Source organism: Cibotium barometz, chromosome 2 (genome assembly GCF_041138505.1).
Source record: "Cibotium barometz isolate CiBa-2024 chromosome 2, ASM4113850v1, whole genome shotgun sequence".
In the NCBI taxonomy this organism is placed as follows: Eukaryota; Viridiplantae; Streptophyta; class Polypodiopsida; order Cyatheales; family Cibotiaceae; genus Cibotium; species Cibotium barometz.
In genome coordinates this window covers 20,724,161-20,868,339 of record NC_141047.1, presented here as the reverse complement: position 1 = coordinate 20,868,339, position 144,179 = coordinate 20,724,161, and the positions used below count along the sequence as shown (strand labels likewise).

Genomic DNA, 144,179 nt, shown 5'->3' with positions numbered 1-144,179 from the left:
TGGGCTTCTTTGTGGCATGAATATGTTGACTAGAGCGAGATTGTGTTGCTGTCAAATTGAGAATGTAAAACTATATTAAGACAAGATAATCAATAGTTATTCATTTTCTTCTTCTCGAATTTCAATGGAGACATCATAGGTCCTTTTTATGTCTTTTTTGCCATCATAGGTGGTATTGATGGTGGTGGTGAATATGGATCTGCAGATCCACACGATTATCAAGCATTAATTTGATTGACTTTGCTCTCACCCACCAAATGTATGTGTCTACATAACATAAAGTTGTGAATTACAAAAAATTATAACGAAAATCTTAGTATATATTAGTATGATATGAAAGTTTAAAGAAAATATTTAATTTTTTCACAACTAGTTTTGATGTGTCTATCAAAAATACTTGTAGCTACTCTTTTTTTATATGTTTACTGGAAATTTTGATTGTATGTATCTCCATGTGTTTGCAACCACCATCCACATGAGCTTAGTCCTTGTTTAGACTTTTAACTAAAGCTTTCTTACAAACTTAAAACAAGATCACTAGTTTGTTGAAGCATGGTAGCTGGCTTTGCCTATAGTTAAAGGGAGGGGGTGTTTCAAAAATTTAAAGGGTCTAAGGGAAAGAAAAATTAAAAGGTCCTAAGGGGGTAGTTTTTGAAGGGGGGCTCAATACACAAGCGTGTATGTGTGGGTGCACATGTGGGTGAGTGTGGGTGTATGTATGTGATATGTGCTCATAGGTGCTTATACATGTTTTTAATTTTTTATCGTTTTTAGTTTTGTTTTAGGTTTCAAGTTTTTATCATTCTTGAGTATATGTGATTATACAATTAATATGTTCTACTTTACATATGTCCAATGGGATTTTAAGGTTTTGACTTAATGAATGGTCTCATTGGGCGGTGAGCGACGACAAACAGTCGCTTGTGCCTATCCATGGCAAAAGCATTGACGTCACTGTCAGCTTTGCTGGCATGCTTGATTAAGCTTGTCTTACTAGCGAATTGGTGCTACATTGTGGCACACACGCATGTTGTGGGATCATGGTGATGTTTTTGAGCCTTGGAGTTGCTTGATAATCTCACGAAAGTGTGTGCACGACACTCTTTCGGTTTGGCGCCATGGGTTGCATTCTAGAAGTGCATTGTAAAAAACCGTGCGGATAAGGTTTGTGTGGAAGTGAACGAAATTTGTGTGTATTGAAGCGTCAGTGTGAGTACTTGTTGGTAATGCTTGGAGGAAAGCTACACTTGGAATTTCTTTTGATTTGGTTGTTCTCATCACAAATTTTGCTATTATGAGTTAGCAGTTTTGGTGACACGCTTTTAAAAATGGACAAAGCCATGGTTAGGCCCTTGAATCTATACCATCTTAGATGACGCCACACGTCATTTCAAGACTCGTACAGAAGTTCTTAGGAGATGGGGACACGATCCAACACATAGAGATCTTTAAGTCAAACAAGTGAAACATGTGGGCCGGTGAACAATGTGACCAGAATACATGCATGTTCTCTAACTTTAGAAGGGAAAGCCCACCAATGGTATCGAACCTTAAAGCCTAAAGAAGATAAAGTCAAATTCATGCGGCTTAAGAATGAGTTCATACCGAGCTTTGCTCGAAGTGGTGATAGATGGAGTCCTATCGCTCAGCTCTATAACATCAAGTAAAAAGAAAATGAATCCATGCAGGATTATGTTTCTCGACTCAAGATGCAAATTGAGGGAAAGGCTAACTGATGGATCAGTTATTTCCCTACTTCCGGAGAGGAGTCTGAGATCATAAGATGAATGATTATATGTTGTTAGCTCGATCTACTACTCTGGATACGTGTTAAAAGTTGGCTATTGAGTATGAAGATAACATGCTTGAGTTGCCGCAACCAAAAGATGTTAAGGCAGCTTCGATATGGTAGCAATATCACGAGTCTTTAGTCATCAGGACGACGCGGGACCTAAGAACAAGCAAGTTGGTAACATGTGACAATTGAAGAACTCAGTACTGCCATTTTAGAAAAGTTAAAAGTTAGGGATGGAAGAGAAGCATCAGGGAATGCCCATCTCTACCCTCTAAGAGTGTTGATTTGGTGCTCAATCTGTAGACAAAATCATACAAACACTGAATGCCCTCACCTAAGACCAAGGCAATTACTTTATTGCGCTCACTGTCAATACTAGGAAACCACGATACTCCCATGTGCAGATAACCAAGGATCCAGCCTTTGGCACAATTTCCTGCACCACCCAGAGTGCCACTAGCTTTACCAGCACCATTGATGCAACCCAATGTGGCTGGCTGTAGGGCAGCCAAATACATCCTACTTATTACCAAGAGGAATGTTCAAGATGCAGGACATGTCACCATTGCCGCCACCTCTTCTACCACCATAGCCATCCTACTTACCAAGAGGAATGTTCACAGGATGCAGGACATGTCACCATTGCTGCCACCTATTCTACCACCATAGCCACCACAGGCCAAGATCAACCAGGTATTGTGATTGAAGAACCCTTGGAAGAGGGGGAAGCTATGCGGCGCGAAGTAGAAGTGAATAATGACTACTATGAGGAACCAATTGAGATTACACCAGAGTATTATATCTTACGAAATAGCACACTAATACGAGTGTTTCAAACCATGGTACAATCAAAGGGAAAAGACATAAACTCGACTATGAGAAGGGGACCCATAGTCCTTGGTCATAATTAAGGATGGATTCGAGGAAGATTCCATTGACACCAGTTCCACCCAATCAAGGGAAGGAGACAATAAAGTGCCGAGGCCGGATGAGCAGGCAAAAGAGAGACCAGCAACCTCTAGGGGTGTTAGAGAATATCCAAATGCTGAGGAGGAAATAAGAAATCTTGAGGAATCTAAGGCCCTTGTAGAGGAGTGTTAGCACAACCATGAAGCCAAATTGAGGGCTAACAGGGCTAGGGATATAGTGTATCCACAGAATGAGCTGTTAAAGGAAAGAAAATTGGATGTACCTACTCCAATTCTAGATGAGTTTTGAGGAAGGGACTCATAGGGATCTGATGGCAAGAATGTTTGCAAAGGTAGATCAAGAATTGTTAAACCATTCATTTCCTAGGATTGAATATGAGACAAACACGTGGGAGGAGCTCTCACTTTCTAGAGAACCTAGAGACATATGCAGTATCTCATGAATACTGTCTACAAGTGTCCAAATGTAGCTTAGACTATTGCTATATGCAACACACTAGCATTGTGGGCAGATGTCAAGGATTGGGTAGAAGGAAGAATGAACCCAATGATCGCCACACAGGAGAGCCAAACACCTCTAGTAGAGAAAAACCAAAAACCTGAGGAAAAGGGAGCACCCAGATTCATCCAAATACCTGTCAACCAATTGGGGAGGTATTATGAGAGCGATGACACGAATACCACAATTCCAATCCACCATAATGGGTACCAAGCACTTGCTATCCGAAATGGCGGTGCGGGTGTGAGCATTATCACCAAACGATGTTGGGAAAACTGGGGAAAACCAAAGTTAGAAAAAGTGGACCTGATCATTAAGATGGCAGATGGAACATCCTCAAGGCCAATGGGGTGCTTAAGGTCTTTTCATTTTGTTACCATTACGCATTTGTTGTAATGGACTTTCTGCACCAACCAGATTCATATGATATTATCTTGGGCATACTCTTTATGAGGGAAGCCAAGGTGGTGCATGATTGGGCATTAGACCAAGTGTATATATGAAAGGACTCACAAATCCTGAAGATTGATCTCCATACGTGGAAGGCACACCCCATGGAAGGGAAATTGTTTGGAGATGATTCCATCATAATTGAACGAACCACATCCTTACAAGTCTGCCAACAACCAGTTAAAGAACACTCATGGGAAGATGAAGAGAATGAGATGTATGGATCACTTCCACCTCTCTGGACTTTAGTGAAAACTGGAATCATGTACTTGCCACCATAGATGTGTTGCCTCTCCCAGAGGAACAAAGTATGTTGAATCGGGAGAACGATCCCCACTATCTTAGTGCGCATGGTGGATATGCAACTCATGGAAAAGGAAACTGAGAATGAAGCCTCAAGCACAAAAGTGCCTAGACCACATGGTCACAAAACAACGCTCAATGCCTCAGGACGTGGCAAAAACAAAAGATGTGTATCACACGCAATGCCTAGTTATGAAGTAAACCCAACATGGACGCCCAGTGGTTGAGATATCTTGAAGTCACTAAGGTACACGATGAGTTCTATAAGAACTAGGGTGAGGAGTTGAGTAAGATCACCTTGGAAGGAAAACTAGAAGAGAAAACTACTCTTCAAGAGCATGATCTACCTAAACTCACTAAGGTAGGAAGAAGAAAACAAAATAAGGCTCTGGCTGAAGCCGAGTAAGAGGCAAGGAAGGCAATGGCTCGAAAAGATGATGAGGATGACTAACGAGCCAGATGATCTGCACCCAGTACTGGATCATTTCAAAACCTACACCATTGATGTGAGCGAAAAGTGGCACAAGTAATGGCCAAAAGAGTGAAGGAGGATGGCCTATCTAGGTCATGGACCATCAAAAGTTAAGGAGGTAGACATTGCAGAGCCAGGGGAGGATCCAAAACTTATCTATGTTACTAAACGACTTGACTGTTGCTGAAGAAGAAGAGTTCATTGATCTCCTAAAAGAGCTCAAGGATTGTTTTGCTTGAAAGTATATAGAAATAAAGGGTGTACCACCTGAGGTGGTCCAACACACTATCTCGATCATGGAAGGATCAAGACCAGCCAGACAAAAACCGTATCAAATGAATCCTAAATATGCGGCTATTGTAAAGGAGAAAATTGCATAGCTGTGGATTTCATCTATGAGATTGAGCACAGAGATGGGAAAATACGATATCCTCAGAAGATGAGTTTGTAATGGTACTAGAAGAAGCACACTCAAGAATAGCCAGAGGACATTTGCTAGAGAAGTTACAGCTCGCAAGGTGCTTCAAGCAAGACTATGGTGGCCTACGCTATTCAAAGACGCCATAGAATTTGTAAAAAAATGCAAAGAATGTAAAGGATTTTCTATTCTGCAGCAACAGAAAGATAGGATGCCACTTACCCTTGTAATTGTGAGATAACCTTTTGAGAAATGGGGTATTGATTTTGTTGGACCCATTAGTTTAGCAGCGCATCCATCACAAGCTCGTTATGTGATCGTGGGCCTCTAAAAAACCTGATGCTTGAACTATGGCCAAGTTCTTGTATGAACAAATCATTTCCAGATTTGGCTGTCCACTAGAATTAGTCAATGAGATCGGGGTTCACATTTCATCAATGAGGTGATCAAAAAATTACTCACAGGATTCTTTGTACTCCATCGAAAATCATCACCCTATTATCCACATGAAATTGGCCAAGATAAGAGCACTAACAAGTTTCTATGTGTTATCTTGACCAAGACCTTAGAGGCTAGTAGAGCGGATTGGGAACACAAGCTAACTACAACACTATAGGCCTATCATACATCGTATAAGGTAGTGACGGGATACACTCCCTTTTATCCAACTTATGGCATCGATGATACGGTAATGCCTATGGAATTCTTAGTTCCAAGCCTGCGTATTTCGATATACAAGAAAGGCTTACAGAAAATGCGTTAGCCGAGAGGTTAATTGACTTAGAGAAACTTGATGAAACCCGGCTAATTACATTGCATGGGCTTATGGTCGAGAAAGTATGGAGAAAATATTGGTTTGACCATAACCTAAAGCACAAAGAACTGGAAAAGGGAGACCTTGTCCTCATGCATGGTGTTAGAAGCACCAAGAAAAAGAAATTAAAATACCGAGGGTTAGGACCTTTTAGAGGGTCTGAGATCACCCTAGCCCAACATCCTTGGTATTTCAAGTCCTCTCCTTTACAGATACAATAATCTCGGATCTGCCTCCCTCAGCCAAAATGGGTGCACCACAAGAACCGAAGGAGTAGACATTACCACAAGAGGATGTAGGTAAGGCAAACGAGGAAGCCACATCAGCACATTTAGAACCTACTCAGGAGGAACAAGCCAAAGAAGCTGACAAGTGAAAACGGCACGAAGAAAGTCCCAGCCCCAACAAGCGAAGAAGATTGACTTTGAAAGTAACCAAGGATCCAGATCTTTCTTAGAATATTTGGATATGCCGGAGATGTAGGTACATTCCTTGAAGAAAGCATGGAAGGTATGGACAAGCTGCTACAGATCCAGTTTCAAGAAATAGATGGATTAGCTTTACCAGCACAGATGTGTGGTCACAAGAACAAAGAGTGTGGTGCTACCACCTCATAATCGCGCATTTGCTGCACGACATGTGGAATTGTGGAAGCAGATCAGAGACAGAACAAACCAAGTGCAAGCTCTAAAAGACCAGCTAGCTGAAAGATGCCCACAAAGAAGTCATTATTAGAAGTTTGAAAACTATTGAGGACCAAGAAGCAAGGTTGACAGCATCGGAGAAATATAAAAAGTTCCTAAAAGTAAGACAATAGTCAGGAGAACCAAGGAGAATGAGGAGCTCAACACTCAAGTAGAACAAGCTAAGGAACAACTTCAGAAGGAGGTGGCACACAACAAAGAGAAAGAAGAGTAGCACACACAACAGTTGAGAATGCACATGCCACCTTCCAAGCCAAAGAAGAGGGGTACACCAGGCAAATCAACGAACTCAAAGAAGAAAAAGATGCCTCTGAACAGAAGGTGGATAGCCTCCAAATAGAATGTGAACAACTCAACAAAGCACACATAAAAAAACTAAGGGACCTGAATGAGGCTATCAGTGCCAAGACAAAGGAAAATTTGGAACAGATGTTGGTAAGCCACTAACAAGTTCTTGAGCATGTCAACAACCAGTGACTCAACAATAGCCAAACATTGGCACAACAACGCCTACAACAATTCAAGGAGGCTCAATATCAAGCCATCACCCACAAGATTGCCAAAGAAGAAGTCAAAAGAAGATACACAAAGCTCGGCTTCTCATGAAGTACGTAAAGCGGTAATTTCCGCACTCCTCAATGGCAAAGATACCAGAATCTAGGAACTGGAATGAAAGCTATCCCTCCAAGAACACCCTCAAAGGAGTGACCAAATGATGAGCTACGTTAATGCATCGAGCATGCTTGAGAGATAGGCTCTTTGCCAATGACTCCTCGGGCCCCTCCTCAAACTCTTACTTTGTTTTTATCTACACTAACACTCTCTTTTCTTCAATATGAAATTATTCTAGTAGAAAACCTTAGTTTAGGAGATTTAACCCTCATACATTAGAATACGGAGAGGGATGTTGACCTTACATTAGTAATGGGAATATTAAAAGGTGATGTTCTTCTTACTAACCTAGCTGACATCTTCTTTTTACAATTACACCCCATAGTGCTCAACCTTTGTAGTTGGTGCTAGGTGATGTCCGTAGCACCAACTTGCTCGATTGCTTCTACCCACTCCTCCACAATGACATTTGTGTCGACAAACTCGACCTGTTCATGCTAGATGACATGCCATCCACACCGGCCAACTACTACGAGGTTGTTGCTGTAGCTACCAGTGGATAATTAGCCATGGGTGGGTTGAGGCTTATGATACCCATAAATATCTAAATCTATCTAAATCTACCTTATATCATCCCATGGGTATTATAAAACTAAATGAAAAGATACATAAACATCTGGAGGCAATGCTCACTAATGTCATTTGTGATTTTGAGCGTGAACATATTGAATATCCAAATAGCCCATAAGAAATCACATACCTCCATGAGCTCATGAGACAACTATGAAACCCCCCCCAACCACCAAGGATTCTTGCACCAACCACCACCCACTTCAGGAGAAGGTCAAGAGAAAACTCCACAATCCTCAGCCTCTATAACTTACCCCGTGTTTACATCCATCTCAAGTAAATTACTAAATCCTTATCCTAGTGTATCTCCTACTAACAAAACTAAGGCAGGTTGTATATTCTCTGGATACTCTTTTCCCCCTTGTTGATTTTCCCACTAACACTCTCGACCCCAAGGAGTTGCCGGCAACAAATCTATCTCCACCTAGGCAACTCAATGAGGTACATAATCTACTCTCTTGAGATGATTTACAAGCTTTCACTGATGAAAATGTCATGGAGTCTTTATCACTTATAGAATATGATGGCCTTATACGAGTAGGGAATTCCCTCTTAAATCCCAAACTGATGTTCAAGGTGCTGATGCTGCAGACTACACCATTTGAGCCTACAAGGAAAATTCTGCTAGAAGCCTACTCTAATATAGAATCAAGGTGGAAACCATATGTACCATACCCTCTCCGAGAGCCCCGATGCCAGACTTAGAAGAGTTGCTACCAATGGGAGGAGAGGGAACCTTGTGGGAGAATGTGGCATGGCACACAAAATTGGCAAACTCACACTTAGCCAATCTGCTGGAGATCCGCATTGTTACATTTATGATCAGTTATTATTTTTGCAGGGGTGGAAGCAACATCCAGTGCATACAAGGGGTGAATATACCACAATAGAAACAGATGCTACCAACCCCTACCTAGAAGATTTTGGAATACAGCTGGACTGGCACAATGAGTACCTCACATTACCAGAATATAGTTCTCAGTACCAATACTCCACACCAACACAGCGAGTGGACCCACTATACATGTCGATCAAGCAAAGCCTCACTCCATTACAGTTTCACAAAGCAAAGCTGTATGTTACAACTTCCCTCAATTCTCACCATCAGCATTCCTAAATATAACTAGTCAAAGGAATCAAATGCTAACATGGATACGAGCATGGCAAAGAATCCCAGATCCATACATAGTGGCTGCCATCAGATTTTTGAAGTTGATCATAGTTCTCATCGATCAACCAAAGGAAAAATATGATGGATATGATGCAAAGCAGATGTTCTTCGATATGAAAAAAGGCCTGAATGAACGAGGGATGATGCTCTATTATCATTGCCTTAGGTGTCTACTAGGGTACATACATGTCACATTCGAAGATATGATAGACACCAGGTTCTAGACATCACACTTCGCATTCAGAAGAACCCTTAAAAAGCTTCAATCATGCCGTAACTTCTACAGGCATGAGTTCGGTGAGATCGACCTAGGTAAAGATCTTATGAGGATATAACCTACATCAAGTAGGGGGAATGTTAATCCCATTTTGGATTACCTCTAATGACTAGGCCATTGTATATGTCCTCGTGGTGCAATCCTCGGATGAATCTTGTTATTGAAGCGCTCATTCGAGAATACAACGAGAATTTAGATGCTTTAGTCGACTAATAAAGTCTCTCACTGACTCTCCTTCCACGCGTTTAGCTTTTTGGAGTTGAGATGCTACACCCCAAAGCACACCCTCACGTATGTATTCTTTCAAGAACAATCTCTTGAGAGTGGGATAGTGAGTACGCTCTTCAACCCTTAAAGTTCGATACCAATCTCCGGCTTTTCCACTCAAGCCTAAGGCTTTACACTTATGTAGCTCATTGTGCTCTTCCAAGGAATCACACACGTATTCAAAAACTTCAATGTGCTTTCTAACATCTTCATTACCACCACTCAAGTTTTGAGTGAGCTTGGCAACTTGTACCGCCTTGCTTCTAGGCTTTCTCTCAGGTATGCCACGCATGTTTTCCACAACAATAGATCGTCCGATCGTTTGAGCAAACGCTGCTAGATCACCTAAGTGAGCAGGCATAGCTGGTGGAGGCACTTCTGGGATGGCCTGGTTGACAGGAGTTGGCATTGGGGTCTTGGTATGTATGCAGCTGACGTAGGATATGATATGTGACTATGCATAGCTCCTCTTGGATAAGGGTTCTGATAAGGCATTCGTGGAGCATACGCCATTGGCATAACAGGAGGCGTAGGAGCTACATGCATGAGTAGCGATAGGTACATATGGTCGATATGCACTGGTACGCACTGTTGTAGGTACTGTACCACTAGGTAGCGGTGTTGTACTAACTACAGTGGTAACAGGTGCACTTTTCGTCATGCTTATCATCGGAGTAGGCATTGTGGATTCCCTGATGGAAAGTTGAGCCAAAGTTGGAAAGCTAAAGTTACTGCTCGTGGGCTCAACCTGCATTGAGACTCCATGCGAAACAACATACGAAGGATCTACGGGACTCACCAAGGGAGTCTCCAATTGCAATAGGGTTGGTTGTTTAGCCTTGCCCGTATCCAAAAATCTCATAGGGCCAGTTGAAACTAGGTTCACTCCCCTATTCTGCCTCTCGAATTAGATAATTCTATGGATAAATTCACATATCATTTGTTGTTGTTCATCTAGATTGGTGGCACTAGATGTAGATCGTATGACTTCTAACCAACCTACATGGTATGTGTAACCCGTGTATAGGTCAGTCAGAGTCTCCGTGTGTAGGTCATATTCCCAATTTTCATTGAGAAATATCCCATCCAAACTTGGCGTGCCAAAAGGTTCTCTCGAAGTGGACGCAATGTCACTTCTTGTGGTTTGACTTCTAGGGGCCTCTACTTTAGGAAGAGCATCAGAAGGTGGTAGCTCAATAGGGCCTTCATTAAATGAAGTGGGTAGAATATCCACATGGACACCCTTTGGGAGGGCACGGTCTACATGAGATGTGAATGGTGAATCTACTTTCCCACCTCCTTCGTTTACTTCACTTGTCGCAAGTTCAGAGCGCGTAGCTCTACTAAAAGTCTCTATTAGATGACTAAACATGCTAGATTTGGGTTGTGGGGCCCAAATTGGCACGTTTTGGTTTGCTTCCTCAGAGTTCTGGGTAGGATGCCCTTCCATGACTTCAGAGTCAGAGGACGAGTCACTAGCCGCTATTCGTGGATCTTGGGTTGTTGCACTTCCTTGGGTTCCAACTGAAGGCCAAGATGCTAACGTGGAGGGATGGTGTGAGCCTGCGTAAATTGAAACGCTTTCTAGTTGCTCAGACTCTAGCACCCGACCAAAGTGTAGATGCATGTGACATGGGTATCCTTGGTTTCTCAGGTGTTTCGCACCCTGTTTTTACTTATTTTTGTCTCGTTTTCAACCCGTTTTTATCCCCTTACTTATGGTCGAAACTGGACTAAGGCGTGTGATAGCTCAAGACGAGCGTATTGTTCAAGGGGTCCTAGCGTGCTTTACAGCACAGTGTTCGCTTATCCTCCAGAGCTCCCGTGGCCCTCAGAACACTCTATTTGTGCCTGTGGGGGGAAAGGTGAAGGCTTTGTGTCCCACATGCCCACTCCACTCCTTGGGGGGTAGACTATATAGAGAGCTTCACTCCCCTTAAGCTTTTACTTGAGAGAAAGCTATGGAGGCTCACTCTCCTATATATATATATATATATATATATATATATATATATATATATATATCAAAAGACCGTGACCGAGGCCGGGGTCAATTGGAGGTTTTTTCTTTTTCAATTTTTTTTTCAGTGAAAAATTTCTTTCCACACGGGCCGCGTGGGTTGATTTAAATTTTTTAAATTATTATTATTATTATTATTATTAAGAAAAAATACTTTTAGAGATAAATAGCACTAACTAACTTACTAACTTACTACTCTAACAGCTAACACACAGAACTGAAATGTGCAGAAAATGAAGAAAACAGAACAGAAAAATGATTGAAAAACAGTAGCAAACACACAAACACGCCTCTCTTTGTCTTTCCTACAAGATAAAATAGACTTCAAATAGCAGTGCGAGCTACATCTAGAGCTTGGTGCAGGGCAATCCCCCAGCAGGTGAAGCCAAAAATGTGTGCTTTTGCCGCACGTGTCGAAGCTAGGGACTTGCCAAGCACTGTGTGCGAGCCACGAATGGCTGCAAGCACACAACCAGGAAACCAGCAAGCTCAAAAAGGGAGCAATGGTGTGTCACTCACCGCTCAGACCGCCGTTCTTGCGTCGCGATGAAGAAGGAGCTGTCGCCACAGCCGTGCCGCCACGCAATGCTCGATCGCTACACTCTCTCTCTCTCTCTCTCACTCACACACACACACACACACACTGGAGAAGGAGATGGAGAAGACGAAGCAAGATCACTCCTTGTATTCAACAGTTACCGAATGAGAGGTTTTAGGTTATATTTGACTTTTATATGTGACCTGGCCGTTCACACATGGGCGCCCACACATGGCCGGCCGATCCTAACCCTTCTCCTAATGAAATTCGAGGTGCGCCTCTCATCGACGATCACCCAATCCCTTTACCCTTTACATGTGGTGCCAACAAGCTTGGCCCATGACTCAGAATACGTAAAATAATTATATCACGTAAAAAGTAATACGTCTCAATGTCCGCCATAGGTTAACACACAACAATGAACCACCCCCGGACATCCAACATAACCCCAATAATGGCTTAAATTGAGATTTCACTGCAATCATGACCCCTGATTATGTAGTGGGGTGCCTACTATAAACATGAAATTCCTTGTAATCATACATTTGTCGAGCCATGGAATGTTGTTTATGCTCCACAACACAAAACATATCCCATTGACCTTGAAACACAGTACGCCACATGTAATAATTCTTGGATGGTGAACACACACCTTTTACATTCCAAAGAGAAATCTTCATAATCCATCAAAATAGAAAGCCAATCAATGAGGGGTACCACCATTAGCCTCTCTTTCCTTAAAATATTGCACAGGATCCTCAATGCCTTCTCTCTCCATCTATTCCCATACTCTTCGCCGGCAAAACATCCACCCGTTCCTTCTCACCTAAAGTACGGGCATCATTAGGTGATGTATCATGTCTCCACTTAACATCTGGATACTTCTTGTCCCAAGCTGAGACCATAGCCCTTTTTTATCAAATAGAAGAGAAAAATTTACTTGAATTTCTTTTGTAACTCGAGGTCTCAGATTATACCAAGAGTGTGATACCCTGTCTTGGTTACTTTCTCTCGAGTCCATCTTGTGGCACCCCAGGACGAAATGATAAAGAAGCACCATGACCAACCATTAAGCAAAATTTGACTAAAAAAGGGGCCCTCTAAGAACTACCATGTAAGCTTTTTCTTTAAAAATGGGCTAATGGTTAAATTTTTACAAATCAAACCAAAATTTGTCAAAGATTGTAGATTGAGAATCTACACTTCAAGATCTTTCCAATGATATATAGCATGATGGGCAATTTTGCAAATCCAAGAAGTTCCACCAATTTGGGAACTTCTTGAATATGCAAAATTTCCCATCATGCTATATATCATTGGAAATATCTTGAAGAGTAGATTCTAAATCTACAATCTCTGACAAATTTTGGTTTGATTTGTAAAAAATTAACCATCAAGTCATTTTTTAAAGAAAAAGCTGACATGGCAGAGAGGGCCCCTTTTTTAGTCCAAAATTTGCCTAATAACCCACATTTTGATTACCACTAGAAGTAGCTGTCTGGGGAGCGCCTTTCTTTGCTAGTCTATCTTCTATATCTACCAAAACTTGTTTACCTTTATCTACAACTTACTCACTTTGTTTTCCTACTTGTTTGCCCTTCTCTATATTCAAACCAGATGGCAAAACAGGAGCTAATGTATCCTTATGAGACTTAAACCCTGGGACACATTCGGTTGTGGTAAGCATTCGCCTCCTCTGGACACTCTGAAATGAAGTGACCCATCTCCCCTAATGAAAGCAATGGCTTACAAACGATCCCCACTTTAATTCAAAATACATACAAAGGGTCAAATCTATCCACAAATAACCTCAATTGTCAAGGTCAGGGCTTCCCAATATCCCACAACATGCAAATCGTGTTTTATTCTTAGACGACATTTTGGGATCCACCAACACCTCCCCAATAGTGCGCATGGCCAACGGTAACAATTCCCACATACTTGATGGAAAGTCTACAACCTCAACCCAAATAGGACATGCTTGTTGGTGTGCAACATATCTCTATACTCTGCCACCATAGGGCGCCAGGGTACAACATGCACCAACTGTCCATTTAGAAATGACAAGACTTTCTGAATAACCAAATCTTGAACTTCTTTGGATGAGAATAGGACCTCATAGAATCCTTTGGGACCATCAAAGATCTTCTCTACAAAATTACCATATCTAATAAATCATGTAACCAATTTGTAATCCTGTTGAAAAATGGAATTCGTCCAATAAAAAAGAAAATTTCAATCTTGTTATAAAAGGATTCCACTTGTGTCACAAACCGCCATGTTTCCACTCGGGCATCTACCACTTCCTCTATTGGAACCTTGGTAGCCCTAACATGATTTGCCATCACATATGGCTACAAGATCTGATTAGCTTGTGCAACTCGAAAGTCAAAAGCCACCTCATGGTTCTCTTCCTGAGGTGCATCAAGAAGTAAGGTATCCTAAAGCATCCGATGAGCCTTCTTCCCTTCATATTCACCTCCGATCTATCTCTGTCTTTTAGCCTGATCTTCAAGCGCCGTCCAGCCTCAAACGTCCACTTCAGGCTCACCCACAGAGAAATTAGGGCAAGCACAAACACTGTGTAAGCTATAAATCTGCGCGCGGCCACGATCGCGAATTCTCCACTGCCCAAATGGAAAATTCTGTTTGCACGAATGGCTCCGAAAAGAAGGTTAAACTCCAACACAACACAGCTGATGGAACTGCTTCTCTCTCGCCCACGAAGAAATTAGGGCAAACACAAACACTGTGCAGGCTGAAAATTGACACGCGTGGCCGCGATCGCCCACCTCTGTCTCCCTCCCCCTCTCTCTCTCTCTCTATTCGAGATAATTTCCAAGGTTTAAAATTTGAATTTAGGCTTTCTCTATAGCAAGAGATCTGTTCAAATCTTCCATGCGCTTATTGTTTGCTGTCGTGGAGTTCGAATAAGAGGTGGGTGTCTTGCAAGTAGAAGCTATGCTTATAGGCTTTGTTACTCTCACTCTCTCTGGCTTGGGCACGAGACTATTCTCTGTCTCTCTTGGCTGCAAGAGTACAATACAGGTGTTGTTGGGGTGGCCAATACAGGTGTTATCAGATTGTTGGTTTGTAGTTTACTTCCTTGTCGATGCTAAACCATGAATCCTATGCGCAGTGGATGGGAGCACAGTACCACCCCCTCCACACCTGAGCTGCATTGCCCCAACACCCTCCCCTAAGCTCTGCTTTCTACGCTACAGCTTACAGGTAAGCTACTAAGGCTCTAGCTTTAAAAATATATATATATTTTCTGATTGGTGTTAATTAGCAATTTGGTTATTGTTTATTATTAAAATTGGATGGATTTGATTATCATCATTATTGGTTGATTTATCAATTATGATTGACCAGTGGAACAATAGTGATATTCATACGAGTGTTGATATCTTGATGGTATTTGTGGGGTACTGTTGAATATGATTAATGTTGGTTTTAGAGATAACTTGTAAGTATGCTAATAATTAATTTGACTGGGGCTACTAATGTATAGCTTTTAGCATAATTAGTATTGTTTGTAAGATTCATGAAAGGAGATTTGCTAATGATAAAGCTACCAAAAAATAGACATATCACCGTTCATATTAGGAACATTGGAAGATGTATTTCCAATGGAGATATATAAAGAACATTGGAAGATATATTTCCAATGGATTTATCCATACCAGTGTTCATATAAGGAACATTGGAAGACGTATTTCCAATGGATTTATTCAGCTCATGATGCCAATGGACGAGAAAGAGTACATTGTCTTTGGTGTACACATTTTAGAATGTTTAATGTGTTTGCCACAACTGGCAATGAGGTCTTGCAAAGGCCTTCCTTAGAAGATCATGAGCAATATAAGGAACTTCAAAAGGCTAGACTTATGTGGATAGAAAAAGAGAAAAGGACAAATATGTCACTTGAAAAGCATATGTAGATGATGCATTAGGGAGAGGAAGAAAAGAGGGCCTTAAGGATTAAGTTGCTCATTCAAGTGGCTTATTTCCTGTCCCAACTGAGTTAGTGTAGTGGTCAAAGCTTGTGACTAGTAACCTCTAGGTTATGAGTTCAAGTCCCACTAGGCTCTCTCATGTTATAAAGGGACACCTATGCTCGCTTGATGTGTTTGGTTGCTCGGGCTCTTGCCCCTTGAACACTCGAGTGACTCCTCCTCCTCGGGTGGTGGATCACCCGAGATAGGAGGATCCATATGAGACCCCTCCGCTGTTCCAGCACTCGACTCATCGCGGTGGTCATGGGGGATGCCTAATTCGTGGCTCTTGCCCGATGGTACGTGGCCCTTGCCCGACCATGATAATTGGCTAATTGTTGTAAGGAGAAATCGGCTCCACCCACTTGAGTGGGCCCCGGGTGTGTTCGAAAAAAAAAAGTGGCTTATTTCCTTGCTATGAGGGAAAAACCATTGTTAGAATTTGAGCAAAATGTTCAAGAGTTAATGTTCTTCAATGTATCAAATGTTCCTTTGAATCAATCATATGTTGCCTTTACTTATGAATATGTAGCAAAGCTTTTTCTAGAAGCTTGTCACACTTTCTTCTAGGAGAAGATTTGTGCTTAAATCTTAGAGAGTCCATTATTTTCTTTGATAGTGGATGAGAGCACAAATATTTTGTGTGATCATTAGATAATTGTATGCATCACATACCTTACAAATAACGAAAATGGCCCAGTTCATAATTGCTTCATGAGATTGCTTGCTACAAGTAATGGTTCAGCTAATGTATATGCAAGCCTTAGTGCTTACCTTTTGGACATTCACTTGTCAAAATCAAAGCTAGTTGGATTTTCCATGGATGGTTGTAGTGTCATGGTTGGTTCAGAGAATGGTTTCGTTTTGTAACAAAATTTGTAACAGAACTGCCTCACTTGGTGGGGGTACATTGTATTGCTCATCAAGAGGCATTGGTAGCAAATGATGTATTAGAGCCTTTTCCTATCTTCCAGCTTGTTGAGAAGGTGGCTAGAAAACCTTACAAGTGGATAATAAGTTGATATAAAAGACACACATAACTCAAAGAGCTTGCTGATGCATTTCATTTGCCTTGCATGAGGTTTTAAAGATGCAGTTCATTTGCCAGGGCATTGGTAGTAAAAGATGTATTAGAGCCTTTTCCTATCTTCAAGGTTGTTGAGAAGGTGGCTAGAAAATCTTACAAGTGGATAAGAAGTTCATATAAAAGGCACACATAACTCAAAGAGCTTGCTGATGCATTTCATTTGCTAGTGCATGAGGTTTTAAAGATGCATGATGTTCGTTGGCTCTCACACAGGGTGAGGTAGCTCAGATGCTTGAAATTATGCCTGCTCTTTTGGGTATTTGGATGAATGAAAGATGCCACTTATATAGTTTTTTTTTTTGCATTTGACTGTAGATATTTTCCAGTACTTGAATATCCTAAACAAAAGCTTGGAAGTATTGAATATGCTTATGTTTCTTTCTTACAATGGCTTTAATAACCCGACGGAGGTGGATTGGGATTCCATCTTTCTCGTGTGGGATGACTTGAAGAGCATCGAAATTGTATAATAGCGCCAAGGATAAGAACACGATGAGATCTATATAGGTACATTGAGTTTATTTCAGAGATTGATTTTGGATCTTTTACCACCATCTTGGTGTGCAAATCGAACACCATTAAAAAATGCATGGGTTAAAGTTGATATGGTCAAGTTGGATACTTCAAACTCTTTAAGATGTTAAAGTTGATGGCTATGGTTTCGAGTTAATGGATACTTCCAACTCTTTAAGATGTACAAATATTAATGATGAACCAATTGTGATGCCAAAGCATGTGCAGTAGATCTTCTTTATTTGTGATCAGTGAGACCTAAGACAGAGCATGTTCATGAAAAATATCAATTAGACCTAAGACGCATCATCTTTTGAGAAGACACAACTTACAAGATGGAGATTCTGTAGTCATTGAATTATTTATGTCCACTGACTTTTCTTATCCCATGATGCTTTTGTAAACTCTATTAATTTTATGGAGTAAGATAATGAAGGTAGCAATGTACTCACTTTACAGCAATCATTAATTCTTTAGACGTACAATCATTCTTTTCTCTCTCATTCACCATTGCTTTATTGCCATGATGTACTATAAAGTTTAATTTTTCAATAGTGTATTAAATAGCACAAATACAAGTTGACTAAAGTGCAAAAGTTAAAAATATTAATGTCTCTTTGTTACAAGTGTCTCTTTTACAAAATGAGATTATAAATCAATGTCTAGAATAATTACCATAGTTGTCTCATTTTGATGATTGCCACATATGTTTTAGTACATGAGTCAATATGTTGACATTAGGCTCCACTCCAATCACTTATGTCATCTTCCAAGATTCGATGTGGCCTAAATGAATGCACCCATTCTAGTAAACAAAAACTTAACTAAATAATTCGATGGTGTGTATGCACTTGTAAATATATCAAGATCGTTATGCCCCTCTTGAGGAGACACACCAATATCTAATGTTAAGTTATTCTCATTTCAATAAATATAATAAACATTGTTAAATGTCATGTATAATTATCCATAATAACTCAATTGGTAATTAAAAGAATCTATCTCTCTGAGAATATCAATAATAACTCAATGGGTATTTACATAAAGAATCTTTCTCTTTGCAAATATCCAAGGCTTTTAAAATTAAGGGACTTACATATCTTATGCATGCAAGAGGGGATGAAACATTTAGCTATTTAGGGGGTTTTATATTCAAAACAAAAAGTGTAGAGATACAAAAGGTGGATAAGCAAATGAGTGTAAAAATTAAAACATAAATGGGGTTGTCAGCTTGGTGAGCTTTGAGCTTTGAGCTTTCAAGCTTTTGTCATTGTCTTGAGGCTATTGTTGCCAAGATCTCATTAATTTTTTCATAAAAGTATGCAATCATATCGATGGAGGTGATTAGATATTGCTTTAAAGTTGTAAAAATAAAATCATAAATGGGGTTGTCATCTTGGTGATCTTTGAGCTTCGAGCTTTGAGATTTCAAAATTTTGTCATTGTCTTGAGCCTATCTCATTAATTTTGTCACAAAACTATACAATCATATCCATAGATATTTCTTTAATAGCACTACATGAGTCTTCAAAATTACTAAATATTATGTATATAAAACTATACAATCATATCCGTAGATATTGATTTAATAGCACTACACGAGTCTTCAAAATTACTAAATATTATGTATATTATACTAAAATTAATTATGTATATTTTTTGCAATCTAAAATCAATATTCTAGGACAACTTTATCATACAAGACCTCATAACCTAGGACAACACAAAGCATAGCTTTGTTACCAAACTATATAGTCATATCCATGGAGATGATTAGATTGGTACTATATGAATCTTCAAAATTACTAACTACTATGTATAATCTTTGTAAATATGAACTCAATAGTCCATGCAACTTTATTAGAAGCACAATAGTAAAAAACCATAGTTTCATATACGTGTCCATAAGCTACTAGAAAGCATGTGATGAAAGGACTACTATTTTTATGGGTATGCATGACACTCAAAAAAATATTTGTGAAAGAAAGAAATCTATTATGCAAGAAAGAAATCTACTATTTTTATAGGTATGTATGACATTCAAAAGAATATTTATGCAAGAAACACCTATTGTGCAAAAAAATGACATGCCCATAACAAACCAATTATGTGATAATAATCCAAACCAATTTTTGTTCCAACTCAAGCACGATGCACTAGAAAGCATGTGATAGAAGGACTATCACATGACTATCACATCTAGTTTCATAGATAGATGTATCCATACTTTTTAAAAACATGTGAGATAAGAAGAACTACTTCTTTACAAAGCATCACACTATAAAGAAAATCTATGTAAGAAAATAATCTATTATTAAAGTAATGGCAATGATAAAGTAATAGTATCATACTCTAAATCAAACCGAGTCAATCAATAAATATACCCCCACATGAGAGGTATGTCCATCCCAAAATATCTCCCCCACATGATATTTCAATCCCAAAATATTGCTTTTCAACCAAAGAAAAATGTTACATGTATGCCTACATATAAGTATCAATTCATATTATAGCTACCAAATAGATGAGGCTCTTGTGAAGCTACACTATATGCACATCTTTGGTACAAATTTCATTGTAACTTTCATCTTCACAATCCTAGGTCCATTTAGGCATTTGTTCAAGGTTTGGCTCACTACCATATAGGTAGCCATACATTGTTTTGACCTATTTTCCCCTCCTTGATGACCTAACACCTCCTCTTTGGAAGGTATAAGTGGTACCCGTAGGTTATAACATAGGAGGGCCGGTTATAACATATAACAATAGGTTATAAAACATGACACAACCTATGCATTATTTGACTTTTATTCCATCATTCCTTTATCAAGTCATTTAAAAATCTTGTCTTTTCCAAAAAGTATATAGCCTCCATGACATCATTCAAGCCAATTAAGCTCTCGTCCTAAGAGTGCATAGTTGAGTAAAGAAACTTTTGTTTAATCGTGGTTAAGTTCAACATCACTCTTGTGTTTGATTACTTAGTGACCAATTCATCCAAAGAAAGATAATTGATTTAATGGACTAAACATAATCAATCTTGAATTAAATTCTTAAATCAAATGTTAATATGATGTAGGTTGATAATTACTAAAGTTGATGCCAAATTATAGAGACTATCTACAACCAAACTCCAATTGATTCAATTTGTGAAGAATTATGAGCAATTTTAAGTAAATTGTTGATTAATGTGCATTTACAAGCCTTCGAGTTGTAGCCCAACAATAGCGCTTCTCTCTCTCAAAGTGGAGGTGTACTAAGTTTGGATCTACCTAAATAGCAGCTAGTTTTCATACTCTATTTAACACAAGAGCTTACCTCAGCCTTGCTGAAACATGTTGGATTTTGCCTTAGAGCCGAAAGTTGCATTTGCGGCTCTAAGGCAAAACTATTCTCTTATCCTTAAAAACATTTTGGCATGAATAACCACGTAACTATCTTGACTTTTTCACGCATGATCATCTCATAGATACGCCGTGAATTTTTTGAGAAAATCATGTCAAAACATTTTTTAGATTTGAGGATTTTGAAATATTTACACAATCTAAATTGATCATTTGAGTTCATTCCAAGTGAATTTGCTATTAAAAGATTAAAAACTTTTGTTGCGTGCAAAACCCAAGTTATTCACGACTAAAAATTTCTTGAAAAAGTCGCATTATAACCCTACCACTCATGAGACGCAAGTAAATTTTTGTCTTGCCAACTTAAGTATACACTTGTTAAGTCTTCTTGCTTGAAAAGCCACTTCTTCAACCCCACAACATATTTTTCATTCTAAAACTCAAAAGCAATTTTGCAGGGGACACCTTGATAAATATCCAAATGCATCCAAAAAAGTTAATCCAAACTTGTGTACATTGAAAGTACAAATTCACAAAACGCCATAACTTTGTACACAAACATTGGATCAAGCACGTCATAAGCCCCATAGCCCCGCGCTACTGCACTTTCTCCAACAAAAACATGGACATCCTCTTTCCAACAAAAACATCGACATCACGAACAACCTCTTTCCAACAAAAACATCGACATTGTCTAGTACCATTTCTCCCACTCTAGTGTGGGGCTATGGGGTATACACATACTAGTACGGAATCGTACGATCCATCCCATAGTGGCACTTTGCTAATGCAAATCAAATATGTGTATCTCATTGATGGGGATTGATGCTTTCTAATGTATATATTGTGGGTCTCGAGTACTCTCCCCTCCCAATGCCCATACTCGAAATCATCCCAAAACCATATCCTTCGAGGAACTTATCTTTCTATATAATAAGATTCAAGTAATTCCTTGCAGAAATGTATTAAGCTAAACTTAGCTTCGCTTTCACTTTACCCCTCAAAATAAGTAACCTTTAGTACATTGACTTTTTTGCTTTTTCAAGATATATAATGAACAATTGGAGAAAAATTTCAAGAAATTAAAAGATTATAAGAAACTTAAGGACTCGATTTTTTTTTTGGGTGAATGCAGAGAAATCACGAGAAAAAACCGCAGGCAATTAGAAGAATTCAAAGGAATTGGATAATTTTAACAAATAATTAGGAAAATAAAAATAAAAAACTAAATTCAAGAAAAATGTTAAATTAAAAGAAATGCGAGAATTGGGAGAAATTGAAAATTTCAGGAAAATTGGGAGAAATTGGAGAAAAGTGTCAAAAAAAATTTAGGAGGAATCGGGAGAAATTGTTTAAAAAAATTCGGAAAGAAATTGACGAAATGTTTTGAGAGAAAAATCCAAGGAACAATTTATTTCGTTTGTCGACCCAAAATCAAAGGGGGTACACACATACCAGCACGGATGGATCGTACGGTTCCGTACACGTACGGGGATGCAACCTTTCAAGCACGATTGCAAGATATATTAACTAGCAAAGGAACGTAATCATAAGACATATTTAAAATTGAGATTTGGGTTCAAGGCTTTAATTACCTGGGTGTGTGATTTAGGTGCACTTGTGCAGAGATCTTTTTCCTGGAGAAGATTGTTTGTTAGTTACAGCATAGATTCTCAAACAAGCAGCTGAGAAAATGAGATTCATTACAGCACCAGTCAGCCGGGGAGGGTGTCTTATAAGGATCATCAGCCTAAGTAGCTGCAGGAAACAAGATTGGAGCACAACTAGATGTCTAACAACCATACAATACAAGTATGTATACTATATTATATATTCTGGAAAAAAATGAACCTATGACCACAATAATTGTGTTACAGGAGCGTACTGTTACAAAACATAGCCGGGATTGAGTACAAGATCATACTGTTACAAAGCATATAGGTTGGATTTTCACAATCCTGCAACCTCTCTCTCTCTCTCACACACACACACACACATATTACAAAAGCTCATTTGAAGTAGCAATCCAAACCTTACACCTTGGAATAATTTAGGAGACCCCTTGCCAATGACAGTGGCAAACCCACCCCCACCCCCACCCCCTCCCCCTCCCCCTCTCACCCCACCCCTTGCTTAATGAAGATGCGCACAAAATTGTTCAACTTCAACTGTGAGAAGCTGCAAGCGAACATCATGTCTGAGATTCCACAGGACCAGCTGCTGTTTGAATCGGTTTTTGAGTCAGCAAAGGTTGCAATGCCTTCACTACGATACTCATGTTGGGGCGAAACTCGGCCTCGTACTGCACACAAAGGGCTGCAACTGCCGCCATCTGGGAACACCCCCCCCCCCCCCCAAAAAAAAAAAAAACAAAAAACAAAAAAAACTTAATATGCCTGGACCAAAATAATCATAGATTGAAAGAACTTCCAATCCGTTCTTGCTCTTTAATTTAAGATCCAGATAACAGCTTAGGGAGCTTTAGAACAGGGGGGCAAATGAGGTTAAGTGTCCACACGTGGCCAAGGGTGCACAGTGACACAAAGGAAAGATGTTCAACAAGTTTTTGGCGTCCATAACATAATTACCCTTGGCCTCTAAATGAGCTTCCAGGTGTGGGTTTAAAGTTTATTGGTATTGTGTTTTAGCTTGAGCTGGTTTCCATTTACAGGAAGGTCCTCCTCCTCTACGTGCTTAGATTTGTGGTTAAAGCCCTAGCAGCTATTTAAACATTGAACTCATTCAGAATATGCACTTGAAAAAAGTGCATACAAAATGTGGTAGGGTCGAAACTCTGATCGTGCTTGGAAAGGCCATGCAAACTTTCAAAACAATGCTTGAAAACCAACATAAAAAGTCACTCGCCATAAAGGCCCTCACAAAGAATGTGCAGGTGCCTTCTTTCAAGTTTCAGCACTGCTGGCAGCCACAAAGGTAATGTCACGCAGTCGTCAAGAACACCAAATCGACTGTTCTGAGGAGAGGGACCGGAGTCCGTCAACCCTGTTGTGAAACACATCTCATCCCTACTAAGAATGCAACCATGCCTATAACCACATGTACAAGTGGTAAGAACAAATCACAGGCTTCCCTTCTCGCCCCTGAGCATTTGAACTTAATGTCAAGATAATGGCTGGCTAAAGGTTAGGGCAGCATTGAGAAAGTTCCTGATTTTGATAGAGACCTTTTTAATAGAGAGTATTTCTCCGGTAAAGGCATCTACACACGGGTCTCTCTCTCTCTCTCTCACACACACACACGCACACATATTCCCAGATCATACTCTCACCAAATCATCTCATCTCTTTAGATTATATCGAATAACCTGCATCTTGTTCCCATCTCTTAAGATACCTCCACACAGATTTAGAGAGTGAAATAACGGTGGTTACAGAACTTGCAATTGGTGCTTGGTTATAGAGCATCGATTTTAAAGGGCAAGGGGGGCCACTTGAAACATACGCGCAAGTCCAAACTCCCCCTTTGGAAGGACAAAACTGACATTAGCATTCTTAAACTTGGCAGTTGGTATAGCTCCATGTCTGTTCATATCAAATATAATCGTGGTAGCCATTGCACAAGCTGCCCCTTTTCACTCTACATAAGTGCTGTTAGCACTTACCTTTTTCCCTATGTGTGCTTGCTTTTGGACTTGGAAAGTGCTTTTCTAATTTCTCATCGTGCACGCTTTTTGCGTGCAGACAGACTAAGACATGCTTCTGTCATGAAGCCTCCACTTTGTTTGTGCCAACCCCTAATTAGCAGAGGTTGGTGATCCTCACCTTGAAATTATAGTCCCTTGCATCAGCACATTGAGCAAAAGCACACAAAATACACTTTCACCGTTTCAAGCGCTTTAGCAGATGTTTGCCACATACAAGAATGAAAGAAATACCTTAGCAACTGCCTTTGGAGGGTACTCTGATTTTATCTTGGGGTCCACACATTGCTTCACTTTGTCTTCACTAAGTCGAGGAGTCGCCTGGAAGAAAATAAACAATGCTTTAAATCCTAGTCATTCAAGCCCCATACAGTAGCGCATAGCTCATGTTTACCAACTGCAAATGACCAAAAGAGTCCTTACCCATGTGACCAAGCTCTGTTGGCCACGAGGCATGGTGTGGTCCACAGGTTTCCTTCCAGTAAGCAACTCTAACAGTACCACACCAAAACTGTACACATCGCTCTTCTGAGTAAGCTGCCCAGTCATTGCATACCTGAAACAAGACACACAGATTTTTTTGGGAAATTTTTTAATGTAAAACAAGAATGTAAAATCAGGATGTATATTGGAAGGCAAAAGTTAAGAAGCATCATACTCAGGGGCATGATAACCAAATGTGCCCAACACACGAGTCGAGTGCAGGCGAGCTGCCATATCCGGAGCCTGATTTGATAGGTTGAAATCTGCAACCTTTGCAGTAAAGTCATCGAAAAGAAGAACGTTGCTGGACCTAATGTCACGATGAATGATGGGTGGTTGCACCTTCTCATGAAGGTATTCCAGACCCCTTGCAGCACCCACCGCAATCTTTACCCTCTGCATCCAGTCAAGAACCGGCCCCGGTTGTGCACCTTGCACGCCTTTTCGACCTGCACACCATAATAGAGCTTGGTTATGACGTCCACTCAACCCAAAAAAAGAAGAAGAAGAAGAAGAAGAAGCTATTGTAAACCCGTTATGAAAAATGCTGTACGATGCCCAGATGGCTCATTACAACAGTCTATTAACAGGCATGTCCAAACTCCAGACATCTCATGTACAATGGAAAAGCATCACCATAATCACCATGAAGAATATCATGCAGAGATCCCATTGTTGCAAACTCATAAGCCAGAATACGCAGATCACCCTCAAGACAGTACCCGACAAGTTCAACCACGTTCTCGTGTTTCAGTCTTGAAACCATTGACACCTGCAGTGGCCACGATGGAGCATCAGCTGTGTGGAGACTAATGTTGTCCACATAGCAACAGCATCAGAAAAGCACGCCAACCTGAGACAGAAAGTCGTCATCTGACTCCTGCTGATTGTTGACGTCCAGCTTCTTGATAGCAGCTGCCCGCCCACCGAGAGTTGCGTAGTATACTCGACCATATGAGCCCTCACCAATTAAAGCTTTTGCTCCAAAATTTTCGGTTGCCTCCTTTAGATCATCCAATGGTACAAAAGGCGCCTCTATGGGCTGTGAGCTTACCATGGCAGTATTCCTAGCTGCAGGATCACCCATATGAGCACCTGTATTACCTAAAAGAATTACGAAAATAATGTGAGAGCATGTAAGAGCATGTGATTCTTGAAGGACAGAAAATGCAGATAAAATACCCATATTACCATTTGTTGCAGGGTTACTACGTGCGATCGGAGGCTTGTCGTCGTCATATGGATGACAACTGCAGCAGTTCCCCATTCGTAGACGCTTCACGTACTCAATCTCTTCTGCTGCTCTCGGGTAATACTATCCAGCATTTTCCAACCAAACAGAAAATGGCTATTTCCCAGCTTTCAAAACCTTGGGAGAAAAAAACTGCATTAACAATTGATAAGCAAAACCAGAAAATTTGAAATTTTACTAGAAACCCTAACAGACACTTTGCGATCTAGATACAAAAAGGAGAATTCAGAGCAATGGAAGAGATAAAACCCTCAACGATACAAAAAGAAACCCAGTATGAGATGAAACCCTGAACTGTAAATGAGGAAACAGAAACTAACATCGAGAAACCCTAAACCCAGTCTTGAGCCTAATCCATACACGAGGGGTAACCCTAATCCGGGCCTAATCCAAACATGAATAAACCCTAATCTTGACCCATGCAGGAGAAAAATCCTGAATCGGTTTCTTGGACTACAGAGAAAGCTTAAGCTGTGATTAGGGTAGCTAATGGTAGCTAATGGTTGGCTATAAGAGAGAAAGAGAGAGATTAGGGTCCGTACCTTGTGTGGGTAAAACGGCGAGCTGGTGATGGCGATGGCGATACAAAACGGTCCTTGCAGAGACGTATATAATAAATAATCATATGTGATTATATATTCTACTTTACATTTTTAGGCCCAAAGAAAACCAATCTTTTTTCACCAAATGAAGACAACCCTTTAAGGTGAGTCAAAAAGATTTCAGAATAATTAAGTGTGTTTTCCCACTGTTTTAAAACGGTATCATATGCCTCCTCTTCTACAGCTCAACGATAGCCCCCTTGCGTCCCTTCTTACGGGGGCGATACTCGGTTCGAATCTACACATGTGGCATGTATTTCGGTACCCTCTCTTGCGATACAAAAAAAGAAAGGTATCATATGTGTGTGTGTGAGTGCTTTTATTTTATCGCATGTGCACCTGTGTATGTACATCATCTGGCATGTGTTTCAGTACCCTCTCTCGCAATACAAAAAAGAAAAGTAGGATATGTGTGTGAGCATGGCATTCTAGTGTATTTTTACCAGCCATAATTAAGAAATAATGGTTGAGATTTAAAATAGCCCTTATTTTTGGGAACATTAAGTATTTATATTTATATTAACAAGGCAAAAGCTGCCATTTACAAAAGTTCCTTTTTTTCTCCTACCACATCCATCCATCCATATTGGCTGAGATTTAAATAGCCCTTATTTCAAGGGATGTTTTTTAGTTTTAAAATCGACATATAGTAGAGATTCTGGAAACAAAAACCGGATAGAATTAAAAGTTGTCCTTATTTTGCTTGGTTGAAAAATAAGTTTTTTTGAGCACCCGTGTGTGTACACAATGTTTGTGTGCTCATTTATATGTGCATATATAAATGAGCACACATGCATATATGCATGTGTGCCGGCTCACATGCACACACATGTGTGTTTGCATGCGTGCTCTGCACATCCGCATGTGTGTGGGCTTGCTTGTGTACATGTGTGCACACACACACAGATGCGCTTGTACACATGGGAGGTCTCCACATGCACTTGCACTTTCTTCCCTCTTGGGAAAGTTTGGGCACATCAGATTGATTTAGTTTATGTTTCGTAGAATTTAGCTTATGTGAGAGATGTTGAGATACTTATTGAATGATTTTAATGTGAGAAGAGGACTCTTTGAAAAAATTAAAAGATACGCATCTACAAAAAATGATGTCGATGCATGCTGATCTCCAAGTTTATTTGTTTTTTATGTCTTCCAAGTTTCACTGGAGCCATGTATGGCAAAATTTGTGTGCACTATTGCTTCGTCGAGCAAAAAAAAACCAATGTTATGACAACCATGCACCCAATGATCATAGTAGGTATGAAGGTAATACAAAAATGCCCCTAAAACCCTTATATATTTGTATGCAAACACCCATTATAAAGGGGGTATGACAAGATAATATGTTTCTAATAGGAAGAAGGCTTTAAGTACGCTTTTGCCACCCAAGCAACTTTGAGGTTAATCATGCACCTTAATATGGTGTTTGCATGGAAGCGTGAGTTAACATATTTTTGAGCATCTACTGTCTACTAAAAGGCGTGTGAACATTTTGCCTCCTTGCTCATGGGATTTGTGCACATAAATGCACAATTTCATTCATATCTTAATAGTTGCCTTAAGGAGTGATCAGACGATTGTGATTTTGCACTCATTGTTTTTTTTTAATATTGGTTTTTTCATCATGTTTGCCTCCCATGTGTGCTTATAACTTATTATCACTTCACACTTTGCCTCCCCTCTAAGCATCCTTACTCCTCTCCCCACTTAATGTACCTTTACTTTGATTGGCATGTCTTTTCTTCTTCACGAAGATGTAAGAGGAGCTTTATGTTTAGACTTCTACACTTTTTACTAGTAGTGTACAATCTTTGGAGATCATGAGAAACTAATTCTCTTATTCTAAACATTTTCATTCACTTCAAAGCTCATGAAAAAGATCTCATTGTGCTCTTATTTTGCTTACTTCTTTCAACATCATGAAATGATAATACAACATTTGACGTGCAACATGGGCAAGGTAAATCAATCATGCTATGTTATGAGCTCAGACATTAGCAAGCCATGTTGGCGAGGTATGAGCAACGAAATAATGTAAGTGGAGGTAATGATCATTTGGTGATGAGGAAGTCTAGATTCTTTTGCTTACTATTTTCTCTAAAGCAAAAGGATCTAGAATATAAGCAAGGCGAGGGAGGAAAATCAAACTTGATTTCTCATAGATAATAGACTAGATGTAGAAGAATTGATAGTGGTAGTGCTAGGTGTGAACATGGGATTATAAGGGAAACTTAAATACCTTCTATATTAAAGGGTTTCCCCCCCTAACCACACAGTGTGAAAGGACACCATATGGACATCATTTTATGATTATGCCTTGTACTTGTGGTTGTGTACACACAACCACAACCTTAGAAGGATAAGGTTGTGTACATACAACCTTATACTTCCAGCATCATGTTGGTCCCTCATCTCTCTCTCTCTCTCTCTCTCTCTCTCTCTCTCTCGTTTTCTACCCCCATTTCATGCACATTAGGGTTAAGGCTAACCCAATAGTGGTACTGTGATTTTCCATTCATTCTACACTTATGTAATTTTTTCATACACATCGTACACCCACACAAATGCCCATACTTGTCTATATATCCCTACGCATCATCCATACATGTCCATACACCCTGGCATGGTGATCATACTTGTCTTTCCCTTATTGCCACGTCAGCACTTGCAAAATTTATGTACCTACAGAATTTGTTCAGTTATACCTATTATACCTGCACAATTTTATAAATTTTGGGCTTTTTTAAATTTTAGCACAAATTGGGACATTCAACCTTCAAGGTAGCAAATTACTTGTCAATTATGTCAATTTTTATCCCTAGATCACTTTTCTCTACAATCAACTACTATGAAAAGGCAATTTGAAGTGTGTGTGTGTGGTTCCCAAGGGAAGTTTGGCTAAAGTAGTAGAGACATTGTGAGCTTTGTCGGGGGTGTATTTGGGTTCTTGTCTCAAGAGGACAAGCTTTATGGCAATAGCAACTTCTCGGTATTGTTGAGTCAATCTTGTATCCATAAGTAACTCCTCAACCCTCTATACTTAGACCAATATAATCCACCAACTCCAAGAAAATACACCATGTGACACAACTAAAATCTATGTTTAATGTCTTTTCAACTTCCAACAAATGTTAAAACCCTAAAGATCTCTCTAGCTAATCACTATGCATTAACATGCATAAACCAGGGATATACTCATCCACCCGACTACCCCTGATTTTTAGTGTTACCCTTTGGTCTCACTAATACACCAGCAACTTTCCAACAAATGATGAATGATATATTTTAAGATCTATTAGGAAAATATATGGTGGTTTTCTTAGAAGATATTTTGATATACAGTAAAACTTTGGCTGAGCATGAGGATCATCTTTAAAGAGGTTTTAGGAAGGCTTAGGAAGGAGAATCTGTATTGTAAGTTATCTAAGTGTGATTTCTTCAAAAAGAAATTGGTATACTTGGGTCATAAGATCTCTCGAGATGGCTTAAGTATAGATTTGGATCGGATTCAAAAGGTTTTGGAATGGCCAGTTGCACGTATAGTCAAGCAGTTAAGATCTTTCTTAGGTTTCGTGGTATTCCTTGAAAATCTGTCAAAGATTATTCGAAGTTGACAGTGCCTTTTACCAACCTTCTTAAGGGTAAAAATAAGAAGTCTAATTCTTTGATTGAGTGGAATGAGAAGCTATAGTTCTAAAACTTTTTATACTTTAAAATTTAAAGTTCAAGATGCTCCTGCGTTTAGCCTTACCAAATCCTAGTAGGCCTTACATTGTTGAGATTGATGCTAGTGATTTTGCAATAGGCATAGCTTTGTTCCAGGATAGGAAAGCCTGTGGCCTTCAAGAGTAAGAAACTCAATGATGCATAGACTAGGTACCCAGTTCAAGAGAAAGACTTGTATGCAATCATTTATGCTTTAAAGACATGGAGACAGTATCTCTACGGGTGTCAGTTTATGGCCTTGATAGATCACTAGTCTTTGCAGTTCATTCGCAATTGATCAACCGGACTTGAAAGGTAGAAAGGCCAGATGGGCTGAATTGATGCAGGACTTTGATTTCATAATTAAATAAAGAAAAGGTAGCTTGACTAGCATTTCTAATGCATTGAGTCGAATTGGTGAAGTTAATGAACTTAGTTTCACGGAAATTACTTACAACTTGTACGATTCACTCAAGGGGAAATGTAGTATAGATATTTTCTTTGGAAAATATTGGAATTTGGCAACTCTGAGGTGGATCAAAACATGGTGAATCAAGGAAAAGCCAACCAATTTTTTATTCGGAATGGTCTTTTATTCCGAAATGATAAGGTTTACGTATCGGATGTGCCCGAAATTAAACAACTGAGGATCCTATTTGAGTGCCATGATGTATCATCGGCCAAACATTCGAGCATACAACGTACATTGGCTTTGGTTAGAAGAACTTTTTACTTGCCAAAAATGAAGAATTTTGTTCATAATTATGCGGTCAATTGTCATAAGTGTCATATTAATAAGGCAGAGCACCTGAAATCTCCTGGGAGGATATTATATCCTTTGGATATTTTGTCTCGAAAGTGGGAAAGTATTTCCATGGATTTCATTATGGGACTTCCACATATGTCACGATGCCATTTGGGTAGTCGTGGATAGATTGACAAAGATGGCTAGGTTTTTACCCACAAACAAAGACAACAGTTAAAGCGTCGGAATTGGTTTACGAATTTGTCAAGCAACTGTTTAGACTGTATGGTCTACCTTCTGATATTGTGAGCAATCGAGACTCTAAGTTCACGGCTCATTTTTGGCAGGAAGTTTTCGTGAAATCTGAAACTACTTTGAGTATGAGTTCCTAATTTCTCTACCCGGGTGGCCTTTGATTAACCACATAGCACTAATTCAGGCTTAACCTCCACTTAAGCCTACATTGAAATTAAGCAATTGAGAAATTAAGCCTTAATAAGCTTTAAATCCAACCAGACATATATATATATATATATATATATATATATATATATACACACACACACACAGTTTCTCTTCCTTGTGGTGGCAGCGAGCGAGGGGGGAAGCAGAAATTAATATTATTACTTTTCTCCCTAGGCAGCAGCGAACGTGGAAATTTGAGGGGGGAGGAAGAAATTATTATTATTACTTTTTTTTTAAATTTGCTTCTTCGCGATTCCAATTATAGAGGGGCGAAACCTCTGAATTAAGGCTTATTGTATATATATATATATATATATAGTGGCTGCGCCCTCCTACATTTCACTTCAGGTGGCACACCCCAGTAATTATGAACAACAAATAAACCAGCGCAAATTTTATTTTTCCCTTCAATTCCTATTTGAATTCAGCGCTGGGCGTTGGAGAGACAAGCTTATTAATACATAAGCTTTACATATCATAGAATATATAAGCTTTAAATAGAATAAAGTATATATATATCTCTATATTCTTTATAGCTATTTTTGGGCTTCAGAATGTGCCCCCAACGCTGCGTACTTGTTACTGATCGCAGTTCCTTCAGCGTGTTGATATTTGAAGCCTTATAGCTCTAATAAAACATCTTAAAATGAAAGCTTATATATATATATATATATATATATATATATATATATATATAAGAGCACTCTAAGCTTTTAAGAGCTTTATACACTTTTATTAATAAAGCTTACTTGATTAAAAGCTTTATTAAGTTTTTAATAATAAAGCTTGATAAACTTTTATATATAATAAGCCACACATATATATATATATATATATATATATCTCCACCTTACTGATTTGAAGCCCTTGATTGAAAGTGGAAGTCTCACTGAGGCTTGTACACGAGACAGCAAAGTGTGGTGAACCAGTCAAATGCTCACATTAAAATCCCAGCAACAACAGAATGTGTTCTTGCCATCTTTTATCTTCTCATTGGCCAAGGTATGAGGCTATCATGGAAGCTTATCTAGAAGGAATTGAAAGCTTTGATTAAAACTTTTCTTTTATCTTTGTAATAAAGCTTTGATTAAAGTTTTTCTTTGATTAAAGCCTTGTCATCTATTATTTCCCGACCCCAGTGCACAACAGCAAGGCACCTTAATTAAGCATTAATTAGTTCTTGTTAATTAGTGCTTAAAAATTTGACTATCTATATATAATAATTAAAGGTTTTAAAAGTGCATATTTTGTTTCTAACAATCCCTTTGAAGATTTTCTTTTAGATGGCCAATTCTTTGGAGCAATGACGGGAAACATTGCTTCGTCACCACCATCGAGACTCGACTACCACAAATCATGAGCTAAGTCTTCGTGCTTTACCAGTTTGTAAATTAATTAAATTATGGCATGCATATTTTGTGTCATCCAAATCAATTATTTTTGTAGCTCGATGAATCAAATTCATATGAGCTAAGTTCTTCACTACTCTCTCTATTTATTTTTATAATTTCGAGTATTTAATTTGATGATCATAATAATTAAATCTCGATTTATTGTTTCTTCAAATTATTAATTCGTTAAAAATTATTAGATCGTATCCTTTTAAATCCAAATAAATTTCATTAGTCATTGTTCAGATTATCACTTTTTCTTTAGATGGTTAATTCATTTGCATGTGCAAAATTAATTATCTCAACGTTTATTTTCCAATTTTTAATTAAAAATTATATGAAAAATTATAGTTGCATGCTAGAAAAATTCATAAAAATCAAATTTAGGTTTCTAAATTTCTCGATTAATTTTTAGATTTTAAAGGTGTTTTTAAATAAATTTTTATAATTTATTATATAATGCATTAGTAGATTAAAATTATAATAAAATTAGTAAAAATAGTAGAAAATTTCCAAGGAAATCTTTAGCAAATGTTTAAATGTTTTTAGATTCTTATAAAATTTTAGAAGTTAATTTCTATAAATTTGGTTATTTAAATTAACTATTTAGTGATTTTTCTTTAGAATTGTATGAAAATTCATTTTTACTACTAGGAAATTACATAAAAATCATGTAAGTTATAATTTTAATCTCTTTAATCCTCTTTAATTTTAAAATTAGTTGTTCATTAATTTTTACTAGTTCAAATTAACTATTTTATTCAAGTGGTTGAAATTTCATTTTCGAGGTTAGGAAAATTTGTAAGCATTTATTTTACTATCTTTTATATGTTTAAGTTTAAAGAATTAATCATTAATAATTTTCAAAGTCAAATTATTTATTTATTTCATTTCTTTCGAATAAGTCTCTTGATTCTGAAAATTTAAAAATTAAGTATTCATTTCCTTCTGTATTATTAGCCATTCATTTTGAGACCTAGGAAGAAAACTTCAGAGCACCCTAGTTTCTAGAAACCAATTCCAGATGACAAGAAAACACTCAATTCATAATATCACGAATAAGGAAAGCTTATACTAGTAGATCACTTGGATTGATTATTACGACTAAGAGAAGATATGCTAAATTTAATGACATAGCTAGTTGGTATATCGAGCAAGTATTAGTTCAAGTCAAGTAATTGCTCGTAGATAAAGATAAGTTCTCCGTTAAGTTGTTGGAAAAGTACTCTGAAAATTAAGTTTTGTATCACTCGATTGTATCATGGATGGTAAGGTAAGATTAAAAGTAACCATCAAGTCAAGACTACAAATCAAAGTATCAATCACAAGAGAGTATAGTCTTAATTTTTCACAAGATACAAGTACAAGATCTATTCAAGCTTAAGAGGAAGTTTTATTTTAGTACAAGAGACATTCAAACCAAAACTTTAATCAAACCAAAGCTTAAGAGGAAGTTTTATTTTAGTACAAGAGACATTCAAACCAAAACTTTAATCAAGTATAAGATTCCTAAAGATTACAGATTTTTTATTCAAAAAACAGAAATTTGTTCAAGTCTACAAACATCAATTGTAAATAAGACACATCAATTGTAAATAAGACCTCTTTCAAGATTAGTAATAATTATTAAACTTTCATCTTTTTCTTACAGACAAGTTAGAAATAATCTGTTGACCCAGGTGGCTTTCACAACACCATCTTCAAGACCGAACGGGAAACCGAGATTCTTACCTTAAACACATGCTTCTTGAAATCATCATTGGAATAAGATGGCAGGTGCAAGGGTACCGAATGAGGTGTCACACCAGTGAAAGATTGTGTGAGGGTACCGAACGAGGTGTCACACGAGAGAGATGTGTGTGAGGGTACCGAATGAGGTGTTGCACCAGTGAAAGAATATGTGAGGGTACTGAACGAGGTGTCATACGAGAGAGATATGTGAGGGTACTGAACGAGGTGTCATACGAGAGAGATATGGACAAGGATACCTACGAATGAGGTGTCGCACAGGTGAGTATTAGTGTGAAGGTCATTGAACGAGGTATCACACTATGCGAGGGTCACCGACGGAGGTGTCGCACCATACGAGGGTATTGAATGAGGTGTTGTATGGGTCCTCATGGGTCATACCATACTAGTGATTGCGTATTGTGGGTGACTCCACAATAAATACTAATCATCTAGTGTTATTGATGTATGTAGTATTGCTAGGGAATGGTGATTGAACTATGTTTAATTATTTGAGTTAACCTTGTTAGGTTGTTGATCATTTGACGCAATTGCTTCCCCAAACGGGAGGACTGTCCACAGGTATATATTTATTCATATTTCTGATGCATTAATAATCTTACAAAATTATGTTTAATTTAATTTATGCGAGATTCAGTTTAATGGAATATGCAAATGGGCACGAAATTAATTATGCACATCATCATTTTATGTAAAAAGACCCACTAGCAAATTCAGTTGAGCAAGGTTTATTTTATTTTGATGAAATACTTTAAAAGCATTGGACTAAGGTTCAAATTTGTAAATAGCCCTATTTTGGAAAAGCTATGTTATTAATGGCTCCAAGGGCTAAATTTATGAATATGATTAAAATACCGCGTGTGGGGGTGGAGCCACACACGTCGGGGGGAGATTGCACCCAGTCTGTTGTTCTTCTTTGTGTGGTACTCTCTTTCATAACCTTTGATGATGTTGTTATTTTATGTATTTAATTTTTTCTTTGTTTAATGATAACAAGTCACGTTAATTGATTTTTAATTCAATTTCAAGTCTCTCTTTTTATTAATTGATGTATATTTGTGGTACTTCATTGTATTTATGTGTCAAAATGAACATATGAAGACATTGGATCCATAACCAATTGGAAAAGTTCATAGAGTTAAAAATATTTTCCATTAACTCAGGCTCATTATAATAAAAGTTTCCTTGGGCACAACAATGTTTCCCTTAAGAGTAACAAGGTTTCCATTCTGATAGAAAGACATCAAATGTTTGACCCAATCAACAGAAAAATCCTTATTTTTTTTTATGAAACCATTCCATCCCTAAAATGATGTCTACATGATCTAAGCTCATGACATGAAAATCAAGTCTATCTGAGTACAATTGGATGTCTAATGGTAGTTTTGACACCTTCTTGTCCCAGAATTGGACTTGTTCTCTAGCCATCCTGATCTTGTATATGTGATCATTCTGTGTGGTTTCCAGCTTCATCACATATACCACAATGTTGTCAATAAAATTGTAAGTACTACTAGGATCAAACAAAATATGAACCTGATGTTCATTTATTGATCCATAAATACGAAATAATTCGTTTTGGACCAAAAACGTTTTTACTAAAAGTACAATTTGAACATTGGCTTCCTTCAAGATGTGTAATATTGACTTCAAAAAATTTACCTTGAAGTTCTGTAATGTGTACAGATTTCTTTAGTATGAACTTCTTCAGTGCTGCCTTTTGTCCAGGCGCTATAGCTCCATTCAAAAGACATAATTTCTTCGTGTGTCCCTTTTCCTTGTATTTGAAAAATGTGATATTATCCTTGTTCACAAATTTTTACTTCTTGTTGGCGTTGTCAGAATTTTTTAGTTTTGGTGTGAAAACCAACTTTCTTTTTTGTCTACTATTTGAAAAAGTAAACGTGGATTTCTTTTAATTAGACGATGGTTTTGAAGTGTTGGCGCCGACCATAATCTTATGACAAACCTGAGCTGCCTGAATAGCATCCTTAGCCGTTTTGACCTTACATTTTTTAACCTCGTATTGATAGTCATGAGCTAGACCATTGATGAAAATCCCACACAAGGTATGATCATCAGACTTGGCTTTGGCAACCAATTGTCTAAACTTCTATACATAATTGTCAAAAGACTGATTTTCCAAGCTATTTTTAACAATTTTGGCAATTATTTCAAATTTATCCTCTAGTTAGACAAACTCTTTTTTGAAAGCTTCCTCGAAACTTTGCCAAGTAGTAGAAATTGAATCTTCTTTAAGATCCTTCCACCAAGTTAATGCCTTTCCTTTCAATAACCCCTGCGTGCATCTACAACTTTTGTGCATTAGTGAATGGTTGAAAGGCAAAGTGTGTAGTCCACCTATTGAGCCAAGCATCTACACATTCCTGAGTCTTCTCCTTTTTCTCACCACCGTACACCTTTGGTGCAAACGATGGAGCAACTACTTTGGTAGGAGCAGGAGGTGCCGCCAAAAGAGCTTTTTGCAAAGTCAAGATCTGCATCTTCAGTGACTCCATCTCGTTATGGCATTTAGCAATAGTTGCCTCTAGATACTTTGTCACTTCCAAAAATTCACTCTTTCCAACATCCTCCTCTTCTTCAACTTGGAATTTAAGATCTTCCCTACCTGAGTTGGGATGATCACTCATCTCATTGACATTATCATTGGACTGAGAAGTCAATATGAGCCATGGTAATAAAGTTCTTCAAAAATCATGATTCACTCGAACCAAATTCACTTGGCCAAAATAATCTAGCAAATCAATTTGCTAGAACTGATTGCACATAAGGAAAAATGCTTTAATTAGCATTTGGTGGCTAAACAACGGTAAAAAAATCATGAAAACACCATCCAGAATTAATCCAAACAGAAAAATAACTATAAATACGAGGCACATTGGCATTAATTATATGCGAATAACCTGCATCTATCTAATGTTAGCACGTAAAAAATGCACTTCAACACTAAATAACCCCTAAAAATATTAAATTCTCAAGAAAAAAGAATTATCATAAATTTTTTCTAATTTTTTATATTTTTCTAAGGCCTCAAAATGTACTAATTTTGAAATCCACCAAATTCTATCTCATGGCACTCCAAATCTAAATTTTTCTAAAAAAATTTAGCAATAAAATTTTCTAAAATACAATTGATATTTTTAAAATACCAATTTCTAAGATTTTCAAAATAATTTCTAGAATTTTTCTAAGTTTGGTAATTATTTTAAAAAAACCCCGAGAATCTTATTGATCATGGAATTTTTCAATTCTGCCCGACAATTCTCAAATCCAATCAAAATTTCCAAGTTTAATGGAATTACTAATTTTTTGGGCAAAAAATAGATTTTTTTAAGAATTCGAACAGTCATGGGTGCCCGAACGGACACGCCACATGCCGATCGACAAACCCGAATATTCCAAAAATTGGAAATAACCTTTGTCTAATTTCCCATGAATTTTCAAAAAAGAACGGTCAAAAAATTTCAAAACCCGAATGGTCACCCCCGGAATGCGGATAGCCAAGGGTTGTAGAAAATGAAGAGACCAAAAACTCCAGAATTTGAAAGGTAAAAAAAAAAAATTGGACCCCAAAGGCCAAAGGACTCAACATGAATTTATTTAAAAAAATCATGAATATAATATTTTTTTCTCTTTAAAAAAAAGCTTTATCAAAGATTTTTTTAAAATGAATCATGGGGGGGGGACTGTGTGCCGGCCGCCAGAAAAAAAATCCCCCTGGCTATGCGCGATTTGCTGTGGATGAGGGGGGAGCATGAGCTTCCCTTCCTCTCTCCATCTCAACTCCCTTCTCCACCATCTCAACTCCCTTCTCCACCATCTCTCTCATCTCTTCTCTCTTTAACAAAGAGATTATGGCTTAAGTTTATTTATACACTAATCATGATTGTTCACTAATCATGAATTTTAACTAATCAAATATACGCGTATAAGGGGTGTTCACACCGTAAGAGAGAGAAAATGAAAGAAAATTCAGATTTGAGAGATAGAAATTATGCCGTGCACATGGGAGAGAACCCGATGCATCAACATGCTGCCCCTACTGATTTTTAGTAGAAAATCGGCAGAAGTTTGATAACATATCCACAGGAAACCTGCAAAAATGCATTTAAATGCCTTTTTTATCATAAAAATTCTCTAAAAAATTCCTAAATAATTTAGAAATATTCCTAAAAACTATAGAAATTTAGGAAATCCTTTCTACCAAAAAATACCCCCAATAGCATGTGTAGCATTTTGGAAAAAAATATGTAAAATGCTTATTTTAGCCATAAATATAGAGAAAAATGAATTTCCACTTACAAAATTTTCCCGCAACATCGATATGTCCATCCAAGTCGAGAAGCACCGTGTTTCCAACTGCCATATTGACATTCCCAATGCATAGGCCACCAAAACAAACAAAAAATTTAACATTCTTTGCTTAGTAAATGTTAAAATTTACTTTGAAAATGCTAAAAATTTAGAATAATGAGAGAAAATTAAGAGGAGAAAAAACATCAAAACTTAACTAGAGACCTCTCTAATACCACTGTTAAAAGTCTAAAGATCTCTCTAGCTAATCATTATGCATTGACATGCATAAACCAAGCATATAGTCATTCACCCGACCACCCTCGAGCCCAAGGGTGCACACATAAATACAATAAAGTACCACATACCTTACCTTGGTGTCCCATACCACGAGATATGACTTCATTCTAGCAGCACAAAGCTTTAGCATGAAATGGCAAGAGAGTAGATACAATTCTCTACACAAGAGAACATCCCTTGAGAGTGCCCCATGCCCTTATTATATAGAAGGGCCCTCAAGTGACTCTTGACTCTCCATTTCCATGTGTGGCCCTTGGTTGCCTGACCCTAACCTCAACCCAAGTTTAGACCTAACCCTTGCCCCACTAGAGCATGTTTCCCTGCTCCCATGCTCACATGCCTAGGGTGGGTTAGCCTCCTAGTATATGCACATCTAATGTGCACATAACAGCAAACTTATTGCTACCTCCCGTGAAGACACACATGATGACACACCCACTAACATGTCCTCTAGTAATGGCATAAAATTTGAAGAAATTGACATTGAAACCAAAGATCCTTGACCTAGCTATGCTGAGTGCATATGCAAAAGCTAGATGCGGTGGGTGTTTTTGGCTAGTGGTTTTGGCTTCGATACTACCGACTATAGACCTACTAAGCTTAAAGAGAGAATCACAATGTAAAACTTATGCAAACACACATAGAGATAAGTATTTAAAGCCTAAGAACCTAAGATCAAGTCTACAATAAACATTTACAACAATTGTCTGGGAAATAAATGATCAACAAATAGAGATATGCCCCATGTTCATGTCACTTAATTCACTGGGTGGGAAACCCTATAGATTTTGCCTTTAGCTGCATGCTTGGCCCTTACTCTGGAAAACCCTATAGATTTCGCCTTTAGCTACATCCTTGGTCCTTACTCTGGCCAACGATGTAGATTTTTCCTTTAGCTGCATTCTTGGCCCTTAATTTGGCAGCTTGATTGCTCACTAGTCTACCATTGATGACCGCTTAAATCCCCCCCATAGTTTGTGCCATCCTCCTCCTCAATCCTTTGTTTTTTATGTTGATGCAAAAAGAAGCTTCAAATGACTGAAGAGATCTCGTGGTGGAGAGATGCAACCAATGAATTGTGTGGCTAACTAAACAAGAAAGAGAACTTGGAATCCTTTATGACCTCCAAGAGGGACACAACCAATGAAATGTGGGGCTAACTATACAAGGAGAACTTGGGGTCCTCTATGATCTCCAAGAGGGATGTAGCCAATGAAATGTGGAGCTAACTATACAAGAAGGAGAACTTGGGGTCCTCTATGACCTCTAAGGACTAGGGGTGAATCTTCCATCCCAAATCCTTAAATGTCCCATTGATTCTACCCTAATTTTGGATGTGCTCTCTTAACTCTAATACGGGCTACTACACATGGGATGCTACAAAATAAAATTTCACAAGAACCTTAGGACATACTAACACAAATCGAACTTTCTTCAAAATCGGATGTGTTCTCTTGAATCTAAGGGCTACTTCCCTAGCTTGTAGTAGACTATACAGGCTAGGGAAGTAGTCTGTTCTCTTGACTCTACAAGCTATTTCCCTAGACAACCAAAATGAAATGTTGGGGAAAAAAGAAACTTATTAGTCCTAAGCTACGATACCAGTTTGTAGACCTATAGAGTTTCAAGAGAGAATCACAACTTTCACAATGGTAGACTTACACAAACACACATATACAAGTATCTCCTCCAATATGGTGTAAAATCTAAGAACCCAATCTCAAGTTTACAACAATAAAAATTTCAAGAGTTTCAAGAGAGAATCACAACTTTCACAATGGTAGACTTACACAAACACACATATACAAGTATCTCCTCCAATATGGTGTAAAATCTAAGAACCCAATCTCAAGTTTACAACAATAAAAATTTCAACAAACGTGGGAAAGAAATGATCAATAAACAGAGAGATTCCCCATGATGATGTCATTTAATTCACTAGAAATTCCCTGTAAATTTTGCATTCAATCACACGCTTAGCCCTTACTTTGGCTACTTGTCTACTACCAACAATGATAATTCCATTGCACACCGTCACAACACATAGTTCCAAGGAACCCAAATTTAGTCCAATTTGTGCCGTTACCACTGCCATGCTAGGACCACAACCTCCGCATCCGAGGGTTAGGCACTAGGAACCACACCTATTGTACCCGCAAATGTAGTCACACGGTCAATGCTTCAAAATCAAAACTACATTCTTGAAGAGAGGGATACTGCATCAATTGCTCAAGCAAAGAAAAAGAAAACGCGACGGAAGAGATCGCTTGATGCCACAAGCTCCAAACCTATTTCAAAGACTAATATAGGGATAGGAGACAACCCTGTGTATATGAATGATCCTAAAGATGATTCTGATTCAATAGAAACCATGGGGACCAAAGCCACTACTTTAAGGGAGGAACCCACTTGCGAGCGCAACAAGGAGAATCAAGCAAAGACATAAATCGGGGGAAACAAAAAGAAACTCCTCCTGCCCCACAACCAAGTCAGCTAATGTCCTCTTAGCTACCCAGACTGATTGAGACTCTCAAAGACAAGCCACGTGGGCCAAAAACCCTCAAGAAGAAGATTGGGACTTACCCAAACCCAGTAGAGGAGATTGAACGAGTGCAACACTTAAGGGGTTTGGTGGAAGAAACACAAAGAGAACTGGAGCCAGAACCTAGAAAAATCAAGATCCCAGACATAGTGTTTCCTACCCGAGTTCAGCCTCATAGGAGCCATAAACCATTAGCTATACCTAGTATCATTCGGGAAGAAAGTGAGGATAGGACATCAGGAAGTGTGCAGACACCCTTCTTTCTTGAAAGAATGTTTAGTGAGAGAATGCCTGACCCCATCGAAGAGGAAGTGATTCCATCTTCACCAGTCCCTAGTCAAGGGTCGATATCTCAAAAAGTACCATTGAATGTGTCCAAACTAATGGATTTCATGTCCTCTGAAATTAGAACCACGATCATATCCAAGTTATACGGAGATCCTGAGCTATTCTTAGCTCTTCGGGCATTTCTCAATGGAGAACTGAAGGCGGGGTTACCACAATTTGCAAATATGGATAGACCCGACACGCTTCAAGATGAGGAGGAACATTTGGATCTATATCCCAACCTAGATGAAGACTCGGTTGTTGAAATACCTGTTAACAAGTTGGGATAGTACTTTGAAGGTGACGAATCTAATGCAACTCTCCCCATTACTACCAAGGGATTGACTCTAAAAAGGGAATCCTTGATGGTGGTGCTGGAGTGAGCATTGTGACTAAGAACTGCTGGGAATCTATGGGAAGACCTCACCTAGAAGTCACAAACACAGTGGTGGTTAAGATGGCACACGGAACTATAGCTAAACCTATTGGAATGCTAAGGGACCTTAAGATCAAGGTTCTGGGATACAAGGTAAGGCATACCTTCATTGTAATGGATTTCTCTAAGCATCCTATGTCATATCAAATGATCTTAGGACGTCCTTTCATGAGGGAAGCACAAATGGTGCATGACTGGTCGAAAAACCATGTCTACTTACAATTCCAGGACTCTGTCATTCGAGTTGATCTTGAGAATGGTCGCGCGCATCCTTCAGGAAGCAAGGTTATCATTGATAATCGATCGGATACCACTAAACACTCAGCCCCATTAAAGTATTGCTATACATGCAAAAAAGAGACTGATGATGGGAAAGATTCTCCTTATATGGATGTCCTACCGGGCATGACTAAGTTAGATAACGTAGATTGGGTACACCTAGCGGCAACCATAGACACATGGGGAAATAGAGGCACAAGTTGGGTAACACCTGAGGGGCAAGATATGCCACCATTAGTGCAAGTAAACATGATAGGTGTTATGCACTTAACTTCTGATGGCAAGAAAGTGGCAAACTCCCTTGACACTAAAAGTAGCAGACTCTGTGCAACTCCGAGTCTGAATCTCAAAAAGAAACTGACTCTGAGCCTGATAGGGGGTATGAATTAAATATTCACCCAAGTGTGGAAGCCATGTTCTCAAGGCCTAGGACAGTAACCTCTTGCAGTTCATCCGAGAGTGAGGGAGACACAAGTGAAGATCGATCAAGTGAGTCTGAATCTGATATAAACAAAAATCAAAAACTAGGTAAGAAGAAGACGAGACATAAGAGACAACGCTATCGAGCTAATGTTGTACGAGCTAGAATAAACAAAGAGAGATCCACTGCAGAATGGCTTAGTTATGTAGGAGCATATGACGCTCATCTTGGGGAGAATACCTCCAAAGTGTTATGTAGTGTAGTCCGCAACCTCATGACATCGCCAATTAGAAATCGAAGAGAAGCCAAAACTAAGTCGTAGTGCGAGAAGGCGTCAAAATCGAGAGTTAGCTCAGCAACAAAAGGAAGCGAAATTTAAAGAAAAAAGCATGGCACAACAAGAACCGGTAGACTTACACCCCGCACCCGAGCATTTCAAATCTTTTACCCACGAGGAAACGTAAAGTCATCTACACAAAAGCCCAACGAATGCCTACCAATGAGAGTAGCGGTGTCTATGATAGCCTGGCGCGAAGTAGTTAAGGAGATAGAACTAGCAGATCCAGGTGAGGAGTCTAAACCAATTTTTATTGCTCAAGACCTCACCAAGACGGAAGAAGCTACACTTAAGATGCTTCTTAAAGAATTCAAGGACATATTTGCTTGGACATACCATGATATGAAGGGTGTTCCACCCTCTGTGGTACAACACACAATTCCAATGATTAGCACTGCTAAACCAGTCCAGCGACGTCCTTACCCAATGAATCCTAAGTATGCAAATATTGTACAAGAGGAAATTGAAAAGCTTATAAAATATGGATTCATATACCCTATTGAGCACTCAAAATGGGTTTCTCCGATAGTCATTATACCAAAGAAGAATGGGAAACTCAGAGTGTGCATTGATCTCAAAAAGTTTAATGCAGCCACCAGAAGAGATCATTACCCCTTGTCATATTTGGAACATGTGCTTGAAAGAGTTACAGTCATCGAGGAGGCTTATAGCTTTTAGACGGGTACTCTGGTTATAATCAGATCACAATTGCAGTAGAGGACCAAGCTAAAACAGCTTTTATAACGGAGTTTGGAGTGTTTGCCTTTCGCGTCATGGCCTTTGGCTTAACCAACGCACTTGCAACATTCCAACGATTGATAAACATAGCCTTTAAGGAATATCTAAGGGACTTTTGTGAAGCCTTCTTAGATGATCTTTGTGTTCATTCCTCTTGGAATGAGCACTTGATGTGTTTACGAAAAGTATTTGAAAGGTGTAGATTATATCGCATCTCATTGAGTCCTTTCAAATGCCAATTCTGGGTTAAACACAGAGTTATTCTAGGGCATATAGTGTCCAAAAATGGGATTTCCACCAATGAAAGTACAATCAAGGTCATTCTGGAATTGCCCCACCCACCAACTATAAGGGAGTCCAGCGCTTTATGGGCCATGCACAAGCTTCTCTCATCGAGTTTATTTGGACCGAAGATTGTGACCGTGCATATGAGTCATTAAAGAAGGCCCTGGCGAGTTCTCCAATCTTGCGAATGCCTAACTGGGGTTTAATCTTCCATGTGCATATTGATGCATCAAACTTTGCTATTGGGTGTGTACTAACTCAACCTGGAGAACATAAACTAGACTACCCCATTAGCTTTGCCAGTCTCGCCAGTTGAACGATGCTGAAATGAACTACACCACTACGGAGCGAGAAGGGTTGGCAATGATATATGCAGTAAAGAAATTTTGTTATTACCTTCTTGCCACCAAGTTTGTTTTCTATATAGATCATCAAGCATTGTTGTATCTGGTGAACAAACCATGCTCCACAGGAAGAATCACATGATGGTTGTTGATTCTTCTTGAGTTTGATTTCACTGTTGTTGTGAGACCTGGCAAAAAACATGTCATGGCTGATCATTTGTATCACATACCTAATGGTGAAGCTCCTATGGGAGTTGATGATGACTTACCTGACACTTCCTTGTTCATGGTGGAGACAATGCCTGAATGGAGTGAGAAGATTCTTAACTTCTTGGTTAATGGTTTCCCACCCAAAGAGCTTCATAAAGATCTAGCTCAAAAGCTGATCAAGGAATGCGAACCCTATTGCCTAATGGCTGGAACTCTTTATAAAAGAGGAAAGGATGACGTTCTTAGGTGTTGTGCCCCGAGAGTGTAAGAGGCACATATGGGCGTAGCCGGTGGTCACTTTTCAGGAGACTTAACTGCGCGAAAGATATTGCAATTAGGGTATTGGTGGCCCACTATGTTCCAAGATGCATCACTTTTTGTGAAGGGTTATGATGAATGCCAACGCTACAAGAAACCCCAGCGGAAAGATTAGATGCCCCTACATCCAATTAAAGTAAACCAACCATTTGAAAAGTGGGGTTTAGACTTTGTAGGTCCAATTAGCCCAGCGGCCCGTAACACACAATCTCACTATATTATTGTGGCCCCACCACTGACTATGTGACCAAATGGGCTGAAGCAAAAGTGACACGTAAAGCAGATGCGAGGACAACAACCAAGTTCCTCTTTGAAAATATAATCACACGCTTTGGTTGTCCTTTTGAATTTGTGAGCGACAATGGTACGCATTTTATAAATGAAGTGATTAAGGAGCTCACAACAAATTTCATGATATCCCATTATAAATCTACTCCTTATTATCCGCAAGCGAATGGCCAAGCCAAGAGTACCAACAAGACCTTAATCTCTATTCTGACAAAGATAGTTGAGGCTCATCGCACGGATTGGGATCTAAAGCTTACATCGGCTTTATGGGCCTATCGTACTACATACAAAGTGGCTATTAATTGCACACCATTCAAGATGGTATATGGCCAAGAAGCAGTCATGCCGTGGGAATTTGTCATTCCTAGTCTTCGTGTTGCTACTCAAGAGGGCTAGGATAGTAATCCCTTAGTAGAGCGTTTGTATATCCTTGAGCGGTTACACGAAGAAAGACAATTGGCGGTGTACAATGCCCTTGTAGAGAAGGATAGAAGGAAGAAATGGTTTGATCGCCACCTAAAAAACAAGGACATCAAAGTTGGGGATAAAGTCCTGATGTATGGAGTGCGTAACGAAAAGAAGAAGCTAAAATATGCTGGTAAGGGACCGTATTGAGTATGTGAAATTACCCCGCAAGGTACCATCCGAGTGGAGACTCTCGACGGAGTTGAAACCATTGGATTCCTCAATGTGGGAGTAAATTCAAAAGATACTATGACCCCCTAAGCCAAGAGGAATTACATGCAATCCATCAGAAGAAGTCAGCTAAAGAACAGGCTGAGCTTAAGAAGATACAAGCGAGAGTTGAAGCTAAAGAACGCCAACAGCGTGTTAGGCGCCAACGAGAGGCCAACTTGGGGATTACGCAAGCATTTTTCGAGGAGGCAGAGGAGGATTCTCTAGAATCTGACCCGCCTCTACGATACCCAATTGAACTACAGAGTACGGGAAGGTGCTATATAATGCATTATTGGATACGGGACCTTAACACAATTTGCTGTCATATGGAGTGTGGTGTCAACTTGGAAAACCACCCTTATCAAAGAGTACCATCCAAGTTAAGGGTATCAATAAGAAGAAAACCACTCTCTCGGGAAAGCTTTTTGGTTATGCCTGCTGGTACCATGGAGGGAACTGTAAAAAACTGAGGGCGCAAATGGATGTTAGCCATTAAGCGCAATATTGATCGGGCAACCAGGCAAGTTACAACACAAGAACCAGCTCTCAGGCTGACCACTCAGGGTCCCGCACCTAAGCCATCAACTCTGGACAAAACGCTAGTAGATAAAGAAAAATCACAGTCAAGTGGCTACAACATCTTTGATTGTTTGCCACCCCTCTAACACTTCCACACCAAGAGTGGAGATTGGCAGTGTGGTCCCCAAGGCTCCGCTTACTTTACCAAAGAGTATATACAAATGGGTCCCAAAAGCTTCGTTAACGGCTACCTCTATTGCTCAATCTCGTTCAGACAAGAAGCCTCGTAGTAGGAAAGCAGCTACCCATCCTAGAAAAGGCAAGGTAACATCGTGTTGGATTCTTAAAATATTATTAGCAGCCCAAGGATACTACGAAGGGAATGACCAGATTTGGGTCCCTAAACATAAGCTGAATTCCTCTGCATCGCTTGTAAGCTAAATGTTGCCACCCCAACGACAATTCAAGACCGTGGTAAGGGAAAGATAACGGAGTACTCCACACCACTTCTTCGAGAGCTAGTTTGGATTCCCAAACGATATCAATCGATACCACCTAGCTCAGGAAGGGGGGACTCACAAGAAGCTTCTAGCTCCTCATGCCATTCACACGTTGATATAGAAGTTTGTGCATGCTCTACACATACCCTTGTCAATACCCACCACCAAGAAACCAATGAGTCTACGTCTCCCCTTGTAAATGTACCATCGGAAGCCATATCCTCCGTTCGTTCATGGGAGCATACACTACCATCTTTGCAACTTGATGTCGCCACAAGGGTCATAAAAAGCTATCTGCCCACATCACCGCCTATAACCCACTGGACAAATTGGTTCCAAGGGGCTACAACATCATTGCAAAAAAAAAATGATCTACCCAAGGAAGGGGGGAGCATGTACTCACATTCGACATTCTATTGCTTCCTCCCTAACCTTCTCCCCTGACCATATAACTTCCAAATTCGAGGGAATGTATATATATAGCTTCATACACAAAAAAGAAAAGAAAAAAAAAAGAAAAGAAAAGAAAAAAATATAGTAAAAAGAGCAAGAGCACATTAAGAGGAGAGTTATCCGCACACAATTAGAAACAAGATTAACCTGTCTTCATGATCCTACTATTGCTATATCTGTGTTTGCAGATATGGCAAATGCACGAGCATCACACACTTCATCCACTCCCACCTTTGGTGAGAGGTATCATCTGTACCTTTCTCAGATATTTTCCATGTGCTATCCTGTAATTAAAACCGAATTGGGTCATATAGATGTACTAGCCAGCGAGGAAAATCTTGAGGAATTAGAATGGCTAATTCGCCTATTGACCACGACGGAACCCTATTCCGTAGAGGACGTATCCCCGATAGCCCAAGTCTTTACTTTTCCACGGGATGACTATCCTGGCATAGTTACATTCTTGAGACGAGCCAATGTGGATGGGAGGACGAAGAAGATATATCTGACGAATGAATAGACGGATGAGACTCATGGCACTACCGAGGCTGGTTTTATTATTTGGATGATGCGGATAGGGCTACAGCCAGGACTCTACAACATCCTCTTACCTTGATCCTCAGTATTAGTGTGGTGACTGCTAGTAGGTAGGTTAGTGTTTTCAAGTTGTTTCTAGTTTTGTGTCCTTAAACGAGTCCTTATTTTTTCCCACTGATGTGCCTCTTGAGGTATAGTGCTTGTTAGTTAATTCAAGTTGAAAAGTTTGAGGTGGGTTTGCTTTCATAGTCTTGGGACTGCCGCAATGTTCATACATGGATATCTACATCAAATTGCGAGCATTTCTCATCAAATTAAGGAGATCTCCAAAATACAGGTGTAATTCTTCCATGCCGACTCTCTTTCATTTTTACTGTTCAATTAATTGCATGAACTATAATGCATGACCACATGGAATTTGTCAAGCACTAATTAGTTTTTGAAGTTGCCTAAGGTGTTAGTGTAAATCATTAATTGAGTTTAACCTTATTTTAGAAATTCTTGGGAATGCATGATGTCTTTAGTTAACCTTGGAATATGGTTATCTTAGGTCTAGGGTTAAAACCATCTTTAATGCTTGAACAACCTGGCCGTGGGTGTTGACCTCTAATACATAGCTTCTACCCCTTTGTCAAAAGGATATAAGAATGCATGATAATTTGGGATGATAATTTGGGAGCAAAAATCCAAAGAGATAAATAAAAAATAAAAAGAAAGGCCTACAAAAAATGGCAATTTATGTCTGTTATGTGCTTTCATGGCAGCCTATCGCCCTATTGACACTTGGTAGGAGAGGAATATTCCACTCCAGACCGATGCCCTGGGTTGGTAGGGGGTAGCCTTGCCTAAGGTAAGCTAGTAGATTCCTGGAGAAGGCCTTCTGTGGTAAACATGGCACCATGGTCGATGCTAGTTTTGATTTAGGGAGGTCGCCATTGTTTGTAAAAATTGTCACAACATAAAAGAAATAAAGGCAAAAGACTCCTATGACTTTGATATTTCTTGTGTCCTTAGGCTCTTAGGATTAGCTTGTTCTTAGAATTGTTCTTAGAATAGACACATTGTGGTCATCTGTTTATTTATTAAGCTTGGTAATTTTCTTTGACTTAGGCCAATTGTAGACCTTGATTAACCTTCGATACCTTGCTAACTCTTGAATTACTTTTAATAATTTTAAACTCCTATTAATTTGCTACGCTAGCTCCTTCATGTGACCTCTTAAACTAGGTTCTCATGGCATACTTCCATTGTGGTCTAACATGCTTGATTTTATTTTTGATACACTCTATATCTTTTGAATACCAAGCATGCTTTCACTCTACTTCCCTGTTTTGCAGATACGTTCTACCACAACAAACCCTGTTGAGCTTACCATACCATAGCTTCTGAAGACGGAATCTACATCAAGAAGGGGGGCATGTTAACCTATGGCAGACATTGAGACGTATTACTTTTTACATCATATAATTATTTTATGTATTCTGAGTCATGGGCCGGGCTTGTTGGCACCACATGTAAAGGGTAAAGGGATTGGGTGATCGTCGATGAGAGGCGCACCTCGAATTTCATCAGGATAAGGGTTAGGATCGGCCGACCATGTGTGGGCGCCCATGTGTGAACGGCCAGGTCACATATAAAAGTCAAATGTGACCTAAAACCTCTCATTCGATAAGTGTTGATACAAGGAGTGCTCTTGCTTCATCTTCTCCATCTCCTTCTCCAGCGTGTGTGTGTGTGTGAGTGAGAGAGAGAGAGAGAGTGTGTAGCAATCGAGCATTACATGGTAGCACGGCTGCAGCGAGGTGGCAGAGCGACGGCAGCGGCTCCTTCTTCATCGCGGCACGAGAATCCTTCACGAGCGACGACGGTCTGAGCGGTGAGTGACACACCATTGCTCCCTGTTTTGAGCTTGCTGGTTTCCTGGTTGTGTGCTTGCAGCCATTCGTGGCTCGCACATGGTGCTTGGCAAGTCCCTAGCTCCAACACATGCAGCAAAAGCGCACATTGTGGAAGTGGAGTTACATTATGGCTTGTGGGGCTATATGCCCCTAATGGTGTTGCACAACGTCGTCAGTTATGGGACAATTTATTGTGTTTATGCATTGCTAAGCTTGGCTTTGTGTTGGGCAATTTTAATGTATGTGAGTTGCCAGAGCATGCTTCTACACCTCACTATATTATGGATGGACCAAAGAGGCTTAACTGGAATGTGTTTGCCAATCGAGTTTTGAAACAAGATATGTGGTCATGGCTACACCCGCATGAGGCAGGATTTACATATGCCTCTCAACAGTACGTGGGTACAAGAGCTCATTTGGAGACTGAATGTATAATTGCCAGCATGATTTGTTTCTACCGTAGATATTGTCCATGCAGGTGGAATATAATCATATTTTGTCAGATCATTTCCCTGTGGTATTGGAGATGCACAGCCATTCTGTGGATGCTTATAGGCCATTATTGGAAAAGGCTCCTCTTAAGGTTAACCAGCCTTTCTTGGACCATATTGTTTTCCATAAGTTTATGTTGCAGGTGTTACAAAACTTTCAAGGCCATGTAATCTTTGTTAGGGTGTTATCTTAGGAGTGTTGTATGTTCAATATTCAAAAGCTTGCTCACCAGTATGGGATTCATAATGCATCATACTTTAGGGAGAAGTTGTGGAGCCTAGAATCATTGTTAGTTGATTTAAACCAGGTGGTTCAAGAGGACAATTATTGCCCTAACATTGAGATAGCTATTGATTGGTTTTTCCATCAGGTTGCAATATTGCACAAGAATCAATATGTGAGATATAAGCTTATGGCTCAAATGGATACCCTAATAGATTTTAATTGTCAGTCACATACATTCTTTTCTTGTTTGCAGCAAAAGCATGCACAGGAGAATATTGTCAGGATGCAAGATAGGCAAGGAGTACGGATTACTAATCCTACTTGTGTTCTAGATGTGTGTATGGACTTTTATCGCCATTTTTGGGGTTCGCAAGGCCATATCTCCTAATGTTATTGTAGCTAGAGAGTCTTTGTTTCACTTGGTTCATCACCAAGTATCAGACATTTCTACAAATGAATTGGAAAGAGATATTTTTACGCATGAGGTAAAAGATGTGTTGAAGCATTAACCTCAAGGGAAAAGTCCAAGATGGGGTGAGCTCCCCAATGAGCTTTCACGAAGTATGTTGATGAGTTGAATGTCCCTCTTGCTTCTATTTTTCAAGAGGTGTGGAATACAGGTATCATGCCTGCGAGTTGGAAGATTGGGCTTGTACATTTATTGCCTACGTCAATGGAGACCAATCACATTTATTGCCTACGTTTCATCCCCAGTTAATCTACGTCAATGAAGACCAATCACATTGATGGGGGCTTGTACATTTATTGCCTAACGTTTCATTCCTAGTTAATCTACGTCAATGGAGACCAATCACATTGATGGGGGCCATGTATAAGATATTTGCAAAGGTCTTCGTGGCCAACAAGTTGCAATGATTTCTTCCTACTTTGATTCATTGAAGGCAATATGGATTTATTAAAGGTCAGAATATTTTGCATAATATACTGAATGTACAAATTGGAACTAATTATGCAAGGGCTTCGAGGCAAGAGATGGTTATGATTCAACTCGATATTAAAAAGGCTTATGATCACGTTAGTTGGTCATTTCTTTCAGAGCTTATACACGCTATGGGATTTGGCCATCGCATGTCTTCTTTGATTTATACAATTAGCCAACATGCACTGGCTAGGCTTATGATTAATGGTGGGGTGACTGAGCCCATTCATTTGACAAGATCGGTTAGGCAGGGATGCCCACTTAGCCCTCTCTTGTTTGTAATTTTTACACATCCAAACTTATCTTGACTGGATAAGCTAGTGGAGGATGGTGAAGTTGTAGGGCTTACTCTTCCAAGCGAAGAGCAGATGGTCGATCAGGCATTGGTAGATGATTTTTTCATGTTCCTTAAGGCTCAAAGAGATAATGTTCAAAAGACTATGGTTGTTTGGGATACTATTGGTCTTGCTTCAGGGTTATACATTAATATGCAAAATTTTGCTATGATAAGCTGTACCGAGAGCGATTTGCTTGGTTGTTTGGGATGGAATGGGCAAGCCATACAAAGGGGATGCATCACACGCCACTTGGGTTATCCGATTGGAGTTGATGTTGATTCACAAGCTTTGTTGGTGCATGGATTTTTGCAAGGATAATTGATAAGTTTGTGTATTGGAAATCTCAGGGTTGGCTATACATTTTGGACTCAAAGTGGAACAATCCATTATGATTAGCATGATATCTTTTTTCTTGCCTTTATTGCCATGGACGAGCAAAGTTTTGCATCAAATACAACATCCAATTAGATTTATGCTATGGAAAAGATTAGAAAATAGGCCAGGGTAGACATGGATTTCTTGGGAACATGTTACTACTCCGAAGAGGAGTGGAGGGGCAACCCTATTAGATGTCAAATTACATATGGTCGCTACTAGGAGATGGCCTTTATTGCAAGATATGTGTGTATCTCAAGAGCCATGGGTGCTAATGGCTAAGTCCCTCATAGAGGAGGTCGCACTTGTGCATGGTGGGATGTAGTGAATGGTTTCCAATAGATTTGAGTGGTGGCTTCACCTCTCCTTTCTCATTTGATGATCTCATTTGGAAGGAGGTGTTGGCACACACTAAATGGAAGCCTTGCAATTGAATTCTATGGTAGGTGAGGTGTTGGCTACTTCACGACTTTTGGAATGGCCTGAAAAACTTGCATTTAAATTCTATGGCAGGTGAGGTTTTGGCTACTTCATGACTTCTGGAGTGGCCTGACAAACTTTTTGAGCGGCCAAAATTCAATAGAATGGCTCTATTGGGACTAGTGAGAATTATGGATGCTTTGTTGCCACCACATAGAGGTCGCTTATTGTCTTTTCGAAAAATCCATCAATATTTTTAGGTTCCACATGGATATATATAGTTATGGGACAAGGTGAGAACAGGCCTTACACCGTTTAGTGATATTCCTCAGTTGGAGGATCAGCAACCTTGGTTAGATTGGTCATTTAGAAAGCCTCATGACATTATCCAGCGTACAACAAATCAAGTGTACCATATGAGTGGAAGATAAGCATTGGATCACATAGAAGGCTAATAGGGTATGGAACATCAGGAAAAGTAGGGCTTGATGGAAGGAAGTAATCTTACAGGGCTAGTGATCTAAGATTCCATATTAAGGGAAGGTGTTCCTGTGGCGCATTCTAGTTGGAGGCCTACCATTGGGGGACCAGCTGCCTGTGCTGCGAAAGCGGCGGATTGCTTCTGGTAATTGTGTGTTTTGTACTACATGCTTGGAAATATGCTTCTGGTAATTGTGTGTTTTGTACTTCATGCTTGGAAATATGCCCTCATCTTTTCATTTCATGTTGGCAAAGAAGTTGTGGGATTTCCTTTCTCGCATATGGATTTTGTTAACAAATAGGGTCGTGAAGGTTAAAGACTAGATTTTTGGCAAGATTCTGAATGGGCTAGATCATTAGGAATTTTTTGGACCCAAAGAGGGCCTCTTGGATTAACTTTTGATTAGGAATGGACCAATAGGAAGAGGGCTGGGTGCACATTTTTGACTTCTTTGACCCTAGGGGGCCTAGGCTTTGGTTTGCTAATGGGGCCTAATTACTACTCTTGTCCCCCTACCTCCTGGGCCCAAACTTAGAGGTCCCCCCACCTAGAATCGTACAGATTAATAACCCTAAAAATTGAAAATTTTTAATTTTTGCCCAAAAGTGTGTTTTCCCTCTCTCAAACTTCCCCCCAACATACTCTAGGTTTGGAAAGCTCATTTTGAACCTCTTTTTCCTCTTCTAAGCTCTCCATTGCTGCAGAAACTCCATACCTCTCAAGCTCTCCCTCCTTCTCAAGCTCCCTCAGTCTCAAGCTCCCTCTCCCGCTTTCTTCCTTTCCTAAGCTCTGCATTGCTGCAGAAACTCCATCCCTCTCAAGCTCTCCCTCCTTCTCAAGCTCCCTCCCTCTCAATCTCCCTCTCTCTCTCTCTCTCAAGCTCCCTCCCTCTCCATTGTTGCAGAAACTCTATCCCTCTTTAGTCTACTCTAGGTTCAGGAAGCCTATTCTCAAACTCTAACCCTCTTTTAAGCTTTCCATTGCTACACTGAAAACCCTGAACTTTCTCTCCTCTCCACTCCTCGGTTGTAAAATAAGCTTTTCTTTTCCCTTCTTCTCTTTTCTTACCACCATGGCCTCTTCCAGTAATGTGAGAAGACCTAGGGAGAAGGTGGAAGAGCTTGTGCTGCATAACACAAGAAATGAGAATGGAGTTTGGGCTTCAACAAGATTCAGGGTTGGGGCGGCTTGGGTCTACATCAAGCTCTAAGGGACCACATCGAGTGCGTCAACTAGGGAATATGCTACATCATTGGAAGGGGTGACTACAAGGCTTCAAGCATACTAAGAAGGAAGGACTGGTTGCCATAGTGCAACATGTGTATACCCTTGGAGACCTATACATTCAAGGCCAAAAACCAAGGTTTCCTTCAAATTGTCAGTGTAACATAAACATAGCTTTAACAACATGCTAATATTAGATTTTTTGTTTCAAATTTTCTTATGATTCTCCATTTTCTTATGTCTCTTTGTAGCAAATATTTTCCCCTCTAATTATGTTGAGGAACAACCACTCCAAAGCCTCACTGTCCAAAATTTTTTATACTATGCATGTATCCATTCGAGAGGCAAAGGTTGTATCTCAAAGCCCAAGCAATCTTGTAAGAATAATATCTTTTTCTTTTCTCACTCATATTTTGTAGATAAAAAACCAGGTTTATTTGGCAAGCTAGAAGAGATCCCCAACCCCCCTCTTAACAATCCCGAATGACCCAAACCTGATGCTGGACCATCTTATGCTTAAAGTTTAACATGGTAAGTGATATCAAGACATCAGTCAAGTTTTCAAAGGCATCTAGGTCAAGAGGGCTAAATTGGTTTTGTCCTTTACATGTTTTTGTGCACATGTTCAATTCCATGCCAATGACCTTTCTTGATTGCCACCCATGGAAGGAGGTTGTAATTCACTAATACAATAGGCCAAGTAAACCATGATGTTCACTCGTGAAGTTGACTTTGAAAAGTCGCTCACCCTTACGTCCCAACATTATGAGATGCAGATTGCATACATGGAACAATACTTGGCTCCCCACTTCATCTCCTTTCCCCATTGCCCCAATGATCGATGGGTGCCTGTTGAGCTGCTTAAGTACATTCAACAATATGCCCGTCCCTACATCCAGCGCCTTGAATGCTTCATCGACATCTGCATCCCCACAGGAGCTTACTATACCTTCAATAAGCAGGAGGTGAAGAGGTTGGGGAAGGGAAATTTAGGAACTAGGTTCCTCTCGTGGCTCGCCACTTTTACGTTCCTCATTAGCGAGCGATGAGGATTCGGATGAGGAGGTAGAGACACCTGCATTGCAATTGGTAGGGTATTTGAGGGATGACAAGGAAGTGAAGGCAGTAGGCGAGTGCTGGTGTGGAAGAGTAGCTTGCATCATCAGAGCACTTTCCAGAGGGTGCACAATTTGCAGCACAGCTGAAAAGCCCACTATAGTAGAAGATGTGGGGCCATCTTCCCCACACGAGGAGAGCAAGGTGCTGCGCCAGAGCTTGAGATCAATCTCTTGAGCACCATGTGGTGGAAGGTGAAGAATACTTATTTCTTCATGACCTTGAAAAGGCAGCTGGCTTGAGAATGGATGAATGCTTGGGCATTATATACACGTGATGTGAGGTGGATCTTAAAACGGCCAACCTCGGTCCTCACCTAGATAGTGTTATATTACCCCTTGGAGAATCTATCTCGCAAAGACAGTTGCTTTGGTCAAGGAAACTGTGGTTGAGACCACAGAGCAAGCCCTAGTTTCCAGAGGAGGAATTCACAACCTTACAAGACAAGCTAGAGGCTAAAAAGGATACCCTTCTGCTGGAGTGATGGAGGAGACCAAAGCACCTAAAAAGGATGAGGCTAAGTCCTCGATTGACCTCTCCGCCCCCCACTAGCACTTTAGCAGAAGAAGACATTGAGCAAGAGGTAATAATCAACCTTTTACAACTTAGAAACATTTGTAATTATGTATAGAAAAATATTTTGATTTTTCCTTTGATTGTAGAGGGTGGTTGAAATTGACGCATTTGCTGGGAGAGGCAGCGGTAGCACAGACTAGGCCAAGGTCCATGGACATGATGCTGCGTTGGCACACTATCTTGGTCGACTTCCTTGGATGGCATCGCCATTATCCACAGGGACTACACCCCTCAATTTGCCTTCACTCTCTTCTTTTTGAAAGCCCTCTCTAAGGTGCTCTGTGTAGCCTCTATGGCATAGAGCACCAAATGTATAATTCTGATTTAAAAAATCCCTTGCCTTCGATGTTTTTAGTTGTGGATTTAGGGGTAAGCTTCTTGCTCGTATAGATATAACCAAAAGCATAGGCATAGAGAAACCTCAAGAAATAGCCCAATCACTCTTTGAGCACACTCTACCCAGAAGGAAGCTCAATATTGTAAGAAAGCTTTTGTAAAGATAATGTATCACTTCTTATTATATGAATACAATATAGTTTTTGCAAATTTATTTTCATCAAGTATATCATTGTTTTTTCTAGTTTGTACCATCAATGTTTTTGTAAATGCATCAGAAAAATGACCCTGGGAGCCTCGGGAAGCAGTGCCAGAATAGTGTGAATTTTGAGCTTGCACCGCTGTTGTAGAGCCCAAATTTGCACTATTTTGCCAGAGCTTCCCTAGCCCTTCAGGAGCAATTCTGATGCATTGGATGATAAATAATGTATTTTTACACATTATTAAAGGTATTTTTATCTTGTAAATTACTATTTTTCATAATCAATGTAGTACTCAACTTCATCAGAAATGATTCTGAGTGGCTGGGGGAGCAGTGCCAGAACAGTGCGAATTTTGAGCTTGCATCGTTGCTGTAGAGCCCAAATTCACACTGTTCTGGCATAGCTTCTCCAGCCCTCCAGGAGCAATTCTGATGCATTGGATGACAAATAATGTATTTTTACATATGATTAAAGGTTTTTTTATCTTGTAAATTACTATTTTTTATAATCAATGTACTCAACTTCATTATAAATGCATTAGAAATGATCTTGAGTGGCTGAGGGAGCAGTGCCAAAACAGTGCGAATTTTGAGCCTGCAGCACCGCCACTGCAGAGCCTAAATTTGCACTCTTCTGGCATAGCTTCCCCAGTCCTCCAGGAGCAATTCTGATGCATTGGATGATAAACAATGTAATTTTACACATGATTAAAGGTGTTTTTATCTTGTAAACTACTATTTCTCACAATTAGTGTGCTCAACTTCATTATTATAAATGCATAAAAAATGATCCTGAGTGGCTAGGGGAGAAGTGCCAAAACAGTGCGAATTTTGAGCATACATTGTCGTTACTACAGAGGCCAAATTTGCACTGTTCTCGCACAGCTTTCTCAATCCTCCAGGAGCATTTCTCATGCCTTGGGTGACAAACTGGCACATAATAGACACTCCATGTTAAACAAACATGATGACACCGAGACATTGTAAGAGAAACTTAAAATTTTAATTATCAGAAGGTTACAAATGAAATCCAGATAGGCTTGTTACAAAGGGGGGGTTTGAAACTTCAAAAAGAAGGTTAACATCTAAGATCTCTAGATCATGTCTCGCTTGCCTTGAATGCGCCGAGCTAGTTGCATGTCCTTGGCAGATATGGTAATCCTCTTTGCATGTATTGCAAGGAGGTTGGTGTCTTCAAAAATCCTAACAAGGTAAGCCTCGGAGGCTTCTTGCAATGCTTCAAGGATAATCCCTTGCACACGGAACTCTGTTCTATATCGTTGGATAATCTCCTTCACTGTGCGAGCGAAAGGGGCTCTTCTTATCAGCGATTCAGTGTTCCTCTGATAAAACTTGATTTCTTGTAGAGCCCTATGCCCTTGGCGCATCCTTCTCCTTGGAGCTCTCTGTGTTGTGTTGGTGCGTTGGCGAGGTTGGGACTTTCTTGGCTTGAAGAGCTTGACCTTTCTACGCTTGCGCGCACTTGCAGGAACCTCCTCTTGGTCTCTCTCATAGCCTGAATCCTCCTCCTCCTGTTGTTGTGGTACCTGTGTATCAAGTTCCTCCCGGGTAGGTAGGGGACCCTATCCTGATAGTAGGGTCTTGTCACCTATGGTACTGTGCAATGTAGGAATGTTTTCACCAACCTAGTCGAACTGCTCATCATCGGCCTCTCTGTCTTTATCTCTGGGGTGGCTGCATTGTGGGATCTTCTTCTTCACACGCTTGCTCCCACTAGAAGGGCTTGCATGATGTGTGTGCGTTGGTGTTGTTGTGGGAGGAGGGTTGGTGGACCCTGGTGATCCCATTGGGCATGTCCTAGAATCCAAGGGGTCACTCTCTTCCGTGGTGTCGGTATGTGGTCGTTGGGTGCCTTGCACTGTGTTTTGTGAAGGCATGGTAATCGTGTGGTGTTCTTGGTGTGTGCCATATCCATGTATGACTATGCCCTATTGTGCTAACGTGGTGATGTGTAGGTGTCCTTACGTGGGTGCCTACGTAGATCTTGAGCTCAAGCTCTCTAAAAAAGTGAAATGAAAATGAAGTGAGAGAAGGAACTATTAATAGTTTTTTTTAAGGGTTAAAAAAACCTAACTAAACTTATTTTTTTAGCCTTATTACATCTAGATTTATGCTGGTGCGTGCACAACCCAACGCCTCCCTTGTCTCCTCATTCATGCATGCTAAGCACCATGCCTATGGGGAGCATTGGAATGGTCTGCAACCATTCAAGCCGAGCATGACTTTTTGCAGCCTTGCGGGCCTCTTGCGCAAGCTTAGATTATTGGGCCCGCTCCCTAACCAATACCCTTCCAAAGGTTGTGCGATAAAACCAATTGAATATCTCTTGTAGATAGTTTGTACGTGTTCCTCCCTACAGAAGCTCCACCTCCATGTCTTGTATTTTTGAAATAAACCCCTCTTGCTTTATAATGTGATTTCTCCATCCCTTGGGTACTCCACATGTCGAGCGATCCATACTTGTTCATGAAATATGCACCATGCGCATAAACTATGTGTTGTACATATGATAATAGAATTTAATTAGAAAAAGTCCAAGTTAAAATACCAGTTTATTTTTTTATTGTACAACTTACCATATAGTGTGTTACTTTACTCTCTCCCCAAGTACCTAGCACACTTTTCGTGAATTCTACGATATGTTGTTGGAATGATGCTCGTTCTTGGGCAATTGTGCTACTTTGATTCATAATACGAACCATGTTCTTGAAATTTATCCAAAGCTCTTTGCGCATATTTACAAGAGCTGGCATTGGACAATCTACATTTGTGGTGATTGCACACAGGTCTCTCCAGAGTCCCCAAGTCTTCTTTGAATTCTCTATGTTTGCTGGCTTCTCCAAAAATCTCCTTGCCTTTGATCCAGTCATGGAGACCTTTTGAGCAACCTCATATGACATACCAGAGGCCTGCTTATTCACTTCAATTTTCACGTTTCCACCATGGCTGCCCAGAGAATTCAAAAGATGCTCTAATTTACCAAGGGCTGCAACTTGCATCTCTTGTGTAGGCATTGTGAATGCATAATCGATATGGCACTTAAGCAATCGATATGGCACTTAAGCAATCGATCGCAGATTCTCATAAATGCATGAAGTGTGCAAAAGTGAATATTCTTTAGTTGAAAACTAATGATGGGGCTCCAATTTGAATTTCTGTTTGGTTCTCCTAGCATATCAGGAGACATGACACCTTCCACCCCTTTTGCATTTGGTCGTTCCTCATCTTCATCATCAGTTGACTCGGTTGGATCTACTGCATCTTCATGTTGCTTCTTCCCTTTCTTGGGACCTTTGAGGTATCCTTCCCAACAAAACCAACCTTCTATATACCTTTTTCATTTGTCTTTTTCTACCTAGGAATATCAATCTGAGAATTGCAGTATGGACAAGGCCATCTTGATGTCGCGCCTTGAGCACAACCCATCATGCATTTAATTGTTTTCAAATCTCCCCCAAGATGCCAATCCACCTTGAACTTTCCTATGTTTTCTACATCTAAAAGTTGACCATCAATTAGCTTTTTGATTACATCTATTATCCAGGGAGTCCTTTCAAACATCCATGTCAATACCTCATGTGTCTCCTTCGGTACCTCAAATGCACCAAGCCTCTTTCTCAGATTGCACACTAAAACTTGGTTTGGTAGTCTTTTCCCATGCACATATCATGGCCTCATTCATGAGGGTAATGCTCATACGTTCCAGCTTCCGACCTTTCACAATTTGGCACTCATCTAGCTTGAGCACAAATGAAAGTGTGCTCCCCAAAACTGCAAATAAATGGTAAGTTTGGGCACGGCACCGGGGTGTTCGGACACACGGCTCCGCGGGGGGCGGGGTGGGGTGTTCGGGAACGGTTGTATTCCCTTCATGTGAGTCGTATATTTCCAAGCAAAGAAATCCCTAAATTCCTTCAACAGATCCACCATTTTATTTCTCTTCATGGGTTAGATCCTTAGCAATGAACATTGGCTTTGGTTCCTCCCCAAGCTCTGCTAAGTCTACTTCCTTGACCTTTGCAAGTTCATCATAAGGAACACCCTCTTGACCTTCCTTAGAGAATTGTGCTCTGAGGTGAAAAACTATCGTCATCCATTGTATGTAATTTGTAGTGTTCATAGTTTGGTCTTAGGTTTGATCCATCATCTCCTTTTTCCTCTATTTTTGGGCCATGATCCTCTTGGCTTCTCGTTCAGCTTCTATCACCAAGGCTCTATTTCTCCTACATCTTTCTAGGAAGTCGCGATTCAATCTTCACCTGAGATTGGGGTTTCTCTTGAGGGTGTAATGTAGCAGTCGTATGAAACCCACGGTGCTGCAAGGAAACAACAAGGCCCCTTAAACAGAGCCCAAAACGTGTGTTTATGTGTGTGTGTGTGTGTGTGTGTGTGTGTGTGTGTGTGTGTGTGTGTGTGTGTGTGTGTGTGTGTGTGTGTTTGGTGTGTACACACACGGTGTGTCAGTGGTGGAACGTCGCGACCTGCTCACCTGGCTCCTTCGACCTACTCGCATCCTGGTCTGCTCGACCTGCTCGCCCCTTGTGTATGAGCACGTCTGGTAAGGCGCACCTGCTTCCTGGTCTGTGTCGGGCCTGCAGCCCTCTTCGCCACAATCTGAGGGTCCCTTCTGAGCGCATAGAAACAGTGTATTCTCATCGTCTATCTGCCCTATCTTCCTCTCTTCTGCGACCTGTCTGCGTGTGTAGGAGTGTGTGTGTGTGTGTGCGTGTGTGTGTCTGTGCCTCACTTCAGGTCTGTTTTTCCCCTTCTGTACAAGTCGCTTCAGGTCTCTGTTTTTCCCCTCCTTGTAAGATTGCATTCCAATAGTGCTGTCCCCCCTTTTTTTCCTGATCTATGTCTTCCTGCTGAATCGAATAGTCTCGATGGCAGAATCAAGCAAGTATTATGTCAAGAGAGCTCTTTCTCCTGAACCTAAAAGACAATCAAGGGAATCTGTCCCCCATAGCTCCTTCATCTAAAGATGCTTCGTATGTGTTTGACATGTTGAATGAGGATTTTCAAAAGAGAATGGATACTACCTGCTCCGGAACTCACTTACAAGATGAAGTTGCCTTCTCTTGTGCATCCTCTGAAGAAGCTCTCTCAAACTGCAGTCATCATCTTTTTTCCAGGTAAAATACCCTCGGCTAATGATGTGGGACAATGGGTGAATTCTCTCCTAGGTGGATGTTATGTAGAAGGAGTCTATTTTGCCTCCAGAGGATTTTATGAAGTTCATCTCTTGGATGCATTGACAAAACAAAAGATGCTGGAAATGTCCCCTTTATTTTTTGGTTGTCAAATGGTGCACATCATGCCCTGGTCTCCTAATAAGGATTATCAGAATCTCATCAAACATCACTGCCCTGTATGGGTTGAAGTCGTTGATTTCCCAGATTACATGAGAACAGAGCTTCCAGGCTTAGCGATGACATTGGGACAAGTGATCTGTCCCCCTCGTCCCACAGGTAACAAAAATCGTTTTTGCATCTTATGGGATACTGATAGACCAACCCCCTCTTCTATTGCAGTTGAGATTGAGGGTGTTAATTGGGGAAAGAAATATTTCACTTTGAAATGGGGCATTTTTGCTGGAGCTTGTTTCTCTTGTCACAAGTTCGGGCATCTAGCTTCGGAGTGTCCCTCAATCCTTCATCCGCCTCCTCCAGCTGCCATTCCTCCGCCATCTAATAAAGGAGGTCAAAAGACTTATGTGGAAAAGATTGAAGCTAAAGGAGCAAAGCCTTCAGTTCCTACAGGGAACCAAGCCAATTTAGCCCAAAACAAGGATAAAGGAAAAAGCAAGCTAGTGGAAAATAATTCATCTTCTCGCAAGGGTTGGCAGAATGCAAAGAAGACGGTGCCTCTCAAACAAAGACCTCTCCAATCTCGCAATTGGGATGCTTCTGCTCCATCTCCTGGTCAACCTTCTACCTCTTCGGATAGCCCCATCTCAAAAGCATGGGTCAATGTAGTTAAGAAGGGTATTCCACTTTGTGAAGAAGATGATTTAGTCAGGGAATTGGATTTTGAGGGTCAGCAAGACCCTGTAGCAATGGCAGAGGCTTGATGCCTCCCTTTCTCTTTGAGGACTGCTCATCTCTTGTACATATTTTCATGCGTACTTCTCTTAAATGTTTTTCTTATAATATACAGGGCCTCTGCAATCAGCATAAATGGAGGCTCCTATGGCATTATATAAACAATACTCATCCTGATGTTGTGTGTCTGCAAGAGCATAATCAGCATTCTTTTGCTGGCCAGCATGGGTTCTTTTCAGGCTATGATATATTTTATGCAGGATCTGGATAATTCTCTGGGCTGTGCATTTTAGCCAGACATGATCTGCAGCCCTGTGTAGCATTTAATGATCCTTGTGGTCGATGGATGATTATCCAATGCATGATCAATGGAGAGATTTTTGAAATAGGCTCTTTGTATGCCTCTCAAATTTCAGCTTCCAGAGCTCGAATGTGGGACTCCATTAACCAATATCCTTGGTCTTCAAATGCTCTACTTTGTGGTGATTTTAATAATTCCCCTCACTGGAAGGACAATACCACACATAAATCCCATATGATTCCCTCTGAAATCCAGCGATGGGAACATATGATTTCTTCTCTTCATACTGCAGATTTATGGACAGCAACTCACCCTTCGGTTTTGGGATTCACTTATCATCATAATGCTTTTACAGAATATTGGGCCAGGCTTGATAGATGGTATCTTATTCATGCTCAGCAATAAGATGATTATACATGTCAAATGTGGACTGATTATTCTCAACAACTATCTGATCTTACTCCACTTTGGCTCAACCTTTCTTTTGGTATGCCTCTGGACGACATTCAGCTCTCTTTAGTCAGACACTTGCAGGTTAATCAGTTATATCTTTCTCATGAAAAATTCCAGCAAATGATCAGATTGGCTTGTAAGCCATTGTTATCTCATGCTCAGGAGGATCTGGATTTTGCTTGGAACTCCTTTGTACATCGTATTCAAAATGTCATTAAGGAATATGGAAGATGGTACATGGCAGAAACCAGACAGCATATCCAGTGGGCAAAATCATACAAGCAGTCCTTGGTACAGATTAGCCATCAAAGGTCTCTTTCTGCTTCTGAACAGGATTCATTGTCGTGTGCTTCTTCCATAATTGATGCTAATGATAAACGCAAGCTTTCCAAATGGCAGACAAGGGCTAGAGTTAAACCTATGCTAGATAAGGGCTGCTCCTCGAAATCTTTCTTTCGAAACTTACACACGTACAGACAAAGTCAATCTATCATGAGAGTCAGGAAATCGGATGGTCTTTGGACCCAGACTTTATCTCAGCTAGAAAAACAATGTCTGGATCATTTTCGGCTTCTTTTTTCTCTACCATCTTCTTCTACATCTCAGGCTGCATTGGCTCGGAGCAGATTTATTGAGCTTGTTTCTCCTATTGTTTCTTTGCATAAAGCTTCAATGCTGGAAATGTCCTTTTCAGATACAGAATTGGATGAAGCCCTCAAGCATTTGGGTAAACATAAATCCCCAGGTTGGGATGGTTTGACAGTTGAATTTTTTGTAGCCTTCTGGGCTGAATTGAAGGGTCCAATCTTGAAGCTCGTTAATGTAGCCTGGCAGCATCAACATCTTCCCTCAGCTTGGAAGCATGGTCTGGTTAAGCTTCTGCCCAAAAAACCTCTGTCTGAAACAATGGATGACTGGAGGCCTATCACTTTGATGCATGTTATATATAAACTTATTGCTAAAATGTTGGTACACCGGATAAAGGATATCCTTCATGATGGACTTCATCCCAGACAATATGGTTTTGTTCCAAGAAGGCATATACATGATAATATCTCCAATACTCTCATTGCAATGGAATATGCAAAATACTTTGCTCAAGATGTCTTGGTCATGCAGGTGGATGTGGCACAGGCATTTGATACGGTGCAGTGGGATTATGTTTCTCAAATCATGTCTAAACTTGGTTTTGGGCCAAAGCTAGTTAATGTCATATATTGGCTTTACCCAGATTCCACTGCTCAATGCTTTATAGGGAAACATTTGTCTGAGTCTTGGGCTCTAGAACGATCAGTTCGACAGGGATGCCCTCTCAGTGCTCTGTTCTATGCTATTGCTTCGCATCCTTTGCTTCTTTACATGGATCATCTGGTTGATACTAGACAGTTAGAGGGGCTTCAGATTTCTGGTTCACGGCCTTTCATTGCACAGGCTTATGCAGATGATTCACTCTTCATGCCAAAGAACGGTCCTTTGGAGCTTCGTCTATTGATGGATACTCTTTCAGATTTTGGGTTGGCAGCTGGTTTAAAAATTAATTTTCAGAAATCAAAACTCTTACCTCTCAAGCATTGCGACTGGCATGCTATCCTGTGGCCCGGCCAGATTATTTATCCGAAAAACATAGTAAGACACGGGGGCTATCCCATTGGCTGGAAAATCAGAAATAAGCAACAAATATCTTGGGTGCTAAACAAAATTAAGGACAAATTAGAATATTGGAAGATCTCCACTTGGCCATTACATGTACGGCTTCGAATTGTTCAGTCCATTGTTATGGCTTATGTCCAATTCTACCTTCCTCTCTTACATTGGTCCTCTCGAGATCTTTCTTCTTTTATGTCTCAAGCCATGGAGATTTTTTGGAAAACTAAGCTTCATAAAAAAGCTTTAAGGTTGCTCAAAATGGACCTGCTTTGCTCGCCAAAAATGCATGGTGGTTTGAATATTATAAACATCAAATTTCATGTGCTGGCAAGAAAGATCACTATGCTCAAAACCTTTTTTCAACAAGAGCAACCTTGGTCTATCATGTTGGCAATTCTGTGTGGTCGGATGCGCACAAATGCTTATGGTCGCTGGTTGGTTGATCCATCGGAAGTAGTGCTTGGCAAATTTCAAGGTAAAATCCCTGGTTGTCCATTTTCTACTTCCTTGATTCAGGATTGGAAGAAAGTGCTCTCTCGCATCAAATGGTCTCCCCATCCTGCTTCTATAGCTTCCTCGCTTCGAATGGAAAGCATACATTGGAGTGCTATTTTTTACTCTCCCCTTGCTGTACAACAACCAATCAAAGCTTACAATCTTATGAAATTGGGCATCCGGTTCATTGACGACGTAGTGGATACTACGGGGCAAATTCTTTCTTTTCCGGCAGCATGCCAACAATACAATCTTGGGATGCATTATAGATCTATATGGAAAGCTATTGCAGATCTCTTACATCCTTTCATTCCGATTCCAACATTGGATGTAAGAGACAGGCTTCAAGATTGGCATCTTCAGTCTTCAGGTTCAAGATTATCCTCTCAATCTTTGCATCTATTGACTTCTATACAGGCTTATCGATTGATATTACCTCCTCCATGGATTGCTCAACATGCTGATAAGTCCTTAGCTTGGTGGAAAGCAAAACTGACATTGATATGGAAGTTGAAAATGCCATTGAAGTAGAGACTCTTTCTCTGGAGATGCATTGTCGGTATTTGTCCAGTGGGAGTGAAATTGGCTCAAAGAAGGATTGCCTCTCCTATTTGTCCAAGATGTCATCATACTACTGAGAGTGTTCTGCATTTATTGTGGTCTTGTTCATATTCCAGAAACCTTCTGGACAAGATCTCCTATTTTTTCTCTCTCAAATTTCCTGCACACAAGTTCTACAAGTCTTTCTGGATGTTTGGCACCTTACCAGCTTCTTTGTCACAGTATTCTCTTTTCTTCCATTGGATCAGATACTGGGCCTTATGGACCCTCTGGCTACAGCGAAATCATACATATCTGAATTCACCCCTTCAGCACCCTTATGAGTTCTTCCGAGCCTCGTTGCGACAGTCCTTATATGATGCCGTGCATGAGGGAGATTTGGATGTTTCTTGTGTTCAGCTTTTCTTTTACTGTTTCTGATGGATAGGGCATATGCTCTTTTCTTGAGCACTGCCCTGATCTTGCATAGAACTTTTTTGCTGCTGTTTTTAAGTTCTAGGGTTTGGACATCCTCCTGATGTCAAACCCTTTTGTACATTTATGATATAATGCAATTTCAACTAGTTTTACAAAAAAAAGTGTGTGTGTGTGTGTGTGTGTGTGTGTGTGAGAGAGAGAGAGAGAGAGAGAGAGAGAATCAAATTTCGACATTAGATCTTGCTTCTGTGCCCCACCTTTGTACATGTTAGACAACTGTTCTAAAGAAATTCGTGCCTCAGTTAAGATGCTTCAATGGCAGAGAAAATACCATGATTGTGCACAAATAGAGAAAAGATTCAGAAGACCAGTGAAACTGCTGCTTGACTAATCCAAATTCACATTTACATTTGAAGCCACATCTAATATCAGCACAACTCTATTAAGATGACCTTGTACCTGTCAGTGACAGGCTCTTGCCCTAGTGACCCATCCTACCCAAGAGTAGTGCGACCCTGACACCTCTTGAAAATAGAACATTTGGTGGGCTTGTATCAAATTTCTCTACCTATGGAACGGTCTCTTGGTCTGTATTTGGCTCAAGTTAACAGAATCAATCTCCACTAATGGAATGCAAATCTGGAGCAAAGTCACCCATTATTGATGAGATGCTAGCCGAAACAAGGATTACACCCTGCAGCTCAAATCGTCGTATGTCCTTCATGTAGTGGATGAGGACACAGTCATGAGAACTATTAGGTTGCCCATTGCAGGAAGCCCGTCTCTTGATGTCAAGAGGATGCTGCAATGATGCGTTTCTTTTATCCTAGTCACTCCATGCATCTTCATCAGCCTGCACAGCTTGGTCCTGTGCTCCTCCCTGTAAAACAACCACAGATTTAGTTGTGACATGAAAAGTAAGTGTCCAACCCACTTAGGCATAGCTGGGAAATTAAGTCTACTTGTTTTAAAAAAACGATATCTGTCAGCAGGTGGTGATTATATCGTGCTGCCCATGAGTTCAAACCCTAACCTGAATATCCCTGGGAATTTGAAGGCTCATATGCAAGCCCACGGAGGGAGAAAAGAAGGCCAGGAGTGATCTTTAGGAAGACTAAAGCTTGCACATGCCAAGCAAGAGGATGCACCACCATCAGGCATCAATATTGGCCACTTTGTGAGCTACCAAGTCTTGAGATACAGCAACATATCGGTCTCTAATGTCAAGGTAGAACATGTGGACACAACAGCCAAGGCAAGGGTAATGAGGAGCACAAGGGCCCTTCCCTAACAGTTCGCAGCAACAAATTTCCCTTTCTTCAGCCCCATTAAAGCAGATAAGCCTTCGCAATTGGCTCAAAAACCAGCACTTGAACTCGTGAAATACTAATGCATGAATAGAGAGGTACCCAAAAACAGAACAGGAGTCAATTAGTGTGGTCTAGGGTAATGATGGGGAAGCATCCTAAAATGGTTTCAACTCTACCCAAGTTCAAATGCCCCTTCACAAAGATCACCCCCACCTTGCTCCGCTTACATCAAGATTTTGGAGGAGATTTACACTGCCTGGTACCCGTGACATGGCCTTCTGGTGGTTGTCTGCAATTGAAAAAGGTAAAAATGGGCATACACGGGAACTAAAAGAAAGGCAGTGTATACCAGCTCTTCAGCATCAAGGGGAGATGGTGGGGCCCAAACCAAAATCTTTCTATCATTGCTTCCACTATAGAGTTCCTGAAAAGAACAAAGACTTGCATGCCTGTAAAGTATCACCAGAGAACACACACACACACACACACACACACACACACTTACCTGGGGTCCGCTAAAAAGTAGCATGTGAAACCAATACAACATTTATTTTAATATTTTTAGACACATTTACTGAAGGGGTATTTTGCTGTGATTTTGAATAAATGTGTGTTAGTTTATTAAAAAAAAGGAAGTCATCTTATACCCTTCGAATGCACACGATATACTAGGTTTTTGAATAGTGAAACAACCCCCATCCTCACTAGAGAACAATACCTGTTCTTGTGGGTGAAAAGTGCAGCAATTAACAAGATCGTAATGGCCCCGTAGAGCAGAATGAGATTGACCCGACCAGACATCATAGACCTGAAAGGAATCCATCCCAAAAGCGCTAAAGAACCAAAACTAACAATGCCTCCACTCAAATCATAACACACATGCCAAAATACATTAAAAGTACCACAATGATATTTGCAGAGGGTGTGAAAATAAGGGAAGAGTTCGGTGAAAGAGCCATTTGTGTGCCCTTATTTCCATGAATTCGTGTTGAAGGGTAATTTACAAGAGTGTTGCAACCAGTCTCTACATCCCACATTCTCAGCCTTGAATCCGTACCTGAAAATGAGGAGAATCAGAAACAAAACAATTACAAAAAAAGGCCTCAGCTAGCCAAAGCAATGGCAACCTAGAAGTAGATACCTGCGCTCAGCAAGTATAGCCCATCAGAGGTCGTTTGGAGTCCTGTCACAGATCCATAGTGTGCTGTTCTAGGGTCCGATGCTGTGGAAACCCCAAGATGCCGCCTTGGACCTTTCTGAGTCATTGTACTTGATTTGTTTGTAAAGGAATGGTTTGATGAACTGGCAAGTGGAGTATTTTTCTGCAGAAAAAATTGGCTCATTCAGCTTTGATATCACATAGTTCTTCAAAATCCAAGCAGCATACCCTTCAGCAACAACTAGATTTAGAAAGCCTCTACTTGCACGCACTAAAGATATAATGCCATGTGTTACATCCGATACTCGATGGATCATGCAAGGTGGAACATGGGTTAGCACTTGGCATTTGGAGAGTCAGTTAATCATTCAATAAAAGCAAGGCTATTAATAGGGCCGGCCTATATAAGTGAGTGAGTGTGCACGTAACTGTGTATTGAGCCACTGTGTGGGTCTGGATTTAGTCTAGTCCTTTAGGTGGAGATCCTGAACACCCTGGTTGCTGGCATGAGTAGCAACCGTGGGCAAAGTCATAATGCTATTTTGAAACAAGTCTTATCCTACAAACATAATCAGCCAACAGAAAACCGACCTTGTCTTCTAAAGATCCGCTTAGGCTGTTGGCTTCTCTGCTCATCCCTCTTGCGAACTGGTTCCAGCATAACAGCCGCTTTCCTCATCCCCATGCTGGAGTGTTTGGAAGGATCACTCCTCCAAAGCTGGAACACATGCAGTTGACAGGAAGGAAGCCAGATGTCAGAACAGAGTAGTCAACAGCCAACAACACGGTCAGCAGGAGCCTGCTGCAATCACACCCAGTCACGTCTAGAGGGAGAGAGAGAGAGAGAGAGAGAGAGAGAGAGAGAGAGCGAGGGTGATGTTGATGCAGGATCTGGGTGTAGAGGCCAGAGAAGGGGCCGCATGAGAGGTGGCCAAGCTATTACCATCACCCACACCACCTTCGCTCCCATAGCCGCCACACCCAAGAGGCAACTGTGAAGCCAGTGGAAAGCAACACGGTGCCATGTGTTCATCAGAGGAAGGGGTTCTGTGAGAGATACTGATAAGGAACTTGCTATGTATCCAGGAGAAACGGTAGTGTTGGAAAGATGAATGCAAAAACTGATATAAACAAGAAGATCAAGTATGTGAAGATCAAGAACACAAGGCACAGGAGAACATGGGACAGAGGAGGTCTACCTCGCTTGCGTGAGGCCTCTGGTCGACAGTTGCACAGCAGGATACAATGCAACTGTGCTTGCCTATGGACAAACAGGATCCGGAAGACACACAATGGGTAGTGCAAACAGTAATGTCCTACAAGAACATGAGTTGGGAATTCTTCCTCTTGTCATCCGCCAGCTCAACAAAAGCATTGAAGAACACAACCAGGTCGAGTTTCTGGCAGCTTCTTGCAGTCACACGACATAGAACTTAGAAGGTGTTGACATCTATATATATATATACCTAGATGAATGGAGGAACATGCCCAAATTCACCTTATAAGAAAGTGCAATTTATGGTGTGTGAACATTACGACCTGCCGGGGCACTTTTTACTCTTTAGGATAGAGTTTTTCCCCCGAGCATGTGAACCGGACCTTATTTCACTTATGGGGTTCACATATTATTATACTTTTGCACATAATCCATAACATTGCTTTGTGTGCCTCTCCTTGTACACTCACGACTGTGCTTCTTTGAGAGAGTGTGTGTGTGGATTTTTGTGCTTGGCTGCAGCATCTCTCCAACATTTGGTATCGGAGCATAAGGCTTTGTGATTGCAGTAGCAACTTACGTGGAGCAGCAAGAACAACCCGTTTTTTTACCTGGTCGCAGTTTGCAGCTTCAACAACCTTCTCTCCCTTCAGAAGACCCTCTGGAGTGCCTAAAGGTCATGTATGCCTTCATTTGCAAGAAGGCAAAGCACTATTGGAGCTAGGAGAAGCAGGAAAAATAGCCACCATTCTACAAGACTACAGGTCAGCCCCACCGTCTGTCAGAATGCACAGCGGAAATAAGAGAGAACTGCTGTAGAGAACAAAGCGCAGAAGAGAGAGGGAGAGAGAAGCTGTATAAACTCTGCTCTATACACAAGGTCCGATACAAAAAGTGTGGGGGACCATGTACCACCCACATATACTGGTCAGCCAGGAACAAGGCAGCCGCGACAGGGTGCTGGACATGCCCACGACTGCAAATAGGCAGTCGGCCAGGTACTAGACACAAGTCAGCTAGTACAGCTCAAGTCGGCCAGCAAACAACAGCCCCACGACAGTAAAAAATGGGGAAAATACAAGGAAAATGGAAAAAAAATGAGAAACTACTCTGGGCGGGCACACCCACAACAAAGGCCCTCTGTGAGCACTATGGTACAGTCAGGAGATGACTGCTAACACCCCCTCTCAACTCCTGGATGTGGAACCAACCCCAGTGAGCTGGAGTGCTGCCGGAGCATAGCCTGAGGTAGAGACTTCGTGAAGAGGTCCACCGCATTGTCCTCCGTCAAACAATAAACAAGATGGATGTCACCAACCAAAATCTTATCACCAACAAGGTAATATTGTATCTCTATGTGCTTGGTCCGGGCATAGAAGACCGAGTTCCAAGCAATAACTATACAGCTATGGTTGGTTATCGCACTGGATGACCGTGGGTTCCTTTTGTGGAAACCCAATCTCGCCAAGCAACCTCATAGCCTGAGGTAGAGACTTCGTGAAGAGGTCCACCGCATTGTCCTCCGTCAAACAATAAACAAGTAAGATGTCACCAACCAAAATCTTATCACCAACAAGGTAATATTGTATCTCTATGTGCTTGGTCCGGGCATAGAAGACCGAGTTCCAAGCAATAACTATACAGCTATGGTTGGTTATCGCACTGGATGACCGTGGGTTCCTTTTGTGGAAACCCAATCTCGCCAAGCAACCTCCGCAACCACACCACCTCGCAAGCAACACCACAAGAAGCCCGGTACTATGCCTTTGTAGACAACAAGGCAATAGTTGGCTGCCTCTTGCTACTCCATGAAATAGCTCCTCAGCCAAGGGTAAATCCGTAGCCTGATGTAGATCTCCTCGTGTGTCTAGATCTCCTCCCCAATTTGAGTCACTCCAACCTTGGAGTCGGACTCCATCCGTCGTTCCCCCTCTAGTGTCATAGAAGAGTCCAAGATCCTCCGTACCCTGCAGATACCACAAGATCCGCAATCCTGCGTCCCAATGAGTCTTCAAAGGCATCTGCATGAATGAGCTCAACAGCCCCACGGGAAAGCTCAAGTCCAATCTGGTGTTTAGCAACCAAATCAATGAACCAACGAGCTTCCGATACAGAGAGGCATCAACCTACTCACAAGAATCATTTACTGTTGTAAGCTAGGTGTTCGGGTCCATCGGTGAAGTAATAGGCTTGCAGTTCTCCATCCCAAAGGCCTCAAGCAACTCATGAACATACTGCTGCTAAGAGACAAAGAACCCCTCTGGATCTGCCGAATCTCCAATCCCAAGATAAAATGGAGTAAGCCTAAGTTGGTCATCTCGAACTCCTTTGACAAGGCAGCCTTCGTCACTACTATGTGCTCCACATGACCACTAGTGAGAATGAGATCATCCACATAAAGAATAATCAACATGACCAAACAGCATTCTTGAAAAAGATAACAAGTTAGGATCTCCAACTGATCTCTAAAATCTTGTCCGTAGAAAGAAGGAATCAATCTTCTGATTCCAAGCCCTGGGAGGCTGCTTAAGACCATACAAGGTCTTCCGCAACCTGTAAACCATCCCCTTTGATCACGGAACCTCAAAGCCTGGAGGCTGCTCAACATACACCTCCTCCTGCAAGTCACCATTAAGAAACGTAGACTTTACATCCATCTAATATATGGGCCACCACTGAGAAGAGGCAAGGGCAAGAACGCTCCGAATCGTGGTCATCCTCGCTGTCGGTGCAAAGGTATCCTCATAGTCGATGCCAAGCCGCTGAGCAAAAACCTTAGCCACAAGTCTAGCTTTGTGCTTGTCCACCAATCCATCAAACGTATACTTGGTCTTAAAGACCCACTTGACACCAATGATTGACCGTTTTGACGGGTAGCACGAAACCAACTCCCAAGTTTTATTCTTCTCTATGGCATCCAGTTCCACTTGGATGGCTTTCCTCCAAGTCTCCTAAGAAAGAGCTTCCTTCACAGAAGTGGGCTCTTTGTCTCAAATGATACGAGACATCAAAGCATAGTTTACCTGTAACAGCTCCGCTAAATGACTTTTGTCACGAACTTTATGCGATCTTCGAGGTCCGTCCTCTGTGGTCCACTCGGAGGGAAGCTCCGTAACACCTGACTCCCGAAGAGTGTCTAACAATCACTTTGGTACTCGAACAAAACGCGGAGCCTCCTGCTGCTGTTGGGGCTCATCTCTAGCCTTGGGCTCAACCTCTCCAACTGACTGAGGCTGCCTAGCTAGAACAATAGACTGGTAATCATCCTCAGACTCATCTGGTTCACCAAGAAGTGGCGGCTCATCAACAGTGGAAGCTAGAACATGCTCATCAAAGACAACATCTCTGCTGACAACAACCTCATTCTGATCCACGTCATACAACCTGTATCCTTTGGAAAGAAAGTTATATCCCACAAATACAAGCTTCTGGGACTTCGAGTCAAGCTTCCCCCTCTGCTTCTTTGGAATGTGAACATAGGCGTCACTCCCAAACACATGGAAATGGGAGACATCCGGTTTCCTGCCAAAATAAGCCTCAAATTGAGTCATCTTTGGTACTGAAGTCGTCAGAGATCGGTTGAGGATATGGACAGCCGTAGCCACAGCCTCCCCCCAAAGTGGATGAGAAAAATTACGATGCTCCAGCATCGTCCTCGCCATCTCCACCATAGTCCAGTACTTTTGCCCAACCACTCCGTTCTCCGAAGGCGAACCTGTATTGGCCAGCTCCCGCTTGATGCCATGTTCAGCACAAACACATTAGAAGAGAACTCTCCTCCTTTGTCAGCCCAAAGAGTCTTTATATGCAATTCAGACTCCTTCTCCACCATAATGTGCCACTCCTTGAACCGAGCAAGAGCTTGGTCCTTCTCGGAAAGGAAATAAACCCATGTAAATCTGCTACAATCATCAAGCAACAGCATAAAGTACAAAGAACCTCCCAAGGATGGGGCCTGCATAGGTCCACACAAGTCAGTGTGTACCAACTCCAAAGGTTTCAAAGCCCGCCTAGTAGCCTGCTTCGGAAAAGATTCCCTGTGCTGCTTACCACGAATGCAAGAACTACAACGTCCTTGCTTGCTACCAACATCTAGCAAGCCATCCACCATCTGGTCCCAGAAAGCCCACCGCAGCGCATCCACATTCAAGTGGCCATGACGAAACTGCCACAAATCACCTAACTGAGAACAACCTGTAAGAGAGAGCGCAGAGAGTTTGTAAATTCCATTCTCCGCTTTCCCATACAACCTGGCCTGTTGCTTTGTCCCGGAGAGCAACAAAATGCTCATCAAACTCCACCTGTACACTAGTCTTGCAAACCTCATGCACTGACAACAGATGAAAACCAAGGGATGGGACATAAAGAACCTAGGAGGAATGCTTTCCTTCTCTGCCATCAGGAACAATCTCTAACCTAAGGGATAGTGGACTTGTCACCAATCAGGATGTGACCTGCGTGCCTTCGAAGATCCTATAATAACTCTCGGGAGGGAGTCGTGTGCCTGGAAGCACTACTGTCGAGAATCCAGTCCCGAGTGTCCCTAGCAGAGAGTCCAACCGCCTCCTTGCTCGAAGAAGATGAAACACCAGTGTCCATAATCTCCAAGTGCACAAAAGCTGGAGTCTTCACGGTTGCTACTGAGGAATCTACACCCTTCTCGGTGCTCCACTTAGGACATTTCCTCCAATAGTGGCCTTTCTCGCCACAATTGTTACAGGTCCTCTTTGCCTTCAAGGCGTCACGATCCAAGTCGGGCTCTTGCTCGGACGACTTCTCCTATAAAGACTTGCCTTTGCCCTCACTGCGGCCTTGCGGCCGCTGACCAGTCAAGGCCTCAGAACCTCCGCCCTGTGGGGAGGGTTCATAAAACGCTCTTTCTGGTCCAAGACCATAGGCACAAGCTCCTCCCATGTGATGAAGCTAAGCCTGCCACTGGTGATAAAAGAGGAGTAGAAAGCTAAGTACTGAGAGGTCAGATGAGACAGCAAAGTGATGGCCATGTCCTCTGAAGATATCTCCTTCCCAGCTTGTAGAACTCCTGTTGAAGAGCTTGCAACTTGTTGATGTGCTCCCGTTTCGTCGAAGACTTTGCACGATCCATCACCCGCATATGCACTCCCAAGGAAATCCACTTCATGGATGATACCCTGTTATACAGAGAAGCCAAATGCTGCCAAATCCTTCTGGCCAGCGTCATATGTTTGATATGATTAATCACCTGTGGTGTGCAATTAAGGAAGATGAAAGAATGCAGACGGGCATTGACACGATCCCATAATTGTGCCTGAGCTTCCCATTCTTTCCGAGTAGAGGGTAAAAGCTTCCCGCCCTTCAACTCTGGCCGTGGAACACCAACAATAATGAAATCAGCCAAGTCATAAGACTCCAATACAAACTCCATCATAACCTTCCATATGCCATAGTTGGTCCCGTCCAATTGTCGATCCACCGGGAACGTGGGGAGAGTAGGGATCTTCACGTGCTTCTCAACCATCTCAAGCAAATCTGCCATCTCAGGGGGTTTACTTTGGTCTTGTGAAGGGGGGTGGGAAAAAAATGAAGAAAAGGCTGCAAGTAATATGCAAGGTGGCTGTCCACGGTGATGGGCCGCCTTCTACCGGATCTCCAAGTCCCGAACAGCCCAAGAGATCTCCAATTAGCACCAAAAACCAGCAGTCCCACAAGCTCTCCAATATCTCCAAGCTTCAAGCCACCGAGGGCTCTGATACCATGTCAAAATGCACAGCGGAAATAAGCGACAATTGCTGTAGAGAACAAAATGCAGAAGAGAGAGGGAGAGAGAAGCTGTATAAACTCTTCTCTATACCCAAGATCCGATACAAAAAGTGTGGGGGACCATGGGTGGTATTTATACCACCCACATATGCTGGTCAGCCAGGAACAAGGCAGCTGACCAGGTGCTGGACATGCCCACGACAGCAAATAGGGAGTCGGCCAGCAAAAGTACAGTCGACCAGGTACTGGACATAAATCAGCCAGTATAGCTCAAGTCAGCCAACAAACAACAGTCCCACAACAGTTAAAATGGAAAAATACATGAAAAATGGGGAAAAAATGAGAAACTACTCTGGGCAGGCAAACCCACAACAAAGGCCCTCTGTGAGCACTATGGTACAGACATGAGATGACTGCTAACACCATCTTCCATAGCCCGCTCTAGGAAGCCGCGTACACACATGAACTCGTCGGCAGTCCAATTAACCATCCCCCTTTTCCATAGAAGCTAAAGTACGCGTATTTTATTTAAAGTACCGTACATCACGTTTTTTAGTCTTTATGATAAAAAAACGTGAGCCTTTGTAGTCTTTTTAAAAAATCAATTTGATTAGGTTGGTTGCGTGTTGTGTGGCTGGGAGTTTGTGTGGCCGTTGTCTTCTCTGTACACAAGCGAGCAAAGCTCTCTCTCTCTCTCCCCGCCTCTCTCTCTCTCTCTCTTGAGGGAGATACAGAGTGCTGGTCTACACAGGTAGGCACTTGGTTTGCCATGCACGGTATGCAGATATGAAAGAATGTGCACAAGCGCTTCAAGCAATGAACATGAGAGAGAAAGATTGCAAGCAAGAACTGAGCTTTATTAGCTTGAGGTTACAGAGTACAAGAGCCAGCAAATAGGGCAAGGAATGATATGATGGAATGAATAAGGGAGCAACTCTTATATACTTGTGCATGAAGCAATCGGCTATAGGAAACAGACCGACAGCTCCACAACAGCATAAAAGAAAGATGCAATATTTTAACACCCCCTCTGCATCTTGAAGTGTGCAAAAAAGTCAGAAGAAAACTGATGACAAAGGTGCGACCATGGACACCTCAGCATGGCCACTACTGAGTACACATCGGAAAATGCGCATGTCAGCTTGTTGTCTTCAGAGAACATAATGCAACTATAGAGAGCAAAAGAAAATCTGCTTGGCTCCAAACTCAAAGTAGAATTGTGAACACATCACATCCAATAACCTCGAACAAATGAGCATGGAACACATCTTGTCCATAGTCTTTGCTAACCAATAGTTCTGAAACTCATCCGAACCATGAAGGAAACTTGGTTGATCCTGGAACTCATCCGGACCATCAAGTGAACTTGCCTGTCTTTATGCTTGGAACTCCGACACACGGGTCCCATGCTCCAGATTTAATATAAGAGAGCTTTTGAAAACCCCCTCTCCCGCCCACAAACCATTTCTGGAAGACAACACGCGGGGGGATGCCCTTAGGATCAGAGCAGGACACCAGTCATATTCTCTTCAGACTGTAAGGCCTTGGGAAAGCTAGGGTTATCACTAGACGAGTCTGTGTCAGTGTCCTGTGACTTGTCTTTGCTCTTCTTTGAAGACTTGCCCTTGTCCCTGGCTTTGCTTCGTCCTTTGACTGACAATCCTTTGAAAGGTGGCCTTTCTTCCCACACTTGTAACACCGACCCCGAACTTTCTTCTGCACCATCGAGAGTGCCTTTCAACTTCCCCTGTGAAACTAGGATAGATTCCTCTTCCAAGAGGAGAGTACACAGATCATCAAACTCGAGGGAACGTGTTGTGATCTGAACCCGCAAAGCTCAGGAAACCATGTCATAATTTGCAGGAAGCCTGATGAGGAGGAGAGCAGCTAATTGAGAAGAGGTCAAGGCAGTACCCATTGCCACTAATTGGTCATGAATTACCTTAACCTTCATCACAAATGAATGCATGGAAGTCCCTGCTGTAAACTCCAGAGAAAAGAGCTGACCCAATAGGTTGACAAACGGCGTTGTAGAGTCCCGTGCATATAGGTCTATCAGCTTTCTCCAAACAGAAGCAGCACAATCCAATGTTTGCACGGCGGGGGAGACCTCTGGTGAGATGGCTCGTACAAGTGCAAAGTGAGCTTTTGAGTCTTGATTCTCCCCAGCTGAAAGTTCCATGAGAAAGGCATCCTCCTGGTCCTAAGTCCACTTCCTAGAGCTGGTAGGGCGTTCGGGCTTTCGTTCGTGGCCCTGAACAATCTCCCAGAGACCCTTGTGTGTGAACCAGACCTTCATCTGTAGCTTCCAGTGATCATAGTTTGTACCATTGAGCTTGTCCTCCTTGTTCGTGCAAGGGGGACCCATGTCTACCTCAAAGAAGCTATGTCTCAAACAACCTCTATAGCTAAGCAATCCACGTGCTCTCTCAAGCACCTTTCCACAGGATCCAACTAGGGACTAATAGCCCCCTCTGAAGATGCAGGCTGGACAGCAGCAAAAGAAACCCAAAAAACACACCACCAGGAACCTCCTACTGGAAGAGGGAGGGGATCTTGGAGGGAGAAGTGCTGATGTGCCACTTGTCTGATGCACTTGCTGAATCTGCAGCTAGACCTCCTCCACTTGCCTTTGTAGAAGAAAACGCAGCCTGGGGGCTGGCCGACAGCAGTTGGAGAGCTTGTAGAGCAAAAACGCAGCTAAGCGAGAGAAACACAGCCACTGTTTTGAAGGATCTATAGCCTGGAGAATCTAGGGAAGCAGAAAACGTAGAGGAACAGATTGTATAGCAGCCAGAGCCTAGGCGAATGATACCATGAAAGAATGTGCACAAGCGGAAGCAATGAACATGAGAGAGAAAGATTGCAAGCAAGAACTGAGCTTTATTCGCTTGAGGTTACAGAGTACAAGGGCCAGCAAATAGGGCAAGGAATGATATGATGGAATGAATAAGGGAGCAACTCTTATATACTTGTGCATGAAGCAATCGGCTGTAGGAAACAGGCCGACAGCTCCACGACAGCTCCACGACAGCATAAAAGAAAGATGCAATATTTTAACAAGATGGAGGCACTCCCCCCCTTCCAGTACAGCATAGAGGCCCCGTCATCTGCTCTCAACCGCACAGAGCGGAACAGCGTTATTAGGAAGGACATTGTCAAACTGGATACTTAGAGGACATGGAGTTCACTAACCGTCCACTGGGGACCAAGATGGCCTTCTACAGAGATCACCTCCTATGCCTGACAGAGGATGGGTTCATCATCCGTCCACGCTACATGGACATACACCTATCCTTTGGGGTGAGATGTGCGATCGGCCAGATCCGCACCTCGTCCCACCAGCTGAGAGTAGAGATTGCCAGATATGGGCCTAGGGCGGCCGCACCAGAGAACAAGATATGCCAGCTCTGTCACACAGAGCCCGAGACAGAGGACCATTACATATGCCGATGCCCCGTGTACTATGAGATTCGTGGGAGGTTCCACTGCCTCTTCCGGGCTGGGTTCAGACCACTTTCCAGGATCATGGACTTCCCGGAACAGAGATGCCTGGGACTTTTTCTTCTAGAGCTCCGTAGACACAGGGAGTCCTTAGTGAGATCCAGATCAGCTGTACTTGCTCGAGGACTAGCACAGAGAGCTCTCACTGACTTCTTCCATACCAACACTCCGAAGGCCGATCCACCCATCATCTAGTGTAGGTGCTCGGCCGAGAGGTGTGACACTCGACAGAGCCACTGAGTTATGCAGAGCTCGACGCCCCAAACCCCACGGCCCTCGCCCAAGGCCACGCCACCACAAGAAGATCCGGGCCATCATCTCCCATCATCGCAGGACCTTCTCACACCAGCTCAATTTTACCACCTTGAGCACCATGTCACAGCGGCCCATGAGGGATGTATTAGGGTGATATGACAGCTCTCTGCTCATGTACCTAGATCAGATTTTAAAGTTCTAGATTTTTGTTATCTTTCTTTATTACTATTTTGTACCCAGGATTATGTACCTCATGGATATGATGTAACCTTTTGGTCTCATAAGTCATTTTGGCCTTTTGAAGACGTTAATACAACTCTCTCTCTCTCTCTCTCTCTCTCTCTCTCTCTCTCTCTCTCTCTCTACCTTCTCCTTCTCTACTTTTCCCCTTCCATTCTCTTTTGTCAATTCCTAATCTATGATCTACTTGACAAGACCATGTTAGAAGTCATCTCCTGTCTAGATTTATACACCAGGGCCTTTGTTGTGGGTGTGCCCGCCCTTCTGAGGTGTTTTCCCATTTTTCCCCACTCTCCGCATTTTTCCCCTATTTTTTCCCATTTTTCTGAGGCTTGGGAGGGCTGCCAGAGGGTGCCAGGAGCAGTACAGTGCTGGCCGACTGGATGTTTATCAGTCGTGGGCACTCTTGCTGCTGGCCGACTGGATTTGATCAGTCGTGGGCACCTGTTTTGCTGGCCGACTGCATTTATGCAGTCGTGGGTCTTTTTTTTATCAGTCATGGGCACTCCTGATGCTGGCCGACTGCCCTCTAGGGGGGTATATATAGGACCCCAGCCCCCATGCCTTATTTGTATCATTCCCCGGGATCTTCTTGTGTATATAGAGCAGAGTTACATGCCTACATCTCTCTCTCTCTTGTGCTGTTTTTCTGCCTGCGTTTTTTGCTCGTGTTCCCAGATTTGGTCATCATCTCCGCTGCATATTCTGACATGGTATCAGAGCCCTAGGCTCTAGATAGGTCTTGGGATTTGTGTGAGCAAGAGGGGGACTATTTTGTGGCTGATTGGTGGACTGTTTTGGGCTGATCGGGAAGAGGAGAAGCAAGAGGAAGGCGGGCTGATTTGCTGGACAGCCACTTGCAGGTTTCAGTTCTTCTTTGTTCCCACCCACCCACCCTTTTCAGAGTACATCCCCGCTATGGCAGATCTGTTTGAGATGGCCGAGAGACATGTGAAGATCTCGACACTCCCCACGTTCCCGGTGGACCGTCAGTTGGACGGGAGCAACTACGGCATATGGAAGGTGATGATGGAATCCGTTCTGGAGTCCTACGATCTCGCCGATTTCGTCGTTGTTGGTGTTCCACGGCCGGAAGTAGAGGAAGGGGAGTTACCGTCGATCCGGAAGGACCGGGAGGCTCAGACACAGATGTGGGATCGTGTCAACGCCAGGGCCCGTTCGTTTATTTTCCTCAACTGCACACTGCAGGTAATCAATCATGTAAAGCATATGACGCTGGCCAGAGGTATATGGCAGCATTTGGCCTCACTTTACAACAGGGTATCGCCCATGAAGAGGATTTCCTTGGAAGTACAGATGCAGGTTATGAGCCCTGCAAAGTCGTCGACGATGCGGGAGCATATTAACAAGCTGCAGGCTCTTCGGCAGGAGGTTCTTCAGGCTGGGAAGGAGATATCGTCAGAGGACATGGCCATAACGTTGCTGTCACATTTGCCCTCTTCGTACTCAGCATTTTACTCGTCGTTGATTACCAGTGGCAGGCTCAGCACCATCACGTGGGAGGAGCTTGTGCCCATGGTCCTGGACCAGGAGGAACGATTCACGAACCCTCCTCAGGGTGGAGGTTCGGAGGCCTTAACTGGCCAACGGTCGAAAGGCCGTAACACGGGCAAGGGGAAGGCTTCGTCGGAGAAGTCTTCTGAGAAGATGTCCGTTAGTGACCGCGAGAAACTGAAGGCAGAGAGGACCTGTAATGATTGTGGCGAGAAAGGCCACTACTGGAGGCAGTGTCCCAAGCGGAAGACCGAGAAGGGTGAAGATTCCTCAGTAGCAATCATGAAGACTCCGACTTTTGTGCACCTGGAGGTGATGGACACCGATGCTTCATTTTCTTCAGGCAGGGAGAAGATTGGAGGACTCTCCGCAACGGATACTCGGGAGTGGATTCTCGACAGTGGTGCTTCCAGGCACATGACTCCTTCCCGTTCCGGTTTACAGGATCTCTGCAGGCTTTCTGGTCATATTCTTACTGGGGATACGTCCACTATCCCAGTTCACAGTGAGGACAGGATGGAGATAGTTCCCGATGGCAGAGGGGGGAAGCATTCCTCCCAGGTGTTGTATGTTCCGGCACTTGGTTTTCATCTGTTGTCAGTGCATCAGGTTTGCAAGACTGGCGTACGGGTGGAGTTTGATGAGCATTTTGTTGCTCTCCGGGACAAAGCAACAGGCCAAGTGGTTTGGGAAGGTGGAGTGGAGAATGGAGTTTACAGGCTTTCAGCACTCTCTCTCCCAGGTCCTCAGGATTGTGATGAGTGGCAGTATGGTAATGGCTACTCGAGTGTGGATACGCTGCAGGAGCGGGCTTTCCGAGACCAGGTGGTGGATAGCTTGCCAGTAGATGGCAGCAGTTGGCAGGAACTTTCCAGTACTGATGTTGGTAGTTCTTGTGTTCGTGAGTCAGAGGAAGCTGAACAGGTCACTAATGCTCTGATGTCTCGTAGTGTTCGGGACATAGAACTTCCAATAGTTGAGGATGTTCTTTCCACGGGGACCTTTCGGAAAGCCAGGCAGGTGACAGGTGCTTACTTGCAGAAGGAGGTGGTTTCTCCAGGCTTTGTGGTTCCGGATTCAGAGGGGGTAGTTGACAGGTTTCATCAGGTTTCCAGGACTTGTTTGTGCACCGTAACAGGTGTTGATCCTTGTGAGCAGTGTGATGTCTCTGTGATTCAGAAGCTGTATGGTTCATGGATCTGGTTGATGGACACCGGATTGGACGGGAGCTTCCTGATGAGGCAGTTGAGCTCTTGGTTGCAGATGTCTCTTTGGGAGGCAGGATTGCGTTTCCTGTGGTTTCTGCGACATGCGAAGGATCATGGACTCTTGTACACAGGAGGGGGATTGCTGGATGGAGTCCGACTCCGCGGTTGGAGTGACTCGGTTTGGGGAGGAGATTCGGACACGAGGGGATCTACTTATGGCCCAGGAGCAGTTTTACGGAGCAGGAGGAGGTTGCATGGCAGGTTTGGGCTTCCACTGGAGGAACCCATGGTCATCCAGAGGCACTTTGTTCGTGAACAGATCGTTGTTGATGACATCTTGCTGGAGTTCTGTTCGACGGAGGACAGTACGGTGGACCTCTTCACGAAGTCGCTCTCAGGATTTGCTCAGGCGGCACCCCAGCTCCCAGTGGTTGGTTACACAGCCAGGAGCTGAGAGGGGGTGTTAGAAGTCATCTCCTGTCTAGATTTATACACCAGGGCCTTTGTTGTGGGTGTGCCCGCCCTTATGAGGTGTTTTCCCATTTTTCCCCACTCTCCGCATTTTCCCCTATTTTTTCCCATTTTTCTGAGGCTTGGGAGGGCTACCATAGGGTGCCACGAGCAGTACAGTGCTGGCCGACTGGATGTTTATCAGTCGTGGGCACCTGTTTTGCTGGCCGACTGCATTTATGCAGTCGTGGGTCTTTTTTTTATCAGTCGTGGGCACTCCTGATGCTGGCCGACTGCCCTCTAGGGGGGTATATGTAGGACCCCAGCCCCCATGCCTTATTTGTATCATTCCCCGGGATCTTCTTGTGTATATAGAGCAGAGTTACACGCCTACATCTCTCTCTCTCTTGTGCTGTTTTTCTGCCTGCGTTTTTTGCTCTTGTGTTCCCAGATTTGGTCATCACCTCCGCTGCATATTCTGACAGACCATACCCCTAGGCAGCCCTTAAAATATATATTTTAAAAAAATGATGTATTATATTTCAGTCTGCTATAAAAGACATCCAGTACACATATTATACGTCCCGTACCGTACCTGGCTTCTATGCCCTTTTCAATTTTTTGATTTGGGGATTTCCACCCTTCACCACTCGAATAGAGGTGGTTACGCCCGATTCAGCCACATGCCTCCTGCCGCAACGGCAGCACCGCCATTGCAGCTCCCATTTTTTAGGGAAAAAAAATCCCCAAAAAAAAAAAATCAAGACCGTGTTCCTCATCCTCTTCCAAATCTCCTAGGCCAAAAAGCCCCAAATTCCAACACCGTTTGACCCCTCAAAACACACCTGCAAATATTCAGCCTTCCAAAAACAGAGCTGAAATCGACCTCATAGGTTCGTGCAGAGTTCTTTGGGGAGCTCATCAATGGTACCAGCATCGAAATGTTACCCAAACTTGCAGAAATTTGAAAAAGTAATCCTCTAACCCTACTCCTTTCAATACCTTTGCAGGTTTTTAGAGAGCTACTTGTAGTGTTTTACATTGCGATCAATAGCAAACACACTTGCAGTGTTTTTGGGGATTTTGCATCCCTTGCATTCAGTTGGTTACAAGGGGTACACTTGCAAACAATATGGCTGGCCATGATGTGTTTAGGATGCTTGTTTCCGAAGAAAAGCTTGACGGGACTACCTCCCCTATATGATGAGGCATCTACTGGTGGCCAAAGAACTTTGGGGAATCATTACTCTCCGCCTAGGAGACCGGGCTTCAGGAATTGCGTCTTCCCCTCTGCACATAAGAGGAGCTGCTGGACTCAAAGTTTGCAAACAACACAGCAGCTTTCCTTGCAGGAGATGTGGGGAAACTCCAAAGATTTGCGGAGGTGATCGAGATTTTATGCCATGCATCAGAAGCGTAGATCAACTGGCACAAGTCATGTGGTTTTTTGGGTAGGTTCAACAACCGCCCCGATTCAGCAACTAGTTGAGGCTTTCCAGTGGATCCGGAGGGACACTTCAGTTCGTTATCTCAGTTGCCAGGTTGGCATTGATCTCTCTCCCGAGCAGCACCTTGCCCCGCTTCTTCTGAGTATTCGGAAGAAGCTTCAACATTGGAGCTCGACGAGGCTCTCCCTAGCAGGCAGAGTGGTGGTGGCGAACCAAGTACTTCTAGCCACCATGCGGTACATCACTTCGTGCTGGGCCTTTTCTCGGGCATGTATTGGTCACGTTCAGCGATTGATCTGGAACTTCTTATGGGCCAGCAGTGATGGGAGGCCAGCCAAGGCTAAGGTGGCATGGAGAGTGATCATTCAGCCACGTCGCAAAGGGGGGCTAGGCCTCATCGACCCTGCTATCCAGAGCCGTACCTTGCTGGGCAAGCTGATTGTTAGAGGACTCCTTCACCGGTGGTGAAGGATTTCCTATCGGCCTAGATTTCAGCCCGCACTCCGAGTCTTGGGGACCCTTGGCCGTAGAGTACCAGATGGATCTTCACAGAGATGCTAGCCCATGGTTGTAGCCCAGCTTTTGAGGACAAATTTGCAGCCAGTTTACTTCGTGCTTGCGGTCCATGGAGCATATGACGATAGTGGTCTACTCACTTTTTCTATTGGATCTCATGACAGACTAGAGAGATCAGAGCTTTCCTTGGAGGATTTCAGAGGCGAGGGTGATTGGTTTTCGAGCACGGGAATGGCACATAGATCTAGCACCGGCCAAGGTAGCTAGGGAGAGATTATGGCGGCTATGGATATGGGAGTGCTGACATCTCACGCGTCTGCAATGGGACTCGGGAGAGTGGACTTGGCATGATCCCGCAAATTGGGAGGAGACTCTGGATGCCCCCTCTTTGCATATATAGCGCCACTAGGCCGTAGGATCCAGATGCTTGAGATAGATGGCACACCGACAACAGTAGCACATTGGCAGTCTCAGGGCCTATCACAATGCTTCCTTTCAGAATTTTGGAAGAGGCTTTGGGATAGCTTTTTGCCTAGAAAGATCACCCTCTTTCTTTGGTTGATGGCACACAGGAGTTTGGCGATCGGTGCTTGGCTGGCAGTTGGAGGTCGGCCAACAGCTTGCACGCGGTGCAGCCACCCTTAGGAGTCTCAACGACATTGCCTTTGGGATTGCCCGAAGGCTCAGCGGATTCTCAACATCTTCGCTATGGAAAGAACATGGACCCAGATCAGTACATGGGGCATTGTCGCTTGGGCCACAAAGGCTAGAGTGGTCAGGGCTTATGAGGAGGATGGGGGAGAGCTAGCCCTTCAGGTCTCTCACCATCGTATTGCAGCAATACCAGTCTCACAGCCCCACCTATACAAGCGATTGGCGGCTAGGCTCATGCCAGAGATGGGAGATTTGCAGTAGCATAGCAACCTGGCGCATTTGGCGTGCTAGATGAAGTGAGGCCATTGAGGGTACCCACTCCGCCGGCTAAGACCATCAGTAGTATATGGCTCAATATCATTCACACCCTCTGCGATCAATGGAAAAAGTTATAGGGAGGTTCTGATCGCATGTGGAAGCGGCAGGCTTTCTTGAGGCCTTTGAGGCCTAGCCCTTTTCTCACAGATAGAGGCGGAGACCCCATTTGGCATTATAGACCACCTCTGTGGTCCCCCCCCCCTCTTTTGTATGAGATAGCCTTCTCCTTACAGAGCGGCCAGCCAGAGGAGAAGTGTCTCTTCCCTTACAATTATTTAATTCCCGCCCCATCCATGAGGCGAGTTTGTATCTAGCCCTACAGGGTACCCATTGTGGCTATTCTTTCATTAACTAATAGAAGGATTCTTTTCGCGGAGGGAAAAAAAAAAAGGAGGAGCCGAAAACATACTCCATCCCAAAAAAAAAAAAAAACTATAGAGTTGTATATGAAGCCCAAGAATCACCAAGCCAAAAATAACCATATAGATGCGTCGAACCATCATATATGTATAAATCCTCGAGCAAAGATATGCCAAAAACTTTGTCCATAGTCCTTGGACATATCCATAAAAAAAACCATATAAACCAAGCTTTTCAACCATAACGTTTACCTGAAACAGTTCAAGGCAAACAACACACAATTCTCCTTGTACAAACATACAAGGGTTAAGTGTCCAAAAACAATTGTAATAAATCGCCAAAAAGCATCAACTTTGGAAAACTTAAAGTATACTTAGCTTTTCTTTGCCAGGTTTGTCAAGAAGCCAAAAGAAATATCTCCTGAGCATACACATAAGATATCTTGAGATATAACTTCATATTGCTTGCCTATAAGCTTGATTATAGAATCCACAATATCCATATGGAAAGAGTGCTGAACATGGGCACATAAAGCCAACTCCATACTCTGAGGATAAATTATGTGAATCCATAAATCCTCTCTAGTGCTCATGCTCATGATTGCCTCCACAAGCTCAATAGCAAAAATGTTGGTCAATGACGTCCCCACTTCTGATCTTTTCTCTTTCTCATTGTTGGAAGAAAGCCTCTCGCTTCCCTTTGCTCTGATACTACTGTCACCGAAATCGGGGACCCGGAACAATAGACCAACACTTCAAATACCAGACAAAGCATGAAAACACAGCGGAATAACCATAAACAATATAATAACACCGCACTAAGACGGAACGGCCGACCCCCCTGTAAGAACAACTTTATTCAGAGAGAAGCTTTCACAATAAACCAAGGTGCGGGTGCATACAACACCAGATTTTCCACAAAGCATAAGTAAATCTTTTGCCCAAATCACTATCCAGGCCCAAGATACAAACAGCTCCAAAAGCTGTCCAAAACTGTCCCATAACAGTCACATAATCAACCCCAATCACAGCCCAATGAACAGCGAGATCTGCGAGAGAAAAGACTGATTGACACCACACATGTGAACCTGTACAGCTGTACGACTGCTGAACAGTTGCTGAAAATCAAATGCTGCTGTACGGATGCTGTGTACGGCCAGCGTAAGGCAGCCCAGCTGCTGCTAGAGGCTGTTGTACAGACAGAACAAGGAAAGAACCCCGCCCGCCTGTTTGCTGTATGGCCAGCACACAGCCACCCACAGTACAGTACAGCTAGCGCAAGGGGAGAGAGAAAGGACTGCTGCCGGCTGGAGATAACAGGTCGCCTGCTGATGATGATCCCAAAAGAGAAGCCCCCACTCAGCTTTAATAGAGTCGACATGCTCTATATTTGGATGTGCTTTTCCTTTTTGCCAAAATAGCTGACAAAAATATCAACGTTATGCTTCTTCACAAGCTTGTTGGCCAAGTTTCAAGTAGGCGCCTCCTTTTGTCCACTTGTACATGCCCAAAATACTGATATGTCCAGCCCGGTTTTAATTATGTGTGAACACACTAACCCATAAACCTTATGTCACTTTATTGATAAAAACCCCATGGTGCTCATGCTGCATAGCCATCTTTCAGGCCAAACTTTGCCAGTAAATGTAATCCCCGTTCACACCTTGGTTCCACTCAGTGTGTGAAACACTCGTCAAGACTGGTGAAGGGACCGAATGGTGACACGACAGATACACTGTACATGATTGCAGTGGTGGGGATATTATTATTGCACCCGGTACTTTATGTCATGGTCTCTACAGACTTGATGTATATGAGAGAGTTGCATATGATGCACATGTAGTGTCTAATACATCTAGTGTTATAGATGCAGAGCTCGCTCGGTTTGGTCACCTAAACTTTGCTAGTCTGCTAGACCTGCAAAGACATGATATGGTCTCCGCATTGCCGGCACTTGATGCACCTGTCAAACATGTATGTGAGGGTTGCATTTTGCCTGGCAAAATGCATTGTGCCCCATTTCCCAAGGATGGTTCAGTGAGGGCTACCCGGAAATTGCAGCTCATACATAGTGATGTACGTGGTCCGATGAGGACACCATCCATTGGAAGTTATCTCTACTTCGTTACAGTCATTGATGACCTTTCCAGATTCAGTTGGGTATATGCGATGAAGCAGAAGTCAAAGGTATTTATGTGCTTTAAGCACTTTCATCCATTGGAGATTATCTCTACTTCATCGTTCATTGATGACCTTTCCAGATTCAACTAGGTATATGCTAAGAAGCAGAAGTCAATGGTATTTATGTCTTTAAGTACTTTCAGCTCATGGCTGAAAATGTATCAGGATGTAAGATTCAGACATTACGTATAGATAGAGGGGAAGGGGGAGTACATGTCCAAAGAGTTTAATGCATATTTGTCAGAAAGAGACATTCAACATTAGTGTACCGTGCCCTATACACCTCAGCAAAATGGTGTATCTCAAAGAAAAAATAGGTAGATGGCACGATATATAGTGAAAGGCCAAAGCTTGCCTCACAAGTTTTGGATGGAAGCTATCATGTGTCCAACCTATGTTCTTATCAGATGTCTGATGAAGGCTTTGCAGAACATCACTTCTTATTACGAAGCTTGGCATGATAGGAAGCCATCAATGGCTCAAATGCGTGTATTTGAATACTTGGTTTATGCTCTTGTGTTTGAGCAGCATCGCTCGAAGCTTGATGATAAGCCAGTGAAATGCACTTTTGTGGGATTCAGCTCAGAAAGCAAAGGGTACCATCTCTACCATCCTGCCTCACAGCAAATTATGGTTACCAAAGATGTGGTTTTTGTGGAGAATTATTCTCAGCCCTTGCTTGAGTGCAAAAAACAGCCACATGTAGGCTTGCATGATCTCTTTGATACTCTTCTTCCTTTGTATGGTACATATTTACTTGGTGTTGGGCATGTGGACACTCAACCTATGGCTGGAATCAGCCCATACAAGCTGAAAATCAGCAACCAGACATGCCTGATGTTGAGCCCATTGGTCAAGCGGATGTTGATGATGCAGTGGCAGAGGAAACGACAGCCATACACGAAGCTAAAGCCGTACCTCGCTGGCTGTTGCAAACCTTACGGGACAGCCATGTTGAGGCTCCTTTGCCAAGGAGAACGCATGCTAGTTCTCGCCATGCATCTGGGCACTTTATTGATCGTGCTCTCATGAGCACCTTGTGCAATGAAGAGGAGCCTATTTCCTTTGAGGAAGCATAGAAAGATGATCATTGGATGCATGCTATGCAGGATAAGTATGACTCCATACTCAAAAATGACACATGGTATTTGGCAGATTTGCCCTATGGCAAAAAGGCCATTAGTATGAAGTGGGTTTACAAGTTGAAGTGAAAAGCAGATGGTAACGTTGATCGCTACAAGGCAAGGCTTGTTGCAAAAGGTTCTATGAGAATGTGGAGCAGGAACCAAGTATGCAAACACAGCCAACCAAAAGAATGGAAAATAAAGCCATAGTCACGAAAAAGGTTTTGAGGTTTCGAGGTTTTTGGGGTTTTATTTTGAAAGATTTCGCCCCTCGGCCACAAGGTTTTGAAATATTAATATTTTTATAATTAAAAATGGGGTTTGACCCCTCATCCTCATCTGGCGGAGCGGTCAACTTTGGCCCATGATACTCCACAAGGTTGCTCGAATGAAACACTAGTTGCATCCTCATCTGGCGGAGCGGTCAACTTTGGCCCATGATACTCCACAAGGTTGCTCGAATGAAACACTAGTTGCATCCTCCAATGGCTAGTTAACTCCAGTTTGAAGAGTTTGAAGACTACATCATTGAGCTTCTTAATAAGCTTGAATGGAGCTTTCTTCTTCGAAGCTAGTTTGGAAGCAACTTGAGCCTCTGCTTCATGATCTTTAACTAAACCCAATCTACTTCTTTGAAGGTACTATTTCAACGATGCTTGTCAGCCTACCGTCCATATTTCTTCCCGAACCTGTAGCAACATTCGGTCCAAAGCCTAAACCACTTGGTGCATAGTTCCCTGTGGAAGCTTCAAGAGCTCGGGTCATTGGGTTAATAACTAGACGACCATATACCACATCAAAGGGAGTCTTCTTAGCTAACGCTTGCAATGTATCATTAATGGCATGCAAGAACTCCTCCCAAAGAGTTCGATGCTCCTGACAATAACACCGCAGCATCATGATCATAGTCTTGTTTATGCTCACTCTCATTGTTTGTAAGGAGATACTGAACTGTAACTTCGTACCTAAACCACAAAACAAGACCCTCCAAAAACCTCCAGTGAATTTTGGCTCACTGTCTCAGAGAAGATTCTCTTTGGAAGTCCATGTAAGCTGAGTACCTCTTGAGCATCCGCATCTGACTTCCAAGGAATAGGATGAGTGTGCTTACTCAACCAATCACCAACTGTAAGGATACAATTGCTTTTGAACCTCCAGCTCTTTGGCAATCCAACCACGAAGTCAATAGAAATGTCCTCCCATGACAATATATATATATATATATATACCATCATAAGGCCAAATGAATCTGAACTTACGAATAATTTAAAAGAAAGAAGAGAATCACCAAAAACAAAAACAAAATTTTAAAAAAAAAACAAAAACAAAAACAAAAACAAAAAGCTTAATAGAGACACCCGAGAAAAAATAATAATAATAATAGTAATAATAACTTGCAAAAATAGACAAATACATAACTAAATCACACACGCCCACATACACAAACAAATTCTTTATTGAACCACAAAAAAAGAATTTCTAACAAACAAGCTAAATAAATTTTTAATAACTAATTAGCAAAAACAAACTTTAAATGACTAATTCACTAAAACAAAACAAGTAAAGACAAGAATACAAAAAGTGCAAACTTATTGTCCAATCATGAAGTATAAGATCATCAACTTCATCATGCATAGCATGGACTAGGTGCTATGAAATGTCCTCCCATGACAACCCTAAGTTTACTGACCAGTTTCCTGTTGTCAAGCTTTAACTTCTGACAAATCTGGCAAAACCATACATATCGATGCACATCCTGCTTCGTGCGAGGCCACAAGAAAAGATGAGATAACTTCTCCAATGTCGGGCCTTCGCCATGGTGTCTTGAAACGAGAACATCATGTGCCTCATGTAGAAGCACTTGGCGGAAATCACCACCCTTGACGACACAAAGTCGATCCCTGTAGTACAACCACCCAAAGAATAGTGTACTCTAAAGCAATGCTATGCATGCATTTGCTCCAAGGCTCCTTGAAGTTTGGGTCCTCAACATACATTACCTTCATCAACATGAAAGTCACTATGGTAAATTTCTACATTATGCACCGAGATATGGCCTTTGACTCAACCTATCGCCTACTGCATTCTCCTTACCAAGCAAATAATCAATTGAAAGATAAACTTTTAAAGAAAATGCCACCATCATAACTAGCAGGGAGACAAGTCGTGCTGTGACTATGTCAACAAATGTCGGAGAGATAGGTGATCCATATTAATCCCGAGCCTTGGATCAATGAAATAGTGGCACCACTGCCGAAGGGCATGCACCACTACGATCAGCTCCTGGTCATACATGGAATACGGCAACTCAACACCACGGAGCTTTCGGCTCTCATACACAACAAGGTGCCCATGATGTTGTAAGCCTGTAATACAGCCCCAAGGCCTTTTCCACTCGCGTCACAAAAAACCATGAAGGGTTCACCCAAATCCGCAACCGAAGAGCAGGAGCAAACAACCTAATAACCTTGAGCTTCTCAAAACGCACGTGCTCACAAGAGAAATCCACAAAGCTCCTGTATATTTTCCGATATGGGCCACAAAACAATGGCCTCAATCTTCTCCGGATCCATCAAGTTTCCATCCTCGAAGATGACATACCCCAAAAAAGAAATTTTGACCATGTGAAACTCCGCCTTCCAAGGGTAAATCCGCATATGGACATCAATCAACATGAAGGTCGTCTCCACATTCTTCCCATGCTCATCTTTAGTCTTCCCAATGAAAGGCTGGAAGCTCCAGGACATCATTCTGCCAAAGGTAATCAGGGCATTTGTTAACCCAAATGGCATCATAAGAAACTCGAACAAACCGAACGAAGCTGTCTTCTGAATATCATCAAGATGTATGCGTACCTGATGGTATCCAAAATTCAAATCTAGCTTGAAAAACCACTTTGCCCCTACGAGCTGGTCCAACAAGTCATGAATGTGGGGCTGCAGGCAGGAACTTGTTTTTGATAGTGAGCTTGTTGAGCGCCGGCTGGTCCACACACACACATACTCCCGTCGTCGTCCTTGACCAAGAGGACCAGAGCTCGAAACGGTGAGGAGCTCATACGGACCAAACCTTTGGCCAACATTTCCTCTAGTAACTCTATCAGCTCTGGACAGCTCATTCTGGTATGGGACACAAGACGGAGGCTTTGCACCAAGAATGAGATCAATGTGGTGGTCTTGTGGTGGTCCTCAGCCAAGACAGAGGTAACTCTTTGGTCAAATCAGCATTGAACAAGTGTCCATACTCACCCAAATCGGCTGTCTATCTGCCGCCAAATCCTCCAAGTCGTTTGCCTAAATAGCCAAGAGATTCTATTGTGACTTCACCGAGCACATTGGGAAGTTCTACCCAAAGAACCCTAAGAAGTAGACAGGTACATGTAAGGCGAAAACAGGTTCCTAAGCAGCTCCTAGCGGCACTTGTTGCAGATACGGCTTCAAGCGGGCCAGTTCCCACCTCTCATGCCATATCACAAGTGCTCCAGGCCAGGCCGTACCTCCATCGTTTTCATACAGCACGACGACATGCTGGAGCACATGCAATGTTCATGGTGGCTTCTTAACATCACCTGCAATTGCTTGGTGGACCAGTTAAAGTTGCCAACAGTGGCGGCCATTAGTGGAGCTGTGTGAGTCACAATATGCATTACAAGAAGAAGAAATCCAACGAGTTTCGGGTTTTCAAGATTGCAAGATGCTGCTTTGCCTTTCGGGAAGTATTCCGAGAGTCGCACATTCAAGGTGGCACTAATGGATTAGGTGCATGTCATCCTTGGTCACCAATGGTTGTTTAACCATGACACGGTGGTATACCATAGGGAATGCAGGTTGGCATTCTGGGATGTCGCAGGCCAGCAATTGGAGATGCCGAAGAGTGCTTGCCTTCTGTCACAAGTCCTCTAGCTTGTGTGTCCCCCATTTAAATGAAGTGGCTGGGGTGCAAGGGCACATAAGAGGAGCTCTCAGAGGATTGTCCAACCTCAGTCCCTTGAAATTTATGATTTACAAAGTATGTAGGGTTCTCTTTTTATATTCAAACAATTTAGACTGATTAATTTCAACAACGTAGACATGATTCTTTATGCAACTTATGCCACAGCAAGATAATCATCCAGAGAGAATCTGAAAAATACAGCCTTTGATATTACTTATCACCTGGCGATGACAGTTCCTTATAGTAGGTGTAAATCTTCTTTCATTGCCACCACATCAGAAAATAATAGACAAAACCGTAATCAAGAGTGCATACTTAAAAGAGGCACCCAACTCTTTCATGATTTTCAGAAGTGGCCTTTAAAATAGGACGACGACGCCCGATCTGTGTGCAATGTTGATCCAAGACTTGGTAGCAGCCTGCCCTTCGAATATCCCAAAAGCGAATGGCTCCATCACAACCACCAGTGACAAGCACCCATTCATTTGTGGCCGACCACTGCACAGTCCACACACTGTCTGCCAATGCATAGGATTAAGACTAATAATCTGATGTTATCAATTATTGTGTCATTTAAAAAAAGAGCTGCTTGACGTGGTTTGCCAGCTTACCTCTATGGCCCGAAAGTGTGTGTGTGAATGCCCCTGATGCTATATCACATAATCTCACCTTAGGGTCCTCTGTTCCAGTAGCAATTAGCATGTGTGTGGTTGCAAGGGTTGACATGGCAATAGCATATACCTTCTTCAACATATTGAATTGAAGTTCAACCTGGGGATAACCTTATGCATGTCAAGCAAGTTAGCAAAGTAGCTGCAAGATTTAAAATGAAGATAGCAAGCGCCACAAGATAGGTCAAGAAAAAGATGCATATAAACAGCAATCTCTAAAGAGGCAGACCAACCTGTGTTGTGTTTGTGTCCCAAACATTCACAAAGTGATCAAAAGACCCAGTCACAAATATACCAGTATCAATGGGATACCAGTGCACACAAGAGACAGAATACACATGCCCATGTTGCACTCTTTTGTCGACCAAAAACAGGGCTTCATGTTTCGAAGTCTGTAAAATATGTTCATAACTGGTTGCTTGCTCAATATCATAGACAGCAACTGACCCATCTGACGCTCCGGCAAGAAGATATCTTGCATCCGTGACATCAACCTGTCGCTCTCCCAAAAAAATAACATAAGTGATTCTGTCTCTCTCTCTCTCTCTCTCTCTCTCTCTCTCTCTCACACACACACACACATAAAAGTTTCCATCTTCACAGTTTACACATGGAACTTTTGTAACACATCATGGTCTCGTAGATCCATTGGATCTTTTGCAGTCTCTCTCATACTAGACGTGCTCCACCGCCCGAGAAGAGTTACCTTAGACTGGGCCTCCCCATCCCAGCATGCCCAGCACCCCAGCCCAAAGGACATCAGCCACAATCCCCTCAACAACTCTAGATCCACGACATGCTCCATTGCCATCGAGCTACCTTTCCACGTGACGTAGCTGAGGGAGACCTCTCAGCCATACTCATTAGCTCCATGATTGATATATTGGAGAGTGGTATACACTCAACAACTCCAGACCCACGACATGCTCCATTGCCATTGAGCTACCTTTCCACGTGATGTAGCTGAGGGAGACATCTCAGCCATACTCATTAGCCCCATGCTTGATATATTGGAGAGTGGTATACCATATATTGGGGGCTCATGCTCCTCTCATGTTTCATTCATGTTCCTTGTATTCCATGATAAGATTTCCATGGACATTGTTGTATCACTCTAGTGAGAAAGGTTTTTTTTTTTTTTGGGCGTGTTCTTGGTCCATGATGTTATATGCTATGGCCATTATTGTATCACTTTGGTCTCATAGGCCCATTGGGTCTTTAGTAGACTCTCTCTCTCTCTCTCTCTCATTGGATCATCATCGAGCAGCAAAACTCATGTTTTTCTTTTCATCTTAATCAAGCAACAAAGCAAACAGGATGTAAAGACAAGGATCCATACCTGAAGGCTGTTGATACCACTCTTGTGGGCACTCACAATCTCCTTGTGGCTGGCAAGTTCAATGCTGTGGAGTCTTTTCCTTTGTAGAAAACTCACAAAAGATGGGGAGGCAATCCTACCAATCTCCCTTTGCCTAACCATCTGCAACATCCTGCATCTATTGTAGTTCTTCAACTCAGAGTAAGTAGGCTAACGAGCAAGAGAGATGGCGATTTTTTCTTGCAAGAGTGATGGCGACATATAAATGACATATAACTTACTCTATTCCGAACCTGATTAGAACCTTACCACTCTAACCTCCTGCATCTGAGAAGCGTGAAGAGTTCACTAACTGCAAGGCTGACTACAGCGAAATCTTGAGGAGTTCACGCAATTCTGTGTAATTCATTTAGGTCGATGCAAATTATTAGACCTTCAATTTACCTGACAACGATTATAGGAAAAAAGCAAACATAATACAGGCCTCAAATTTTTGAAGGGTGACCCTAGGCTTAATTTGAAGGGTGAATTTAATGTAGGAAGGGCATACCGAGGGTAATTTTGAAACCTAGCTTTTCTTTTGAAGGGTAAAATTTCTCTTGCCCTTCTCGGAAGGGTAAAATGCCTCTAGAAGGGCTCTACAAGCTTTCCCCTGAAGGGTAAAATGCCTCTAGGAGGACACTCCAACCTTCAAATTCTAGGCTCGGTTGCGAATACCCCTTTGAAAATGGGTGTCTTGCCACTTTATGTAGTATTGGCTTGAAAGTAGAAAGTACACACGTTATCACCCACACACACAAGTGTCATCGCTCGTTGTAGAGGGGAGATTCAAACCCACTCCATTCTAACCGCTACACTAACATGTAATCGGCATTTTTTTGTAGTATTTTTATTATTCCCCCTTATCTTTTAAGCCCTTGACATTCCAAGAGACCCCGTTCATTAAATTTGAAAGTAAGAAGACTAGGTCCCCCTTCGAGAGGAGCTTATTCACGCACCATCTCTACATCTTCATCATTGGTCATGAGTCTTTCTTTCTCATCCATAGCCTTGGCCATCTCCACTAATAGTTCAAGTATTGTAAGAAAGAAGGGTCACTATCCTGCTGCTGCTGAAGGAATGGAGAAGAAAGAGGGAAAACCTGTTAGAATTCATGGTGCTCATGCTAGATCAACTATGTGGAGGAGAGAGACTCACAAAATACAAGAAAATATCTTGCTTATTAAGTTGCTCAAATACAACTAGGCTTCTTGCTCCATACAAAATGCCTTTGGCATGTGCCTTTAAATAGGCTTGCTAGTGGCCTAGGGTTAGGTGGCTCCCTTAGGACCATTCACACCCACACACCTTCTACACCCTTGTTCGCTAAGGCTCCAAGGCCTATATCTTAATACCCCCCCTCAATACCAGCCATGAAAACATGAGCTTGGAATGGGTGGTATTGGACATATGAAAAAAAAAATGTGCCTTTATAACATTAGGCTTACAAGAATGTTCATGGTGGTGTGGGTATCTAGGATTTACAACTATTTTCCTAGAGCCTTAGAGGCTAATACAATGATACCATCTAAGTCTTTATTTGATGTCGATGAAGATGTACACCTTAATGATGGTGCATTCCACTCTTTGTGCTTGCTTGACCTCTTGTAGTTGACATGCTTTGGACATACATGCCATTGTTTCCACATGCTTTCCACCTTGACCATTCTCACACAATGATCAAAACAAGGTTGCCACCCTTGCTTAAGTGGTTTGCACATAGATGTTCCTTCAACATGCTTGATGCTTCTCTGCATATCATACCTCCTCCATGGGCAATGAGGGCCTTCCTTCTTAGAGTAATGGTTATGAGGTAGATTTATATGGGAAAGGGAAAGGGAGGGTCTTACCACTTGCCTTATAGATTGGTCAAGGGCAGTGTCTACTCCATAATTACAATAAAAGCTTTTGTGCATGTTGGTTACATGATACCCATTTGGGTTTGAAGGTACAAGCTTAATGAAAGTGAGTAAATGGTTGAGGTAAATGCTCAAACCAATAAGGTACATCATTCTTGGCTCAAGAAGGTGAGGGCATGGCTCATAATGTTGCATGTGCCTCTTACAAAGACAATGCCAAGAGATGCTTAAAAACATGACAAACAACAAGGTAGAGCACTTAGTGATGCTATGCTCAACCTTAAAACTCATCTTAGAAGATGAAAATGTTGAATATGCAGCGGAATAACATGCCTTGGGCTTGGGAAATGAGAGCATATGGCTTATGGTTGCACCATTTCTCCTTGGAAGCTTGCCAAGGTAAGCATAGAGGCGGGTCGATGAAGACTTATAATGTGGCACCTATGGTGTGTGCCCGACCTCCAATGTTGATGAAGAAGAGCGTGTTAAAAACCTCCTCCTTTGATGGTTAAGACCACTTTAGTGTTAAGTAACACTTTGTTTGATGATTAAGATCACCATTAGTGTTTAAAAATATGATTAGTGCTTAAGAGCACATTTTTAGCGTCTAATGACACTTGCATTGGTGATTAGATTCACCATTAGTGTTTAAGAACACTCTTAGTGTTTAGAAACACTTTGAAATGACTCCCCTCTATTGGATTAGTAGCTTTATTAGTGTTAATCAATACTATTAGTGCTTATAAGCACACTTTGAAAAGCTTTGTGCATTTGAAGATGATGTGCTTGATGAGAATGAGGCTCATGAGTACCTCATGGTGTATGGCCACCGCTTCAAACTCAGAAATAGGTTTAGCAACAAACCCTCACAAGAGCACTTAGGTGATTAGAGAAAAGAGCACTTAGGTGATTAGAGAAAAGAGGAGAGGATTAAACCAAGAAAAACCTTGATTTTGAAGCTTTAATGGTGAGCTTCAATGGATTTCAAGAAGGCAGACCTGGTTTTTTTACTGTAGCAGACGCGTCGATGCACCACTAAGAGTGAAATTCGAGCTGTAGATAGTGGAGGCTATGGGGTTCAAAAGCACTAACCTTTGATAGCTTATAATCGACTGTAGCCGGCGAATCTACGTACGGGCATCAGCTGCGCAAGGAAATGTGCGTTGGTCTGCTCAGGTGGCAATGCCGCGGCCAGGAGAGAAGAAATCCGCCCATTGACGGTACAAATCTGAGCGCCCAGCAGTTTCCTTGATCTTCCTAGTTGAAATCTCCCCAAGATATTGCCTCCACGAGCTGCTAGAGCTCCTCCACTGGCAGTAGGAGGTTCAGCTCCACAAAAAAAAAAAATGATAAGTTTGACCTATTCTACACCACAAAGGGGACCTAATCAACCAAAGCTCTAGATACCATGTTAGAATTCGTGGTGCTCATGCTAGATCAACTATGTGGAGGAGAGAGACTCACAAAATACAAGAAAATATCTTGCTTATTAAGTTACTCAAATATAACTAGGCTTCTTGCTCCATACAAAATGCCTTTGGCATGTGCCTTTAAATATGCTTGCTTGTGGCCTAGGGTTAGGTGGCTCCCTTAGGACCATTCATACCCACACACCTTCTACACCCTTGTTCACTAAGGCTCCAAGGCCTATATCTTAATAAAACCCTAGTTGTTACACACCTCTTTCCACTTGTCCACTTCCTGGAGTCTTCTCTTTAAACCCCTTACTAATATCCTAGCTAGGTTTGTCCTCCTTCCTTGGTGATGTGTCTTATAAGGGTGGTTCTTCCTTGGTGAGGTGTCCTATGAGGGGGTTCTTCCTACAATACCTCTTGCCTCTCTTTTGTGACCACTCCCCTCCCCTACTCTTCTTCCCTAGGCACCTCGTTGTCTGTCTTAGAGCCCTCCTCCTTGGTGAGGTGTCCTATGAGGGGGTTCTTCCTACAATACCTCTTGCCTCTCTTTTGTGGCCACTCCCCTCCCCTACTCTTCTTCCCTAGGCACCTCGTTGTCTGTCTTAGAGCCCTCCTCCTTATTATTTTTCCTATAAAGTCCTTCAATCTTGGAAATCATATGATTTATTGCAAAATGCATAAATCTTCCACATTGGAAGCAAACCTTAGCAACTGATCCAAAACAAAGCTTAATCTCTAAAGATCCCAAAGTACCCATGTTGATCAACATATTCACAACTTATTATAGGTGTATTAATTAAATGCCACTGACGTGGCATTTAATTAATACGACCTTAGAAGTTAGTCCCCCACCCCCTCCCTCTCCTCCTGCAATTTCTATTTTTTTCCTAGGTCAGGCCTCCCTCTCATCTGTCCTGTTGTGCTCCTAGCCTCCCTCCTCTACCCACATCGAGTCCATTCTCTACCTCTACACTCTTCCATTGTGCCTTATCCTCATCCTCATCCTCCCACTGCACCTTTTACCACAAGCCTCCCACCTCATGCTCCCACTACACCTTTGGTCACAAGCTTGGAGAAGAAATAAGAAAATTAAAGATTAAAGAGAACAAGAAAAGCACTTGCTTTTTCCTCTCCATGTGAGACTTTCTCTAGAAGGATATATATTTTTGTTGAGTTGCTAATTTTGATATTCAAAATGATTTGTACTAAAAGGAGCCAATGGGAGAAACCTTGCAAATATATATTGCAAAAAAGGAATATGATTAATTAATTAATGTAAAAAAACATTTTGGGTTCTTATTTTTATGGAAGATTTTGTCAAACCTTATAAATGCTAAGGAGCTTCTTATCTTGTTATTGAATAATTAATGAGAAAAGAATGTTTTCGCACATATTCTTAGGAGTCTCGAGGAAAAAGCCTTTTCCTAGTGTCAGATTCGATGGAATATTGTTCAAGTCAACAGCTCACCTTGGCCTTCTGAATCAAGTGTCACTTGGTCTTGCCTTAAAACACAAAAACCTCTAATTTTTGCCACTTTTTCTAGCTCTAAGCTACTTGCTGTCACTTTCATTGGGTAGCCCTAGTGGTAGGCAGCTTATTGAGGCAACATGAAAGGTATATGCTATGAAGGAATTCTTCATGCAAGGCTTCCTTCAGTGGTGGAAGTAGTTGGGCCCTTCGAAATAAGGTGGTGGGTAGAAGCAGCCCATGCATGTTGCTTGGTGGAATTAGTGCTAGGACCACCATTGAATGATGTACATGGGTAGATGATAGTCTTTACCTTCTTGGCCCATGGGTAGATGATAGTCTTTACCTTCTTGGCCCATGACAAGATATTATTTCTAGATCTCGCAGCTTGATGCTTAGAGATTAGGCTTCTTCGTGTGGCTAATTTATTGGGTAGGGCAAGGTTATGTTTGGGTTGAATTAGGTCAAGTTGAAGCAGAGGATTTTGGAGATACCTCTATAAGGTTGTTAGCTATCTAGGTGTGGGTTGTATCGTGGGCTAGGCTTGTGCCTACCATGGTCCCCCCCCCTACTAATCCAGAGATGATGTACGTGGAGGGTTGTCATTGGTTACTTGTAAGTGCATGTGTTCGTGCGTGCCATGAGGTGCAAGATGTGAAAACAAAAGTGATACCCTTAGTGAAATATGCAAATGACATACTTGAGGTTACTTTTAGGTGCATGTGTTCATGCATGCCATGAGGTGCAAGATGTGAAAAAAAAGTTAATGCCCTTAGTAAAATATGTAGGTGACATGCATGGGCACAATGGGCAGAAAGTGTGCCCCATATGTGTACTCCTCCAATCTTGAAGATTTCTCCAACTCAACTACTTTCTTCAACTCGCTTTGGTACTTTCCTTGACATTTACTCGACATCCCTTTTCTTGAGGAGTCAAGGTCTAGAGATGTTAATGCATGGCAATCGACTTTGCCCATAGCTTCAATGGAGATGGGTAGCCTTGCTTGCTTGGTTTTGATTTAGCATTATTGAGTACTTAGGACAGATGCTATTTGGATTAATAATTAGTCTTGCTGAAGAAGAGGTCACGAGAGGTTCTTATTGATTTTGAAGAGGGTCCAGACGATGGGTCATACCATGGGCTAGGCTTGTGCCCGCCGCCATGGCCCCCCCATCCACCAAAGATGTACCTGGACGGTTATTGATGATGTGGCTTAGTGTAGATGCTTGAGATTGTCAATGCCATTCTACTCTATGTTTTTTATTAAACGCAGAGCCCGTGTGTATACTGCAAGTGTCATCATGCATGGGCATTAGGCCAAAGTTATGCCCATGTAGAGGCTCCTTCCAGTGAAAAGTCCAACACATTGACTCTTACACATGGCTTGGGATAGGACATTGAGCGTTGATGTGTAACAACGAGGTTGGTTGATAAGGGTAGTTAAGAATGAGGTTAGGTTGTCCATGGTAATGAAGAATTTAGGACAACCTATAGGGTTTATACTTGGGATGGGAGGTCAAGTGATAGGTTATACATGCACGCTCTTGTTTGATTGGGTTTGGTTAATCGTGAGCTTTGGGTGGCTTGTTGGACATGGTCGAATGGATTTAGACAATTCTTGGACCCTTTTTTAATTAAAAAAAAGTGTTGATGCCTAATCGGCCATCGCAATGTCGGCGGAAAAAAAGTGAAGCATAAAAGAGCTTACACGGCTTGGAGGTGAAATTCTAGATTAGCAAACAATGCCAACCTTGAGCATGTGACTTTGCTTTGACCTTTTGGGTATCTCTACCTTGCTTAATTAGCACAATTATAGGCAAGTTTTGTCCCTTGGAGGGAGATGCAAAGCTTGATTGATTAAATAATTTCTTTGTGTGAAGATCTCAGTTGATTGAATAATTTCTTTGTGTGAAGATATCAATTGATTGAATAATTTCTTTGTGTGAAGATATCAATTTGGTGCATGGATCCAAAGGGCTCCATAGACCATGATTTAGATGCCCATTTGATTAGGGCAAGATAAAGGATTCTTCGGTGCACCACCTCTCTTCACACGGAGTCCTTGTCCGCACAGATGGAAGGCTAATATCCCTTATGAGTGAGCATACATCGAATTTTTTTATTTATAGCTAGAAAGAGGGCTCAAATTAGCAAGAACAAGACTCAATAACAAGACAACTTGATCAAAGGCAAGCATACAAAGTGTTGGCATGGGGGGCATTAATGGGGCTTACAAGAATGGGATCCAATGTGTCAAAGTGTCTAGATCACGATGCGATTGAGACCATTGGGCTCAACCATCAAAGGCATGGATGCATGGATTGGCACTAGATGGACCTTACGGGGTCAAACAGACTATCCAATTCTATGGATATAAGTACCATTATGGATATGATGTGTGCAAAGAGTGGTTCAAGCTAAACCAACGACTTTGGCAAGTGGAAGTTGATTTGGGTTTGGATGTAGTGGGATTTACTTTTGGAATTTTTGGTTATTTAGCATTTAGACTATCCAGGTGAAGTATGTGTAGTTGGAGTTTTTGGTTGTTTAGCATTTAGACTATCCAAAAGATGTATGTGTAGTTGTATCGGCTATATCCTTCATGATGGGGAGCACTCTACCCACTCTGTTAGGGGCTAAATGAGAAGTAAAAAGAGGATTTAGAGATTTTATCACATAAACCTAATTGTCGATGTCAATGGTTGACAAACCGCATATCGATTGTGTCAGATACTAGATGGGTCACTCACAGATTACCTCATTAAGTCAAAGAGGATTGTTGGGAAAAAATTATAACTTCCGCTATATCGTCTTCCCTTTTTTGGGCTTCTTCATGCGTTGCTTTTGTCAAGGCTACTGGTTGATTCTTGGGCTTTTGTCAACTTTATTTGCATTATCGATTATTTCTCCCTCGGCTCTATAGGTCTCGGTTTTGCATACTTGACCTTTGACTTTGTGTACGTGGCCTACTTTTTACTTTTTGATCGTCTTTCTTTTTTCGATTTACTTCTTTTCTAGGTCACTTCTCTCTCTCTCTCTCTCTCTCTCACACACACACACACACACACACACACACACATGGAGAAGCGTGTTGTGCATGTGGTTGTATGAGCATCTTGTGCACATACATGTGCATGCATGTGTGCAAGTTTGTGAGTGTACTTATGACGTGTGTGTACATGTTATTGTGTGCATGTACAATGTGCACAGATGTGGTGTTTTAGGATTATACATGAGGGTTTTATGGGGTTATTATCCCTTTGAGCCTTGGGGGAACTCAGCAGTGCCAAGAGAGTGTGTGCATGGGTCTCTTAGGGTCTTAGCATGTGCATGGCTCTCTTAACACCATGTGTGATTCTTCTTTCTTAGGAATGCAGTTATGTAGGGACACTACACACGAGCTAGGTATTGCCTCTTCCTGCCCACAACCTCTTTTGACTCCTGTAGAGCTGGAGCTTTCTTGAACTTTGGAGATTAGGGTTTAGACCATGAGGTTTTTAGGATGACCAAATGAAAGGGTTTTCGTCATCGAAGCCTTGAACTTCTACCATATTGACTTGAACTTCTAACATATTGATGAGGATCTAGCTAGGTTGGAGTAATACCTTTGCTCGAGGCTCTCGCTTGGCAAATTTGTGCTCATACGTTGGAAATTTCCAAGTCTTTTCTTAGGCATTGTACTTTCCTTAGCTAGGTAGGGTACTTGTAGGTAATCAGCTACTTCTTAGTGACATCCCCGAAGGTCTAGTGAGGTTAATGTTTGGGGGGTGGTCTTCCTCCTTGGTGTTGATGTTTTAGATCTCGTTAATGGTTTGAGGGGGTGGTCAATGTGCGGCAAGGCAAGAGGAGTGTTGAGTGCTAGGGGTTTAGTTGAGGTGATGTCCTACTCTAGAGTAGAAGACGAGGCCTGGGATGTTGATAGGTTCGGGGTGTCCTTGTCTACAAAGGGTACAAGAACCATTCCATGGGGGAAAGCTCGAGTGTTAGGGTTTTGTTGTGAAGACTGCATTACTACTGACAAATTGTTCTATTATATCTCTTTTAACCACCTTGAACTTCTTTTCCTGCAACATTTCCTTTGCCATTCTTGATGTAAGTTGCTTTGCTGGATGGATATTCGGATTAATATTTTCCTTGTCAGGACGTAGTACAACCTTGTAGTTACAACAATGATAATTTCTGAAATTAAGAACACAGTCAATGATAATTTCTAACACAGTCATACCTTATTGCTTCGATTCTTTTCTTTAAGCCACATAATGATAAGTTCTAACATCAAGAACACAAAAGAAACAAAGCTTTAAATACATCTCTTACCTTATTGCTTGGATTCTTTTCTTTAGCCCACCCGAGCTAGGCTTCAGGTTCTCAAAGTTCTTGAGCTTTCTCTTCCTTTGTCGTAGTCCACGCTTGTTTCCTTTTGCCTGAACTGTTTCCGTAGTCTTGCAAGTTCAATATCATTTTCCTCCATTCTCAATTTTAGTGCCTTGCATTCTTCTGTTGAACGAAGAAGTTAAACTGCTTGGTATTGAGAGTATTGCCTTGCACTATTTGCATAGGCAGCAATGGATTGACAGTATCCAAGCAATCCAAGCATTCCATTGACTCCATCTCTTGTAAAACGTAATAGAGTTGTGGGATTAGAGAAGGGAGGATGGGAAGCGGTTATAGGGTTGATAGGATAGATTAATCCATCACACCAAAGATCTATGTGCTGCAAACCAGACTCTCTCATGTTTGCCTTATCATTTGATGAGAGCGTTGCAAATTGTTTTCTGCGCTTTTGAATTGGCTCATACTCACTATCAAGATCAATGTGGAGATAATATTTTCTCTTATTATCTACTTCGTTAAGCTCGTTTAGTAGAATGGTTGCTTACATTGTTGCTCTCCATGGACTACGTGTAAGGGTGAAGAGGGGGTGATAATATCTTGCTTATACTATTAAGGGGTTTATTAGAATTTCAATTCTAAGCGCGAAATGCCCTATCTTGGTGTATAAGATTCGAAAATAACTACTTTATGAAACAAGCTGACAAGAATTATATTAAAATAAGGTTATGTTAGGATTCGAATTTATGACAAGCTTGTAGCTATTCATAAATGCAAGAATAGAATAATCACATCTTAAAATTTAGTTGTTTTATATTTGTACATTTTTTTAGAGAGAGAAAATAGGAATTCATGAATTTCTTAGAAGGCCCTACAAATGACCTCTAAAATGTTCTAGTGGATGTCTTCCAGGATGCAATTGTCGAGCTTGGCAAAGAAGTGGTTTGTGTGTGTGCATTGCCTGCATTAGTATGACAAGCTTCATCATTCTAAACGATCTATAACTTATCATTTTTTAAACATGTTTATAAAATGGCCCTATAGGTTAATCGAAACATTAACCTGGTGTATGGTGGTGGAGGAAATGTTAGCCTAATGGGGATGATTTCGAAAGTGGTGAATGATGGTGGGAAGCATGTGGAATTAGTTTTGCTAAACCATAATTAATCTAATCAACGTTAGCTTTATGGATTAGTTAAGGTCAGTTGATGAAGTTGATTAACCTAACTAAAATGTCATATTGTTTTTTTTTTAAACTTCCTTGCTCCATTGAAAAAGCGTGATTTTGACAGCACTCATACAAGTAGAGGTAATGTATACCCATATGGTTTGCTATTCCATACATGTAATAATTCTACGAGAAAGCCTTTGATTAATTATGCTTATACATATGCATATTTTATGGGCAGATAATGGGGCACGAGGTAATGGCCGTGGTGGCGGGCATGCACCAATGCAAGGCGGAGATGGCTTGCCAGGTAGGATCTTTGAGCATTGCATCATCGAACATGCCTTCCATTTATGGCAGCTATGGACAGACCCTAGCGTATGCTTCTATGATTATTCATGCCTCATTAACTTTATTTGTTGGTTCAGTGCCAAGTTTAGGATTTTACATTTAGGGTGTCAAAGCTCTAGGCCAGTCTCCCACATCAAGGACAGTCAATAAAGGCACTTCAACTCTCAAAGATGCAGAGGTCATGGAACCCAACAACTTTGCCCTCCATGTCTAGGACATGGCTTCCTTTGTCAAATAAAAAACAAAGCAGAAAGTGAGCACCATAGAAAGACCCCCTCCCATCTCCAAGAAGCAGCTCATCATCATGATCGGTGGCCACCTTGCCGTGGCTCCATTCATTACATGGCAGACAACACCCCTCTCCATGACCCCAAGGTATGGGCATCCTTAGCTCTCTTTGTCTATTTTTTTAGTGTCTTCGAGGGCATGCATAACATTATCAGAAGCATGCATAATATTATCAGAAGCATGCCCCTCTTTATGGCTGACAGGAATAACCTTGGCAAGTTCATATTTTTCCACCAAGCATCTAACATGCAGCTTGGGGTGCCAAGGGTTTTGCAATACGTTTTCTCTATGCAATGTTTGGACTTGCCATGGCCTTTATTACACATTTTTTAGTTGAAGAGAAAAGTTATACTAGCCAAAAGACAGTTTTGGTGAAAAGCCAAACTGGCCAAGGAGAGCACTGGTGACTTGCAAATGGTGATAGGTTTTTGGATTGTTCGAACAGACTAGCCAAAGGACAGTTTTGGTGAAAAGCCAAATTGGCCAGAGGAGAGCACTAGCCGAAGGAGAGCACTTGGTGACTTGCAAATGGCGATAGGTTTTAGGATTGTCCAACAAGTCATTTATCATGATATACTAGCCATAGTGATAAGAATAGGGGGGAGATAAGCTTTCATGATGAACCATCACTCTACTTTTGTGAGTTCTTTCAATTTCGGAGTGATTCTTTGTTATTTAGCCTTTATATTGTGTCACTAAAAACTCATGGCATATTTGCTTATCTACTTCAAATGCATGGCAACATGGTCCTTTCTACAAGATCACTGAGACATTCTGTTTACTCCATTGCATGAAGATAATCTACCTAAGGGGGAATACTTATGAGGTTATATTTGGATAGATTTGGTGGAAGCTTAGGAGTCTATTTATAAGAACATGGCGAGATACGCTTGCATGATGAACCATCAGTTTACTTTTGTCAGTTCTTTCAATTTAGCAGGCGATTCTTTGTTATTTAGCCTTCATATTGTGTCACTAACTCATGGCACATTTGCTTATCTACTTCAAATGCATGGCAACATGGTCCTTTCTATGAGATCACTTAGACATTCCGTTTACTCCATTGCATGAAGATAATCTGCCTAATGAGGAATCCTTATGAGGTTATATTTAGTTAGATTTGGTGGAAGCTTAGGAGTCTATTTTTAATTTTATGTTTCATTAGATGGCTACTTCCCGCCTCGAAGATGTGTCACACCACTTCTTACTATATATAAAAGAGGACACATCTCTCTCCATGTGTCTATGTATGCCAAGTTTGGTGTTCTGTTTAAAGAAAACGAAGTGCTTGAGGATCTCCTTTCGTGGATATATATGCAAAGCATGGTGCCTTGATATACAAGTATGCCAATTTTGATGTTTTCTTCAAAGTAGTCCATGACTGTCAAAATGATCTTCAAATTTAAGGTCTACTCTATGGTATCCAAACCTCTCCCGTCCGGAGGACGGGTTGGGAGACTAGGACATATAATGTCTTTTGTCTTTTCTTTTACAGTGAGAGAAAAAGAGATAGACACCTACACATTAAATTTTTTTCACCTTTTAAGAGGGAGACTCCTGTTTTTTATCTCAAAGAAATCATTAGGTAAGAAAGGATAACTCTCCTTTCAAAAATTGAAATGACATGAGATGAAATAATTTATTTAATAGAGAGAGATCCCTATTTTTTAAAAGGGAGACCTCTATTTTTTTGAAGAGGGAAGACTCCTATTTTTTTGAAGAGGGAGACTCCTATTTTTTTTTCTCTCAAGAAAATCATTAGATAAAAAGGGATAGCTCTCCCCAAATGACATGAAGGGTTAGCTCTCTTTGGGCGTAGCTTTGTGGTTGCCGACTGCCCTTGCCGCAATCAACCTCCCCTAGTTGCGGCTGAGTGCCACCCTCCTTGCGCTATTAGTTGGCTAGTTCGCGTCGCTGATTGCCCGATCTGTAGAGGGAGAGAGGGAGAGAGGATGGGTTTTGCACGTCCTCCTTGCTGCTGTTGCGTATGGCGATCTCAAACTTTATCTATGCTGCTGCCCTACTCATGTCATTCCTACCCACCTGTCACTATGTTTCTTACAAACAGTGGGCGACTCCTCCAGCTGTGGACCATTCCCTCCCCTAAGACCAAGCCTCATGAGTAGTGAGCTTCTTCTCGTCCCTTGTTTTTAACTATGCCAACTTCCAAGGAGTTACATTCAGTTCTACAAGTCAGCCACTCAAAATTCCAATACAACAAGCCCCCCTTTGACCCAAACCAACAGCAAGACGGTCATGAACATGTATGGGAAGGGTTCCTACAACTTTTATGGGGTTTTGGGCCAAATCCAAGCAGGCTAGAAGTTCCAATTGAACATTGTGCATGTAGGCAAGGCTTGTAGCTTGGGATCATAACATTGATGAAGATACCAGGTTACATGTGACATTCTTGCAGAGATTATTATTTATCTTGTCATGCTAAGATTTTCTTGACCACCGTCTACCCATGTAGATCATTCCATGGTGGTCCTCACACTCATTGTACCCTTTACATGCTGCATACTGCTTCTACTAGCCACCTCACATTGAAGGGTCCACACCACTTCCATAACCAACGAAGGCTTGTCATGAAGAACCTCTACATTGTCTATTACTTTCCATGCCGGCAATAGTTTCACCACTGACTTGGGTGACGTGAGGATGTGGTTACCATTAAGAGGGAGGGTATGTTAACCACTTCGTAGGTTAATGTGGTTTCACCCCTCCCCCTCCTCCCCTTTTGACCTATTGTAAGGCATTTTGCTATCTTACCCACGTGAACTGGTACTTAAATTTTATAAGACAGTGTTGCATTAAGCAGCCTTACCAGTCTATGGACTTAGTTTATATAGTTGCTTAAGACTAGTGATAGAGGTTGGACCATTTTTAAGTTTGGTTGGTTTAATGTAAAAACTAGTCATTTGTATATAAGTTGTTTTTGACAATAAGCAAGACACAATCATTCCCTTGCAATAGTTTTCTTGTGAGTTGTCCTTCCCTCTTTTGCTTGTTGCATACTATTGTATTTTTACTTGCTTTGATAGATGTTTATTTGAATAGGTGTGATTATATAGGTTTTTCTTATCCATTAGCTTCTTTTTTTTCTTATCTTTTGAGAGAGAACCATCGTCAAGGATCATCTCTTCTTGCCTCCATCTAGGTATTAAGAGCTTTCTCTTCACCCCTTTGGCAAGGAGCATTCTTATGTGGGGACAACGGAGTGAGGATATGATACATGAGCTAGCACACCCACAATGGAAAGTTGCATTTACGGCTCAAAGGCAAGACTCAACGGCACATGCTTTGACAACCGTAAAAGTCATCATACTTTATCAATATTAGAAGTCCTCATCACTTCGATCGTAGAAGTCATCACATTTTATCAACTGTAGAAGTTCTCATCACTTCTTCATCAATCATAAAAGTCCTCACTTCTTCATCGATCAGACAAATCTAAAATTTCAATCACTTTTACAACCATCAAAGTTCACATCACTTCTTTGATCATAGAAATCTCACATCTCCAATTTGTAAGTCACCTTGACCTTTCTAAACCATACAAGTCCTAATTTCTATGACCATAGGAGTTAAATCCCACACTTCTCCAATTGCAACTAAAATACTTATTTTCACTCACTTTGTGAATCTAAGCAAAAATCTTAGTGTCATAGAAGTCTTGACGCTTCTACAACCATAGAAGTACACTTCTCAGTGTCATTCACTAGGTTAAAGAGAATCCTTGTGAGCACATGAAAGAAGAACCATGAACACTTCAAAAGTCTGTAATTTTTGCCAGATTGACCACTTGAAGTGATAGATTGACTTTTGCATTAATTTTGGGAGAAACTATAGTGGATTTTGTCATGTGATGAAGCATCAATGGCATTGCCAAGCCTTAGGATACCACCACAGGAAACCTCAATCGGTACTATTATTAGCCATGGCCCATGAGCCAGAACCCTCTTCTTGTGAAGACAATCTAGATTAAATGGTTGATCTGTTTTCATGGTTCCTTCAAGTTCATCTGTAGAGCTCATGTGAACACCCTCTTACATGAATATCTAAGGGTGGATTAAACCTTTTATCTGTTTGCAAATTATAACGACTGCCAAATCACACACTCTCTTGAGTGCGTAGATGAAACGACCATATTTTTTGAGAGAATTTACGAGATGCAGGACCATGGAGAGTGTTATAAGGCAAGTGCGCAAGGAATGCAAGCACCAAAACATAATAGTTGGCAAGAAGATGCAGTGGGGAAGAAAGTTTGGCCACCTCAATCAACGTAGGTGATGGGCAATGCATGTAGGTTTAAACTACAGTAACGCTCCGCATATGCAGTAGAGAACCACCTACTAGGAAGGGCGTGCAGGCAGAAGGGTGTGGTCTGCAGAGAGATCCTGTTGTCACATAGAAGCTTGTGGTACTAGTGGATTGTGTGAGAGCATGGAGTCTGAGAGCAGGGTGCTACTACAACAAACGAAGAGCACAATAGTGTGAATAGCCAGGAAAATTTCAAAGGATCTATAAATGGAAAAAAACATTTATGCAACTATAAGCGTAGATATTGATGCATGCGGCAATGTCAATAACCGCATGTAAAACAACATACATAGCCACATGCACAACAGTGCTTATAGTAGCGTACATAGCCGCACGCTATAGCCTCGTATTGTCTGTTAAAAAAAAATGGGGACAGAATGGGTGAGATTTGTGGATATGTCCCCACATGTCTCATCCATTCTGTCCCTGTTTATTTTTTTCATCACATTATTTAAATACTAGTTAATGATATTTAGAACACAAACACTTAAAAAATAAAATAATTGTAACAATAAAAGCCAAAAATATATTGCAAATTAAATCGATATTTAGCACAAGCATTCCTTTCTTGTGTGGAAGAGATAAGACAATTCTGCCTCCACTCCGTGATTGCTTCAGAAAGCTTCTCTCTTGAGCTTTGTTGATGTCGTCTTGAGTGCACCTACCATGCTCTTGTATACCACGAACAAGATTGCTTTTTATATGAAGAACAGTGTTGTATGCATCTTCATCGTTTTGGTATGTGAGCAACAATAACATGTTATTGTTTATCTTCATTAACGTTTCGGGTTTAGCCGTTGAAAATAAACATGTACAAATGCATAACATTGATTAAGTATTGATGGATACAGAGGCTTAAAAGCATTACTGTATTACTACATATGGTTTAATATGTATTAAGCTTTAAGCATATGGCTTAAACATTTAATGCATATGGCTTATTCATTAAGCTTAATTCCCTTATGCATAAAGCCCTTATACTTAATCTTCTATGCATAAGACTTAAACAACATGCTTAAGACTTGAGCATAAAGGTTTAATTCTAAAGCCTCTATGCATAAGGCTTAAACATTATGATTAAGCCTTATGCATAAAGGCTTAATGCTTAAGCCTCAAAGCTTTATGCATAAAGCCTCTATGCATAAGGCATAAACATTATGCTTAATCCTTGAGCATAAAGGCTTAATGCTGAAGCCTTTTGTAATGAAAAAAAATACTCCCAAGCACCCAAGGGTGCACCAAAAACAAGTAAAGAAATGAACTATGATAGACAAGTACTCTTACCTTGAGAAGAAGATAAGTAGGCAATGCGTGTGCGAAGTTGAGCTTATATTGCAACAAGGACAATCTACAAGCATAAGAAAATATATATGTTAATAAGCTTTATGCATATGGCCTATGCATTAAACTTTATGCATAAGCCTTATACATATGACTTATGTATTAAGCTATAAGTATATGGCTTATGCATTAAGCTTAATGTCCTTATGTTTAGGCCTCTATGTATAAGGCTTAAACATTATGCATGACTCTTAAGCCTTTATGCATAAGGCATCATGCAATAAGCCCTTATGCATAAAGGCTTCATGCATGAAGCTTAATGCATGTTACATAAGGCTTCATGCATCAAGCCCTTATTCATAAGGCTTAAGTCTTATGCATAAAGCCCTTATGCTTAAGTCTCTATGTATACGGCTTAAACATTATGCATAGAAGCTTAATGCTTAAGCCTCAAAGCTTTATGCATAAGGCCTTAATCCATGAAGCCTGCATAAAGCCCTTATGCTTAAGTCTCTATGTATAAGGCTTAAACATTATGCATAGTGGCTTAACGCTTAAGCCTCAAAGCTTTATACATAGAGGCTTTATACATAAGGGCTTTATGTATAATGATTAAGGCTATGCATAAGGTCTTAATCCATGAAGCCTTATGCATAAAGCCTCTATGTATAGTTTGTATAAGGCATCATATAATAAACCTTTATGCATAAAGGCTTCATGTATGAAGCATAATGCATGTTGCATAAGCCTTCATGCAACAAGCCCTTATTCATAAGGCTTAAGCCTTATACATAAAGCCCTTATGCTTAAGTCTCTATGCATAAGGCTTAAACATTATGCTTAAGCCTTATGCATAGAGGCTTAAAAGCCTCAAAGCTTTATGCATAAACTTATGCATAAAGCCTATATGCATAGGCTTATACATTAGGCGACATGCAATAAGCCCTTATGTATAAATCCTTCATGCATGAAGCCATAATGCATGTTACATAAGGTTTCATGCATCGAGCCCTTATTCATAAAGCTTAGCCTTATGCATAAAGTCCTTATACTAAAGCCTCTATGCATAAGGCTTAACCATTATGGTTAAGCCTTATGCATAGAGGTTTAATGCTTAAGCTTTATACATAGAGGCTTTATGCATAACCTCTATGCATAAGGTTTAAACATTATGGTTAAGCCTTAAAGCTTTATACATAGAGGCTTTATGCATAACCTCTGCATAAGCGATTTATGTATGCATAAGGCCTTAATCTATGAAGCTTTATGCATAGGCTTATGCATAAGGCATCATGCAATAAGCCCTTATCCATAAATGCTTCATGCATGAAGCCATAAATAATCTCTCTCTCTCTCTCTCTCTCTCTCTCTCACACACACACACACACACACACACACACACACACATGCGCGCGAGCGTGCATAAGCACATGCACATGCATATGCACACGCCTTCATAACTTAACAAAATGTACTTAGGGCTTTCTTCTTTTAAACCTAGTTTTCGAAGGTGGGTTTCTTTAGAACTAGAGGGTTGAGATAGACTTTGACAAGCACTTTTACAAGTGGATCATCAATTTGGTCTTCAAGTTGGCCACGAGCCTTTTTAAGTATTGAACGATGCCTTATGGCCCGAGCGGCTTGGTGGGAAAAGGCTCTTAATGCTTTGAATTTCCAACTTTTTGGAATGAAAGTGCAAACTAAAAGGTTGTGGGTTGGAATCTCCCTTGTGCGAGAGATGGTGTGTGTCTGTACCTACTTTCAAAGCCAAGGTTAAAAGAGAAAAGAAAATTAGTTGAAAAATTAGTGTAGGCGATATTCACACCGACTCCTGGAAGCCTCTTGATGCTCACGGGAAGGACCGAGAACGTTCCAGGCGCTGGAAAGGCCTGGATCGTTCTGTGCGTCTCCCTCCTCCTGCCTTTTAAGTGCAGGAGCTGGGGTTAGAATGTGCATGTTTGAATAGCTACACGCAACGCCCTCTGATCCATCCCCACACTTCATTCATCTCGCTACTCTTCGCGTCACCCACAATGGCCCTATCTCCTTTCCTCTTCGGTGGCGCTGACATCTTCGACCCCTTCAACTTCGACTCCTTCCTCTTTGGAGGCCGTTCCTCCAACGAGGGGCAGGGCGGCAGCAGCTACGCCCGCGACGTCGCCGCTGTCGCCAACACTCAGGTGGACTGGAAGGAGACCGCCGACTCCCACGTCTTCAAGGCTAACCTACCTGGTACGCCTTGTCTTGCCCCTCTACTGCACAGAACACATCTAGGGTCTTCATTTTGAGATAGCCGTTACATGTTAGATGTGCGTCCCTTCTCACACACGTTTCCGGTGCTCTCTGTGTATACGGTGTGTGTGTGTGTGTGCGTCCTGCAGGCTTGGCAAAGGAGGAGGTGAAGGTGCAGGTAGAGGAAGGTCGCGTGCTGCAGATCAGCGGCGAGCGTAAGAAGGAGGAGACTAAGGCCACGGACAAGTGGCATCGTGTGGAGCGGGTACATGGCAGCTTCCTCCGGCGCTTCCGCCTCCCCGACAACGCCAAGGTGGAGGAGGTGAAGGCAGCTATGGAGGACGGCGTCCTCACTGTTACTGTTCCCAAGGTTCAGAAGCCTGCTCCCAAATCCATCGAAATCTCCGGCTAAGATTTGCCCTTTGCTGCAGAGCATGGCCATGTGCCTACCCTTGGAGGCCATAGTTTCTGGTACTATTACGGTATTATACGTATAACAGAGTAAACCAAACAGATGTAGCTTTTCCTGTGCAACGTAGGTCCTTGAAGACACGGAGAAGAATACTGTTTTGTGTCACAGCTAGACGAAATAAAAAGCGTTTTTTTATTAGCGCCTCTTTCTTTGTTTTTGATTAATATAGTTCATGAGTTTTAACATTTCCTCTCAAAACTTGTAATTCTTGTAATTACAACCCTAATTCACAAAGTGAGATGTGTGATAGTTACAAACTGTTATCACTTGGACAATGCCGTTTTCACATATATTACAATCTACTAGGGTTTTTTCATTTTGATTGTTCGTGAATTGTTATGTGAATGAGAGGACAAACGTTTCCTTTTTCCAAAACTACAATCGTAAATTTGTGAGTGAATTCCAAAATTTTGCAAGTTCGATGCCGAAATGGATAGCCTGTTGACGAGAATCGAGCATGGCTCTTATGGGGTAAAGACTCTATTGTTTTAGGGTCCCACTTGTGGCATACTTGTACTCATGCATAGGCTTCTAGGTAAATGGTGGCTGCTAGGTTTTTCTGCCTTGGCATCATCGCGATCTAAGGTGATCTTAGATATTCACTCTTTTCTTGATGATCTCCATGACGGGTTGTTGAGGTTGAGGTTGGGGAGGTGGTCTTCGTCTCTATCTGTAAGGTTTTGCATTTCCATAATGTTTTAGGGGTGTGAACGCACTGAAGTGAAGTGTTGTGGTGATGGCATGCGTTTGTGGAAGATGAGGCTTTGAATAAGGTTCAGGTATCCTCATTTGCACGAAAGGTATGGTAACCATCACATGGAAAAGCTCAAGTGTAATAGGTATTCTTCTTTTGCACGAAAGGTATTCTTCTTTTGCACGAAAGGTATGGTAACCATCACATGGAAAAGCTCAACTGTAATTACTGGCTTACAATCTCTCCCCTCCATCACATGGAAAAGCTCAACTGTAATTACTGGCTTACAATCTCTCCCCTTTTGAGGATGTAATTAGTGGCTTACAATCTCTCCCCTTTTGAGGATGATGATTTCTTTCATTGTACGATTGTGGACTTAAGAGACTTGTCCCATTTTTCAAATGACTATTATGAGATTACCAAGGTTAAGAGGTGATCCTTTACTTAGACCATGAAAAATCTTTGACATTCATCGTAGTGCTCGACTAATTCAACTAGGGCTCCAAAGAGTACATGCCATAGGCTATGGCCCCAAGACCCAAGACCCTTCGAGGCTATCATGTCTTCGGCAAAGTGTCCACCACCAATCCCAGAATGGAATTGCTTGTGAAGTCATCTTCATGAACATATTTTCTTAATATGTTCCCTTCTTATAAAGCATCCCCCCATCAATTGATAGGATGGCCTTTTTGATGAGGAATCTAGCCCTATCCTTCTTGATGCATCCTTCTTAATGGGACAATTTATGAGGAATATATTAGTTAGAAGTGAGTGAGGGACTGTCGTGAAGATCTTCTGCCCCCCTTCTAAAGGGTGTTCATTATTTGGAAATTTGGAAAGGTGATTAGCATAAACATGCACATACCCCTTCCTCAATGTGGTGGTGAAGTCGAATTTTGGGACATGTCCTTGTGGTGCAAGGCTTATTCACCAAATACAGCAAGACTTAATGGTCAACAAAGAAATAAATTTGGTAGCTAATAGATAATGTCTATACTTCGTTACAATATACATCATGGCTAACCCCTCTCTCTCTCTATATGGTAGTGTAACTACATTTAGTGGCATTGCATTTCCAACTAGCTAAGGTCACAAAAAAGTCCATGTTGTGCTCCCTTGGTTGTGCTAACATGTATCCAATAGACAATGCTGACATATGCATGGAAAATAAGATCCCTATTGGGGGGTCTCAAGATGGGTACACTTGCTAATTCCTTCTTTAGAGCTTTTCATATGCCCATTATTTGTCATAATTAGCATCCTAAAAAAGGTTTAGTATATATAGCATACAAGAAGATGAAGCTTCTATAATTCTTGACATGCTCCATGAAAATACAAGAAGATGAATCTTCTATAATACCTGACATGCCCCATGAATACAAGAAGATAAATATTCTATAAAACCCTACATGCCCATGAATATTTGCACCCCCTTGTAGTTGATGGGTGGAAACAATTCCAAGAACACATCGATCTTATTCTCATTTGTGGAGATTCCATTCTTGGAAATGTTGTGTTCAAGGATGACTCCATGCTTAACCTATAATTGAATTTTGAGTGGTTTCAATTGTTGTAGTCTCTCTCTCAAAAACTTTCTTGCTGAGACAAGCAATATGCTCTTTCCACTTCGACGAGTGAATGCAAAGATAATCTTTGAATACCCTAGGATCCTTGAAGGAAATCATTTGATATCTCTAGGATCTTATGGAGGAGATCCTTGAAGGAAATCCAAAGGAGATCCTTGATCCTTGAATATCTCTAGGATCTCCTTTGGAGATCCTTGATCCTTGAATATCTCTAGGATCTTCCAAAGGAGATCCTTAAAGGCTATGCACATCAAACATTAGAAAGTGGCAAGAGCATTGGTCAAGTTGAATGGCATGACGTGATATATGCGTAGATTCTTATCCGTAGCAAATGCTATCTTGAATTGATCAGGTGGAGATCGATCATCACTAATTTGTAGCCTAAGAAGCCATCCAAGAAGTTGTAAGCTTCTGTTGGTGACTTTCTCTAATACATGGTCAGTGTTTGTACGTTTCTATTGGTGACTTTCTCCAATACATGGTCAGTGTATATAATAGGGGATAATGATTCCAGACCATGGCGACATTGATATTTTTAAGGTTAACAGGGTAGCTCTGTGGCGGTATGGGACGTCATGGAGTAGAGATTGGTCGATGTGTCTTGCTAGTTAGCTCAGCTCGTGGATCGGTGTTGGTCTTGGGAGCTTTATGTGTGGCTCATCATTCATTCGCTCAATGCAGAGAGATTTTGAGATTGTAGGCAATGAGGTTGGTGGTGGGGGAGTTAGGGAAGTAGACTGCATAGCCATTGGTGCACACTGAGTTCTCAAGTTCTTACGTATAAAGTTGCCATAGGAGCCTCGAGCCCACTTGAGCCGTGAGAAGCTTTTTTGGTACCCATGTCGATTGTGCTTGCCCTGTGTGTGTGTGTTAGTGTTGTTTAGGAGGGTAAGTGGTGTTAGTTTTGTGGGGGGCGAGGGGTGGGTCAGCAGTGGTGAATTTTAAGAGTTGAAATTGGACTGCTGCCAAGTGGGGTAGTGGGGAGGATGGGAGAGGCTGTGTTTTGCATAGGTAGATATGGGTTAAGGGAAGTGATTGGGCTTGGATTTAAGCTAGTGCAGGATGCAATGATATTGGCATTCCAATGTCCTATGATTAACCATGCCATTTACAATAGTCACATTAGAGGACAAGATGGTGACAAACATTTTGGTCATTAGTTGACACACTCATAGAGGATCAATACTATGGGACACAATGATGCGACTATACACCATATCATTACTCTTTCTATGGACAATGAACTACACACTCACGTAGGTTCAATATTCCTTGTGGGATTTATGATGTGACTACATACCATATCATTACTCTTTGTGGGGATACCCACGCATCATTTTGCGACGCATCATTTTCCCATGATGATAGTAGGTACATGGAATCTACACTATTCAAATGGGTATTTTTGAATTTCCCACTAAATGAGTTCCTTGTCTTTCCCATGATGATAGGTACATGGAATCTACACTATTCAAATCTATCCATGCGTGTAAAGCATCTGGAAGGTTCTCCAAAGTACCACCTATCCATCTATAATTAGATATCAAGTTTAAACAAAGTTCTCATCAAGCACAAATGGAAAAATAGATATTATAGATAGATATGTTCAAGAGCTTCATTTCATACCTATAAACCAAGCACTTTGAGCTGTCTTCCATCTAGGGCTACTTCTCTAAATCCTTTGTCCCACTCATATCTTTCCAAACATCATGGAAAGAATCAAAAATATGTGATGCCCTTTGCCGTTTCCAGAAGGCCACAAACCCTTGAGTCACTTCCTCATCTGCGGGGGAAAGGAAGTTCTTCGATGATGCTCTTACCTTGTTGGAGCAAGTACCCCCCCCAATATACTTCCTTCTTTACATAGTTGAGGAGCCTTAGGATAAGGATCCTTCACTTTTGTTGTCCCCAAGCTTGCCCAAGGCTACATGATCCTTCACTTTTGTTGACCTGAGCATGTGGAGGACCTCTTTTTTTATACATCCACATGTTTAGGGTTTAGATAAAACATATAAATATATACTCTAAAATGTAGTCTGAAAGGGTCCTAATTACCTTTGTGGACTGAGACAAGTGCTTACTAGGAGTATATAGCTTATCCTTTGTCAAACTTAAAATCCGCTTCTTTGACCAATCATAATTATTTGGGGTTTAGATAAAACATGTAAATATATACTCTAAAATGCAGTATGAAAGGTTCCTAATTACCTTTGTGGATTAAGACAAGTGCTTGCTAGAGTATATAGCTTATCCTTTGTCAAACTGACAATTCCCTTCTTTGACCAATCATAATTCTAGAGAATTTGAAAGAAACCATTCCCATTTTTTTTGGGGATTTTCAATCGCGAGCAGTTTGTATGCTCTATCCCTAAAGGTTGTCTCCACTCTCCTCATGGCCTTCTCATACTTTTTAGTATATTCTTGCAATGTCATGAATTTACTTTCCAATGACTCTACATCATTTTTTATAGCCGTAGAATATTCAGCCTGCATCATCCACAAAACAAACACATTAATTAACATCATAGAATGAATGTAAGTAATGTGAAGATTGACAACGCAATGTGAAGATTGACAACACAAGTATTTGAAAGATCATTACTTTCCAAACAAGCTGGGACAACACGGTTGCTGGTGCAATATACCATGCATTTATCGTTCTCTTCTCAAGTGCCATTTCCATTTCCACCTACTTCTTGATATCGTCACTTAATTGATCAATTATTGGGGACTTGTCAGCTAATTCAAACTTTTGGAAGAGAAAGATCTCGTACAAGATCATTGGAGCCACATGTATATGAGCCAATCTGCAACAAACATCATCGTTATAAATGAGAGAAGAGACAATACAATACATATAAGTGATAACCATTGTGACAATGCTCACTCATTCTATGATTGAAGTGCCAAGAGGAGCTCCCCCTCCCTAAACTTGTCAATGACAATACATATAAGTGATAACCATTGTGACAATAATCACTCATTCTATGATTGAAGTGCCAAGAGGAGCTCCCCCTCCCTAAACTTGTCAATGACAATGAATTGGTACCACGCTCTCACATGTCGGGATAGTATATGTGACCAAGCTAATAAAACAGATGGAGTTAATACATTATGCAAGCTAATAGAATGTATGAAGTTAATGCATTATGTTAGAGTTTACGTTTCCTAATCTGTGCAAAACCACCCCTTGACCCTGTGATTGCCATCCCAAACAAGACATTTTTTGCCAAACAAATCTCTTCACCCAGCTGTGAGCTCCCATTCAAATTGGTCATTCACTACACACCATGTAGGAACCCATTTTGCTATCCATATCTGCTCCCTCCAAATATGACTCACGACCTAGTTTCCTCAATGAAACCAAAGAACACAAGAAATCACATACCCCATCTTGTCAAAACTATCATGAAGGACATCCACCTCAAACGATGATGTGCGCGGATGGCCTCATTAGGTACCAAGTGGCATAGAGGGATGAGTGGTAGTTCTAAAGGTGGTATCTCCTGCCAACACATCCTGCAAGAGGCCAATCTCTATATCCTTCCCATGTCTGACAAAACCTCTTCTACTTTCTTGCTTGTCTCTTGAGCATCTCTTTGGTTGCATCCTATAGGCAAAAACACATCTACTTGTATATCAACTTTTCAAACATCCTTACCATGGTATATAAAGTGAATTCTTATTAAGGGTATATTTAGGATAGGATTCCACTTTGAATTAAAAAAGATTATTTTCCCTTGTGTACTATAAGTTGGTCACAAGTTAGATCACCCTCTTTTCTTGTCTTTGCAATCCAATTTTTCTTTCCATCCTTTAGTTTTTTTCTAGATTTCATGCAATAAATTCATGGAAATTATGCATTGGGGATGCATACGATACACTAAACATGCACTTTAGAGTTTTCAAATCTCCTACAAGGTGTCATTATACATTGCATTCACCAAATTCATCTACTTTTGGGACTTTTCCCTTTGTCTGAGGTTTAAGCACATTCAATACACTTGTCAACTTAAAGAAAAGCTTTAATATTTTGTGGTCTCCTTTTGGGACTTTGAAAGTAACAATTCACCATATCTCATTTACACTAAAATAATACGAATGCTCTTTTGTGATGTCTGGAATCAAGGCTGTATTCATCAGGGTCAAGCTTACCCTCTCTGTCCTCTGACAACCTCACATTTTTCAAGTTTTAATACAAACTTTAATATACCACAATGTTATTGAACTGTCATGTTATAGAACTTGACCATCACTGCACTTTGCACCTTACATACATCTAGCATAAAATTGTTGAATTTTTATCAACTTAAATATAATCTCTAACTTATATTCATGGCCTAGATACATAGGCTCACCAATGAGCTCCAGAACTTTACCAATAATTATCGTGCTTGTCTTACATGATATGATTTTGGGAGAGAAAAAAATCCTTTTTTTTCTTCATAACCCTCTTAAATTCTTTATGTAATTGCTTATAAATAGCAGCATATGATCTCGAGGCAATCCAAGCTTTATTGCATATGCCTTAGGCATCATTCATTGTATATCTTTTGACATTGCTTTAAACTTCTTGTCTTGGAGTGCAGATCTTACCGTGTCCTTTGAGAGTACTATAGAAACTGAGCTATCCATCTCATCAATGTTTTTTGCAAGAAGGTGTTGGGTATTATTATAAGCTCTCACTTCCGTTGTTCCACCTCTAATGACCAACCTATCCATTAGTTTTAGGTCCTTTTCAGATGTGCTCTTGGCTTGAATGTAGTGTTGCTCTCTAACATTCTTTGCTTCTCTATCTCAAGAACTTGCACCTCTCACTTATTTGGACATTTTGTACTACTACAATATGCATTGTCTGGGAGTGTAAACCTTACCATGTCCTTTGAGAGCACTCTAGCAAACTGAGCTATCCATCTCATCATTTTTTTGTTACAAGCAGGTGTTGGGTATTCTTACAACCCTTAATTCGTCACTTCCATTGTCCAGCTCTAATGACCAACCTATCCATTGTTTTTTAGCTCCTTCAGACATGCTCTTGGCCTGAATGCAGTGTTGTTCTCCAACATTCTTTGCATCTCTTTATCAATAACATGCACCCTCTCACTTATTTGGGTATTATGTACTTCCACAATATGCATTGCACCTTGCAAATTTTCATATTACTTGTCTTTCTTAATCAATGATTTTGAGAGTTGTATTATCATGACTTTCTTATCAACATACTTTCGGATGATGTGTAAATATAATGTGCTTGGTTAGAAAGCCTTCTTGTAACCTAAGAGACCTACATAGCCACAACACATATACTTGATAAAGGAGGTTAATCCTAAAAACAAAGGGGACCGTTTTGATATAGGATCAACTGGATATATCGATCCCTCTACCCATAGACCCACATGCTTTTTCCATACATCTTTATTCTTTTGCATTATTGATTGTTGCATCACAAGGCAACCTCTATCCTCTTATACATAGATGCATACTCAATATCAAGTTAAAGGTGAATGTCTTAAAATTTTCTCAATTTGTGTACTTGCAACTCTGTTAAAATCATCGATACATAAGTAATTTATAACAACATTGACTCAAAATTAGCTATAATAATCAAATCCGTTGAACTTTATAAAAATTACTTCTCAACTCTGTTAAAATCATCGATACATAAGTAATTTATAACAACATTGACTCAAAATTAGCTATAATAATCAAATCCGTTGAACTTTATAAAAATTACTTTTTATCTTAAAACATTGATAAAAGCATTAATATTACATATTATTAAACAAAATATTTTACTAAATCCTTTAAAAAACATAGTATTGAAATCTATAAGAATCTCTTGAGCAGTGTCTTGATGTACTTTGATTGCTTAATGACTATACCATCATCTTGCTGTGTATAAACTACATACCCAAGTAGTAGTGTAAAAGGCCAAACTGTATGACATCTCAAAATTTGAGGGCAAGGTAATTAAAGGCTGTAATGAAATCCTCATTGGTGCGCCTATCTCAATAGCATGTCATCTACATAGAGAATGATAATAAGCAAATCTTGGTTGTCCTTTTTCACATATAAAGTGATTTCTATAGGACTGTTTGCCTAGTGTTATTGGTATAACTTGAGACCATGCTTGACGGGTTTATAGTTTGAGACCATGCTTGATGGGTGTATATTGTTGAGGCATAACAAGTAGTGCCATGATGACTGTGTGTGGTCAAAGTGAAACAAGTGGACTGCGCTAGACAACTACACACAATCGAAGCATAACAAGTGGTTTATGAAAATGTGTGCCATGCTAATTAAAGTGTAACAAAAGTGGTAATACACGCCATGCTAGATGATGTGTATAATGATACTCTCATCGTAGTGTAACAAGTGGTGAGTGTATGTTGTGTTTGTGCTTATCAATGTTTCATATTGGGATTAATTCTTGTGGAGATAGAAATTAATTGGAACAACTAATGTGTTTACGTTTGTGAGATAGGCGATGTGCAGTGCGTGTGTTGCACATGGAGGATCCTATTTATATCATTTTGGATTATTATTATTATTTTGTATTATTTTTTTGGCTATGTGCCAAATGATTGTACATATTATTTATGCACGCTTATGCATGGTGTTGCTATATTATTAGCACATATTGGGATTAATTCTTGTGGAGATAGAAATTAATTGGAACAACTAATGTGTTTACGTTTGTGAGATAGGCGATGTGCAGTGCGTGTGTTACACATGGAGGATCCTATTTATATCATTTTGGATTATTATTATTATTTTGTATTATTTTTTTGGCTATGTGCCAAATGATTGTACATATTATTTATGCACGCTTATGCATGGTGTTGCTATATTATTAGCACATATGTTAGAAGAGTTTTGGTTATTTTACACTTAGTGTGTAAACAAGCTCTAGTGTTGCTCTAGTGATTGTACATATTATTTATGCACGCTTATGCATGGTGTTGCTATACTATTAGCACATATGTTAGAAGAGTTTTGGTTATTTTACACTTAGTGTGTAAACAAGCTCTAGTGCTTGAGTTATTTTTTTAAAAGTGGAAAAGAAAGCCCAAATTTGTACACAAAACTATTATAAGCTCCTTAGGCTATATATTGAATACAATCCTCAAAATATTCATGTCGTGGAAGTGGGACCTACACGTATGAGGGGAGAGATTGCATCCAATAGTGTGTTGATGGTGATATTTACTCTATCTCATGTTTTATTTTATGATCATTCTTGTCAATTTGATTAAAGTCTATGGTTTAATCCTTGATGTATATTTGAGTTTGATTAATTCTTCAAGAAGTATGATCAAGGGTGTGTTTGGCCAGGCTCGGAGATTGCTAAATCAGTCTTACATCACCTAAAGCTTGATTTTCATCTCCTTCTCCTAATCAAGGGCTCATGACTATGAATAAGCTTCCCTCAACCATAATTTTGGTTTTTTTCTTCAAACCATGGTTTTCAGGCTTCCAAAATACTACATAATTCACTCTACTATTCAGAAAAAATTATAACTCTTGATTCAAAAAGAGGACCACAAAAAGAAAACCATACATATTTTTTATTTTTCATGACAAAAATTCCTATGGATTCACATTTGAGAAAAACATAATAAAAATGTCATTTATTGATCTTTCAAGTGATTACAATACCAATATTCTTTTTTTTGGAATAAAGGAATATATTCTAGCTTGTGGATGTTCTCCTCATTGTCACTATCATCAACTTCAATATCAATTGGAATGTCTTTATCTTTTTCTATTTCTTTACCCGGTCTATGTGTTTGCTCTTCTTCCATTATTTCAATTGTTTGCTTATTTGTCTTATATAAATTCTCTACTATTTCATCTTCATTAAAGGCATACTTGAAATCGTCAACTTCATTCTCATTTCTTTTCCATCTATTCATGAACCAATCTAATCTTGGATGTGAAGCATCAAAATTTTGTTTATTAATAAAAATGTCAAAGATATCTTTCATTGTTGTGTTGGATGGGTATACCATTGTCCTCCATAAAGCATCAACTTTTTGAAGCTCCATTCCTCTTCCTTGATATGGTGTTATCCAATTAGAAGATGAGTAGTACTTTCCTGTCTTGATCATTTTATGAATGGTGGTGCAGAAATTATTGCCTAAAGGATGCTTTAAATAGAACTTCCAAAACATCAATGCTCTATAAAAAATGTTTGTTGGAGTAAGACAAACTTTGTTCTTCAAATCATCTGCACCATATTGCATGTAAATTTCTATTCCCATTGAAATATCTTCAGCACTAATATTATGTGACACATTTTTATAATGAGGCTTATCAATATCTTTCATACAATAGCCTATCATACCATGAAATGTGTGCATGTTCTTCTGCCTTAATGCTCTACACATTACAATGCCACCAATGGGATTATTCTTATCCCATCCAAGATACTTTTTGATGAGCTTATTAACTGCAATTATTGACTTTGCATGAATTCTAATGACCATTTGATAGTGTAAATGGAAAACTGTGCCTCCTCTTTCCAATGAGCAACTACCAACAAGGCATTCTTTAGTGATAAAATCATGAAGATTATTTAGTAATGCTTCATCAATGTCACTACCACCTAATGATATTGTCACACTTAGCTCAAGCACTTTCAAGTTGACATTGGATTGATCTAACATTGCATCTTCATTAGATAACTTCTTTGGTCTTCCACGATTTTTCTTAGGTTCTATGCTTGAAACTTCATGGCTTTCATTAGTTGAATTTATAAATTTTCCAATCGTTGATTCTCTTGCTCTTTTTTTCATTTTTGACATTTCACTACATAATAAAAAAGAAAAAATAGGTTAATAATTTAGAATACATATAGTCAAATTAGTGATAATACAATTGTGGAAAGAAATATTAATGTATTTGATTGCCCAATTTTAAGAAAATTATATTCATGAAATAATAGGGGATTACCAAATTTAGGAAATCAACAGACAGTTCTTCCTATTGGCCTCAATGCTTCTTGGAGACGGACCCAAGTATACGGAAGGAGGCCAAAATGCTGCGCTAATTATAAAACTGCAAATAAAAAATGCAAATCAAAATTGCAAATAAAAAATGCCATTCACACAGAGAACCAATTAACATTTGATTGACCAAGTTTAAGAACATTTATTCATGAAATAATTGGGGATTACCAAATTTAGGAAATTGGTCTTTCATTTTGCAATGCCTCCTAGCATAGATACACCACCAGTTTGGCTACATTGGTATGGGAGGGGGTGCATGATGATTCGTCAATCTCACTACATATATGTGTGTGTAATCATTGGATAATGGTTTATGAAAAAACAAAAAACAGATTGCTTACTGATTTAAAAAACAGCCTTCGTAATGCTAATCTCCTTCACCCATATTTTTTATCTGGTGTGCATATTGACAATTTTATGTGGTGTGCTTAATTTATAAAATACCCCTACCTTCCAGCTTACCACCCCCCAGTGCAGGCTCTCGTCCTCTCTACAGCGCAGGCCCTCGGCCGCCCCTCTCTCCCGTCATTGCCCCCTTCTCTCTCTCCTCTCTCCACCGCCCCCATCCTCTCCCAGCTATGCCTCTTTTACTACTCCGCCCTCTCCATTGCTTCCATCCCCTCCGTTTACCCTCTCTCCACTGTCCCACAATAGACAAGGAGATTGATTTATTTCAAAGCATATTCCCATCTATTAAATTCAAGCGAGAAAAAAATGTTAATCTCCTTCGTATATATTTTTAAAAGTCCATATATGGCCAATACAATCGCGTATTGTGCGCCTATCTACTTTGCAGTGTAGCAACAAATCGTAACCCTAGATGATCTGCAGAAGAATCTGAAAATCAGAGTGTGAAAAAAGCAGAGTTTCTGCGTACCAGGGAATCTATGAATGACGCTTTCTGCGCGTTAGCGTTTCTCCTTGTGAAAATGAAGGTTTACAAGTCAAAAGACTGTCGAAGAAGACGAATGGATCAAAATTACTAGATAATGCTATATGCCATGTTATGATGGGATTCCTCCAATGATCTATTAGTGTTAGGGAGTCTTGAAGAGCTAGGAGGAGAATTTGGGAGCGTGATATGAAAGTGGAGAGCATTCCTCCATGTTATGAAAGTGCTTGCTATAGGAGGAGCATTTGGGAGAGTTATATGAAAGTGGAGAGCATTCTTCCATGTTATGAAAGTGCTTGCTAGGAGGAGCATTTGGGAGAGTTATATGAAGAGGCCATGTGTACACTATTGGAGAGCATTCCTCCATGTTATGAAAGTGCTTGCTATAGGAGGAGCATTTGGGAGAGTTATATGAAAGTGGAGAGCATTCTTCCATGTTATGAAAGTGCTTGCTAGGAGGAGCATTTGGGAGAGTTATATGAAGAGGAAGTGAAGAGCCCACCTTATTGCCACCTTGCAAGATATAAAAGTCGACATGTCAAAGGCAAGGCAATGAAATCAAGGAGACACATAACAAGCTCTCAAATGCATGCTCTCGAATGCATGGATGGGTGGATATCTTGAAGAAACTTCCTCTAGGCTCCATACTACTAATAGGTCAATGCTAATAGATCCTTATAAGGGAATCTCGTCAGAGGTATACAACAGGTGAGAACACAACTTATGGGGCCCTCACTAGGCCTATCCAAGGAGCACATGGGCCCCTCACTAGACCTATCCAAGGAGCACATAGGCTAGCCCCATTAGCCAATAACGCAAGCAAGTACAATGGGTGGTGCATGCTTCAAGAAGATTTAACAAAACAACAATGTTCTATATCACATGGAGGATGATGGTGGTAGTTGTATCCATGTGTATTCTATTGAATATGCCCTAAAAGAGCTAATGTAATGTTGTGGTTATAGTGGCAACCATAATGTTGTGGTGGAAATCACCATAGGGTTAGCGTAGTGTCTTTAAAAATCCAAGAAAGGGCATGGCAAACATTGTGTAAGAATTATAGAACTGATTACTTGTATAAGGATTGTCTCCTTGATTGTAACAATAATAAAAACCGCCACTTCACCATAACTCAACGGTCTAAGGGCATATCCATTGAAAATTTTCAATAGGAAGATATAAGAATCAAAGCAAAAGGATGTGTATTCTGTATTAGCAAAGTGGATCCCAAGCTCTATAAAGGATGCATGACAAAATGACTTGATGCTTAACGAAGAAGCTCATGCCTTGGTATTTAAACAAAAAAGAAGCTCTCAATGCTTTGTCCAAATAAAAATATATAGAATCAGTGAAGAGGCTTGACCAAGCAAGCAATGAATCAACCTAAAAGAATCTAAAAGCACAAATTCTAGACATGCAGCTACCTTTATGTTAGAGATGATGTTCTCAAAGATTTGAAGTCATAACAGATACAATAATAAGTAACTAAATAACCAACAAATTAAGAAGATTTTCTCAGCAAGCTAGTAGTTCATCAATGATACAAGGTCATAACAAGGATATAAATAAAATAATTTCGTAAAAGGAACAATTGAGTAAGGTAGATCACTACACATTGGTGGTGGTTTGTAACTTAGACACGGCTTTTGAAACTAGTGATTTAATAATTACTTCCTACTAATGTTATTTTTTTTAAAAAAAAAGGTGTTTTTCATATTGGTGTAGTTTAGCTCGAAACATCACATGTGAGATAAACAATGTTATTATCTTTCCTTATACTTGATTTGAAGGGAGGTGTATTGTCGCCGAGGGGTGGGGGGGAGAGGATTCGATATCATTAACCTATCCTTATACATCCTTGATTTGCAGGGAGGTGTATTGTCACCGAGGGGTTGGGGGAGGGAATTCGATATCATTAACCTATTAGGGGCTAGGGCCGATCCTTCACGATAGGTTTTCAAAGTTCCTAGGAATTGATTGTGAGGGCACAAGCCCCTCCCTTGTGTGTGTGTGTGTGAGAGAGAGAGAGAGAGAGAGAGAGAGAGAGAGAGAGAGAGAGAGAGAGAGATCCTAGGCTTGCAGTCAAACTTCAAAGCATATTTGATTTGACTCTCACATTCAACATATCACTCATATATGTAAGCATTACAATCTCCACTCCTAAGAGAGTCTTATAGCTTGTGATATTTACGCATTACCTTGGATGAATTCAATAAAACCAACAATGCATTGGCTTTAACTGAATTGGCGGGGTGCACTAGGTGGGTAGGTGTTAGATATCCGTAACGCCACTACGGGCGTTACCACGAGAGGGGACGGCCATAGAGGAAGAATGAGGATTGCCCCTCATCCCCCAGGCTATATAGTGTGTGGCCTGCCGTCCACACTAGCCTGGCCGCTCATGACTCCGCATGGGCGTCCTCTCCCACTGAACCCCGGATATGGCCATCCGGTCTGCCGTCGGTCACAAGCATTACAGCCTACGTGACATTACCCTCCCCTTAAGAAGAGTTTTCGTCCTCGAAAACAAACTGGGGAAACCTTTTGGAAATTGCACTACGGCGTTCCCAGGTAGCTACCTCCTCATCCCTATCTGTCCATTTAACAAGTACCTCCTGGTACACTTTATGTCGGGTCTGTCTATCATGATACTGTAGAATCTTTTCAGGTTCATGTGGTATCTTTGGTGGCTCTATCAAGTCCACCAAAATCTCTGGAGAAACTGCGTTCTCTAACCCGTGAACTGATTTCTTCAGTTTACTGACATGGAAGACAGGATGGACTTGAGAACTCTCCGGTAACTCAAGTTTATATGCTACGTCCTCAATCTTCTTAAGGATTTTAAAAGGACCACAATATCTCAGAGAAAGTTTATTACACTTTCCCGTTTTCATGGTTTCTGACTGCGCAGGAACCTTGAGGAATACAAAGTCACCTTCTGCAAAGGTCACCTTTCTTCGTCCTTTATCCGCATAAGTTTTAGCGCGATCCTGGGCGCTACGAATGCTCTCACGTGCGGCTCTGAGCATATCATTCATATCTTCAAGGAAATCCTTGACAGATTGAATTTCTCCTTTTCTAGGCCTACAGCCATCGGAGATCTTGGCTGGAATCCATACATTAACATGAATGGTGTAAATCCAGTCGCTGAGTGTTTGGAGCTGTTATAGGCAAACTCCAATAAGAGCAAGTACTCTTCCCAATTAGATTGCTTCTTACTAACATAAGAACGCAACATATCCTCTAGAATTTGGTTAACTCTTTCAGTTTGACCATCAGACTCCGGATGTCTGCCGTACTCATACTCAGAGTAGTATCCAACTTTTTGAAGACTTCCCTCCAAAAATGACTGTTGAATTTTCTATCTCTATCCGACACTATATCTGCGGGCAGGCCATATAGCTTGTAGAGATGTTCAATAAAGAGTTTTGCCAACTCTGGCGTTTTAATAGTTTTCTTCGTGGCAATAAACTTTGCCATTTTAGTTAACTTGTCCACTACCACCCACACCGAGTCATTCCCTCGACTCGTCTTGGGTAAACCGGTAATGAAATCCATGGAAATGCTTTCCCATTTCCCTTGAGGAATCTCCAGCGGATGGAGTAGTCCTCCAACCTTAAGACGTTCATGTTTATTGACCTAGCACTTATTGCATTTCAGCACATAAGTCTGGACGTCCTTAAACAAACTAGGCCAATAAAACTATCTTTTTACTAGTGCATAGGTTTTCTGAATCCGAGGATGACTCGCACTTGGACTATCATGACTTTCTTTAAGAATTTGGGCCCGAAAGTCACCAATAGTTGGTACACATATTCTACCCTTGTAGAGTAAGTACCCGTCGTCAATGGAGTAATTAGCATATTTCTTCCCCCGACGAAGTTTATCACTCCCCTTTGAAGCCGTGGCAGTCAAAGGTGATGAAGGGCCTACGTCAGAACTCTCCGGCTCCAAACTATACCCAGAAGACACGGCTAGTCTCTCCGGACTAACTCTCACTTCCCTTCTCGTTGCACCTTCGGCCAGTCCCTCCGGACTAGCAATACGTGCCAGCGAGGGAGGTGGTCGCGTCTGTGAAGAAGTGCGTACGCGTACAGCGCGCCAGACCTCTGTAAAAGATGGATCGTGCTCACATAAACCACGTAGGGACTCCAAGAAATCATTCTTGAAGACTGTGAAACTAAGTTCATTTATCTGTGGCATGCGACTAAGTGCATCTGCCACCACGTTATACTTACCTTTCTGGTAACGTATCTGAAGGTCAAACTCCTGTAGAATCTTCGCCCACCGAGCTTTTCTACCCTTCAGTTCATTTTGACTTGAAAGCCATTTCAGACTTTCATGGTCCGTCCGGACCTCAAAAGTGGCACCATATAAATAGTGTCTCCACCTTTTCAGTGCATGAACTATCGCTAGTAACTCTCGCTCGTAAGCCGAGTAGTTACGCTGCGCACGATCTAACTTTTTACTTTCAAATGGAATTGGGCGTCCCCTTTGCATTAGTACGGCCCCAATGGCCTCATTATTAGCGTCTGTTTCCAAAACAAACGGCTCATTTGGATCGACAATTGTCAAAACAGGTGCAGCTGCTACGGTCACCTTGAGCTTGTCAAAGCTCTTCTGTTGGGCATCCCCCCAACTAATGTTTTTTGTTTTTGACCGTAACTGGTGGTTAGTCAACGGGACTGCGATCTTCGCGTAGTCCTTCACATACTGTTGGTAGAACCCCGACATGCCAAGAAAAATCTGCAGTTCCTCGAGATTCTTCGGCGCTGGCCATTTAAGAATAGCCTCTACTTTTTCTGGCTCCATCCGCGTACCATCGGCGGATATAATATGGCCAAGGTAGTGAATTTCTGTTTCAAAAAATTCACATTTGCTTTTCTTTGCAAATAATTTATGCTCTCGCAACAACTTGAACACTAGACGCAAATGCTCTATGTGTTCTTTCTGTGTCTTACTGTACACAAGAATATCATCTAGGAAAACTACTACGAATTTTCCCAGATATGGACGTAAAATACTGTCCATCAGCGTCATAAACGTCGCTGGAGCATTGGTTAGCCCAAATGACATAACCAAAAACTCAAAATGCCCGAAACGGGTCCTAAATGCTGTCTTCGCAACATCTTCTGCTTTTATTCTAACCTGATGATACCCAGATCTCAGGTCTATTTTTGTGAAGTATCTCGATCCATAGAGTTGATCAAACAACTCATCCATGCGTGGCATCGGATACTTGTTCTTAATCGTTATCTGATTAAGAGCCCTATAGTCTATGCACATCCGCATAGATCCGTCTTTCTTCTTTACCAGAAGAATAGGCGATGCCCACGGACTTGAACTAGGCCGAATAAAGCCTTTGTTCAAATATTCCGTTAATTGTTTTTCCACCTCCTCTGCCTCGGAGTGGCTTAATCTATAAGCAGGTTTGCTTATAGGTTTTGATCCTGGCATAACTTCGATGCCATGGTCTACTTCTCTAGATGGTGGTAAACCATCTGGTAAATCATCAGGAAAAACATCCTGAAATTCTTCTAATAAATTCGTTAAAGTATCTACGTACTTTTTCTTTAATGTCTCATTCACCTTGGATTTTTTCTTGTTTGAATCACATGCATGCCAAACAGGGTTTTCAAACAGTGGGTCTCGTCCAAGGTTATTTTGTTTTTCTTGTTTGTCTACGCAAACATCATTTATCGTTTCATCTACGGAAACAGAATTCAAAAGAGGGTAACAAGCATATACCTCTGCTATCTGGTCTCTGCGGACCGCTGTACACAGCTCCATGGAGGAAATAAGTGGTGTGGCAGGGATAGTACTGTCGCCCTGCAGGGTGATGACTCTACCTCCATGCTCAAAACATAGCGTATTATGTAAGTAATTCTGAGCTAGACTAGGGCCCAAGCCATACAGCCACTCCCTGCCTAGATATACGTCTGCTCTGGCTAAGTGCATGACCTGAAAGTCAAGCGGAGCCTCGTAGTCCTGCATAGATAATGGGACCCCCAATACTACGGTATTCCATACCGTTTTGTCATATCCGTTGGCTAGGCCAACAATATACTCATGATCACTCCGGGTCTCAGTCAATCCCAACTTCTTGACTAACGAGTAGTTCAAGAAGTTGTGGCTAGCTCCATCATCAATAAAAACTGTGACTCTACGGCCACCTATGGTGCCATACATGCGCACCATGTCATGAGGACCTACAGTAGGCTGCCACATCGCTGGTGTCACTGAACAAGCGTGATGCTCATCACAATGACATACTATCACCTCTTTGAACTCTGCGGATCTGAGAGGGAGTCTCTGCACTGTATGCAACTGCCTAGAAGATTTACCATCTTTTTTGGGCTCGTTGCCACTAGTGCTGGCTTTAGGCTTTGGACACTCAGCCTTCGTGTGCCCTACTTCATTGCAATTAAAGCAGCGATTTTCCTTACGCGCTTTAATATACTGCTCTTTCTTTTGGATTTCAGTGTCTCTTTTTTTCCTGGATGGTCGCGGTTTTTTAGACCAATGACCACCCTGTCCTTCCTGGTCCGTCCTATCCCCTTGTTTCTCACTGCGGAACCCTTTTCTTTTGAGGCCTGACCTCCTCTTTTCACTACCCTCGGCCCTGCTAGAACCACCACGTGCACTACGGCGCTTGATGTCATCGAATATCTGTGCATATTGAATTGTCTCTGCTAAGTCTTTAGGCTGTAGGGGTTCTACGTACTCAAGGTAATCATCTTTGAGGCCTCTCTTAAAGCCTCGCAATGTCTGGAATGCATCGATTCCCTTTAGCTTGAGTACTATCTCCCTGTAGTTTGAGATGTACTGAGTTAGGGATTTGTTCTCCATGGAGCACTTGTCCCATAACTCCCAGCTTCTCTCTGCCTCATTAACAGGCAAAAATTCTTTTCGAAACATTGTTTCAAATTCCGTCCAAGTGGCAGGGCGAGTTGTCAAACTCATCCACCACTTGTACGCTTTGTCGGTTAATGAGAGGCTAGCCTCTAACGGGCTGTATACGGCTAGGCTGCTGTCGCAGCGCGTGCAAATCTGACCACTTCGCTAGTAACATATTGACTGAGTCCTTGTTTCTCTCCTTTTCCTCGCCACCAAAACTAGGCGGCTTTAAGTCTTTTAACAACGACGAAGCTGTCGCTCTACGAACGGCCCCGCAGGCGCATCGGCCTGTACTTGTGCAATTACTGGCGAGGCTACGCTCACCCGTGCCGCAGGAGCTCGGCTACCACGAGGAGTAGGAGTACTAGCCGAGGCGGCTGTCAGTGCATCTTGTGGAGATGCTCTGTAGCATCGTGACTAAATCAGCCTGGACTTTACCCATAGTGTTCAATTTGGCATTAAGATATTTAAACAGTCCACTAGAGAGCTCCGTCTCTGTCAGTACATCAGCAGGGTCCAATAGGTCATAGTCGTCGTCGTCATAATCCAAGAGGTCTTCCTCGATCCCCTCGGCGACGTCAGTATTCATGTCCTCTGGATCATCGGCCAGAAAGGGGTCATCAGCCAATGCGGCCGCTGCGGGCTCGCTGGGTCCTAAGACGGGGTCAATAGACGAGGAGGGCGCTGGCGGATCACGAGTGATCGATAAGCGCGCTCCAGACCGAACAACGGTCGGGCGTGTAAGGCCTGACAATTCGGTCGGGGTCAAACCCGCGACCGAGGACAAGAGACTGGAAAGACCTAGAGAAGTAGAAGGCGGTGGAGACACACTACGCCTAGCAGACATTTTTAATTCTTGCAAAAAATAATGCGAGAACTCGGAAATTACTAAAAAAAAACGCTAATAAAAATGAGCAGTGGTGGAGAGAGAATAATAGTCACCCCCCTTTACGGTCGCCTGTCGAATTGTTGTGCATTGCGGGCCTCTACAAGGATGCTTCTGGGATGCTCCGATCCACAAGAAAAATGCATGCAACTCATAACAAGAATTTAAATGATCGAGAGGTGCCTTGCCGGGATTATTTCTTGCGGGGATGACTCTCCTCCCCAGCCGAGAGAGAGGGTTTCCTTGAATTTTCTGATTTTTAATTTCCAAGAAATGAATAATGAAAATTAATTAAAAAAAATATTTTTTTTCATCTTTTTTTTTTGTCCTTGGCCGCTGGTGGGTTGGCTGGCGTGTGCTGGCCGTTGTGGCCCTTGGCCGCCGCCGCCGTTGGCTGGCTGGCCGCCCATGGCTGGCCTGGCTGGCTAGCCGCCGTCGTCTCGCTGGCCGGCCTGGCTGGCTGGCCTGGCGCCGGCCTGGCTGGCTGGGTCACATAGGCGAAGGCGCCTACCCCCCGGTCTCTACATAGGTCGCCAGCAGGCTGGCATTCGCCCCCCTACACACGATGTCCAAAGCTCACTGTCCAGGCGGCAGCACCAGCACCAGCACCGGCAAAAATGAACAGTGGTTTTCGCTGATCTATGCCTTCGTTTTTTGCAAGGCAAGCCCCCCCCAAGGCTCTTCCACACGGTTGTGGGGAAAGGTCATCCCGGTGGGGCTGTTGCTTCGCCCCCCCACGCAGAGTTTCAGCTACGTGTTTTCGCCGCCCCACCTTCACACACAGCGTGTTTCCCAGGCTTGCGCCCCCCCTTCCACACAAATTGAACCATTTGTTCGCAGCCATTTAACGCAGAAAACAAAAAAAACAAACAAAAATTTGCTTACCTGCGATGCTGCTTCCTGTGTGTGACGGGGAGAGAGAGTGAGAGAGAGAGAGAAAGAGTTCTTCCCTTCAAAAAATCTTGGCCCCCCTCCCTCCACACATTCCCTTGTGGAGATAAGGGTGAGAAGATTGTGGATGAAAACCATCGAGTGGGCTCCGGTCCCCCGTTCGCGCGCGGACTCTCACGATCCCCTCGAACCACGCTCTGATACCAGTGTTAGATATCCGTAACGCCACTACGGGCGTTACCATGAGAGGGGACGGCCTCTGGCTCACCACCCAGCTATAGAGGAAGAATGAGGATTGCCCCTCATCCCCCAGGCTATATAGTGTGTGGCCTGCCGTCCACACTAGCCTGGCCGCTCATGACTCCGCATGGGCGTCCTCTCCCACTGAACCCCGGATATGGCCATCTGGTCTGCCGTCGGTCACAAGCATTACAGCCTACGTGACAGTAGGTGTATGCATTAGTAGGAGGTCATCTTCTCGTTAGGGCTTTGAGTCTACAAACTTGTGCAAGATGAATCAAGATATTTATGACAATGTAATTGTAGGCATGAATTTACATAAATGTTCTCACTATGAAAAGATAAGGTGGAGGACATAGTTTCTTTCAACACAAAAAAACCATACGATTAATTATAAAATTTACAAGGGTAAATGTTTGCCAAACATCATCTAATGACATTTTGATTATATGTGAGATGCATAAACAACATCACTAAATCATGAGGGAGGTGGTTTCAGCCAGGAGATTTTGGGCTTTAGGTATGACCACATAATGGTTTTTTTTATAAAGAGACAAGTGTACTTTATTAGAAACACACGATAACTTTATTAGAAGCAAAAAGTAATGGGTTGAGTTAGCAAAATTTGACATTAGGGAAGAGAGAAGTTTTTTTTTTCTTTTCCAAAAGATGGGCACAGAATTCGGCTTGCTCGACGGGTTTTGTTTAGGGCCAAGGTTCGAACGCAAGATGGGCCTTCTGTGTGAGAGCCCAAGAACCACACCAACCTAGCGCGACAGGGGCATCCAACAAAAAACAAGTTTAGGGAAATAAATTTATGTAAGGCTAGGTTGTGACTCTAGAAAGAAAAGTTTAGGTGAAGAAATTCATGTGAGGCTAAAGATTGTGATTTTGGTGAAGGGAACTTAAAAGCAAAGTTACCTTGTATATATATATATATATCTAGGCAGACAATTAATATATATATATATATATAGAGAACTTTGTTGCCGAAATGATAGCTGAGCCATCTCCATTGCGCTCGCGTTGCCATCCTGCTGTTTCAGAACCCTTTCCCTACCTTTCACCAGATCTGATGGAAGCTTTCTGTTAGGGCTTTTGCTTCCATGGCTCCTATCAGGGCAACTCTTACATGCTTTCTGATTGCGTTCGATCTACAGTGAAAGATCTGCTTCCAATCCTGCATCCCAAAAAGCATTTTCAGCTTTTTGTTTGGTTTACAAGAGCTGTCCAGACATGGCGAGCTATGGCGATTACAATCAGAAGATAGACTATGTGTTCAAGGTAGTGCTCATCGGCGACTCTGCGGTGGGGAAATCGCAGCTGCTTAATCGCTTCGCGCGGAACGAGTTCACTCTGGATTCCAAAGCTACCATCGGAGTGGAGTTTCAGACCAGAACAATCGTGGTGGATCATAAAACCATCAAAGCTCAGATATGGGACACTGCAGGTCAGGAGAGGTAAGATGGCCCTTTTTCATCTGCTTTTCTAGTTGCTCTTGTGATCTGTTTATTCTGAAGAGATCTATAAGCTTGTTATGTTGAAGCTTACATCGATGATAGTTTATGGTCTGACGTTTGCATTCGGCGTTAGGGTTTGGTTCGTGGGGCTGGGTAGGGTTTGATTGCCATCCAGGCCTTGGTTTGTAGGGCAGTCTAGGGCTTGATTGCCATCTGGGCCTTGGTTTGTAGGTCAGGCTAGGGTTTGATAGCCATTATGGTCTTGGTTTGTACGGTAGATTAGGGTTTGATTGCCATTTTGGCCTTTTTTGAATAGTTTGCATAAATCTTTCTCGTAATGATATGTTTAGGGTTTAATGATTCCGTACCTTCTGTGTTAAAGTTAACGTTAAGATCTATGAAGTCTGGTTTTCCTAGGGGTTACACTGTTTGTGTGTTGATTTTAGATAACGATTTGGTACAATTTGTGGTGTTGTTAGCCTTTGATGATAAGGGTTTGATAATCATGTTGTCCATGTTTTCAAGCTTGGACAGCCTGTGTACATCTGATATGGATTGTAGATCAGGGTTTGATGTGCGCTTTGATCTTGTTCCAGAACCTTTCTGAGGGCTTGGATATTTTGCACTCTTGTTGATGTCACATTGTTCATGTAACAGATATAGAGCAGTTACAAGTGCATACTACAGAGGGGCAGTAGGAGCTATGTTGGTATATGACATCACCAAGCGGCAAACTTTTGACCATATGGCTCGCTGGCTGGAGGAGCTTAAAAGTCATGCTGACAACAACATTGTGATCATGCTAGTCGGTAACAAGACTGACCTGGGAACTCTCAGGGCAGTTCCCACTGAGGATGCAAAGGAGTTTGCTGAGAAAGAAGGCCTATTTTTCTTGGAAACATCAGCTTTGGAAGCCACTAATGTAGAGGGTGCATTCTACACAGTGCTCACAGAGATCTACAGAATAGTTAGTAAAAAGTCTTTGATTGCAAATGAAGAACAAGGTAATGGCAATACAGCTCTTTTAACGGGCACTAAGATTGTCATCCCAGCAGATGGTCAAGATGTCCAGATCACAAAGAAGGGTTGCTGTGCATGACTGCTCTCTTGAGCAAAAATGATTATTTTAAGCATGACATTGTCACATCGTAGCCGAAGATTTCAAGTAGCACATGTGCTCAATGGAGTTTGATGTGCTGCAATTGGGGAGGGTATGGTCATCAAGGTTCTTTGTTCGATCCAAAATAGTGACATGGTGTAGATGGAAACATTTACTAGGAGGGCTGGAGAGGCTGTCGTGCTTGCCATATTTCGGCATACTTGGATACTGTATTTATTTCATTTTCTAGGCTGGCACCAAATGTGAATGGTGCAAAAATTTAACTGGATTTTATTCTTGTTTTGAAGGGTGGTGGGAAGGCGGCTTCAGATTACGTTTTGTTTGATTTTCTGAAGGTGGCTTCAGATTTGGTTTTGTTTGATTTTCTTTACTTTGCAGGCTTGCACCATAGACTTGGGTTCCTATGTGCTGGGAATCCAAGAATTAATGGGTGTTATTTCACAAATCTTGCAGTCTAGTGGAAATGTCTCCTCTAATCATATCTTGCTAATAGCTAATCCATGTCACTGATGGTGGCCACTCGTGTTTATAGAAGTAGATGAAGAAGGTAAGGTCTCAGTTAAGGTGGTTGGTCTGCATGGATACATGTCGATCAGACTTTTAGGGACTTGTGGACTGTAGCCTAGTCACATTGGATAGGCAAGCCGAAGTGAACATGGTTATCTTGTAGGTGATGTTCAGTGATGTTCAAAGATGGGAGATTTCATGTCTTTAAACATGGCAGGGATTTTCAAACTATTTTTTATCACCCAAGAGCATTAAAACAGGGGTGTGGTCAGTGTTTGCCACAAACCTGTCAGTTGGGTGCTTTGGGAAGTATTTCTGTATTGGCTGTCAGTTTTTCTTGTAGTGTTTTGATGCATCTTGCCCTAATATTTTCGAAAGGGAGGGCTAGATCTTGAGCACCTGCCACCCTCCGTGTTCTCATTGTGGAGAGCAACCGACCAAAAGATTGCCCATGCTTGACCTGTTCAAGTAAACCGTGCATGGATCACCATGCTTTTAGGGGATGGATATCACGTGCTGGCAGCTGTTATACGTGCATGTCTCTTGTTTCTTAATCCAGTGGGCCCTTGTGGGGGATTATTTATAAGGATCGTCTTCTTGTAATTCTCCATCTGCTTCTAAGCATGCCACCGAAAAGGCTCCCTCTCTGTGATGTGATGAATTCTGCACCCGCCCCTCTATCAACTGGTCTATTCTGTCATGAAGCGAAACCAAGTCAGACTACTATTCTAAGAAACACAACTGGGAATTGCGACCTGGAAGGATACTTACCCCCGCCTGAAGGTCCCAGGCTGCATTAGCAATGTTCTGGCAGTGAAAAGGAAAGCAAGATCACTAGGATGGTTTGTTTTCATGTTTATTGAGTACATGTTTTTTTAATCTGTTAGACTGTAGAGGCTGCTAGACGACGAGCATACTTTGCTGCATGGTTGCGTATATGCTCTCTAATAATTGCATGTACCCTTTGTATCAAGATCTTCTAAAACTTTGATAGAAAAGCAAGAAGCAAGTATCCCATCCTTCTATGAGCAACTCCTCAAAAATCCCTGCTTCGAAAAAGATGAAGCTTTAGTGACAATGGGGATTGAAAATGGTGATATTGATGTATCCAATTGGGAACCTCTTGAAGAGTTTGTTCGTATGGAGTGCCTCAAAGGAATGTTTGCATTGGTGGAACACTAAACCATGGTTCATTTCCAAATGGTGGTTTCTCTCATGGCACCTCTCTAATAAGTATTGGGAAACCGAAAAAAAGGTACATGCAATGGGACTTCTTCAAACCTGAAGGAGGATTGGTAATGTGTAGTGGATTACGTTAAATCTATATGCACACTTTTGAAGGTATGGTTGGTGAAGGATATTCACAAAAGCCATTTCAAGTTCTTCTACCACAACATTTCATTTGAAGAATAACTTGTTGTGCGCTCTGTATGGTCAAGGAGATCTGAAGAACAAGGTATGCCTATCGCCAGTCAATCTGTTTGAGCGTGCATTTGTTACATTTTGAATAAATTCGGTGCACCACTTGAAAACACTTTGCTTTGAATGATACAAATTGGGAAGTATTACCCTGTTGCATCTTGGATAATACCTAAAATAGGAAATGGTATGGATAGAAAGCGAGCTTCGTCAGTTTGGAAGGTCATGAAAATCCCACACTTGACACAATGCACCGACATTGAAATAGTTTTCTACATGGACGTACCGGCAAGAACATACTTCTATGGAAGCAATACAGACGTAGAAAATCATGGAAATGATCATGAGAATGGTGAACATGATGAGCTAGGTAGTCATCAAAATCCAATTGTGGTCGATATTGAGGAGTGTCTTGAAGAAGAAGACTACAATGACACTTACTTGTTCATTTGAGAAAAAACAGGTAAGTTCAAGGAAGCAATTATCAGTGGACAAGACTATGTGCCGCTCTCTGGAGAATATGTAGGTCCGTCGAAGGACAACTTCTCTCATACAGAGTGTGATAGGCTTTGATTTTTTGTTGATTGTTTCTATCTACAATGTTTCATCATGTGTTTGTATATATAGTCTTCGGTCCTACCCTCGTTTCGAGTGCTTTTTCTTGTAATTCGATATATGCATATTTTGTATGGAACTAGGTTTTATTTTTGTGCAAGTTTATGGGGGTGAAAAAAGACTACATAAGTGATGATGTTGCTCTCACGAAATCTGTAACATGACCGTCACACTTTTCAGTCTACCATAGTTTAACTTACGCTTCTAATAAATATTGCCACGTCAATACATGTTAATAAATATGCGCACGAAAAAAGGATGAATATCCACACCAAAAAAAAGGTTGGATATCCACGCCTCGTGCACGTTAATAAATATGCACACCGAAAAAAGGCTAAATATCCACACCAAAAAAGGCTGAATATCCCCCAAGCTAATTATACACATATAATCAACTTTGGGGATATACATATTACCTGTGATGCTTTGCTCTTTCCACAAAACATACGAGGTATCCAAAATCATAAACAATCATACAGGTTGCAAAAAAAATCATTAAAAAATATCATTCATTAAGATAAACATTAATATTAATACCTCGTGCTAATGAAGAAAAACAAAACAAGAAACTTATAAGACACAAAGAAAACTATAACAACATAAGAGTAACTAACAAAGCTAGACATTTTATTTAATTCTAGTTTTGAAAGTTTTTGACCAATTTATAAATATTTCATTAAATCAAACACCTCAAGATGATAGATAAAAAGAAAAACAATACCAACAATTATGTGAAATATAATAAACATAAAGATATACATACCGCTAGGAACATGTACTTTTATACTTAACTTTGAATAGAGATGAAGATAAACATTTTGTCAAACTACTTGGGAGAATGCAATGAAAACAAACATCAAAACATTATAGTAAATATCAATAATATTACATAGAACAATTGATGACATTGAAGAATTAACAAAATCACTAAACCAATCATTTTACTATCCTACAATAAAAGTAAACAAAGAAGAGAACTACAATATAGATGAAGACTTATCTACAAGACAGAGGGAGATTTACAGTCAACACTAATGGGTAATATCTCAACACTACTAATCCAAGAAATAATACATCAAGAAAAATACTTCAACCTCCTCTGCAAATTCATTAATAAATAAAGACTTAATTTTTATGGCATCATGGAAAAAAAGAGACAAAATCTTCAGCAAACATTACAAGTATCCTTATAAGTTGGCACGAGAAAAACACACCACTTGATGCTCATTGTACAAAGATTGTTTACTAATACTTATTGAAAACAAGACTATGATATAAACTCACACTTAGCATTACTCGTGGAGCTTACACTAGCAAAGTAACTTTCCATATCAATAAAAGCTACTCATGGCTTACACTAGGAAAGTAACATTCATAGTACTTACACTAGGAGAGTGGCATTCAATATTAATAAAAGCTACTCATTACTTACACTAGGAAAGTAACATTCAATAGTACTTACACTAGGAAAGTAACATTCAATAGTACTTACACTAGGAAAGTACCATTCATAGTACTTGCACTATGAAAGTGGCATTCAATATTAATAAAAGCTACTCATTACTTACACTATGAAAGTAACATTCAATATCAATAAAAGCTACTCATTACTTACACTAGGAAAGTAACATTCAATATCAATAAAAGATACTCATGACTTACACTAGAAAAGTAACATTATTCAATATCACAAAAGCACAATACTTTCTACACTTTATATTTAGATAAATACAAAAGAACTGACTAGTTTAACAAGAGTGTGGGATCCCCCTCCGGGGGCGTCGAGACTGGCGAAGCAGCGTCGGCCTCCCGTGCGAGGTGGGGATCCACTCGGGGCCTCGCGCCCACCGATGTCCGGATGACAGACTAGCCCGGGCAGTTCCTCCGAAACCGAGCCTGGAAAAAATCCCCTGCCCCGGAAGGCACAGGCAATTCCGCCATGGGAAAATCTTCTAACGGGGGAATTACTCTAACGAGTCAAAGTCTTAACTAGTTAAATTGATCTGACTGAACCTGAAGTCACATGGTTAGATCAAGAAGAGACTTGCACTTGGTCCATGGAATCACCGCTTTTTTCCTCCTTTAACGAGGCACAGCCGCTGAACAAGGTCTTCTCAGGACTTAATCTAACTAACGTAACTAATCGCATCTTAATTGTCTCGCAGGAATCCTCCGATCCAGCCTAACCCTAACCGGCCCATGGGTTAGCCAACCACCCAACCACTGTATTGGTGGGATTCCTTTATAAAGATTTGGTTGTGTTTTGCCCAGGTACCGAGGAAAAGAGTTCCTAGGCCCCCTAGCCGGCGATTCATGCAAAAATTAAGGTAGGCATA

At 41.3% G+C, this 144,179-nt stretch overlaps 4 protein-coding genes across 12 annotated transcripts; 2 read left to right on the top strand and 2 right to left on the bottom strand.

Moving 5' to 3' along the window:
- Window positions 1-22,630: 22,630 nt before the first annotated feature.
- Window positions 22,631-26,920, bottom strand: LOC147640797 (protein CYTOSOLIC ABA RECEPTOR KINASE 7-like). Of its 7 annotated transcripts, none has more exons than XM_086815246.1 (8): window positions 26,780-26,920; window positions 26,177-26,354; window positions 25,839-26,089; window positions 25,631-25,757; window positions 25,161-25,434; window positions 24,926-25,058; window positions 24,737-24,823; window positions 22,631-23,173 (listed from the first exon to the last, which is right to left on the bottom strand). In XM_086815246.1, exons 2-8 carry the CDS (start codon window positions 26,250-26,252, stop codon window positions 23,033-23,035), a joined length of 1,089 nt encoding a protein of 362 aa, XP_086671372.1. In that variant the 5' UTR covers window positions 26,253-26,354; window positions 26,780-26,920; the 3' UTR covers window positions 22,631-23,032. The 7 variants fall into 7 exon arrangements, with proteins under 7 accessions (XP_086671372.1, XP_086671361.1, XP_086671350.1 ...); XM_086815235.1 differs by having other exon boundaries at window positions 26,177-26,369; window positions 26,780-26,899; XM_086815224.1 differs by lacking the exon at window positions 26,780-26,920 and adding an exon at window positions 26,533-26,745 and having other exon boundaries at window positions 26,177-26,369.
- Window positions 26,921-67,595: 40,675 nt separating this feature from the next.
- Window positions 67,596-96,896, bottom strand: LOC147640796 (WD repeat-containing protein ATCSA-1-like). 3 transcript variants are annotated; one of them, XM_086815257.1, is made up of 10 exons: window positions 96,707-96,895; window positions 96,419-96,575; window positions 95,313-95,573; window positions 95,020-95,179; window positions 94,742-94,926; window positions 69,731-69,911; window positions 69,492-69,646; window positions 69,308-69,397; window positions 68,939-69,013; window positions 67,596-68,159 (listed from the first exon to the last, which is right to left on the bottom strand). In XM_086815257.1, the coding sequence occupies exons 2-10, from the start codon at window positions 96,566-96,568 to the stop codon at window positions 68,106-68,108; spliced, it is 1,311 nt and encodes a 436-aa protein (XP_086671383.1). In that variant the 5' UTR covers window positions 96,569-96,575; window positions 96,707-96,895; the 3' UTR covers window positions 67,596-68,105. The 3 variants fall into 3 exon arrangements, with proteins under 3 accessions (XP_086671383.1, XP_086671386.1, XP_086671388.1); XM_086815260.1 differs by having other exon boundaries at window positions 69,492-69,642; window positions 69,727-69,911; window positions 96,419-96,896; XM_086815262.1 differs by having other exon boundaries at window positions 96,419-96,895.
- A 17,885-nt stretch (window positions 96,897-114,781) lies between these two features.
- On the top strand, window positions 114,782-115,763 carry LOC147640795 (18.1 kDa class I heat shock protein-like). The gene is made up of 2 exons (XM_086815218.1): window positions 114,782-115,153; window positions 115,303-115,763. Exons 1-2 carry the CDS (start codon window positions 114,955-114,957, stop codon window positions 115,563-115,565), a joined length of 462 nt encoding a protein of 153 aa, XP_086671344.1. The 5' UTR covers window positions 114,782-114,954; the 3' UTR covers window positions 115,566-115,763.
- Window positions 115,764-137,700: 21,937 nt separating this feature from the next.
- Window positions 137,701-139,613, top strand: LOC147640794 (ras-related protein Rab11A-like). Its single transcript, XM_086815215.1, has 2 exons — window positions 137,701-138,182; window positions 138,840-139,613. The coding sequence occupies exons 1-2, from the start codon at window positions 137,959-137,961 to the stop codon at window positions 139,279-139,281; spliced, it is 666 nt and encodes a 221-aa protein (XP_086671341.1). The 5' UTR covers window positions 137,701-137,958; the 3' UTR covers window positions 139,282-139,613.
- The last annotated feature ends 4,566 nt before the right edge of the window (window positions 139,614-144,179 follow it).

Coding starts and splice junctions, on each gene's coding strand:
- LOC147640795 (XM_086815218.1), top strand. CDS start 114,955: ATGGCCCTATCTCCTTTCCTCTTCGGTGGCGCTGACATCTTCGACCCC. Junction 115,154..115,302: donor CTTCAAGGCTAACCTACCTG/GTACGCCTTGTC, acceptor TGCGTCCTGCAG/GCTTGGCAAAGGAGGAGGTG.
- LOC147640796 (XM_086815260.1), bottom strand. CDS start 96,568: ATGTTGCAGATGGTTAGGCAAAGGGAGATTGGTAGGATTGCCTCCCCA. Junction 94,927..95,019: donor CACACTTTCGGGCCATAGAG/GTAAGCTGGCAA, acceptor ATGCATTGGCAG/ACAGTGTGTGGACTGTGCAG. Junction 69,014..69,307: donor CTTTTCACCCACAAGAACAG/GTATTGTTCTCT, acceptor TGTTCTTTTCAG/GAACTCTATAGTGGAAGCAA.
- LOC147640794 (XM_086815215.1), top strand. CDS start 137,959: ATGGCGAGCTATGGCGATTACAATCAGAAGATAGACTATGTGTTCAAG. Junction 138,183..138,839: donor GACACTGCAGGTCAGGAGAG/GTAAGATGGCCC, acceptor TTCATGTAACAG/ATATAGAGCAGTTACAAGTG.
- LOC147640797 (XM_086815246.1), bottom strand. CDS start 26,252: ATGGGGAACTGCTGCAGTTGTCATCCATATGACGACGACAAGCCTCCG. Junction 25,059..25,160: donor TTTGGTTATCATGCCCCTGA/GTATGATGCTTC, acceptor GTCTTGTTTCAG/GTATGCAATGACTGGGCAGC. Junction 23,174..24,736: donor CTCCAAAGGCAGTTGCTAAG/GTATTTCTTTCA, acceptor GGGTGTTCCCAG/ATGGCGGCAGTTGCAGCCCT.